This window comes from Panulirus ornatus, chromosome 39 (assembly GCF_036320965.1).
Source record: "Panulirus ornatus isolate Po-2019 chromosome 39, ASM3632096v1, whole genome shotgun sequence".
Classification (NCBI taxonomy): domain Eukaryota; kingdom Metazoa; phylum Arthropoda; class Malacostraca; order Decapoda; family Palinuridae; genus Panulirus; species Panulirus ornatus.
In genome coordinates, this window is record NC_092262.1 from 14,531,872 (window position 1) to 14,674,164 (window position 142,293).

A 142,293-nucleotide genomic window follows, 5' to 3' on the forward strand; every position below is an offset into this window, starting at 1 on the left:
TAATGTATGTATGACTCATGGTGAGGTGCCTGAGGATTGGTGGAATGCGTGCATAGTACCATTGTACAAAGGCAAAGGGGATAAGAGTGAGTGCTCAAATTTGTGAGGTATAAGTTTGTTGAGTATTCCTGGTAAATTATATGGGAGGGTATTGATTGAGAGGGTGAAGGCATATACAGAGCATCAGATTGGGGAAGAGCAGTGTGGTTTCAGAAGTGGTAGAGGATGTGTGGATCAGGTGTTTGCTTTGAAGAATGTATGTGAGAAATACTTAGAAAAGCAAATGGATTTGTATGTAGCATTTATGGATTTGGAGAAGGCATATGATAGAGTTGATAGAGATGCTCTGTGGAAGGTATTAAGAATATATGTTGTGGGAGGCAAGTTGTTAGAAGCAGTGAAAAGTTTTTATCGAGGATGTAAGGCATGTGTACGTGTAGGAAGAGAGGAAAGTGATTGGTTCTCAGTGAATGTAGGTTTGCGGCAGGGGTGTGTGATGTCTCCATGGTTGTTTAATTTGTTTATGGATGGGGTTGTTAGGGAGGTGAATGCAAGAGTTTTGGAAAGAGGGGCAAGTATGAAGTCTGTTGGGGATGAGAGAGCTTGGGAAGTGAGTCAGTTGTTGTTCGCCGATGATACAGCGCTGGTGGCTGATTCATGTGAGAAACTGCAGAAGCTGGTGACTGAGTTTGGTAAAGTGTGTGAAAGAAGAAAGTTAAGAGTAAATGTGAATAAGATCAAGGTTATTAGGTACAGTAGGGTTGAGGGTCAAGTCAATTGGGAGGTGAGTTTGAATGGAGAAAAACTGGAGGAAGTGAAGTGTTTTAGATATCTGGGAGTGGATCTGGCAGCGGATGGAACCATGGAAGCGGAAGTGGATCATAGGGTGGGGGAGGGGGCGAAAATTCTGGAGCCTTGAAGAATGTGTGGAAGTCGAGAACATTATCTCGGAAAGCAAAATTGGGTATGTTTGAAGGAATAGTGGTTCCAACAATGTTGTATGGTTGCGAGGCGTGGGCTATGGATAGAGTTGTGCGCAGGAGATGGATGTGCTGGAAATGAGATGTTTGAGGACAATGTGTGGTGTGAGGTGGTTTGATCGAGTAAGTAACGTAAGGGTAAGAGAGATGTGTGGAAATAAAAAGAGCGTGGTTGAGAGAGCAGAAGAGGTGTTTTGAAATGGTTTGGGCACATGGAGAGAATGAGTGAGGAAAGATTGACCAAGAGGATATATGTGTCGGAGGTGGAGAGAACGAGAAGAGGGAGACCAAATTGGAGGTGGAAAGATGGAGTGAAAAAGATTTTGTGTGATCGGGGCCTGAACATGCAGGAGGGTGAGAGGAGGGCAAGTAATAGAGTGAATTGGAGCGATGTGGTATACCGGGGTTGACGTGCTGTCAGTGGATTGAATCAGGGCATGTGAAGCGTCTGGGGTAAACCATGGAAAGCTGTGTAGGTATGTATATTTGCGTGTGTGGACGTATGTATATACATGTGTATGGGGGTGGGTTGGGCCATTTCTTTCGTCTGTTTCCTTGCGCTACCTCGCAAACGCGGGAGACCGGCAAAAAAAAAAAAAAAAAAAAAAAATTATTATTATTATTTCTTTCACACTATTCGCCATTTCCTGCATTAGCGAGGTAGCGTTAAGAACAGAGGACTGGGCCTTTGAGGGAATATCCTCAACTGGCCCCCTTCTCTGTTCCTTCTTGGAAAAAAAAAAAACGAGAGGGGAGGATTTCCAGCCCCCCGCTCCCTTCCCTTTTAGTCGCCTTCTACGACACGCAGGGAATACGTGGGAAGTATTCTTTCTCCCCTATCCCCAGGGATAATATATATATATATTATATATTATATTATATATATATATATATATAATAATATATAATATATATGTATATATTTTGATATATATATATATATGTATATATATTATATGTATATATATATATATTTATATATATATAATATATATATATATATATATATATATATATATATATATATATATATATATATATATATATATTCATATGTATATATATATGTATATATATATATATATGTATATATATGTATATGTGTATATATATATATATACATATATATATATATATATATATATATATATATATATATATATATATATATATATATATATATATATATATATATATATTTTTTTTTATACTTTGTCGCTGTCTCCCGCGTTTGCGAGGTAGCGCAAGGAAACAGACGAAAGAAATGGCCCAACCCCCCCCCATACACATGTACATACACACGTCCACACACGCAAATATACATACCTACACAGCTTTCCATGGTTTACCCCGGACGCTTCACATGCCTTGATTCAATCCACTGACAGCACGTCAACCCCTGTATACCACATCGCTCCAATTCACTCTATTCCTTGCCCTCCTTTCACCCTCCTGCATGTTCAGGCCCCGATCACACAAAATCCTTTTCACTCCATCTTTCCACCTCCAATTTGGTGTCCCTCTTCTCCTCGTTCCCTCCACCTCCGACACATATATCCTCTTGGTCAATCTTTCCTCACTCATTCTCTCCATGTGCCCAAACCATTTCAAAACACCCTCTTCTGCTCTCTCAACCACGCTCTTTTTATTTCCACACATCTCTCTTACCTTTACGTTACTTACTCGATCAAACCACCTCACACCACACATTGTCCTCAAACATCTCATTTCCAGCACATCCATCCTCCTGCGCACAACTCTATCCATAGCCCACGCCTCGCAACCATACAACATTGTTGGAACCACTATTCCTTCAAACATACCCATTTTTGCTTTCCGGGATAATGTTCTCGACTTCCACACATTTTTCAAGGCTCCCAAAATTTTCGCCCCCTCCCCCACCCTATGATCCACTTCCGCTTCCATGGTTCCATCCGCTGACAGATCCACTCCCAGATATCTAAAACACTTCACTTCATCCTGTTTTTCTCCATTCAAACTCACCTCCCAATTGACTTGACCCTCAACCCTACTGTACCTAATAACCTTGCTCTTATTCACATTTACTCTTAACTTTCTTCTTCCACACACTTTACCAAACTCCGTCACCAGCTTCTGCAGTTTCTCACATGAATCCGCCACCAGCGCTGTATCATCAGCGAACAACATCTGACTCACTTCCCAAGCTCTCTCATCCCCAACAGACTTCATACTTGCCCCTCTTTCCAAGACTCTTGCATTTACCTCCCTAACAACCCCATCCATAAACAAATTAAACAACCATGGAGACATCACACACCCCTGCCGCAAACCTACATTCACTGAGAACCAATCACTTTCCTCTCTTCCTACACGTACACATGCCTTACATCCTCGATAAAAACTTTTCACTGCTTCTAACAACTTGCCTCCCACACCATATATTCTTAATACCTTCCACAGAGCATCTCTATCAACTCTATCATATGCCTTCTCCAGATCCATAAATGCTACATACAAATCCATTTGCTTTTCTAAGTATTTCTCACATACATTCTTCAAAGCAAACACCTGATCCACACATCCTCTACCACTTCTGAAACCACACTGCTCTTCCCCAATCTGATGCTCTGTACATGCCTTCACCCTCTCAATCAATACCCTCCCATATAATTTACCAGGAATACTCAACAGACTTATACCTCTGTAATTTGAGCACTCACTCTTATCCCCTTTGCCTTTGTACAATGGCACTATGCATGCATTCCGCCAATCCTCAGGCACCTCACCATGAGTCATACATACATTAAATAACCTTACCAACCAGTCAACAATACAGTCACCCCCTTTTTTAATAAATTCCACTGCAATACCATCCAAACCTGCTGCCTTGCCGGCTTTCATCTTCCGCAAAGCTTTTACTACCTCTTCTCTGTTTACCAAATCATTTTCCCTAACCCTCTCACTTTGCACACCACCTCGACCCAAACACCCTATATCTGCCACTCTGTCATCAGACACATTCAACAAACCTTCAAAATACTCATTCCATCTCCTTCTCACATCACCACTACTTGTTATCACCTCCCCATTTACGCCCTTCACTGAAGTTCCCATTTGCTCCCTTGTCTTACGCACCCTATTTACCTCCTTCCAGAACATCTTTTTATTCTCCCTAAAATTTACTGATAGTCTCTCACCCCAACTCTCATTTGCCCTTTTTTTCACCTCTTGCACCTTTCTCTTGACCTCCTGTCTCTTTCTTTTATACTTCTCCCACTCAATTGCATTTTTTCCCTGCAAAAATCGTCCAAATGCCTCTCTCTTCTCTTTCACTAATACTAATATATATATATATATATATATATATATATATATATATGTATATATATATATATATATATATATATAAATATATATTATCCCTGGGGATAGGGGAGAAATAATACTTCCCACGTATTCCATGCGTTTCGTAGAAGGCGACTGAAAGGGAACTGAGTGGAGTGCTGGAAATCCTCCACTCTCTTTTTTTTTTTTTTAATTTTCTAATAGATAGAATAGAGAAGGGGACCAGGTGAGGATATTCCCTCAAAGGGCAGGCCTCTGTTCTTAACGGTACCTTGCCATTGCGGGAAATGTCAAAAAGTATGAAAGAAACAAAAAAGATATATATATATATATATATATATATATATATATATATATATATTTATCGAGGATGTGAGGCATGTCTACGGGTAGGAAGAGAGGAAAGTCATTGGTTCTCATTGAATGTAGGTTTGGGCAGGGGTGTGTGATGTCTCCATGGTTGTTTAATTTGTTTATGGATGTGGTTATTATGGAGGTGAATGCAAGAGTTTTGGAAAGAGGGGCAAGTATGCAGTCTGTTTTGGATGAGAGAGCTTGGGAAGTGAGTCAGTTGTTGTTCGCTGATGATACAGCGCTGGTGGCTGATTCATGTAAGAAACTGCAGAAGCCGGTGACTGGGTTTGGTAAAGTGTGTGAAAGAGGGGGGTTAAGAGTAAATGTGAATAAGAGCAAGGTTATTAGGTGCAGTAGCGTTGAGGGTGAAGTCAGTTGGGAGGTAAGTTTGAATGGAGAAAAGCTGGAGGAAGTAAAGTGTTTTAGATATCTGGGAGTGGATCTGGCAGCGGATGGAACCATGGAAGCGGAAGTGAATCATAGGGTGGGGAAGGGGGCGAAAATTCTGGGAGCCTTGAAGAATGTTTGGAAGTCGTGAACATTATCTCGGAAAGGAAAAATGGGTATGTTTGAAGGAATAGTGGTTCCAACAATGTTGTATGGTTGCGAGGCATGGGATATGGATAGAGTTGTGCGCAGGAGGGTGGATGTGCTGGAAATGAGATGTTTGAGGACAATATGTGGTGTGAGGTGGTTTGATCGAGTAAGTAATGTAAGGGTAAGAGAGATGTCTGGAAATAAAAAGAGTGTGGTTGAGAGAGCAGAAGAGGGTGTTTTGAAAGGGTTTGGTCACATAGAGAGAATGAGTGAGGAACAATTGACAAAGAGGATATATGTGTCAGAGGTGAAGGGAACGAGGAGAAGTGGGAGATCAAATTTTAGGTGGAAAGATGGAGTGAAAAAGATTTTTTGTGATCGGGGCCTGAACATGCAGGAGGGTGAAAGGCGTGCAAGGAATAGAGTGAATTGGAACGATGTGATATACCGGGGTCGACGTGCTGTCAATGGATTGAACCAGGGCATGTGAAGCGTCTGGGGTAAACCATGGAAAGTTGTGTGGGGCCTGGATTTGGAAAGGGAGCTGTGGTTTTGGTGCATTATTACATGACAACTAGAGACTGAGTGTGAACGAATGGTGCCTTTGGTGTCATTTCCTAGTGCTACTTCGCACACATGAGGGGGGAGGGGGTTGCTATTCCATGTGTGGCGGGTTGGCGATGGGAACAAATAAAGGCAGACAGTATGAATTATGTACATGTGTATATATGTATATGTCTGTGTGTGTATATATATTTGTACATTGAGATGTATGGGTATGTATATTTGTGTGTGTGGACGTGAATGTATATACATGTGTATGTGGGCGGGTTGGGCCATTCTTTCGTCTGTTTCATTGCGCTACCTCGCTAACGCGGGAGACAGCGACAAAGCAAAATAAAATAAATATATATATATATATATATATATATATATATATATATATATATATATAGGGTTAAGGAAAATGATTTGGTAAACAGAGAAGAGGTAGTAAAAGCTTTGCAGAAGATGAAAGCCAGCAAGGCAGCAGGTTTGCATGGTACTGCAGTGGAATTTATTAAAAAAGGGGGTGACTGTTTTATTGACTGGTTGGTAAGGTTATTTAATGTATGTATGACTCATGGTGAGGTGCCTGAGGATTGGTGGAATGCGTGCATAGTACCATTGTACAAAGGCAAAGGGGATAAGAGTGAGTGCTCAAATTTGTGAGGTATAAGTTTGTTGAGTATTCCTGGTAAATTATATGGGAGGGTATTGATTGAGAGGGTGAAGGCATATACAGAGCATCAGATTGGGGAAGAGCAGTGTGGTTTCAGAAGTGGTAGAGGATGTGTGGATCAGGTGTTTGCTTTGAAGAATGTATGTGAGAAATACTTAGAAAAGCAAATGGATTTGTATGTAGCATTTATGGATTTGGAGAAGGCATATGATAGAGTTGATAGAGATGCTCTGTGGAAGGTATTAAGAATATATGTTGTGGGAGGCAAGTTGTTAGAAGCAGTGAAAAGTTTTTATCGAGGATGTAAGGCATGTGTACGTGTAGGAAGAGAGGAAAGTGATTGGTTCTCAGTGAATGTAGGTTTGCGGCAGGGGTGTGTGATGTCTCCATGGTTGTTTAATTTGTTTATGGATGGGGTTGTTAGGGAGGTGAATGCAAGAGTTTTGGAAAGAGGGGCAAGTATGAAGTCTGTTGGGGATGAGAGAGCTTGGGAAGTGAGTCAGTTGTTGTTCGCCGATGATACAGCGCTGGTGGCTGATTCATGTGAGAAACTGCAGAAGCTGGTGACTGAGTTTGGTAAAGTGTGTGAAAGAAGAAAGTTAAGAGTAAATGTGAATAAGATCAAGGTTATTAGGTACAGTAGGGTTGAGGGTCAAGTCAATTGGGAGGTGAGTTTGAATGGAGAAAAACTGGAGGAAGTGAAGTGTTTTAGATATCTGGGAGTGGATCTGGCAGCGGATGGAACCATGGAAGCGGAAGTGGATCATAGGGTGGGGGAGGGGGCGAAAATTCTGGGAGCCTTGAAGAATGTGTGGAAGTCGAGAACATTATCTCGGAAAGCAAAATTGGGTATGTTTGAAGGAATAGTGGTTCCAACAATGTTGTATGGTTGCGAGGCGTGGGCTATGGATAGAGTTGTGCGCAGGAGGATGGATGTGCTGGAAATGAGATGTTTGAGGACAATGTGTGGTGTGAGGTGGTTTGATCGAGTAAGTAACGTAAGGGTAAGAGAGATGTGTGGAAATAAAAAGAGCGTGGTTGAGAGAGCAGAAGAGGGTGTTTTGAAATGGTTTGGGCACATGGAGAGAATGAGTGAGGAAAGATTGACCAAGAGGATATATGTGTCGGAGGTGGAGAGAACAAGGAGAAGAGGGAGACCAAATTGGAGGTGGAAAGATGGAGTGAAAAAGATTTTGTGTGATCGGGGCCTGAACATGCAGGAGGGTGAGAGGAGGGCAAGTAATAGAGTGAATTGGAGCGATGTGGTATACCGGGGTTGACGTGCTGTCAGTGGATTGAATCAGGGCATGTGAAGCGTCTGGGGTAAACCATGGAAAGCTGTGTAGGTATGTATATTTGCGTGTGTGGACGTATGTATATACATGTGTATGGGGGTGGGTTGGGCCATTTCTTTCGTCTGTTTCCTTGCGCTACCTCGCAAACGCGGGAGACCGGCAAAAAAAAAAAAAAAAAAAAAAATTATTATTATTATTTCTTTCACACTATTCGCCATTTCCTGCATTAGCGAGGTAGCGTTGAGAACAGAGGACTGGGCCTTTGAGGGAATATCCTTACCTGGCCCCCTATTATTATTATTATTATTATGATGATTATTATTATACTTAATCGCTGTTTCCCACATCAGCGAGTTAGTGCCAGGAAACAGATAAAAAATGGCCCATATGCATATAGGGAATAGGGAAAAAAAATACTTCTCACATATTCCCTGCATGTTTTAGAAGGCAACTAAACAGTACGGGAGGCTGGAAATCCTCCCCTTCTTGTATTTCAATTTCTAAAAGAGGAAACAGAAGGAGTCAGGCAGGGAAGGCTCATCTTCCTCAAAGGCTCAGATTAGGGTGTCTGAATGTGTGTGGATGTAACTAGAATGAGAACAAAGAAGAGATAGGTAGTATATTTTAGGAAAGAATCCTGGATGTTCTGGCTTTGAATGAAATGAAGCTCCATGGTAAAGGGCAGGAATGTCTTGGGAGTAAAGTCAGGGGTTGGTGAGAGGACAAAAGTTAAGGAAGGAGTAGCACTACTCCTGAAGCAGTTGTGGGATGGTGTGTGAGAGTGTAAAGAAGTAAATTCTAGATTGATGTGGGTAAAACTGAAAGTGGATGGTGAGAGTTGGGTGATTATTAGTGCTTTTGCTACTGAACATGAGAAGAAATATCATGAGAGGCAAGTGTTTTGGGAGCAGCTAAGTGTGTGTGTCAGCCTCTTTGGTTCATGAGATTAGGTATTACTGATGGGTGGTTTGAATGCGAAGGTGAGTGATGTGGCAGTTGAGGGTATGGTTGGTATGCATGGGGTATTCAGTGTTATGAATGGAAATGGTGAAGAGCTTGTGCATTTGTGTGCTGGAAAAAAGACTGACGATTGAGAATACCTGATTTAAAAAGAGATATACACAATTATACATATTCCTTTATGACCATGGGGAAATGAAACACATTAAGTTCCCAAGTGCACTTTCATGTAATAATCACATCTGGGGAGATATAAGAAATATAACAATCATTTGATATACAACAAAGAGACGTAGTTATGACACCATTTGGTAAACAAATAACTACCCGAATGGAGGTCAGGTGCGTTCAAGTCTGGCAACATGTGCATCATGAAATTTATTATGTGGACAAGAAAGGGAACTGTTTGCAAATTTTTTCAACAATTAAGCTATCCAATTTGTATAGACCTTCACTAATATAAGTGAGTAGGAAAAATGGTAAAAATGAGAGACTTTTGTATGTGAATGTCTGATTACTAGCTTGTGGATGCGAAGTAGAAGATTTGTAGAGGTTTTGAAAAAGGAGGAAGTATTTTGAAGGATTATTGAATGTGTTTGATGATAGAGTGGCCAATTTAGGGTGTTTTGGTCAGGGTGATGTGCAAAGTGAGAGAGTCAGGGAGAGTGATTGGGTGAAGAGAGAAGAGGTGGTGAAAACCTTGTGGAGGATGAAATCCGGCAAGGTGGTGGGATTGGATGATATTGCAGTTGAACTGATTCAGAAAGGGGGTGACTGTGTTGTTTGGTAAGGAGATTCAGTGTATGCATGGATCATGGTGAAGTGCCTAAGGATTGGCAGAATGCAGGTATAGTGCCATTGTACAAAGGGAAAAGGGTTAAGGTGAGTGTTCAAATTACAGAGGTATAAGTTTGTTGAGTATTCCTGGGAAATTGTATGGGAGGGTATTGATTGAGAGGGTAAAGGCATGTACAGAGCATCAGATTGGGGAAGAGCAGTGTGGTTTCAGAAGTGGTAGAGGATGTGTGGATCAGGTGTTTGCTTTGAAGAAAGTATGTGAGAAATACTTCGAAAAACAGATGGATCTGAATGTGGCATTCATGGATCTGGAGAAGGCATATGATAAGGTGGATAGAGATGCTTTGTGGAAGGTCTTAAGAATATATGGTATGGGAGATAAACTGCTGTAAGCAGTAAGAAGTTTTATCAAGGGTGTAAGGCACGTGTAAGAGTAGGAGGAGTGGAGAGTGATTGGTTTCCAGTGAAGGCCGGTCTGCGGCAGGGGTGTGTAATGTCACCATAATTGTTTGATTTGGCCTGGGAAGTGAGTCAGTTGTTGTCTGCCAATGATACAGCACTTGTGGCTGATTCAAGTGAGGAAACTGCAGAAGTTGGTGACTGAGTTTGGAAAAGTGCCTGAAAGGAGAAAGTTGAGAGTAAAAGTGAATAAGAGCAAGGTTATTAGGTTCAGCAGGGTTGAGTGACAAGTTAGATGTGATATAAGTTTAAATGGAGAAAAATTGGAGGAAATGAAGTGTCTTAGATATCTGGGAGCGGACTTGGCAGCGAATGGAACCATGGAAGCAGAAGTGAGTCATAGGTTGGGGAAGGGGGCGAAGGTTCTGGGAGAGATGAGGAAATGTGAGAGCGCTATCTTGGAAAGTAGAAATGGGTATGTTTGAAGGAATAGTATTTCCAACAATATTATATGATAGCGATGCATGGGCTGTAAAGGAGGGTGGATGTGTTGGAAATGAAATGTTTGAGGACATTATGTGGTGTGAAGTGGTTCAATTGAGTAAGTAATGAAAGGGTAAGAGTGTGGTTGGAAAAGCAGAAGAGGGTGTGTTGAAATGGTTTGGACACAGAGAGGAAGCATTGACAAAGAGGATATATGTGTCAGAGGTGAAGGGAATAAGGAGAAGCATGAGACCAAATTGGAGATGGAAGGATGAAGTGAAAAAGATTTTGAACGATCAGGGCCTGAACATAAACGCATGCAAGGATTAGAGTGGGTTGGAATGATTTGGTAAACCGGGGTTGACGTGCTGTCAATGGATTGAACCAGGGCATGTGAAGTGCCTAGGGAAAGTTCTGTGGGGCCTGGATGTGGAAAGGGAGCTGTGATTTCGGTGCATTATTACATTATTACATGACAGCTTGAGACTGAGTGTGAACAAATGTGGCCTTTGTTGTCTTTCCCTAGCGCTACCTCACACACATGCGGTGGGAGGGGGTTGTTATTTCATGTGTGGTGGGGTGGCGATGGGAATGAATAAAGGCAGACGGTATGAATTATGTACATGTGTATGTCTGTGTGTGTATATATATGTATACGTGGAGATGTATAGGTATGTATATTTGCATGTGTGGACGTGTATGTATATACATGTGTATGTGGGTGGGTTAGGCCATTCTTTCGTCTGTTTCCTTGCGCTACCTCGCTAACGCGGGAGACAGCGACAAAGCAAAATAAATAGATAAATAAAATATATATATTGTGTATTTTCCTAGTGCTACCTCACATACATGCGGGGGGAGGGGTTGTCATATGTGTGGTGGGATGGCGACGGGAATGAATAAGGGCAAACATTATGAATTATGTACATGTGTATATATGTATATGTCTGTGTGTGTATATATATGTATACGTTGAGATTTATAGGTAAGTATATGTGCGTGTTTGGATGTGTATGTATATACATGTGTATGTGGGTGGGGAGGGACATTCTTTCATCTGTTTCCTTGCACTGCCTCGCTAACGCGGGAGACAGTGAGAAAGTATAATAATAATAATAATAAATATATATATTTGCAGGGAAATAATGCAAATGAATGAGAGATGTATAAAAGAAAGAGGCAGGAGGTCAAGAGAAAGGTACAAGAGGTGAAAAAGAGGGCAAATGAGAGTTGGGGTTAGAGAGTATTATTAAATTTTAGGGAGAATAAAAAGATGTTTTGGAGGAGGTAAATAAAGTGCATAAGACAAGGGAACAAATGGGAACATCAGTGAAGAGGGCTAATGGGGAGGTGATAACAAGTAGCGTTGATGTGAGAAGATGGAGTGAGTAATTTGAAGGTTTGTTGAATGTGTTTGATGATAGAGAGATATAGGGTGTTTTGGTTGAGGTGATGTGCAAAGTGAGAAGGTTAGGGAGAATGATTTGGTAAACAGAGAAGAGGTAGTAAAAGCTTTGTGGAAGATGAAAGCCTGCAAGGCATCGGGCTTGGATGGTATTGCAGTGGAATTTATTAAAAAAGGGGGTGACTGTATTGTTGACTGGTTGGTGAGGTTATTTAATGTATGTATGACTCATGGTGAGGTGCCTGAGGACTGGCGGAATGCTTGCATAGTGCCATTGTACAGAGGCAAAGGGGATAAGAGTGAGTGCTCAAATTACAGAGGTATAAGTTTGTTGAGTATTCCTGGTAGATTATATGGGAGGGTATTGATTGAGAGTGTGAAGGCATGTACAGAGCATCAGATTGGGGAGGAGCAGTGTGGTTTCAGAAGTGGTAGAGGATGTGTGGATCAGGTGTTTGCTTTGAAAAATGTATGTGAGAAATACTTAGAAAAGCAAATGGATTTGTATGTAGCATTTATGGATCTGGAGAAAAGCAAATGGATTTGTATGTAGCATTTATGGATCTGGAGAAGGCATATGATAGAGATGCCCTGTGGAAGGTATTAAGGACATATGGTATGGGAGGTAAGTTGTTAGAAGCAGTGAAAAGTTTTTATCGAGGATGTAAGGCATGTGTACGTGTAGGAAGAGAGGAAAGTGATTGGTTCTCAGTGAATGTAGGTTTGTGGGAGGGGTGTGTGATGTCTCCATGGTTGTTTAATTTGTTTATGGATGGGGTTGTTAGAGAGGTGAATGCAAGAGATTTGGAAAGAGGGGCAAGTATGCAGTCTGTTGTGGATGAGAGAGCTTGGGAAGTGAGTCAGTTATTGTTCGCTGATGATACAGGGCTGGTGGCTGATTCGGGTGAGAAACTGCAAAAGCTGGTGACTGAGTTTGGTAAAGTGTGTGAAAGAAGAAAGCTGAGAGTAAATGTGAATAAGAGCAAGATTATTAGGTACAGTAGGGTTGAGGGACAAGTCAATTGGGAGGTAAGTTTGAATGGAGAAAAACTGGAGAAAGTGAAGTGTTTTAGATATCTAGGAGTGGATTTGGCAGCAGATGGAAATAGAAGTGAATCATAGGGTGGGGGAGGGGGCGAAAGTTCTGGGAGTGTTGAAAACGTGGTAGTCGAGAACGTTAACTTGAAAAGCAAAAATGGGTATGTTTGAAGGAATAGTGGTTCCAACAATGTTATATGGTTGCGAGGCGTGGGCTATAGATAGAGTTGTGCGAAGGAGGGTGGATGTGCTGGAAATGAGATGTTTGAGGATTACGTGGTGTGAGGTGGTTTGATCGAGTAAGTAATGAAAGGGTAAGAGAGATGTGTGGTAATAAAAAGAGTGTGGTTGAGAGAGCAGAAGAGGGTGTTTTGAAATGGTTTGGTCGCATGGAGAGAATGAGTGAGGAAAGATTGACCAAGAGGATATATGTGTCAGAGATGGAGGGAATGAGGAGAAGTGGGAGACCAAATTGGAGGTGGAAAGATGGAATGAAAAAGATTTTGAGTGATCAGGGCCTGAAGATGCAAGAGGGTGAAAGGCGTGCAAGGAATAGAGTGAATTGGAACGATATGGTATACTGGGGTCGACTTGCTGTCAATGGATTGAACCAGGGCATGTGAAGCGTCTGGGGTAAACCATGGAAAGTTCTGTGGGGCCTGGATGTGGAAAGGGAGCTGTGGTTTTGGTACATTATACATGACAGCTAGAGACTGAGTGTGAACGAATGTGCTGTTTGTTGTCTTTTCCTAGCGCTACCTCGTGTACATATGGGGGGAGTGGTTTTCATTTCATGTGTGGCGGGTGGCGACGGAAATGAATAAGGGCAGACAGTATGAATTATATACATGTGTACATATGTATATGTCTGTGTGTGTATATATATGTATACATTGAGATGTATAGGTATGTATATGTGCTGTGTGTGGACGTGTATGTGTATACATGTGTATGTTGGGCCATTCTTTTGTCTGTTTCCTTGCGCTAGCTCTCTAACGCCGCAGTCAGCGACAAAGTATGATATAAAAAAATATTTCCTTCAGCTCTCAGTGAGTCAGTGAGTGAGTGATGTAAAATGTATTTCTTTGTTAGTTAAAAAGGGATAAACTTTGAAACAATTACTTTTGTATAATTATCTAAAAAACTGCATTTCTTTTATGAACTCAAACCACCCAACCTAAGCCTTTAGGATGTTCTTGTATGGTGGGCCAGAAATGGTATTAATGCAAATATCTAGGTCCTGTATTTAAACTCTGTATTACATAATTTTCTTAAGGGTAATCACAATTGCATACAAAGCATTTACTCAGACATTTTTTTCTTCATCTATGATGTAGATCCCACATTCAACAATATTATGGGAAATCATCATTATTTAATGCTAATGTTATTTCTCTTAATCACTACTTTTGTATTTATACTTAGATTCAAAATTGCATTTGCATGAATTTGCATTTCACATGTGCATTTATCTGAAAATGTAAACAGCTAATGCAAATAATGTAATAAATTTTGTTGTGATTTTTGTTGATCCATTTGTTGTCTCTCATGATTGTTAGTTGCAGTATCATTACATTGTCAGGTAAAAACTTCATACAGAAAGAGATTATGGATTAAGAGCTCTCACACTTGTCCTTGTGAATGAAAAAAGATTTTCAAATATGTCCTCATTGATTAGTTGGATTATGCTAGTCCTTTACAAGTGTCTTTTTTACTTGGTTTTCCAGTGAATCCCATCTGTTACATTTATTGGTATTTGAGTATACTTTTGGTCATTATGAAGATCAATATACTCATTTTACTTTGTCAGTGATTGTCTACATTTGTAACTTTGTACATTCTGTAAAAAGTATTTATTATAGATATACTGTAAAATTGATAATAAACCATACCATTTTAGAAAAGAGTGTCTGTATCCATGTGTAACTTGAGGATTATTCCCTGGTGAATGGTGTATGCAGTTTTATACTAGATCACTAAGCGGAACATTATCCGGACTCCAAAATTGGTCTGATAATTGGATGATGAAATTCAGCCTAAGCAAATGTAAATTAATGTTTCTCAGTGAGAGTTCTTAATAAGATTTTCTAGCTGGAAATAAACTGCAGAAGTCTGTGTGTGTGTGTGTGTGGGTAACTTGGAAGTTGAGATCGTCCCTAACTTGTCACCAGACTCCTGTATTAGGAGAATAGTGAAGGAGACAAACTGTTTCCTGACAAATATCAGAGTAGCATTTAAGTATATGGATAAGAAAATAATTGTTCCATTTGGACTGTGTTAGTGCAAAAGTATTGGTTAAGGAATTATTTGGCTTTCATTATTAATTAAATATATAGAAAAAGTTACTACTGTGGTTGGTAGCATCCAACCATGGAGGTATATTAACAGTATTAATTGCCTTGGTGTCAGAAGGGTTCATGATGTCTGCATAGTAAGCCAGCACTTCATTGGTTAGCAAATTACACTCCTTTGACCCAGATAGCTGTCCTTTCATCCTTACCTACATGTGGACTGCTGGCAAACATACAATTTCTCCATGTCACACACAACACTTAACTCACTTATTCTTCATATCTAGATTTTTCTGCAATGAGCGTTATGTGCTAGCCCTGCCTTTTGGCAGAATGGTAAGAGCAATATACAGAAGTAGTAGGTAGGAACAGTAGACAGAATCATTAGGTAGTAGTAGTAGGCTGGAACATTAGCTAGGAGCATCAGGTAGAAGAAGCAGGAAGGAATATTGGGTAAATTTAGTTGGCAGGGGCATCAGGTAGGAGCCCCTGAAAACACTGTGCTCAAATTGCCCTTTGCCAGTGGCCTGTTAAGGATGAGGCACTTCTGGTTAAACGGCACTGGGGTTCATCAGTTATTGAGTCTCTCTTGTTAAGGCCACCCTCTTGAGGGAGTTCCTGAAGGAACAGGCATCAGAGATACAGACAGACATAAGATACTGAGAATCAGATGTGATATGTAAAGATTTGGGGAACCAGGTTTAATCATTTTTCATTACTTTTAATGTAGCCACCAGGAAGATATTTATAGAATTTTTGATGGGTTGGCTCATGTAAATGTGGGTCGTGTGAGAACAAGGAATGGATGAAGGCAAGCATGAATATGAATATGAATATGGGAGCGTTGAAAAATGTGTGGAAGTTGAGAATGTTATCTTGGAAAGCAAAAATGGGTATGTTTGAAGGAATAGTGGTTCCAACAATGTTATATGGTTGCGAGGAGTGGGCTATAGATAGGGTTGTGCAGAGGAGGGTGGATGTGTTGGAAATGAGATGTTTGAGGACAATGTGTGGTGTGAGGTGGTTTGATCGAGTAAGTAATGAAAGGGTAAGAGAGATGTGTGGTAATAAAAAGAGTGTGGTTGAGAGAGCAGAAATTGGTGTATTGAAATGGTTTGGTCACATGGAGAGAATGAGTGAGGAAAAATTAAAAAGGATGTATGTGTCAGAGGTGAAGGGAATGAGAAGTGGGAGACCAAATTGGAGGTGGAAGGATAGAGTGAAAAAGATTTTGAGCAATTGGGGCCTGAACATGCAGGAAGGTGAAAGGCATGCAAGGAATAAGAGTGAATTTGAATGATGTGGTTTTCTGGGGTCGATGTGCTGTCAATGGATTGAACCAGGGCTTGTGAAGTGTCTGGGGTAAACCATGGAAAGTGGGGCTTAGATGTGGAAAGGGAGCTGTGGTTTTGGTGCATTACACATGACAGCTAGAGACAGTGTGAACGAATGTGGACTTTGTTGTCTTTTCCTGGTGCTACCTTGCGTGCATGCGGGGAGAAGGGGGTGCCATTTCATGTCTGGCAGGGTGGCAATGGGAATGGCTGAGGGCAGCAAGTACGAATATGTATAAGTGTATATATGTATTTGTCTGTGTATGTATATATATGTATATGTTGAAATGTATAGATATGTATATGTATGTGTATGTATATATATGTGAATGTGGGTGGGTTGGGCATTCTTTCATCTGTTTCCTTGTGCTACCTTGTTAATATGGGAGACAGCAACAAGTATAATAATGCCTCCTTGGGAATAGGGGAGAAAGAATACCTCCCATGTATTCCCCGTATGTCGTAGAAGGCGACTAAAGGTGACGGGAGTGGGGGGCTAGAAACCCTCCCCTCCTTGTATTTTAATTTTCTAAAAGGGGAAACAGAAGGAGTCATGCTGAAAGTGCTCATCCTCCTCGAAGGCTCAGACTGGGGTGTCTAAATGTGTGTGGATGTAACCAAGATGAGAAAAAAGGAGAGATAGGTAGTTTGTTTGAGGAAAGGAAAGTGGATGTTTTGGCTCTGAGTAAACGAAGCTCAAGGGTAAAGGGAGAGAATGGTTTGGGAATGTCTTGGGGGTAAAGTTAGGTGTTGGTGAGAGGACAAGAGCAAAAGGCGTAGCACTACAGAAGCAGGAGTTGTGGGAGTATGTGATAGTGTAAGAAAGTAAACTCTAGTTTGATATGGGTAAAACTGAAAGTGGATGGGTAATTATTGGTGCCTATGCACCTGGTCATGAGAATAAAGATCATGAGAGGCAAGGGTTCTGGGAGCAGATGAGTGAGTGTGTTAGCAGCTTTGATGCACGAGACCGCGTTATAGTGATGGGTGATTTGAATACAAAGGTGAGTTATGTGGCAGTTGAGGGTATAATTGGTGTACATAGGGTATTCAGTCTTGTAAATGGAAATGGTGAAGAGCTTGTAGATTTGTGTGCTGAAAAAGGAATACCTGGTTTAAAAAGAGAGATATACGTAAGTATATGTATGTAAGTAGGAGAGATGGCCAGAGAATTTGAATTACATGTTGATTGATAGGTGCTTGAAAGAGAGACTTGTGGATGTTCATGTGCTGAGAGGGGCAACTGGAGGGATGTCTGATCATTATCTTGTGGAGGTGAAGGTGAAGATTTGTAGAGGTTTTCAGAAAAGAAGAAAGAATGTTGGGATGAAGAGAGTGGTAAGAGTAAGTGAATTTGGAAAGGAGACTTGTGTGAGGAGGTACAAGGAGAGATTGAGTGTAGAATGGAAAAAGGTTAGAACAAAGGACGCAAGGGGAATGGGGGAGGAATGGGATGTATTTAGGGAAGCAGTGATGGCTTGCTCAAAAGATGCCTGTGGTATGAGAAAGGTGGGAGATGGGCAGATTAGAAAGGGTAGTGAATGGTGGGATGAAGAAGTAAGATTGTTAGTGAAAGAGAAGAGAGAGGCATTTGGATGATTGTTGAGGGAAACAGTGCAAATGACCGGGAGATGTTTTAAAGAAAGGCAGAAGGTGAAAAAGATGGCAAATGAATGTTGGGGTGAGAGAGTATCATTGAATTTTAGGGAGAATAAGATGTTTTGGAAGGAGGTAAATAACGTGCGTAAGACGAGAACAAATGGGAACATCTGTGAAGGGGGCTAATGAGGAGGCAATAACAAGTAGTGGTGAAGTGAGAAGGAGATGGAGTGAGTATTTTGAAGGTTTGTTGAATGTGTTTGATGATAGAGTGGCAGATATAGGGTGTTTTGGTCGAGGTGGTGTGCAAAGTGAGAGGGGTCAGGGAGAATGGTTTGGTAAACAGAAAAGAGGTAGTAAAAGCTTTGCAGAAGATGAAAGTCGGCAAAGTGACGGGTCTGGATGGTATTGCAATGGAATTTTTCAAATAGGGGGTGACTGTATTGCTGACTAGTTGATGAGGTTATTCAGTGTATGTATGGTTCATGGTTAAGTGCCTGAGGATTGACGGAATGCATGCATAATGCTACTGTACAAAGGCAAAGGGGATAAAGATGAGTGTTCAAATTACAGAGGTATAAGTTTGTTGAGTATTCCTGGTAAATTATATGGGAGGGTATTGATTGAGAGGGTGAAAGCATGATCAGAGCATCAGACTGGGGAAGAGCAGTGTGGTTTCAGAAGTGGTAGAGGATGTGTGGATCAGGTGTTTGCTTTGAAGAATTTATGAGAGAAATACTTAGAAAAGCAAATGGATTTGTATGTAGCATTTATGGATCTAGAGAAGGCATATGATAGAGTTGATAGAGATGCTCTGTGGAAGGTATTAAGAATATATGGTGTGGGAGGCAAGTTGTTAGAAGCAGTGAAAAGTTTTTATCGAGGATGTAAGGCATGTGTACGTGTGGGAAGAGAGGAAAGTGATTGGTTCTCAGTGAATGTAGGTTTGCGGCAGGGGTGTGTGATGTCTCCATGGTTGTTTAATTTGTTTATGGATGGAGTTGTTAGGGAGGTGAATGCAAGAGTTTTGGAAAGTGGGGCAAGTATGCAGTATGCAGTCTGTTGTGGATGAGAGAGCTTGGGAAGTGAGTCAGTTGTTGTTCGCTGATGATACAGCGCTGGTGGCTGATTCATGTGAGAAACTGCAGAAGCTGGTGACTGAGTTTGGTAAAGTGTGTGAAAGAAGAAAGCTGAGAGTAAATGTGAATAAGAGCAAGGTTATTAGGTACAGTAGGGTTGAGGGTCAAGTAAACTGGGAGGTAAGTTTGAATGGAGAAAAACTGGAGGAAGTGAAGTGTTTTAGATATCTGGGAGTGGATTTGGCAGTGGATGGAACCATGGAAGCAGAAGTGAATCATAGGGCGGGGGAGGGGGCGAAAATTCTAGGAGCCTTGAAGAATGTGTGGAAGTCGAGAACATTATCTTGGAAAGCAAAAATGGGTATGTTTGAAGGAATAGTGGTTCCAACAATGTTGTATGGTTGCGAGGCGTGGGCTATGGATAGAGTTGTGCAGAGGAGGGTGGATGTGCTGGAAATGAGATGTTTGAGGACAATATGTGGTGTGAGGTGGTTTGATCGAGTAAGTAATAATAGAGTAAGAGAGATGTGTGGTAATAAAAAGAGTGTGGTTGAGAGAGCAGAAGAGGGTGTTTTGAAATGGTTTGGTCACATGGAGAGAATGAGTGAGGAAAGACTGACCAAGAGGATATATGTGTCAGAGGTGGAGGGAACGAGGAGAAGTGGGAGACCAAATTGGAGGTGGAAAGATGTAGTGAAAAAGATTTTGAGTAAGCAGGGCCTAAGCATGCAGGAGGGTGAAAGGCATGCAAGGAATAGAGTGAATTGGAATGATGTGGTATACCGGGGTCGACGTGCTGTCAATGGATTGAACCAGGGCATGTAAAGCGTCTGGGGTAAACCATGGAAAGTTGTGTGGGGCCTGGATGTGGAAAGGGAGCTGTGGTTTCGGTGCATTATTACATGACATCTAGAGACTGAGTGTGAACGAATGGGGCCTTTTGTTGTCTTCCTAGCGCTACCTCGCGCACATGAGGGGGTTGTTATTTCATGTGTGGAGGGGTGGCGAAGGGAATGGATAAAGGCTGACTATGAATTATGTACATGTGTATATATGTATATGTCTGTGTGTATATATATATGTTTACGTTGAGATGTATAGGTATGTATATTTGCGTGTGTGGACGTATATTTATATACATGTGTATGTGGGTGGGTTGGGCCATTCTTTCGTCTCTTTGCTTGCGCTACCTCGCTAACGCGGGAGACAGCGACAAAGCAAAATGATAATATATATATATATATATATATATATATATATATATATATATATATATATATATATATATATATATATATATTGTTGACAGGTTCGTATATACTATGACTGAGCCTGGGATGAAGCAAGCTTCAGACACGTCGACTGTGTCATTGACTCCATCAGTCAGCCATCTACAACAATTGGTGTAATTTGGCTGATTGTTTAATCCTCAACTGCATAATAGCAGTAATCTGTCGATGTTGAGCTTAACTACAGAGGAAAAATAAAAGTTGAATATATTCACGCGCCAAGTAACATTGTCACTCAATGCAAGTGAATAAAAAAATCTTAAAAGAATATATTCATCAAGAAAATATTTTTTTATTTTTATTTCAAAAATTCTTTTTGCTCTATGGGTGTAAGAAAAAAAGGTAAATGCCTTTGTTGTTTTATAGAATATTTTCGAATTAACAAATGCAAAGCGACGCCATGATTGTTTTGGATGGTAGTTTGGGTCATTTAGAAACCTGAGGTATCTTGTTGGGTGTACACCATGTGTCTTATATGAACCAGTACTCCATGATTTAACTGTAAGTATACCTAAAAACCTTGACATAGGTGAATACTCAGGTTAGGTGCCCTTTTAACATATAAATTAACGTCTCCGTGTGTTGATTGCGGCAAAGTGAGCACTAGTGTGTAGTGCCGGGGGTAATAATGGTATTTAGTTATCCCTTGACCAAAGTAGTTATTCGTTATGATATTGTGTGTAATGATACCGTCCTAATGTCAACATGTTTATCAATAGGATATTGACTGTCAAGGTGCACTGTGTGATGGTCATTGTGTTTATTTTGCCGACTAGTTTGCTAGCACTGATTAAGCTGTGTCTTTATAAGGGTAGGTTGATGCAGGAGTCTCGGGTTAGCCTCATTGTTGATACAAGTGTCATAACACGATGCATGACAGTCTTGTCAAAAATTTGACTTAGTTTATATGATTATATCACTTCATTGTTATTTCTTCCTCTGTTGCCATAAGTCATAAACTTGTTTGATATATATATATATAATATATATATATATATATATATATATATATATATATATATATATATATATATTGACCAAGAGGATATATGTGTCGGAGGTGGAGGGAGCAAGGAGAAGAGGGAGACCAAATTGGAGGTGGAAAGATGGAGTGAAAAAGATTTTGTGTGATCGGGGCCTGAACATGCAGGAGGGTGAAAGGAGGGCAAGGAATAGAGTGAATTGGAGCGATGTGGTATACCGGGGTTGACGTGCTGTCAGTGGATTGAATCAAGGCATGTGAAGCGTCTGGGGTAAACCATGGAAAGCTGTGTAGGTATGTATATTTGCGTGTGTGGACGTATGTATATACATGTGTATGGGGGGGGGTTGGGCCATTTCTTTCGTTTGTTTCCTTGCGCTACCTCGCAAACGCGGGAGACCGACAAAGTATTAAAAAAAAAATATATATATATATATATATATATATATATATATATATATATATATATGTCGTATTCTTGATTGATGACCATACCCCAGAGAAGGAATGTTTTAGATCAACCTCAGTACAACTTGTAAACTGCTGAATATCAGGGATTATATGTAATACTCTCGTGGAATTATTGGCACAAATACAGATGATGAGTTTAAGAGTTTGGTATATTCCTTTTTTACTTGTAAAACCAGTCGCTTAATATTTAATTTAGTTATGAGAGAGAGAGAGAGAGAGAGAGAGAGAGAGAGGAAAAATATTGTTTCATTGCCCTCATCTTCACCAGTTTTGGAGACTATTTTGCTGTAGCCATTCCCGGAAGGAAATTCTCAAAGGGCTGGGCATCTGAGATATAGATAAATAGATCAGGAAATGTGGGTTAGATAATGAAGTAATGCAAAGAAATGTATATACATAACAATGAAATGCCTCTATTAAGGCTTCAGGTGTCTTCTAGGTTTTTATTTTTAGTGAATTTTTTAAAAACATGTACTCTGCATAATTGTAGTAGGTATGGAAGGTAAACAGTGAGTTCAGATGTCTGTATATAGGAATCTGATCCCATGTTGGAAAAACCCCATAGGTATCAATATGATCCCTAAATCTACGTAGACATCTGAACTTGCCAAATGTATTTTACTGAACTCAGGTTCATATGTTATGATGCATGGTGGCATTCAGTGGAATATATATAGATGATAAAGTATTAAGAAAATATGTCATTTGTTGATGCTGTAAGCAAATTTTTCTTGTATTGCAGCTTCATTCTACACATGAACTGAATCAATCTCTTTAGAATCTAAACTGGTTGAATATTTTTTTGTCAGCAATCTGCAGAAAGGCTCTATTTTCTAATGCTTTTGCTTAAGGACAATAGAAAATGACATCAGGAGACTGTCGCCGTCCCTTCTGTTTTAACGTCTGCTAGACTTGGAGAAAAATTCTACGATCACATAACTTACGCTCTCAGCTGTTTACACTCCACAGTTCCCCCTTAATTCAAAGCCCTACCAACTTTGAGAATTTTAGATTGATGGAGTTGGTGCATCACCTAAAATCCCTTACTCAGTATGAACTCTACACATTTTAAGGAACGAGTTGGTACTCATTTCTTTATATTCTATCACCTGAAAAATTTGTGTTGGTTTTATAAGATTTTACTGTAATTTCATTCTCCCTAGTAGGTAGTACTGTAATTGGATGGCTGCCAACGACCAGGGAGGTATATTACTAGAACTACCCACCTGGGTATTATGGGGGTTATTGATGGCCACATTGTGAGCCAGAACCTTGGTGGCTGTCACGTTGCACTCCTCTCACTTAAGTAGCTGTCTTTTCTTTCTGCCTCATCCACACATGGACTACTGGCATTCTCTTCACAACCATAAAAGCTCTCCTTGTGGATTATTTTTTGATGTAGTACCTTAATGTCTCTTCATGAAAATACTTTTCAGTAGCCCTTAGTGCTCCGATGTGGAACTTTCTCAATTTTGATATGTTGTGGGTTGATAAATCCATACTCTGTTTGATAATAAGGAAAATGCAAACAAATAGATAAATAACAGAAAGGGACTGAATGTAGAAATTTCTTTGATTTATTCTTGGAAGTCCCCATAGTTCTTAAAGAAGGTATGAGGTATGCACAGTGCCCAGACATGGAACTTTCTCAGTTTTGATGTGGGTTGATGAATCCAAATTCTATTTGATATAGAAAAAATACAAACAAATAGATAGATAACATAAAAGGATTAAATGTAGAAATTACATTTATTTATTCTTGGAAGTCAACAGCTGAAGAATTTCTTCTCTTATGTTCAGTTATATCTTGGAGAGCATTGGTCAATATTGCCTGAGATTATTAAGGGGTACTTCTGTTTATCTTAAGGAAGCTTAAAACATCAGGACTAAGAGACTTGTTATGTTGTCTCATTCTGGCCGGTATGTCGGAGCTCATAATTTTGGAAAGGTATCCCCCAACTGTTACCTTCATGGAAAGAATATCAGCGGTACTATAGAGATCTTTGGCATTCCTCTAATTCGTCTGTTAAGACTACTTAATATCTTCAGCTGACCTTGTATGGCTCTGGGATTTTCAGGGCAGATGGGCCCATATGTGTAAAAAAAGGTAGATCTCAAGATATTGTTATTTCTTAACTTTGTCTTCTTAAGAATGTTGTTTTCCCAAACCCTTCTCCATATTGTTTTGCCCTCAAGGTTCATGGAATTAACCATCCCTAGCGAGAAATACAAGTTTGGAAGTAGGAAAAAATTCTCTCAATGGGATGGTGTTCCATGAACATTTTTCCTCAGGAAGTTTCTTGCACTTCCTTCTCCTTTTGTTAGAAAATCTTTTCTCTTAACTGAAGGTGTCCACAATTAGGTTGACAGTTGTGCTCTGAGAATTATGAGGCAAGTCGGCACCAATAGCTGGGAATGATGAAACCATTGCTGATTGGTCAGTGGGTGGAGCTGGGCCAATCTGCATTTACCTCGTCAAAAGGCATGGAGTCGAGGAGGATTTAAACCTGAAAGAGCATAAAGCTCCTTTTAGGACACTGCTTTGGAGAGAATCAGTTTTTCCTGTGTCATTGTAGGGATTTTCAAGAAAAGAAAACATTTTAATTTGAAAGAAATTATTTATTTACCTACCCCAGGATCAGTTTTTATGAAAGAGTCTTGGTGTTATCCAGTACCTATCTAAAGGCTCCTGCAATCCAAGGCTGTACTACTTCCTGTGGCAGGGAAATGTAGACTTCTTTGGAGTGAAAAATTCTTGGACGAGAGTGTACTCCCAATGATACAGTCTTGCTAAAGGCGACCTTTCTCTTGCTGTGTAATCTCAAGCTTATGAAGTCCAGTAGCACATGTTGAAAGGAATTAGAATGAGTATTTGTTAGGGATTCTGCCTCTGGAAAATGTGCATAGTAAGAAAAATTCTACATATGCTCTTTTTCCATTATTTAAGATCTCTTAACATCATTCGAATATCTTGCATACACATCATATTAAGTTGGAACTTCCCAGAAAGCTTTCCTTTTTCACATTGTATTCCTTTTTTAAGCTTCGAGTGCTTCATACTTCTTTTTTTATGAACTTTTTCTACTGTGTGTAAGTTTGAAAATGTGGCATACACAACCTCTTACGACTGCTCTTCCCATCTTAAATCCTTCTTGTCTTTCACCAGCAAGGGATTCACTAATCCTTTTAACATATATGCTTAGGAGATTTGTTTGTCTTTTCTTTGTCTTTTTTGCTATGATTTCCTTTGTACAGTGGAATAGACCTCGCTTTTGTTTATTGATCGGGAACATAAGCACTTTCCAGATCCCCAGACATCAGTTTTACCTTCATTCGTTACCATCTTCCTCAACACTTGATCTATACCCATGGTTCATGAAACATTGCCAAAATTGAAATTTTTTTTTTTTTACATCATATAATGTTCATATGAACCTTTGCAAGTTACATTAGAATGCTTTGACTTTTCCATTTCCATTCATCATAGATATCAAATTTTTTTTTTCTTAATTACAGATCCATCATGAGTATTACAAGTGATGAGGTGAATTTCCTGGTATACAGATATCTTCAGGAATCAGGTAGGCCAGTAACTTGCTGTTTTGATGATCAGATCTGTTGAGTTATGGAATAATTATTTTTTCTTGCTTTCTGGTATGTGACTTGCATGGATGAAAACTACGATCTTTCTTTGATTAAAAGGAATGATTAACTTAAATGCAGTCTGTTTGTTGACTTTCCTACCTTTGTATATCCAAAGCGAGTTCTGGGCATTATGACTGCACTTCTAGTGCATTCAACCCCATTTCTACCTCTGAACTCTGCTGATGTATATACATGCTTTCTGCCTCCTTCATGTTCTATCTTTTCTACCTTCCCCTTGAAACACCAACTTTGGCACTTTGGGAGACTTCAGCAGTCATCTTAGCCCAGCTTCTTTTTGGACATTCCTTGGGTCATGTACTGTTTTCTGGCCAGGATGCTTCTAAGTGTGCTGACCATGGTTTGAAAGTTATCTAAGCTCAGATGGAGTCCTGTATCCCATCTACCATCTTTCTCTCTCTCTCTCTCTTGTCATAGTTTGATCATTCATGCTTTCATACCTCTCGCATCAGGGACAGAGTTTATTGGGCCATGCAAGTCTTCACTTCCCCTGAATCCTGCTCTTCTTTGGTTTTTGCTTGGCATTGCTTCAAAGCTGTTTTTTTTACAAAGTTCAGTTAAGTATTATAAAAAGTATATTGATTTAACTTTACTGATTATTCTTTTTCATCCTTTGACTCTTACTACTTTCCTTCTGTCTTCTGACCTGATCAGTTTGTAGGTGACTCTGCAGCTGATGAAGCCACTTTTTTTTTTCTTTTAAGTGAGGCAGTGCTAGGAAGGAACATATGAAGAAAGGCTGCATTTGTCCACATCTTTAATCTCATATTTTATTTTGAATGATTTCTTGTCTCCATCTCCCTGTGAATACATTCCACCACAAACATTTCACCTGCTGGGTTTTCCTAGAAGATTGCCAGCTTCAAGTGGAGAATGCATGTGGTCCTAAGGGAATGTGCCCTTGATCAAGTGCGTATCCTTGCTTGCCAGTTTCGTCTTTCCATCTTTCTCAAAACCCAGACTTTTCTTCCTTGGAAGTAGGCAGTGCTGCAGCCCATTGCTCTCACTTCTACCATCTCCAGAGCTTATAAAACTTTCCTTAATTCTCACTTTCCCAAACGCTTAGAATCCCATTTCCTTCTCTGTGATCACCAAAACGGCTTTCATAGCACTAGTTCTGTCAGTGATCTTGTCTCCCATATGACTCATCTCTGTTCTCCTTCCTTAGGGATTTTTGTGAACTTTTTTTTTTTATGTCCCTTGACATCTCCAAAGTGTTTAACAGAATGTGACAAGTCTTAGCTTTCTAGAATTTTTGTTGTTCTGTCTTATACTCACTGTTCTTTAGTACATGACTTCTCTATTTGGCCCATTGCAGTAATTGCTGATGACGTGACATCACCTTCTTATTCTGTCAATAGTGGTGCTTTCTTACTATAAACAATCTCATTTCAAAATCTTACAGATTGGTCGTATGCTTATGATTCCACTATGTTTATGGTTCTTCATACCTCTTCCCTTCCCTTCCTCAATCTGATGTTCATTGTTTCTTGTACTAATGAGTCTTTTCCTTTAATTCAGAAGTGCGGCATCTCATGATTGGGAAGCATTAACCTAGTTGAATTTAATTGTGCCTAATGCATTGTCTGCATATATATTTTACTGTAACTTTGATTGTGCTTAACATGATGTCTACCTATATCTCTTTCTAGATATTGCTCTTTTATCTCAGCTCAGTTTCAAAAGACTGTACTTCATTCCTGCAATAACATAAACAAGTTGGACATGACCATATCCTCTGCTTTAACCTAGAAATCTTGTCTAATTGGTATGATAAAGAAGGTATATGTGTTGAAAGTGGAGGGGAGAAGAAGGGAAGACTAAAGTGGAGATGAATGGAGAGAAAAAAGTTTTGAGAGCTCAATCCCTGAATATGCTGGAGGATGCAAGGTGTGCAGGGCTCACAGACCTTTTTATGGTTTCCCCTGGCAGGTGAAAAGCGTGCAATTCTGAGCAGATACTATGTGGCGTTACAGAACCTGAGGAAGTGTGAGAACTTAGTTATTACACAAGCAGATAAAGGGGGTGGTGTGGTGATTATGAACAGAAGGGATTACCAAGACAAAATGATGGAGTAGCTTAGTGATGCATCAACATATGGAAAGAAGCATAAAATTATATTGAGATTGAGTTGATTAAACTTAAAATGAAGGTGCTTCAGATTCTGAACCCGACGGAATGAGGTAAGAGGCTTCTGAGCCTATTAGAGGAGGCTCCCAGACACCCTAGGATGAAAGAATTTCCCAAGGTGCACAAACCTGGGATCCCTTTGGAAATTATTACGTATAGCGTTGGGAGTGCCTATCACAGACTGGCAAAGTGTCCATAACCTTTGGATCAATATGTGGAGCACATCAAAAAATTGTAATGACAGAAAAACATTGATTTCAAGGAAAAGAGTATGCTTAGCTTCAGTATCAAACCCCAGTTTACTAATGTACCTGTCAAGGGTGCTGTGGAAGTGGTGAGGAAGACATTAGAGAGCACATTGAGGAGGAGGACATGTCCATCAGAAAAGTGGACTATTTGGAATTAGTGTCACTGTGTGTGAACTTGGGGGCATTCTCATTTGAGAATAAAGAATACAGACAGCATTCAGGACTGGCATTGGATAGCCCACTGTCAACAGGGCCAATTTGTTTATGGAGACTCTGGAAACCGACAATTTAGTGAATATTATGAGTAGAAGGGCTCATTGGTACCAATATGTGGACAATGTCTTATCCATAGTGCCAGAGGGAGTGAATATACGAAACAAACTACGAAGACTGAATAATGTCATTGAAAGGATTTAGTTCACAGTGGAGGAAGAAACAGATGGGAAATTACCATTATTAGACGCTGTCATTGGGAGGGAACATGATGTTGATTCTCATTTTACAGGAAGCCCACCAAGAGAGACGATTTTATTCATTATCTTTCAGCTCAGTGCAAAAACAAAAACAGGAGTGGTGATTGGCTTCTTCCTGAGAGGCATCAGGATTTGTGGTGAGGAATACCTGGAGGAAGAGCTCAAATACGTGGAGGAATCATTTGAGAAGTTGAGGTACTCGAGGGGACTGTTTAAGAAGTTGAGAAAGAAAGTGATTAACATCATATATGGAAAGAGCAATAACAACAGGGAGAGGAATGAGGGAGGATATCTATCAGTGCCTCACTCGTAAACAGCAGAATGTGTTGGAATGTACCTGAGAAAAGCAAAAGTGAGAGTGGTTAGTGCTTCCACAAACAAAATAGGTAGAATTAAAAGGAGTAGGAAGCTGAGAGATGAGAACGAACTGAGTATTGTGTATGAGATACCATGCAGCAGATGCGAGGCCTTGTACTATGGTGAGACGGGGAGAGTTGAAAAAGAGACAAGCTGAACACAAGAATATCAGGGTGCACAGAACCTAACTCACTGGTGATGCATGCAGAGGAAAAAGGGCACCTGATGATCTGGAGTGGGATGAAAATTTTAAAGAAGTGCAATTTGAGAAAAGTAAGAAAAGCGATTGAGGTGGCTTACTTTAGCGACAGAAGAAAACACAAATCACTGTGAGGGCTTTGTGTGCCCTGCAAGAGCAGCTACGGGATAGATCACTGTGACAGAGGCGACGAGATCAAGCTTGATGGAGATGACGAGGTCAGTTACGGCAGGGGTGGCCAGGTGGAGCATGGCTGAGGTGGCAAGGTCAGATGTTGGGCACAACCAGTCAAGAGGTCACACCACGTACCCAGGAGGACGAAGGCTAACAACAACATATGTATAAGCTGGAGTCCAGTTCTTCTGTACTTATTCTGTGATCAAGACTCTTTCGAAATGGTAGCATTGTATAGCGTTTCCCACTCAATCTGTTTTCCTCTCAACCCACCTTATCACCAGATTGATTGTCATGGGAACATCGGTGAAGGGGGCAAGGGGGGAAGTGATAACAGGTAGTGATGAAGTGAGAAGGAGATGGAGGAGTGAACATTTTGAAGGTTTGTTGAAGGTATTTCATGACAGAGTGGCAGATGTAGGGTGATTTGGTCAGGGTGGTGTGCAAAATTACAGGGTCAGGGAGAATGGTTTAGTTAAGAGAGAAGAGGTGGTGAAAGCCTTATGGAAGATGAAATCCAGCAAGGCAGCAGGTTTGGATGGTGTTGCAGTTGAATTCATTAAGGAAGGGGGTGACTGTGTTGTTGATTGGTTGGTAAGGATATTCAGTGCATGTATGGGTCATGGTGAAGTGCCTGAGGATTGACAGAATGCGTGTAGAGTGCCATTTTTCAAAGGCAAAGGGGATAAAGGTGAGTGTTCAAGCTACAGAGGCATAAGTTTGTTGAGTATTCCTAGAAAATTGTATGGGAGGGTATTGATTAAGAGTGGTGAAGGCATGTACAGAGCATCAGATTGGGTAGGAGCAGTTTAGTTTCAGAAGTGGTAGAGGATGTGTGGATCACGTATTTGCTTTGAAGAATGTGTGTTAGAAATACTTAGAAAAAACAGATGGATTTGTGTGTAGCATTTATGGATTTGGAGCAGGCATATGGTGGGGTTGATATAGATACTTTGTGGAAGGTCTTAAGAGTATATGGTGTGCGAGGTAAGTTGCTAGAAGCATTGAAAAGTTTTTCCCAAAGATGTAAGGCATGTGTAAGATTGGAAGAGAGGAGAGTGATTGGTTCCCAGTGAAGGTCAGTCTGCAGCAAGCTTGTTTGATGTCCCCATGGTTGTTTAATTTGTTTAAGGATGTGGTGGTTAGGGAGGTAAATGCAAGAGTTTTGGAGAGAGGCACAAGTATGCAGTGTGTTGTGGATGAGAGGGATGGGGAAGTGAGTTGTTCATCCATGATACAGCTCTAGTGGCTGATTTAAGTGAGAAACTTCAGAAGTTGGTGACTGAGTTTGGAAAAGTGTATGAAAGGAGAAAGTTGAGAGTAAATGTGAATAAGAGCAAGGTTATTAGGTTCAGTAGGTTTGAGAGGCAAGTTAATTGGGATGTAAGTTTGAATAGAGAAAAATTGAAGGGAAGTGAAGTGTTTTAGATATTTGGGAATGGACTTAGCAGTGAATGGAACCATGGAAGCGGAAGTGAGTCATGGGGTTGGGGAAGAGTGAAGGTTCTGGGAGTGATGAAGAATGTGTGGAAGGGAAGAACGTTATCTCAGAGAGCAGAAATGGGTCTGTTTGAAGGAATAGTAGTTCCTACAATGGTATATAGTTACAAGGCCTAGGCTATAGATAGGGTTGTGCAGAGGAGGGTAGATGTGTTGGAAATGAGAAGTTTGAGAACAATGTGTGGTGTGTGGTGGTTTGATTGAGTAACGAAAGGGTAAGAGAGATGTGTGGAAATAAAAAGGGTGTGGTTTAGAGAGCAGAAAAGGGTGTGTTGAAATGGTTTAGACACGTGGAGAGAATGAGTGAGGAAAGATTGACAAAGATGATATATGTGTCAGAGGTGGAGGGAACAAGGAGAGACAGGAGACCAGTTTGGAGATGGAAGGATGGAGTAGAATAGATTTTGAGTGATTGAGGCCTGAACATGCAGGAGGGTGAAAGGTGTGCAAGGAATGGAGTGAATTGGAACAGTTTGGTATACTGGGGCCAATGTGCTGTTAATGGACTGAACCAGGGCATGTGAAGTGTCTTGGGCAAGCCATGGAAACTTTTGTGTGGCCTGGATGTGGATAGGGAGCTGTGGTTTCGGTGCATTACGCATGACAGCTAGAGACTGAGTGTGAATGAACGTTGCCTTTTTTGTCTTTTCCCTGGCACTACCTCACTGAAGCAGGGGACAGCAAAGATATTTCCTGTGGGGTGAGGTATCTCCAGGAATGGATGAAGGGAAGTGGGAAATGACGAAGTGTGAAAAAAAAAATATATATATATATATATATATATTATTTATTTATTTATTATACTTTGTCGCTGTCTCCCGCGTTTGCGAGGTAGCGCAAGGAAACAGTCGAAAGAAATGGCCCAGCCCCCCCCCATACACATGTATATACATACGTCCACACACGCAAATATACATACCTACACAGCTTTCCATGGTTTACCCCAGACGCTTCACATGCCTTGATTCAATCCACTGACAGCACGTCAACCCCGGTATACCACATCGCTCCAATTCACTCTATTCCTTGCCCTCCTTTCACCCTCCTGTATGTTCAGGCCCCGATCACACAAAATCTTTTTCACTCCATCTTTCCACCTCCAATTTGGTCTCCCTCTTCTCCTCGTTCCCTCCACCTCCGACACATATATCCTCTTGGTCAATCTTTCCTCACTCATTCTCTCCATGTGCCCAAACCATTTCAAAACACCCTCTTCTGCTCTCTCAACCACGCTCTTTTTATTTCCACACATCTCTCTTACCCTTTACGTTACTTACTCGATCAAACCACCTCACACCACACACATATATATATATATATATATATATATATATATATATATAAAGTTGAGAGTAAATGTGAATAAGAGCAAGGTTATTAGGTACAGTAGGGGTGAGGGTCAAGTCAATTGGGAGGTGAGTTTGAATGGAGAAAAACTGGAGGAAGTGAAGTGTTTTAGATATCTGGGAGTGGATCTGTCAGCGGATGGAACCATGGAAGCGGAAGTGGATCATAGGGTGGGGGAGGGGGCGAAAATTTTGGGAGCCTTGAAAAATGTGTGGAAGTCGAGAACATTATCTCGGAAAGCAAAAATGGGTATGTTTGAGGGAATAGTGGTTCCAACAATGTTGTATGGTTGCGAGGCGTGGGCTATGGATAGAGATGTGCGCAGGAGGATGGATGTGCTAGAAATGAGATGTTTGAGGACAATGTGTGGTGTGAGGTGGTTTGATCGAGTAAGTAACGTAAGGGTAAGAGAGAGGTGTGGAAATAAAAAGAGCGTGGTTGAGAGAGCAGAAGAGGGTGTTTTGAAATGGTTTGGGCACATGGAGAGAATGAGTGAGGAGAGATTGACCAAGAGGATATATGTGTCGGAGGTGGAGGGAACGAGGAGAAGAGGGAGACCAAATTGGAGGTGGAAAGATGGAGTGAAAAAGATTTTGTGTGATCGGGGCCTGAACATGCAGGAGGGTGAAAGGAGGGCAAGAAATAGAGTGAATTGGAGTCATGTGGTATACAGGGGTTGACGTGCTGTCAGTGGATTGAAGCAAGGCATGTGAAGCGTCTGGGGTAAACCATGGAAAGCTGTGTAGGTATGTATATTTGCGTGTGTGGACGTGTGTATGTACATGTGTATGGGGGGGGGGTTGGGCCATTTCTTTCGTCTGTTTCCTTGCGCTACCTCGCAAACGCGGGAGACAGCGACAAAGTATAAAAAAAAAAAAAAAAAAAAAAATATATATATATATATATATATATATATATATATATATTTTTTTTTTTTTTTTTATACTTTGTCGCTGTCTCCTGCGTTTGCGAGGTAGCGCAAGGAAACAGACGAAAGAAATGGCCCAACCCCCCCATACACATGTATATACATACGTCCACACACGCAAATATACATACCTACACAGCTTTCCATGGTTTACCCCAGACGCTTCACATGCCTTGATTCAATCCACTGACAGCACGTCAAGCCCGGTATACCACATCGCTCCAATTCACTCTATTCCTTGCCCTCCTTTCACCCTCCTGCATGTTCAGGCCCCGATCACACAAAATCTTTTTCACTCCATCTTTCCACCTCCAATTTGGTCTCCCTCTTCTCCTCGTTCCCTCCACCTCCGACACATATATCCTCTTGGTCAATCTTTCCTCACTCATTCTCTCCATGTGCCCAAACCATTTCAAAACACCCTCTTCTGCTCTCTCAACCACGCTCTTTTTATTTCCACACATCTCTCTTACCCTTACGTTACTCACTCGATCAAACCACCTCACACCACACATTGTCCTCAAACATCTCATTTCCAGCACATCCATCCTCCTGCGCACAACTCTATCCATAGCCCACGCCTCGCAACCATACAACATTGTTGGAACCACTATTCCTTCAAACATACCCATTTTTGCTTTCCGAGATAATGTTCTCGACTTCCACACATTCTTCAAGGCCCCCAGAATTTTCGCCCCCTCCCCCACCCTATGATCCACTTCCGCTTCCATGGTTCCATCCGCTGCCAGATCCACTCCCAGATATCTAAAACACTTCACTTCCTCCAGTTTTTCTCCATTCAAACTCACCTCCCAATTGACTTGACCCTCAACCCTACTGTACCTAATAACCTTGCTCTTATTCACATTTACTCTTAACTTTCTTCTTCCACACACTTTACCAAACTCAGTCACCAGCTTCTGTAGTTTCTCACATGAATCAGCCACCAGCGCTGTATCATCAGCGAACAACACGTACACATGCCTTACATCCTCGATAAAAACTTTTCACTGCTTCTAACAACTTGCCTCCCACACCATATATTCTTAATACCTTCCACAGAGCATCTCTGTCAACTCTGTCATATGCCTTCTCCAGATCCATAAATGCTACATACAAATCCATTTGCTTTTCTAAGTATTTCTTACATACATTCCTCAAAGCAAACACCTTATCCACACATCCTCTACCACCTCTGAAACCACACTGCTCTTCCCCAATCTGATGCTCTGAACATGCCTTCACCCTCTCAATCAATACCCTCGCATATAATTTACCAGGAATACTCATCAAACTTATACCTCTGTAATTTGAGCACTCACTCTTATCCCCTTTGCCTTTGTACAATGGCACTATGCAAGCATTCTACCAATCCTCAGGCACCTCACCATGAATCATACATACATTAAATAACCTTACCAACCAGTCAACAACACAGTCATCCCCTTTTTTTTTTTTTTTTTATAAATTCCACTGCAATACCATCCAAACCCGCTGTCTTGCCGTCTTTCATCTTCCGCAAAGCTTTTACCACCTGTTCTCTGTTTACCAAATCATTTTCCCTAACCCTCTCACTTTGCACACCACCTTGACCAAAACACCCTATATCTGCCACTCTATCATCAAACACATTCAACAAAACTTCAAAATACCCATTCCACTTCCTTCTCACATCACCACTACTTGTTATCACCTCCCCATTATCCCTGTTCACTGAAGTTCCCATTTGTTCCCTTGTCTTACGCACTTTATTTACCTCCTTCCAAAACATCTTTTTATTCTCCCTAAAATTTAATGATACTCTCTCACCCCAACTCTCATTTGCCCTCTTTTTCACCTCTTGCACCTTTCTTTTGACCTCCTGCCTCTTTCTTTTATACATCTCCTAGTCATGTATCTATCTATCTATATCTCTGACACCTGTTCCCTTTGGGAACTCCCTTAAAGGGGTGGCCATAACAAAAGGGTCTCCACTTTTGTGTATTTCCTTTTTTGTATAGACCTCAAAATTTTGGGAGCTGCAACTAAATTGTTGAAAGCAGATTTGTTCTCTTTGCTTGTTGCTTGCCAGGTAAATAGACATGTGTACTGGTTTCTCTATATAATCAGGTTGTATTTCCCCTTATTGTAGTCAACTGTCCTTGATTAATTGTTGTATCAAAGGATAAAGGTATATGCATAATTTGTAGAAGGAAAGAGAGCAGTATTTATGAGTAGATGTAAATCTCAGATTTAATTACATTAAATGTTACTGTGGCTAGTCTGCCATAACGTCCATCTTGTGTTTGGATCATATTTTGTATTTTGTTATTATTTGCAATATATTGTTTTTTTTATTGCTTCAGGTGTATTAGTGATCCTGACCTATTTATTTATTGAAATGTGATATCTATAAGTTTGGTTTTGGTGTAGAGAGATGTCACTCTTGACTTTTACTTGGAGGTAGGCTGTTTGCATAGCCTAGTATATCAAGAGAAACAGTTATCTTAGGAGATAAGTCTGGGCATGAAGAACAGTTGAAGTTGTTTTCAGAAATTAGTACATGAAGTGTTGTGTGATGATGAGAATTGTTCAGGATATATTGATGATATTGTGTTGTACTCTTGGGAGTGGGGTTTAAAAAGGCAAATCTTACTGTAAACCTATGTAAAAGTGATTTTGTAAAGGCTCTTGTTGTGTATTTAGGTTATGTTGTGGGACAAGGAGAAGTACGATAGGTTAATGCAAAAGTTGAAAGTATAGCAGTATATCCTGTTCCTTCAAACAGAAAAGAGTTATTGAGATTCCATAAAATGAGTGGTTATAACAGGTTTTGTAAAAAAAATAATCCACTTTTGCATTACTATTAACGAGGCTGTTGTCATATGGCAGAATATGTGTGAGATGACAATTGTGATGATGCTTTTGCTAAAATAAAACAAATTTTAGTTAGTGCTCCAATTTTATGTACTCCTGAATATGAAAAACCATTGAAATTGTATGTGGATGCTGGTAACACTGCTGTTGACGGAGTATTCATGCAAGAGATGCGGCAAGGCATTGATCATCCTTTATGATATTTTTCTGAAAAGTTTCTTCATTATCAGAAATTATAGTATTGTTTAGAAAGAAACTTTAGCTTTGCTTGTGAGTTTACAGAATTTTGATGTTTGTTTGAGATGATTAGGAAAGCCAATTAAGTTTTTACGGATTGTAATCCTGTAGTGTTGTTGTACAGCATGAAGATTGCTAACCAGCAGTTAATATGTTGGAGACTTTTGTTTTAAAATTATGATTTAGTTATTCAGCATGTAAGAGGGATAGATAATATTGCAGCTGAAGCATTGTCCCGCATGCCCACTAGTCACGGGTCAACCTAAGGGATGACTCGTGCCTTTTTGAGGAGGGGGATGTTATGTATTTCCTTTTTTATAACCCTCAAAAGAAATGTGTTTTGTAAAGTGTCCCTTGATAAACAATTGAGTTTTCTTTATTATAAAGCTTCAAAGAATGTTATAAATCTTCTATTCTTTTATTAAGTTATTGACATTATTTGTTATACGAATAATCTTTGTGGAAGATGAAAGCCGGCAAGGCAGCAGGTTTGGATGGTATTGCAGTGGAACTTATTAAAAAAGGGGGTGACTGTATTGTTGACTGGTTGGTAAGGTTATTTAATGTATGTATGATTCATGGCGAGGTGCCTGAGGATTGGCGGAATGCGTGCATAGTGCCTTTGTACAAAGGCAAAGGGGATAAGAGTGAGTGCTCAAATTACAGAGGTGTAAGTTTGTTGAGTATTCCTGGTAAATTATATGGGAGGGTATTGATTGAGAGGGTGAAGGCATGTACAGAGCATCAGATTGGGGAAGAGCAGTGTGGTTTCAAAAGTGGTAGAGGATGTGTGGATAAGGTGTTTGCTTTGAAGAATGTATGTGAGAAATACTTAGAAAAGCAAATAGATTTGTATGTAGCATTTATGGATCTGGAGAAGACATATGATAGAGTTGATAGAGATGCTCTGTGGAAGGTACTAAGAATATATGGTGTTGGAGGCAAGTTGTTAGAAGCAGTGAAAAGTTTTTATCGAGGATGTAAGGCATGTGTACGTGTAGGAAGAGAGGAAAGTGATTGGTTCTCAGTGAATGTAGGTTTGTGGCAGGGGTGTGTGATGTCTCCATGGTTGTTTGATTTGTTTATGGATGGGGTTGTTAGGGAGGTGAATGCAAGAGTTTTTGGAAAGAGGGGCAAGTATGAAGTCTGTTGGGGATGAGAGAGCTTGGGAAGTGAGTGAGTTGTTGTTCGCTGATGATACAGCGCTGGTGGCTGATTCGGGTGAGAAACTGCAGAAGCTGGTGACTGAGTTTGGTAAAGTGTGTGAAAGAAGAAAGTTGAGAGTATATGTGAATAAGAGCAAGGTTATTAGGTATAGTAGGGTTGAGGGTCAAATCAATTGGGAGGTAAGTTTGAATGGATAAAAACTGGAGAAAGTAAAGTGTTTTAGATGTCTGGAAGTGGATCTGGCAGCGGATGGAACCATGGAAGCGGAAGTGAATCATAGGGTGGGGGTGGGGGCGAAAATCCTGGGAGCCTTGAAGAATGTGTGTAAGTCGAGAACATTATCTCGGAAAGCAAAAATGGGTATGTTTGAAGGAATGGTGGTTCCAACAATGTTGTATGGTTGCGAGGCGTGGGCTATGGTTAGAGTTGTGCGCAGGAGGGTGGATGTGCTGGAAATGAGATGTTTGAGGACAATATGTGGTGTGAGGTGGTTTGATCGAGTAAGTAATATAAGGGGAAGAGAGATGTGTGGTAATAAAGAGAGCGTGGTTGAGAGAGCAGAAGAGGGTGTTTTGAAATGGTTTGGGCACATGGAGAGAATGAGTGAAAGATTGACCAAGAGGATATATGTGTCAGAGGTGGAGGGAACGAGGAGAAGAGGGAGACCAAATTGGAGGTGGAAAGATGGAGTGAAAAAGATTTTGAGTGATTGGGGCCTGAACATGCAGGAGGGTGAAAGGCGTGCAAGGAATAGAGTGAATTGGATCGATGTGGTATACTGGGGTCAACGTGCTGTCAATGGATTGAATCAGGGCATGTGAAGCGTCTGGGGTAAACCATGGAAAGTTCTGTAGGGCCTGGATGTGGAAAGGGAGCTGTGGTTTCGGGCATTATTGCAAGACAGATAGAGATAGTGTGAACGAATGGGGCCTTTGTTGTCTTTTCCTAGCGCTACCTCGCACACATGAGGGGGGAGGGGGACGTTATTCCATGTGTGGCGAGGTGGCGATGGGAATGAATAAAAGGCAGACAGTGTGAATTGTGTGCATGTGTATATATGTATGTGTCTGTGTGTGTATATATATGTGTACATTGAGATGTATGGGTATGTATATTTGCGTGTGTGGACGTGTATGTATATACATGTGTATGGGGGTGGGTTGGGCCATTTCTTTCGTCTGTTTCCTTGCGCTACCTCGCAAACACGAGAGACAGCGACAAAGCAAAATAATAAAAAAAAAATGAATTATTATTAAATTAAGGTAAAAATTATAGTCATTATTTTTCTGTATAAAAAAGTGCTTGTTATGTTTATAGCAAAATAATTTTGGGAGCTGTAACTAAATTGCTGAAAGCAGATTCACTTTCTCTGCTCATTGCTTGCTAGGAAAATAGAAATGCAACTGAACTCTGGTTTTCTATATAATTGCATTTTATATACCCTTATTGTTGGTATCTGTTCCTGATTAATTGTTATATTGAAGGATAAGGACATAAGCATTATTTATAAAAGGAAAGATAGCAGTATTTATTAGTAGATGTAGGTTTCAGATTTAATTAGAATGTTTCATTGGCTAATCTGCCATAGGGTCCATTTTGTGTTGGGATCATAATTTGTATTTTGTTATTACCTGCAATATATTGTTTTGTTGATCGTTTCAAGTGTATTAGTAATCCTGAGCTATTTGTGTATTGAAATGTGATGTTTGAATTTGGGTTTGGTGTTTAGAGATATCACTCTCAACTTTTACCTAGAGACAGCAGCATCTGCATAGCCTAGTTTATCAGTGGAAACGGATATCTCAGGACATAAGCCTGGGCTGATGTGTTAAGAGGTTGAGACACACTGTAGTTGAAAGTGGTTGGAATTGTGACACCATAAACTGGTAAACTCCAGTGTTTCTTATCCTTTAGTGCCACACCCTTAGCAGGCCACTGACAGAGGGCAACTCCAGCGCAGTGCTTTAAGATGCTCCTACCTTATGTTCCTACTGACTACTACTCCCTAATGTATCTGCCCAATTTTCCAAGCAGCTACTATGTAATGAGTCTACTGATGTTCCTGCCTTAAGGAGTAGAAGCAAACGATGATCATCCCATCAATATTTAAAATAAGAAAAAAAAGCACTATCCACTTTTATCTTATGATGGCAACAGAGCAATAGCCCCTCCATGGGTACCTCAAAGGTTAAATTGACTTTTACATAGTTTATCTCATTTTATGATGATTTGAAATGTCTGCAAGAGTATGAAGACAGTAAAATTTTAGGGAAGGAAAAATTAATATGTGTTGATGTTTGATGGTTAGATAATGAGCATTAATGTGTGAAGGATGTACTAATGTTTAGATTTTTGCCTTGCAGGATTTTACCATGCAGCTTACGTATTTGGGATTGAGTCCCACATATCACAGTCCAACATCAACGGCGCTTTGGTCCCTCCTGCAGCCCTCCTTAGCATCATTCAGAAAGGCCTTCAGTATACTGAGGCAGAAATAAGTATAGGGGAGGTGGGTATATTGTTTATGGGATGTATAAGGAAAAATATATTCTTAAAAACCTTCCACAGAGCATCTCTTATCAACTCTATCATATGCCTTCTCCAGATCCATAAATGCTATGTACAAATCCATCTGTTTTTTTTAAGTGTTTCTCGTATACATTCCTCAAAGCAAACACCTTATCCACACATCCTCTACCACCTCTGAAACCACACTGCTCTTCCCCAATCTGATGCTCTGAACATGCCTTCACCCTCTCAATCAATACCCTCGCATATAATTTACCAGGAATACTCATCAAACTTATACCTCTGTAATTTGAGCACTCACTCTTATCCCCTTTGCCTTTGTACAATGGCACTATGCAAGCATTCTACCAATCCTCAGGCACCTCACCATGAATCATACATACATTAAATAACCTTACCAACCAGTCAACAACACAGTCATCCCCTTTTTTTTTTTTTTTTATAAATTCCACTGCAATACCATCCAAACCCGCTGTCTTGCCGTCTTTCATCTTCCGCAAAGCTTTTACCACCTGTTCTCTGTTTACCAAATCATTTTCCCTAACCCTCTCACTTTGCACACCACCTTGACCAAAACACCCTATATCTGCCACTCTATCATCAAACACATTCAACAAAACTTCAAAATACCCATTCCACTTCCTTCTCACATCACCACTACTTGTTATCACCTCCCCATTATCCCTGTTCACTGAAGTTCCCATTTGTTCCCTTGTCTTACGCACTTTATTTACCTCCTTCCAAAACATCTTTTTATTCTCCCTAAAATTTAATGATACTCTCTCACCCCAACTTTCATTTGCCCTCTTTTTCACCTCTTGCACCTTTCTTTTGACCTCCTGCCTCTTTCTTTTATACATCTCCTAGTCATGTATCTATCTATCTATATCTCTGACACCTGTTCCCTTTGGGAACTCCCTTAAAGGGGTGGCCATAACAAAAGGGTCTCCACTTTTGTGTATTTCCTTTTTTGTATAGACCTCAAAATTTTGGGAGCTGCAACTAAATTGTTGAAAGCAGATTTGTTCTCTTTGCTTGTTGCTTGCCAGGTAAATAGACATGTGTACTGGTTTCTCTATATAATCAGGTTGTATTTCCCCTTATTGTAGTCAACTGTCCTTGATTAATTGTTGTATCAAAGGATAAAGGTATATGCATAATTTGTAGAAGGAAAGAGAGCAGTATTTATGAGTAGATGTAAATCTCAGATTTAATTACATTAAATGTTACTGTGGCTAGTCTGCCATAACGTCCATCTTGTGTTTGGATCATATTTTGTATTTTGTTATTATTTGCAATATATTGTTTTTTTTATTGCTTCAGGTGTATTAGTGATCCTGACCTATTTATTTATTGAAATGTGATATCTATAAGTTTGGTTTTGGTGTAGAGAGATGTCACTCTTTACTTTTACTTGGAGGTAGGCTGTTTGCATAGCCTAGTATATCAAGAGAAACAGTTATCTTAGGAGATAAGTCTGGGCATGAAGAACAGTTGAAGTTGTTTTCAGAAATTAGTACATGAAGTGTTGTGTGATGATGAGAATTGTTCAGGATATATTGATGATATTGTGTTGTACTCTTGGGAGTGGGGTTTAAAAAGGCAAATCTTACTGTAAACCTATGTAAAAGTGATTTTGTAAAGGCTCTTGTTGTGTATTTAGGTTATGTTGTGGGACAAGGAGAAGTACGATAGGTTAATGCAAAAGTTGAAAGTATAGCAGTATATCCTGTTCCTTCAAACAGAAAAGAGTTATTGAGATTCCATAAAATGAGTGGTTATAACAGGTTTTGTAAAAAAAATAATCCACTTTTGCATTACTATTAACGAGGCTGTTGTCATATGGCAGAATATGTGTGAGATGACAATTGTGATGATGCTTTTGCTAAAATAAAACAAATTTTAGTTAGTGCTCCAATTTTATGTACTCCTGAATATGAAAAACCATTGAAATTGTATGTGGATGCTGGTAACACTGCTGTTGACGGAGTATTCATGCAAGAGATGCGGCAAGGCATTGATCATCCTTTATGATATTTTTCTGAAAAGTTTCTTCATTATCAGAAATTATAGTATTGTTTAGAAAGAAACTTTAGCTTTGCTTGTGAGTTTACAGAATTTTGATGTTTGTTTGAGATGATTAGGAAAGCCAATTAAGTTTTTACGGATTGTAATCCTGTAGTGTTGTTGTACAGCATGAAGATTGCTAACCAGCAGTTAATATGTTGGAGACTTTTGTTTTAAAATTATGATTTAGTTATTCAGCATGTAAGAGGGATAGATAATATTGCAGCTGAAGCATTGTCCCGCATGCCCACTAGTCACGGGTCAACCTAAGGGATGACTCGTGCCTTTTTGAGGAGGGGGATGTTATGTATTTCCTTTTTTATAACCCTCAAAAGAAATGTGTTTTGTAAAGTGTCCCTTGATAAACAATTGAGTTTTCTTTATTATAAAGCTTCAAAGAATGTTATAAATCTTCTATTCTTTTATTAAGTTATTGACATTATTTGTTATACGAATAATCTTTGTGGAAGATGAAAGCCGGCAAGGCAGCAGGTTTGGATGGTATTGCAGTGGAACTTATTAAAAAAGGGGGTGACTGTATTGTTGACTGGTTGGTAAGGTTATTTAATGTATGTATGATTCATGGCGAGGTGCCTGAGGATTGGCGGAATGCGTGCATAGTGCCTTTGTACAAAGGCAAAGGGGATAAGAGTGAGTGCTCAAATTACAGAGGTGTAAGTTTGTTGAGTATTCCTGGTAAATTATATGGGAGGGTATTGATTGAGAGGGTGAAGGCATGTACAGAGCATCAGATTGGGGAAGAGCAGTGTGGTTTCAAAAGTGGTAGAGGATGTGTGGATAAGGTGTTTGCTTTGAAGAATGTATGTGAGAAATACTTAGAAAAGCAAATAGATTTGTATGTAGCATTTATGGATCTGGAGAAGACATATGATAGAGTTGATAGAGATGCTCTGTGGAAGGTACTAAGAATATATGGTGTTGGAGGCAAGTTGTTAGAAGCAGTGAAAAGTTTTTATCGAGGATGTAAGGCATGTGTACGTGTAGGAAGAGAGGAAAGTGATTGGTTCTCAGTGAATGTAGGTTTGTGGTAGGGGTGTGTGATGTCTCCATGGTTGTTTGATTTGTTTATGGATGGGGTTGTTAGGGAGGTGAATGCAAGAGTTTTTGGAAAGAGGGGCAAGTATGAAGTCTGTTGGGGATGAGAGAGCTTGGGAAGTGAGTGAGTTGTTGTTCGCTGATGATACAGCGCTGGTGGCTGATTCGGGTGAGAAACTGCAGAAGCTGGTGACTGAGTTTGGTAAAGTGTGTGAAAGAAGAAAGTTGAGAGTATATGTGAATAAGAGCAAGGTTATTAGGTATAGTAGGGTTGAGGGTCAAATCAATTGGGAGGTAAGTTTGAATGGATAAAAACTGGAGAAAGTAAAGTGTTTTAGATGTCTGGAAGTGGATCTGGCAGCGGATGGAACCATGGAAGCGGAAGTGAATCATAGGGTGGGGGTGGGGGCGAAAATCCTGGGAGCCTTGAAGAATGTGTGTAAGTCGAGAACATTATCTCGGAAAGCAAAAATGGGTATGTTTGAAGGAATGGTGGTTCCAACAATGTTGTATGGTTGCGAGGCGTGGGCTATGGTTAGAGTTGTGCGCAGGAGGGTGGATGTGCTGGAAATGAGATGTTTGAGGACAATATGTGGTGTGAGGTGGTTTGATCGAGTAAGTAATATAAGGGGAAGAGAGATGTGTGGTAATAAAGAGAGCGTGGTTGAGAGAGCAGAAGAGGGTGTTTTGAAATGGTTTGGGCACATGGAGAGAATGAGTGAAAGATTGACCAAGAGGATATATGTGTCAGAGGTGGAGGGAACGAGGAGAAGAGGGAGACCAAATTGGAGGTGGAAAGATGGAGTGAAAAAGATTTTGAGTGATTGGGGCCTGAACATGCAGGAGGGTGAAAGGCGTGCAAGGAATAGAGTGAATTGGATCGATGTGGTATACTGGGGTCAACGTGCTGTCAATGGATTGAATCAGGGCATGTGAAGCGTCTGGGGTAAACCATGGAAAGTTCTGTAGGGCCTGGATGTGGAAAGGGAGCTGTGGTTTCGGGCATTATTGCAAGACAGATAGAGATAGTGTGAACGAATGGGGCCTTTGTTGTCTTTTCCTAGCGCTACCTCGCACACATGAGGGGGGAGGGGGACGTTATTCCATGTGTGGCGAGGTGGCGATGGGAATGAATAAAAGGCAGACAGTGTGAATTGTGTGCATGTGTATATATGTATGTGTCTGTGTGTGTATATATATGTGTACATTGAGATGTATGGGTATGTATATTTGCGTGTGTGGACGTGTATGTATATACATGTGTATGGGGGTGGGTTGGGCCATTTCTTTCGTCTGTTTCCTTGCGCTACCTCGCAAACACGAGAGACAGCGACAAAGCAAAATAATAAAAAAAAAATGAATTATTATTAAATTAAGGTAAAAATTATAGTCATTATTTTTCTGTATAAAAAAGTGCTTGTTATGTTTATAGCAAAATAATTTTGGGAGCTGTAACTAAATTGCTGAAAGCAGATTCACTTTCTCTGCTCATTGCTTGCTAGGAAAATAGAAATGCAACTGAACTCTGGTTTTCTATATAATTGCATTTTATATACCCTTATTGTTGGTATCTGTTCCTGATTAATTGTTATATTGAAGGATAAGGACATAAGCATTATTTATAAAAGGAAAGATAGCAGTATTTATTAGTAGATGTAGGTTTCAGATTTAATTAGAATGTTTCATTGGCTAATCTGCCATAGGGTCCATTTTGTGTTGGGATCATAATTTGTATTTTGTTATTACCTGCAATATATTGTTTTGTTGATCGTTTCAAGTGTATTAGTAATCCTGAGCTATTTGTGTATTGAAATGTGATGTTTGAATTTGGGTTTGGTGTTTAGAGATATCACTCTCAACTTTTACCTAGAGACAGCAGCATCTGCATAGCCTAGTTTATCAGTGGAAACGGATATCTCAGGACATAAGCCTGGGCTGATGTGTTAAGAGGTTGAGACACACTGTAGTTGAAAGTGGTTGGAATTGTGACACCATAAACTGGTAAACTCCAGTGTTTCTTATCCTTTAGTGCCACACCCTTAGCAGGCCACTGTCAGAGGGCAACTCCAGCGCAGTGCTTTAAGATGCTCCTACCTTATGTTCCTACTGACTACTACTCCCTAATGTATCTGCCCAATTTTCCAAGCAGCTACTATGTAATGAGTCTACTGATGTTCCTGCCTTAAGGAGTAGAAGCAAACGATGATCATCCCATCAATATTTAAAATAAGAAAAAAAAGCACTATCCACTTTTATCTTATGATGGCAACAGAGCAATAGCCCCTCCATGGGTACCTCAAAGGTTAAATTGACTTTTACATAGTTTATCTCATTTTATGATGATTGAAATGTCTGCAAGAGTATGAAGACAGTAAATATTTAGGGAAGGAAAAATTAATATGTGTTGATGTTTGATGGTTAGATAATGAGCATTAATGTGTGAAGGATGTACTAATGTTTAGATTTTTGCCTTGCAGGATTTTACCATGCAGCTTACGTATTTGGGATTGAGTCCCACATATCACAGTCCAACATCAACGGCGCTTTGGTCCCTCCTGCAGCCCTCCTTAGCATCATTCAGAAAGGCCTTCAGTATACTGAGGCAGAAATAAGTATAGGGGAGGTGGGTATATTGTTTATGGGATGTATAAGGAAGAAATATATTCTTAAAACCTTCCACAGAGCATCTCTATCAACTCTATCATATGCCTTCTCCAGATCCATAAATGCTATGTACAAATCCATCTGTTTTTTTTAAGTGTTTCTCGTATACATTCTTCAGAGCAAACACCTGATCCACACATCCTCTACCACTTCTGAAACCACACTGCTTTTCCACAGTCTGATGCTCTGTACATGCCTTCACCCTCTCAATCAACACCCTCCCATATGGTTTCCCAGGAATACTCAACAAACTTATACCTCTGTAATGTGAACACTCACCTTTATTCCCTTTGCCTTTATACAATGGCACTATGCTTGCATTCCACCAATCCTCTTTTACACCAGGTATTTCTAATCACCAGTCATTTCTCTGCACGCAAGTCCATAAGCTCTTCACCATTTCTGTTCAAAACACTGAGTACCCCATGTGCATCAATTATACCGTTAACTGCCTCATTACTTACTTTTGCATTTAAATCTCACCTATCACTAATATCCGGTCTCATGCACCAAAATTGCTGACACACTCGCTTAACTGCTCCCAAAACACTTGCTTCTCATGATCTTTCTTCTCATGGCCAAGTGCATAAGCACCAGTAATCACCCATCTCTTGCCATCCACTTCTAGTTTTTCCCACATCAGTCTAGAATATACTTTCTTATACTCTATTGCACACTCCAACAACTCCTGCTTCATGAGTAGTGCTACTCCTACCTTAGCTCTTGTCCTCTCACCAACTCCTAGGATAGGCCACATGCATGGTGTGAGTATGTGTGGTCTTAGAATTATCTTTAAAACCCAAAGAAGGTGGTAAAGATTTTTCGGTTGGTGGATGTAACTTACATTGACGGCCATAATGATCGTGGCAGTTGATAGGCCTAAAACCCAACCAACCCACCCACCCACCCACCCACCCCTGACTTTATTCCCAAGATTTTTCCAAACCATTTCTCCCCTTTACCCTTGAGCTTTTTTTCACCCAGAGCCAAAACATCCAGGTTTCTTTCCTCATACATACTACCTATCTGTCCTCTGTTCTCATCTTGGTTACATCCACATACATTCAGGCACCTCAGTTTGAGCCTCTAAGGAGGATGAGCACTCCCTGCTTGACTCATGTTTTCTCGTTAAAAATTTTGAAATACAGGAAGGGGAGGGTTTCCAACTCCCCGCTCCCTTCCACTTTAGTGGCCTTCTACACCATGCAGGAAATATGGAGGCAGATTTCTTTCTCCTTCACCTATATATGTATACATGCATACATACATACATATACTCTAGCCTAAGCTTGGTGCTTATTTTATTGACCAACCCCTGGGGTTGGATGAATAGCTGATTTGACTGTCGATTGACAGCTACGACCATGATTCGAATCAATGCCTTCCAACCAGGGCAGTCCTTGAATGTGTCACAGTTAGGAATGCTAACCACTACACCATAGAGGTCCATGTATCATTACAATAGAACATATGAGTAGACTGTGGATAAAAAAGATAAATGTTATGATAGAATTGGTAGGGGCTTAGATTTCAGATTAAGATATCCGAGGAATGACTGTGGATGAGATACAATGTAAGTATGAATTTAGACACTGGTCTCACATGATGGAGCAACGTTGTGCACAAAGGAAAAAGGTGAGAAGTGATTTTAAGAGTTTGGAAGTCCATGTTTCACTTTTACTCGTTGGACATGTGTTAAGGATGTGTATGACCGATGTGTTAGAGGCTCTGCATTCATGATGCACTCCTTTGATTTGGGAATGGAGTAATGTTAAGAGATATAGATAGATTAAGGTGGTAAAAATGGAAAGGATATAACCCTAGGGGCATAGATAGATGGAAGTGGTAGAAATGGAAAGGATATGAGCTTAGGGGCTAATCTAGAGGAATTTGAGAAGGTGTATTTGTGTGTTAATGGATTATATCCCCACAGTATAGCAAGGATTTTCAAATTTTTTTATGAAAACATTTTCACTACAAAAAAGATAGCATATGTAAAGTTTAATGAATATTATGTGGCCTTGCTCACTCTTGGAAGCACTGTTGTGGAAAAGTGTATGTTCTCTTAGGACATACTTCTTTAGGCATATTACTGAAGTGGTAGCCCTTTTGTCTGGCATCCTTTTATCAGATGAACAGTATCCCTTAAACAAAACTGTGATTTGATAGTCATTATCATATGTCACAGACTGTGTTGTAACAGTTATAAGTGAAGCCTTACTATGAATAAGTACTTTGAGAATTGGAAAAAAATTGTGTGAAAAGTGATAACATTGCAAGTGCTATGATGATTTTGAATATGTCACTCCTTATGAGAGTGGGAGAAAACAGCATAATGATACTGATTGAATATATAAGTCCTCTTGTAACCCAGGTGTGGTTTCATGAAATTTGTTTTAGTTATTTGTCTTTAATGAATTAGTTATTGTTACCCATTGTATATATCCTTTTGTGAATATTATAGTACTTGTGTCAGAGTTTATTTTCTTTCATTTTGATAAGCACTGTAGTTGCACAGTTGCTTTGAGACATTGTTTTCTCATTATTGCAGGATGGGTCAGAAAGACTAATTGATAGTCTCTCCCTTATTGATGCTGTAATGCCTGATGTTGTAGCTTCCAGACAACAGCAGAACCAGCAGCCAAAAGCTGTAGTAAAGACTGAGATTCCAAGCACGAATGGTGATGAAGGTGGGTTGATGTGTGAAGAACTCATTCTCTTCTGTAGTACTCTACTCTTCCTTAAAGTGATTCGATATAAAGTTTTCTTTTGTTGTATAAATACCTAATTTTTGTTACCTAGGTGTACAACACAAATTCGTTAGTTGTGGTGATGAAAATTACACACAACAAAAGACTTAGTCTCTCCCTAATCATTTGTTTATCTCATTGTAAATTGGGTGGAGTGGATTTAGCAGCAGATGGAACCATGGAAGCAGAAGTGAGTCACAGGGTAGGGGAGGGGGCGAAGGTTCTGGGAGCCTTGAAGAATGTGTGGAAGGCGAAAACGTTATCTTGGAGAGCAAAACTGGGTATGTTTGAAGGAATAGTGGTTCCAACAATGTTATCTGGTTGCAAGGCATGGGTTATAGATAGGGTTGTGCGTAGGAGGGTGGATGTATTGGAAATGAAATGTTTGAGGAGAATTTGTGGTGTGAGATGGTTTGATTGAATAAGTAATGAAAGGGTAAGAGAGATGTGTGGAAATAAAATGAAATGTGGTTGAGAGAGCAGAAGAGGGTGTATTGAAATGGTTTGGTCACATGGAGAGAATGAGCGTGGAAAGATTGACAAAGAGGATATATGTGTCAGAGGTGAAGGGAACGAGGAGAAGCGGAGACCAAATTAGAGGTGGAAGGATGGAGGGAAGAAGATTTTGAGCGCTCAGGACCTGAACATACAGGAGGGTGAAAGGCGTGCAAGGAATAGAGTGAATTGGAACGATGTGGTGTACTGGTGAAATGTATAGGTATGTATATGTGCGTGTGTAGGCGTTTATGTATTTACATGTGTATGTAGGTGGGTTGGGCCATTCTTTCGTTTGTTTCCTTGATCTACCTTGCTAGCGTGGGAGACGGTGGTTAAGTATAAAAAAAAATTGGGTAATGTTTGTGGTTGAATATGCAGATGGGTTGTATCTGCAGCTACATGGCTGGGATATTGAAAAGGATTACATTCTCTTTCTGTTGTTTTGGGTAAAATACTCTAGTTCTTCGCTGCAGCCGTAAACCTTTTCCATCCACACCACTACATAAACCACCAGCATCCAAGTTGAAAGAATAAGCTTTCCCTGCTTCCCTCTTTGCCAGCCTCTACACAAAGCTCCCCACTGCTAACAAACACAACACTGATAAAACATATACAGAATGACCCAGCAAGCACTAAACAACCTCCTTTCCAATTCAGTCTTAAACACCACTCTGCTTGACATCCACCCATCTAAAACTGCCCTTCATAGATATTTGCAAGTTATGCTTTCTCTTTCTACATTCTGGACATCATCTATCCCTACAACATTTTAAACACTGTTTTTAACATGTCTTGAGACCCTTCATGCCAGTGATGTATCTGCCACAGGAAAGACACTGCTCACTTACTACTCTGTTATCCTGCACTTGCCCCACATTGAAGCTCACTCAACTTGTGTCCTGCTTGATGGACTAGGCCAGCTAGGGCCTCATGAAAAATTGTGGTAGGAAGTTATTTAGAGAGGAAGTTAGAATCCTTATTGTAAACTAGAAATTTTTCTGTAGAGACATAATTATAGTCTAATCTATCTATCTGTATCTTTGATGTCCTTTCCCTTTGGTAACTCCCTCAAGAATTGGTCATAGCAAAAGTTTCTGTAACTGTTGAACTCAGGTTGCCACTTCTTAGCCTTTAGTGCCTCACCCTTAACAGGCCACTGGCAGAGCACAACTCTTGTGCAGTGTTTTTAGAGGCTCTTACCTAATGTTCGTACCAATTACTACCTAATGTTCCTACCAGCTACTTCTACCTCGTGTTCCTGTCTGATGTTTCAACCTACCACCACTACTACTACTACCTAATGCTCCCAACTAATTCTCCTACCTACTATTTGTATCTGATGTTTCTAGCTCATGCTCCTGTCTGACATTCATGCCTATTGCTCCTGCCATTTTGCTTAAAGGCAGGGCTAGTGAATTGCACTCATCAAAGGAAAATTTAGAGTAACGAAGAATGAGTTGTGTAAGGTGAGTGTTAAGTGTTATGTGTGACAGGGAGAGATTGTATATTTGAGGACAGAATACTTAATTATTGATAACTGAAATCAGAATGACATTATTAGTAACTGAGACCAGCACAGCATTTGTAGGCATACATTTTAGGTACTCGCCATATGTGTTTAAGATGAATGTTATAACTTATGCCATAAGTACAACTAAAGATCATGTTTTGTTCATTTTTGTTTTCTCAAGGAGATTTTCCATTCTGTATGAAGTTGGAAAAATTGATATTAATAAAATGTCGTATGGGGTAATTATTTTTATTTATTATACTCTGTCGCTGTCTCTTGCATTAGCGAGGTAGTGCAAGGAAACAGACGAAAGAATGGCCTAACCCACCAACATACATATGTATATACGTAAGTGCTCACACATGCACATATATATACCTATACATTTTAACGTATACATACAAGTATCTTTTTTTCTTGCTGTCTCCCACGTTAGCGAGGTAGCGCAAGGAAACAGATGAAAGAATGGCCCAACCCACCCACATACACATGTATATACATACACTTCCACACACGCAAATATACATACCTATACATCTCAACGTTTACATATATATACACACACAGAGACATATACATATATACATATGTACATAATTCATACTGTCTGCCTTTATTTATATATATATATATATATATATTAGGTACAGTAGGGGTGAGGGTCAAGTCAATTGGGAGGTGAGTTTGAATGGAGAAAAACTGGAGGAAGTGAAGTGTTTTAGATATCTGGGAGTGGATCTGTCAGCGGATGGAACCATGGAAGCGAAAGTGGATCATAGGGTGGGGGAGGGGGCGAAAATTTTGGGAGCCTTGAAAAATGTGTGGAAGTCGAGAACATTATCTCGGAAAGCAAAAATGGGTATGTTTGAGGGAATAGTGGTTCCAACAATGTTGTATGGTTGCGAGGCGTGGGCTATGGATAGAGATGTGCGCAGGAGGATGGATGTGCTGGAAATGAGATGTTTGAGGACAATGTGTGGTGTGAGGTGGTTTGATCGAGTAAGTAACGTAAGGGTAAGAGAGATGTGTGGAAATAAAAAGAGCGTGGTTGAGAGAGCAGAAGAGGGTGTTTTGAAATGGTTTGGGCACATGGAGAGAATGAGTGAGGAGAGATTGACCAAGAGGATGTATGTGTCGGAGGTGGAGGGAACGAGGAGAAGAGGGAGACCAAATTGGAGGTGGAAAGATGGAGTGAAAAAGATTTTGTGTGATCGGGGCCTGAACATGCAGGAGGGTGAAAGGAGGGCAAGGAATAGAGTGAATTGGAGTCATGTGGTATACAGGGGTTGACGTGCTGTCAGTGGATTGAATCAAGGCATGTGAAGCGTCTCGGGTAAACCATGGAAAGCTGTGTAGGTATGTATATTTGCGTGTGTGGACGTGTGTATGTACATGTGTATGGGGGGGGGGGTTGGGCCATTTCTTTCGTCTGTTTCCTTGCGCTACCTCGCAAACGCGGGAGACAGCGACAAAGTATAAAAAAAAAAAAAAAAAAAAATATATATATCATCCCTGGGGATAGGGGAGAAAGAATACTTCCCACGTATTCCCTGCGTGTCGTAGAAGGCGACTAGAAGGGAAGGGAGCGGGGGGCTGGAAATCCTCCCCTCTCGTTTTTTTTTTAATTTTCCAAAAGAAGGAACAGAGAAGGGGGCCAGGTGAGGATATTCCCTCAAAGGCCCAGTCCTCTGTTCTTAACGCTACCTCGCTATTGCGGGAAATGGCGAATAGTATGAAAAAAAAAATATATATATATATATATATATTTTTTTTTTTTTTTTTTTACTATTCGCCATTTCCCGCGATAGCGAGGTAGCATTAAGAACAGAGGACTGGGCCTTTGAGGGAATACCCTCACCTGGCCCCCTTCTCTGTTCCTTCTTTTGGAAAAAAAAAAAAAAAAAACGAGAGGGGAGGAAAAGTGTGTGGAAGAAGAAAGTTAAGAGTAAATGTGAATAAGAGCAAGGTTATTAGGTACAGTAGGGTTGAGGGTCAAGTCACTTGGGAGGTGAGTTTGAATGGAGAAAAACTGGAGGAAGTTAAGTGTTTTAGATATCTGGGAGTGGATCTGGCAGCGGATGGAACCATGGAAGCGGAAGTGGATCATAGGGTGGGGGAGGGGGCGAAAATCCTGGGGGCCTTGAAGAATGTGTGGAAGTCGAGAACATTATCTCGGAAAGCAAAAATGGGTATGTTTGAAGGAATAGTGGTTCCAACAATGTTGTATGGTTGCGAGGCGTGGGCTATGGATAGAGTTGTGCGCAGGAGGATGGATGTGCTGGAAATGAGATGTTTGAGGACAATGTGTGGTGTGAGGTGGTTTGATCGAGTGAGCAACGTAAGGGTAAGAGAGATGTGTGGAAATAAAAAGAGCGTGGTTGAGAGAGCAGAAGAGGGTGTTTTGAAGTGGTTTGGGCATATGGAGAGGATGAGTGAGGAAAGATTGACCAAGAGGATATATGTGTTGGAGGTGGAGGGAACAAGGAGAAGAGGGAGACCAAATTGGAGGTGGAAAGATGGAGTGAAAAAGATTTTGTGTGATCGGGGCCTGAACATGCAGGAGGGTGAAAGGAGGGCAAGGAATAGAGTGAATTGGAGCGATGTGGTATACCGGGGTTGACGTGCTGTCAGTGGATTGAAGAAAGGCATGTGAAGCGTTTGGGGTAAACCATGGAAAGCTGTGTAGGTATGTATATTTGCGTGTGTGGACGTATGTATATACATGTGTATGGGGGGGGGGTTGGGCCATTTCTTTCGTCTGTTTCCTTGCGCTACCTCGCAAGCGCGGGAGACAGCGACAAAGTATAATAATAAAAAAAAAAATATATATATATATATATTTACCAGGAATACTCAACAAACTTATACCTCTATAATTTGAGCACTCACTCTTATCCCCTTTGCCTTTGTACAATGGCACTATGCACGCATTCCGCCAATCCTCAGGCACCTCACCATGAGTCATACATACATTAAATAACCTTACCAACCAGTCAATAATACAGTCACCCCCTTTTGTAATAAATTCCACAATACCATCCAAACCTGCTGCCTTGCCGGCTTTCATCATCCGCAAAGCTTTTACTACCTCTTCTCTGTTTACCAAATCATTTTCCCTAACTCTCTCACTTTGCACACCACCTCGACCAAAACACCCTATATCTGCCACTCTATCATCAAACACATTCAACAAACCTTCAAAATACTCACTCCATCTCCTTCTCACATCACCACTACTTGTTATCACCTCCCCATTTGCGCCCTTCACTGAAGTTCCCATTTGCTCCCTTGTCTTACGCACTTTAATTACCTCCTTCCAAGACATCTTTTTATTCTCCCTAAAATTTAATGGTAAATTATATGGGAGGGTATTGATTGAGAGGGTGAAGGCATGTACAGAGCATCAGATTGGGGAAGAGCAGTGTGGTTTCAGAAGTGGTAGAGGATGTGTGGATCAGGTGTTTGCTTTGAAGAATGTATGTGAGAAATACTTAGAAAAGCAAATGGATTTGTATGTAGCATTTATGGATCTGGAGAAGGCATATGATAGAGTTGATAGAGATGCTCTGTGGAAGGTATTAAGAATATATGGTGTGGGAGGCAAGTTGTTAGAAGCAGTGAAAAGTTTTTATCGAGGATGTAAGGCATGTGTACGTGTAGGAAGAGAGGAAAGTGATTGGTTCTCAGTGAATGTAGGTTTGCGGCAGGGGTGTGTGATGTCTCCATGGTTGTTTAATTTGTTTATGGATGGGGTTGTTAGGGAGGTAAATGCAAGAGTTTTGGAAAGAGGGGCAAGTATGAAGTCTGTTGGGGATGAGAGAGCTTGGGAAGTGAGTCAGTTGTTGTTCGCTGATGATACAGCGCTGGTGGCTGATTCATGTGAGAAACTGCAGAAGCTGGTGACTGAGTTTGGAAAAGTGTGTGGAAGAAGAAAGTTAAGAGTAAATGTGAATAAGAGCAAGGTTATTAGGTACAGTAGGGTTGAGGGTCAAGTCAATTGGGAGGTGAGTTTGAATAGAGAAAAACTGGAGGAAGTGAAGTGTTTTAGATATCTGGGAGTGGATCTGGCAGCGGATGGAACCATGGAAGCGGAGGTGGATCATAGGGTGGGGGAGGGGGCGAAAATCCTGGGGGCCTTGAAGAATGTGTGGAAGTCGAGAACATTATCTCGGAAAGCAAAAATGGGTATGTTTGAAGGAATAGTGGTTCCAACAATGTTGTATGGTTGCGAGGCGTGGGCTATGGATAGAGTTGTGCGCAGGAGGATGGATGTGCTGGAAATGAGATGTTTGAGGACAATGTGTGGTGTGAGGTGGTTTGATCGAGTGAGCAACGTAAGGGTAAGAGAGATGTGTGGAAATAAAAAGAGCGTGGTTGAGAGAGCAGAAGAGGGTGTTTTGAAGTGGTTTGGGCATATGGAGAGGATGAGTGAGGAAAGATTGACCAAGAGGATATATGTGTCGGAGGTGGAGGGAACAAGGAGAAGAGGGAGACCAAATTGGAGGTGGAAAGATGGAGTGAAAAAGATTTTGTGTGATCGGGGCCTGAACATGCAGGAGGGTGAAAGGAGGGCAAGGAATAGAGTGAATTGGAGCGATGTGGAATACCGGGGTTGACGTGCTGTCAGTGGATTGAATCAAGGCATGTGAAGCGTCTGGGGTAAACCATGGAAAGCTGTGTAGGTATGTATATTTGCGTGTGTGGGCGTATGTATATACATGTGTATGGGGGGGGGGTTGGGCCATTTCTTTCGTCTGTTTCCTTGCGCTACCTCGCAAACGCGGGAGACAGCGACAAAGTATAATAAAAAATAATATATATATATTTATATATATATATATATATATATATATATATATATATATATATATATATATATCATCAGCGAACAACAACTGACTCACTTCCCAAGCTCTCTCATCCCCAACAGACTTCATACTTGCCCCTCTTTCCAAAACTCTTGCATTCACCTCCCTAACAACCCCATCCATAAACAAATTAAACAACCATGGAGACATCACACACCCCTGCCGCAAACCTACATTCACTGAGAACCAATCACTTTCCTCTCTATCTACACGTACACATGCCTTACATCCTCGATAAAAACTTTTCACTGCTTCTATCAACTTGCCTCCCACACCATATATTCTTAATACCTTCCACAGAGCATCTCTGTCAACTCTATCATATGCCTTCTCCAGATCCATAAATGCTACATACAAATCCATTTGCTTTTCTAAGTATTTCTCACATACATTCTTCAAAGCAAACACCTGATCCACACATCTGGTTTACCCCAGACGCTTCACATGCCCTGATTCAATCCATTGACACCACATCAACCCCGGTATACCACATCGATCCAATTCACTCTATTCCTTGCCCGCCTTTCACCCTCCTGCATGTTCAGGCCCCGATCACTCAAAATCTTTTTCACTCCATCTTTCCACATCCAATTTGGTCTCCCACTTCTCCTCGTTCCCTCCACCTCTGACACATATATTCTCTTTGTCAATCTTTCCTCACTCATTCTCTCCATGTGCCCAAACCATTTCAGAACACCCTCTTCTGCTCTCTCAACCACGCTCCTTTTATTTCCACACATCTCTCTTACCCTTACATTACTTACTCGATCAAACCACCTCACACCACATATTGTCCTCAAACATCTCATTTCCAGCACATCCACCCTCCTGCGCACAACTCAATCCATAGCCCACGCCTCGCAACCATACAACATTGTTGGAACCACTATTCCTTCAAACATACCCATTTTTGCTTTCCGAGATAATTTTCTCGACTTCCACGCATTCTTCAAGGCTCCCAGGATTTTCGCCCCCTCCCCCACCCTATGATTCACTTCCGCTTCCATGGTTCCATCCACTGCCAGATCCACTCCCAGATATCTAAAACACTTTACTTTCTCCAGTTTTTCTCCATTCAAACTTACCTCCCAGTTGACTTGACCCTCAACCCTACTGTACCTAATAACCTTGCTCATATTCACATTTACTCTCAGCTTTCTTCTTTCACACACTTTACCAAACTCAGTCACCAGCTTCTGCAGTTTCTCACATGAATCAGCCACCAGCGCTGTATCATCAGCGAACAACAACTGACTCACTTCCCAAGCTCTCTCATCCACAACAGACTGCATACTTGCCCCTCTTTCCAAAACTCTTGCATTCACCCCCCTAACAACCCCATCCATAAACAAATTAAACAACCCTGGAGACATCACACACCCCTGCCGCAAACCTACATTCACTGAGAACCAATCACTTTCCTCTCTTTCTACACGTACACATGCCTTACATCTTCGATAAAAACTTTTCGCTGCTTCTAACACTTGCCTCCCACACCATATATTCTTAAAACCTTCCACAGAACATCTCTATCAACTCTATCATATGCCTTCTCCAGATCCATGAATGCTACATACAAATCCATTTGCTTTTCTAAGTATTTCTCACATACATTCCTCAAAGCAAACACCTGATCCACACATCCTCTGCCACTTCTGAAACCACACTGCTCTTTCCCAATCTGATGCTCTGTACATGCCTTCACCCTCTCAATCAATACCCTCCCATATAACTTACCAGGAATACTCAACAATCTTATACCTGTGTAATTTGAGCACTCACTTTATACCTCTGTAATTTGAGCATTCACTTTTATCCCCTTTGCCTTTGTACAACGGCACTATGCAAGCATTCCACCAATCCTCAGGCACTTCATCATGTCATACATACATTAAATAACTTTACCAACCAGTCAACATTACAGTCACCCCCTTTTTTAATAAATCCACTGCAATACCAGCCAAACCCGCTGCATTGCCGGCTTTCATCTTCCGCAAAGCTTTTACTACCTCTTCTATGTCTATCAAATCATTTTCCCTAACCCTCTCACTTTGCACACCACCTCTACTAAAACACCCTATATCTGCCACTTTATCATATACATATATATCATATACAGATGTACATATTCATGCTTGCTGCCTACATCCATTCCCGTTGCCACCCCACCACACATGAGATGACTCCCTCTCCTCTCACTCGTGTGTGAGGTAGCGCTAGGAAAAGACAACAAAGGCCACATTCGTTCACACTCAGTCTCTAGCTGTCATGTGTAATGCACTGAAACCAGAGCTCCCTTTCCACATCCAGGCCACACAAAACTTTCCATGGTTTACCCCAGGTGCTTTCAATGCCCTGGTTCAATCCATTGACAGCACGTCGACCCCGGTATACGTATTGTTACAATTCACTCTATTCCTTGCACTCCTTTCACCCTTCTGTATGTTCAGGCTCTATTCATTCAAAATCTTTTTCACTCCATCTATCCTCCTCCAATTTGGTCTCCTGCTTCTCCTTGTTCCCTCCTCATATGACACATATATCCTCTTTGTCAATCTTTCCTCACTCATTCTCTCCATGTGACCAAACCATTTCAATACACCCTCTTCTGCTCTCTCAACCACACTCTTTTTATTACCACATATCTCTCTTACCCTTTCATTACTTACTCGATCAAACCACCTCACACCACATATTGTCCTCAAAAATCTCATTTCCAACACATCCACCCTCCTTCACACAGCCCTATCTACAGCCTATGCCTTGCAACCATATAACATTGTTGGAACCAATATTCCTTCAAACATACCCATTTTGCTCTCAGAGATAACGTTCTCGCCTTCCACACATTCGTCAGTGCTCCCAGAACCTTCACCCCCTACCCACCCTGTGACTCACTTCCACTTCCATGGTTCCTCCGCTGCCAAATCCACTCCCAGATATCTAAAACACTTCACTTCCTCCAGTTTTTCTCCATTTAAACTTACCACCCAATTGACTTGTCCCTCAACCCTACTGTGAACCTAATAACCTTGCTCTCATTCATATTTACTCTCAGCTTTCTTCTTTCACACACTTTACCAAACTCAGTCACCAGCTTCTACAGTTTCTCACTCGAATTAGCCACCAGTGCTGTATCTCAGCAAACAACAACTGACTCACTTCCCAAGCCCTCTCATCCAGAACAGATGCATACCTGCCCCTCTCTCCAAAACTCTTGCATTCACCTCCATAACAACCCCATCCATAAACAAATTAAACATCCATGGAGACATCACGCACTGTTGCTGCAAACCAACATTCACTGGGAACCAATCACTTTCCTCCCTTCCTACTCATGCACATGCCTTACATCCTCGATAAAGACTTTTCACTGCTTATAGCAACTTGCCTCCCACACCATTTACTCTTAATACCTTCCACAGGGCATCTTTATCAACTCTACCATATGCCCTCTCCAGATCCATAAATGCTACATACAAATCCATTTGCTTTTCTAAGTATTTCTCACATACATTCCTCAAAGCAAACACCTGATCCACATATCCTCTACCATTTCTGAAACCACACTGCTCTTCCCCAATCTGATGCTCTGTACATGCCTTCACTCTCTTAATCAATACCCTCCCATATGATTTGCCAGGAATACTCAACAAACTTATACCTCTGTAGTTTGAACACTCACCTTTATCCTCTTTGTCTTTGCACAGTTGGACTATGCATGCTTTCTGCCAGTCCTCTGGCATTCACCGTGAACCATACATGCATTGAATATTTTCGCCAACCAGCCAACAACAGTCACCCCCTTTTTTGATAAATTCCGCTGCAATACCATCCAGACTACCGCCTTGCCGGCCTTCATCTTCCCTAAAGCTTTCATTACCTCTTCTCTGTTTACCAAACCGTTCTTTCTGACCCTTTCACTTCGCACACCACCTCGACCAAAACATCCTATATCTGCCACTCTGTCATCGGACACATTTAACAAACCTTCAAAATTCTCACTCCATCTCCTCACTTCACCACTACTTGTTATTACTTCCCCATTAACTCCCTTCACCTATGTTCCCATTTGTTTTGTCTTATGTACTTTATTTACCTCTTTCCAAAACATCTTTTTATTCTCCCTAAAATTTAATGATACTCTAACTCTCATTTGCCCTCTTTTTCACCTCTTGCACCTTTCTCTTGACCTCCTGCCTCTTTCTTTTATACATCTTCCAGTTATTTGCACTATTTCTTTGCAAAAATTGTCCAAATGCCTCTCTCACCTCTTTCACTAACAGTCTTACTTCTTCATCCCACCACTCACTACCCTTTCTAATCTGCCAACCTCCCACCTTTCTCATGCCACAGGCATCTTTTGCGCAAGCCATCACTGCTTCCCTAAATACATCCCATTCCTCCCCTACTTCCCTTATGTCATTTGCTCTCACCTTTTTCCATTCTGCACCCAATCTCCTTGTACTTCCTCACACAAGTCTCCTTTCCAAGCTCACTTACTCTCACCACTCTCTTCACCCCAACATTCTCTCTTCTTTTCTGATAGCCTCTACAAATCTTCACCTTCGCCTCCACAAGATAATGATCAGACATCCTTCCAGTTGCCCCTCTCAGCACATTAACATCCAAGAGTCTCTTTCATGTGCCTATCAATTAATCCTTAATCCAGTAATGCTCTCTGGCCATCTCTTTTACTCACATATGTATACTTATGGATATATCTCTTTTTAAACCAGGTATTCCCAATCACCAGTCCTTTTTCAAGACACAAATCTAAAATCTCTTCACCATTTCCGTTTACAACACTGAACACCCCATGAACACTAATTATACCCTCAACTGCCACATTACTCACCTTTGCATTCAGATCATCCATCACTATAACCCAGTCTCGTGCATCAAAGCTGCTAATACACTCACTCAGCTGCTCCCAAAGCACTTGCCTCTCATGATCTTTCTTCTCATGCCCAGGTGCATAGGCACCATTAATCAGCCATCTCTCTCCATCCACTTTCAGTTTTACCCATATCAATGTAGAGTTTACCTTCTGACACTGTATCACATACTCCTGCAACTCCTGCTTCAGGAGTAGTGCTACTCCTTCCTTTGCTCTTGTCCTCTCACCAACCCCTTACTTTACTCCCAAAACATTCCCAAACCACTCTTCCCCCTTACCCTTGAGCTTCATTTTACTCAGAGCCAAAACATCCAGGTTCCTTTCCTCAAACATACTACCTATTTCTCCTTTTTTCTCATCTTGGTTACATCAGCGCACATTTAGACACCCCAATCTGAGCCTCTAAGGAGGGTGAGCACTCCCTACATGACTTCTCCTGTTTCCCCTTTTAGAAGGGGGTAAATTAATGTATATATAATTTTCCCTTGTTTGAATTATCCTTGTATTGCTTTTGAATGCTTAATGAAGTTGTTCATAAGAGTTTTTATATTTTCATAAAGTTATGTGAGAAAAGAATGTGGGGAAAACAAACTTTTTAAAAAAGATTTTGATTCTCTCTATTATTATATACGTATTTCATTCCAAGTACTCTGGGTTGAATCATGTGAATACAGCCTCTGAAAATCACACTCATATTTTCAACCCTTTCTGTGTGTGTTTAAGGGAAACAGGGACATCCACATATATAAAGTGCTTCCTGTGTTCCACTTTGCAAAATTGATATTTCAAGGAAGGCCAATGTATTCATTTACACTACCTTCATGAACAAAATGCTAACATTGTATCCCCAGTCATCCCTGTAGACTTTTTATTTGAAATTTCCCTAGCCTTGATCAAAAGTCTTGCTTTATCTATTCGTATCATTTGCAGTCTACCTCTGATCCATGGACCTTTTATTGTAGTACTGTATACCTGTATCTTCTTAACCAGCCTATCATTTACCACACAGTCTGTATTACCATGCCATCTTTTAAGACTTAGTTCCATATACCTTTGTAATGATTTTTTTTTCACAGTGAATGAGTTTGGAAGTGTGTGAAAGGAAGTTGAGAGTAAATATGAATAGAAGCAAGGTTAATAGGTTTAATGGGATAGAGGGACAGTTTAGTTGGGGTCGAAGTTTGAATGGAGAAAATCATGAAGTGAAATGTTTTAGATACCTGAGAGTGGACATGGCAGCAAATGGAAATATGGAAGCAGAAGTGGCTTAAAAGTATGATGTTGGGGTGAAGGTTCTGGGAGCATTGAAGAAAGTGTGGAAAGAGAGGTCATTTGCTAGGAGGGCAAAAATAGGTATGTGAAGGTATAGTAATCCTAACAATGTTGTATGGATGCAAGGCAGAGGAGGTTGGTTGTGTTGGAAATGAAATGTTTAAGGACAGTATGTGGTGTAAAGTGGTTTGATCAAGTAGGTAATGAAAGGGTTAGAGAAAAGTGTGGTGATAAAAAGTGCATGGTTTAGAGAGCTGAAGATGGTGTGCTCAAATGCTTTGGAATTAGGAGAGAATGAGTGAAGAAAGGTTGACAAAAAGGGTATGTGTCAGGACTTTGGAAAGAATGCGTGAAGAGAGGTTGACAGAAAGGGTATGTGTCAGAAGTGGAGAGGATAAGGAGAAGGGGTAGACTGAATTAGAGATGGAAGGATGATATTGAAAAAGATATAAGTGCTTGGGGCTGAACATGCTGGAAAGTGAAAGGCATGCATGGAATAGAGTGAATTGGAATGATGTGGTATGCAGGGATTGACATGCTGTCAATGGACTAAACCAGGGCTTGTGAAATGGAAAGGTCTGTGAGGGCCTGTGATTTATGGTTTACCCCAGACACTGCACATGCCATGGTTCAATCCATTGACAGCAAGTTGACCCCGGTATACCACTTTGTTCCAATTCACTCTTTTCCTTGCACACCTTTCACCCTCCTGCATGTTCAGGCCCCGATCGCTCAAAATCTTTTTTACTCCATGGAATTAAAGAATGGTGTTATATAAAGAAGATTTCTGTGCTTTTGTGCTAACTCTTTTCAGGTTTTTAATGTATTCATTTTTTCCAGGAACAACTGGCGAGAATATGGATGTGGACAATAGTGTGGAAATCCCACTGAACAAAGCAACAATCTTACGAGGTCACGAGTCTGAAGTGTTTATATGTGCCTGGAATCCCACTACGGACCTCTTGGCATCAGGGTATTGAACTGCTCAAGTTTTTAGATTTTTGATATATAAGCAAAACATAACATGCAGGATGTTCAAATACAGATCACCCTTTGAAAGCTCCTGGAAATGTTATAAAAGAATAGATATTATTTCTTTCTTACAGTTTTTAGGGTATAATTTGAGAACCATACAAAAGTGAAAGGTGTGATTTTGTCATAAATCAAGCCACTTATGCTAACTGAGAATAGTAATTACTTTCTTCTAAACACTGAACATTTTTAAGTCTTTCTTTTGCTTCATTTTTCAAGTTCAGGGAGTTCTTTATTTGCTCTACCATTGCCATACTCCTCACAACTTATATTTATATCTTTCTTTCTTTCATACTATTCGCCATTTCCCGCATTAGCGAGGTAGCGTTAAGAACAGAGGACTGGGCCTTTGAGGGAATACCCTCACCTGGCCCCCTTCTCTGTTCCTTCTTTTGGAAAATGAAAAAAAAAGAAAAAAAAAATTGAGAGGGGAGGATTTCCAGCCCCCCCTCTCCCTTCCCTTTTAGTCGCCTTCTACGACACGCAGGGCATACGTGGGAAGTATTCTTTCTCCCCTATCCCCAGGGATAGGGGAGAAATTATATTATACTTTGTTGCTGTCTCCCGCGTTAGTGAGGTAGCGCAAGGAAACAGACGAAAGAATGGCCCAACCCACCCACATACACGTGTATATACGCACATGTCCACACACGCACATATACATACCTATACATTTCAACATATACATTTATATACATACACAGACATATACACATGTACATAATTCATACTTGCTGCCCTTATTCATTCCCATTGCCACCCCGCCACTCATGAAATGACAACCCCTCCCCCGCATGTGCGCGAGGTAGCGCTAGGAAAAGACAACAAAGGCCACATTCCTTCACACTCATGTCTCTAGCTGTCATGTATAGTGTACTGAAACCCACAGCTCCCTTTCCACATCCAGGCCCCACAAAACTTTCCATGGTTTACCCCAGACGCTTCACATGCCCTGGTTCAATCCATTGACAGCACGTCGACCCCGGTATACCACATCGTTCCAATTCACTCTATTCCTTGCACGCCTTTCACCTTCCTGCATGTTCAGGCCCCAATCGCTCAAAATCTTTTTCACTCCATTCTTCTACCTCCAATTTGGTCTCCCAATTCTCCTTGTTCCCTCCACCTCTGAAACATATATCCTCTTTGTCAATCTTTCCTCACTCATTCTCTCCACATGACCAAACCATTTCAAAACACTCTCTTCTGCTCTCTCAACCACGCTCTTTTTATCACCACACATATCTCTTACCCATTCATTTCTTACTCGATCAAACCACCTCACACCACATAGTGTCCTCAAACATCTCATTTCCAACACATCCACCCTCCTTTGTACAACTCTATCTATAGCCCATGCCTCACAACCGTATAACATTGTTGGAACCACTATACCTTCAAACATAGCCATTTTTGCTTTCCGAGATAATGTTCTCTCCTTCCACACATTTTCAATGTTCCCAGAACTTTTGCCCCCCTCCCCCACCCTGTGACTCACTTCCGCTTCCATGGTTCCATTCGCTGCTAAATCCACTCCCAGATATCTAAAACACTTGACTTCCACCAGTTTTTCTCCATTCAAACTTACCTCCCAATTGCCTTGTCCCTCAACTCTACTGTACCTAATAACCTTGCTCTTATTCACATTTACTCTCAGCTTTCTTCTTTCACACACTTTACCAAACTCAGTCGCCAGCTTCTGCAGTTTCTCACCCGAATCAGCCACCAGCGCTGTATCATCAGCAACAACAACTGACTCACTTCCCAAGCCCTCTCATCCACAACAGACTGCATACTTGCCCCTCTCTCCAAGACTCTTGCATTCACCTCCCTAACAACCCCATCCATAAACAAATTAAACAACCATGGAGACATCACACACCCCTACCACAAACCGACATTCACTGAGAACCAATCACTTTCCTCTCTTCCTACTCATACACAAGCCTTACATCCTCGATAATAACTTTTCACTGCTTCTAGCAACTTATCTCCCACACCATATATTCTTAGTACCTTCCACCGAGCATCTCTGTCAACTTTGTCATATGCCTTCTCCAGATCCATAAGTGCTACGTACAAATCCATTTGCTTTTCTAAGTATTTCTCACATACATTCTTCAAAGCAAACACCTGATCCACACATTCTCTACCACTACTGAAACCACACCTGCTCTTCCCCAGTCTGTGCTCTTCACCCTCTCAATCAATACCCTCCCATATAATTTCCCAGGAATACTCAACAAACTTATACCTCTGTAATTTGAGCACTCACTCTTATCCCCTTTGCCTTTGTACAATGGCACTATGCATGCATTCTGCCAATCCTCAAGAACCTCACCATCAGTTATACAAACATTGAATATCCTTACCAACCAGTCAACAACACAGTCACCCCCTTTTTTAATAAATTCCACTGTAATACCATCCAAACCCGCTGCCTTGCTGGCTTTATTTTCCTCAAAGCTTTTACTACCTCTTCTCTGTTTACCAAATCATTCTCCCTAACCCTCTCACTTCGCACACCACCTCGACTAAAACCCTATATCTGCCACTCTGTCATTTAACACATTCAGCAAACCTTCAAAATACTCACTTCATCTTCTGACATCACCACTACTTGTTATTATATCCCCATTAGCCCCCTTCACCGATGTTCCCATTTCTTCTCTTGTCTTATGCACTTTATTTACCTCCTTCCAAAACATCTTTTTATCCTCCCTAAAATTTAATGATACTCTAACTTTCATTTGCCCTCTTTTTCACCTCCTGCACCTTTCTCTTGACCTCCTGCCTCATTCTTTTATACATCTCCCAGCCATTTGCACTATTTCCCTGCAAAAATCATCCAAATGCCTCTCTCATCTCTTTCACTATAATCTTACTTCATCCCACCACTCACTACCCTTTCTAATCTGCCCACCTCCCATGCTTCTCATGCCACAAGCATCTCATTCCTTCCTCACTCCCCTTACGTCATTTGATCTCACCTTTTTCCATTCTGCACTCAGTTTCTCCTGGTACTTTGTCAGACAAGTCTCCTTCCCAAGCTCACCTACTCTCACCACTCTCTTCCCCCCAACATTCTCTCTTCTTTTCTGAAAACCTCTACAAATCTTCACCTTCGCCTCCACAAGATAATGATCAGACATCCTTCCAGTTGCACCTCTCAACACATTAACATCCAAAAGTCTCTCTTTCACATGCCTATCAATTAACATGTAATCCACTAATGCTCTATGGCCGTCTCTCCTATTTGCATACGTATACTTATGTATATCTCTCTTTTTAAACCAGATATTCCCAATCACCAGTCCTTTTTCAAGACACAAATCTGCAAGCTCTTCACCATTTCCATTTACAACACTGAACACCCCATGTACACCAATTATTCCCTCAACTGCCTCATTACTCACCTTTGCATTCAAATCGCCCATCACTATAACCCGGTCTCATGCATCAAAACTACTAACACACTCACTCAGCTGCTCCCAAAACACTTACCTCTCATGATCTTTCTTCTTATGACCAGGTGCACCAATAATCACCCATCTCTCTCAATCTACTTTCAGTTTTACCCATATCCATCTAGAGTTTACTTTCTTACACTCTATCACATACTCCCACCACTCTTGATTGAGGAGTAGTGCTACTCCTTCCCTTTCTCTTGTCCTCTCACCAACCCCTGACTTTACTCCCAAGACATTCCCAAACCACTCTTCCCCTTTGCCCTTGAGCTTTGTTTCACTCAGAAGCAAATCATCCAGGCTCCTTTCCTCAAACATACTACCTATCTCTCCTTTTTTCTCATCTTGGTTACATCCACACACATTTAGACACCCCAATCTGAGCCTTCGAGGAGGATGAGCACTCCCCATGTGACTCCTTCTTCTGTTTCTCCTTTTAGAAAGTTAAAATACATATATGCGTCTGTGTGGGCGTTTATGTATATACATGTGTATGTGGGTGGGTTAGGCCATTCCTCTTATGTTTCCTTGTGTTACCTCACTGACGCAGGAGACGGCGGTTAAGTATAATAATAGATAAATGAATAGACTGAGCGTGAACGAATGTGGCCTTTGCTGTCTTTTTGTAGCACTACCTCGCGCACATGTGGGTGGAAGGGGTTGTCATTTCATGTGTGGCAGGGTGGCGACGGGAATGAATAAAGGCAGCAAGTATGAATTATGTACATGTGTATATATGTATATATATATGGATACATTGAAATGTATAGGTATGTATATGTGTGTGTGTGGATGTGTATGTATATACATGTGTATGTGGGTGGGTGAGTTGGGCCATTCTTTCATCTGTTTCCTTGCGCTACCTCGCTAACGTGGGAGACAGCGACAAGGTATGACAAGTAAATAAAATAGATAAGTAAGATGGAGGGAACGAGAAGTGGGAGACCAAATTGGAGGTGAAAAGATGGAGTGAAAAAGATTTTAAGTGATCGGGGCCTAAACATGCTGGAGGGTGAAAGGCGTGCAAGGAATAGAGTGAATTGGAACGATGTGGTATACCGGGGTCGACGTGCATGTGAAGCGTCTGGGGTAAACCATGGAAAGTTCTGTGGGGCCTGGATGTGGAAAGGGAGCTGTGGTTTCGGTGCATTATTACATGACAGTTAGAGACTGAGTGTAAACGAATGTAGCCTTTGTTGTCTTTTCCTAGCACTACCTCGCACACATAAAGGGGGAGGGGGTTGTTATGGCATATGTGGTGAGGTGGCAATGGGAATGAATAAAGGCAGACTATGAATTATTGTTTCCCTGGGGATAGGGGAGAAAGAATACTTCCCACGTATTCCCTGCGTGTCGTAGAAGGCGACTAAAAGGGGAGGGAGCGGGGGGCTGGAAATCCTCCCCTCTCAATTTTTTTTTTTTAATTTTCCAAAAGAAGGAACAGAGAAGGGGGCCAGGTGAGGATATTCCCTCAATGGCCCAGTCCTCAGTTCTTAACGCTACCTCGCTAACGCGGGAAATGGCGAATAGTTTGAAAAAAAAAAAATGAATTATTGTACATGTGTATATATGTGTATGTCTGTGTGTGTATATATATGTATACGTTGAGATGTATATGTATGTATATTTGCGTGTGTGGACGTGTATGTATATACATGTGTATGAGGGTGGGTTGGGCCATTCTTTCGTCTGTTTCCTTGCGCCACCTCGCTAACGCGGGAGACAGTGACAAAGCAAAGTAAATAGAATAAGTTTAAGTATATCAGGAAAAGTGTATATAAGAGTGGTGACTGATAGAATGATGAAAGTGACTGAATACAGAATATTTCTCATGACCCTGACCTATGCAGCTGAAGCATGGACTTGGAGTAAGTAACAAAGGTCATGAATACAGGCTGTGGAAATGAGCTATTTGAGAGGAGCATGTGGTATGACTAGATGGAATGAAGAAAGACTTGAGGGGGTGTATGAGAGATGTGGTATGACAGGGAATGCAAAGGGAATGGATTATGGAGTGGTAAAATGGGTGAAGTGTAATACTTTGAGGTAAAGGCTTGGGCATGTGGAAAGAATGCAAGATAAGGAGCTTATGAGGTGAGCTGATGTGAGAGGAATACCACCTGTGACTTGGGAAATTAGAGTGGAACAGTACTGGAGGGAGAGAAATAATGGAAGAATGTGTGGAATGATGTGAGGGAGGGAGGCATGCAAAGACAGGGTTAAGTAGAGACTCTGCTGTGGCCACTCCCTTGACGGGAGTACCTGGAAGGACTAGGCATTCGAGATATAGATAGAATAGGTAGTGTACCAAATGAACATAGAAAAAGAGTTGTGGCTGTGCCAGAGGTGATTATCAGTGGTTCATTATTTTTAGAGGAATATATACAGCCGTAAGATGAAAGTTTTATATTGAAGTGTTCATTTTCTGCATTGGAGGTGAAATTGAAAAATTTGATTTGACATATTTGTTCAATTTTACATTGGTAATATTTTTGCTGCAGGTCAGGAGACAGCACTGCACGTATATGGAACATGAATGATAGTACCACATCTCCAAACCAGCTAGTTCTTCGGCACTGTATCCAAAAGGGTGGCACAGAGGTCCCTAGCAACAAGGATGTAACTTCACTTGACTGGAATGTAAGGCATTGGATATGTAGATATGTTTGCAATATGGCTACCATTAGCACAGATTCCCTTAGACCAGAGGCAGAGTTTAACCTCACAGAACAACAGTACTTATACATGGTCCTGATTGATGCAGCATTACCTCAAGAGATTTCTTTAGTTTATGATATTCCAAAGGTAATATTTCGTATGTGTATGGTTTTATTTGGCCATATTTACTTTTTCTTCTTTACGTCCATGCAGTGAAGTCCTCAGTGAGAGGAATTTCCATGTACACCACAAGGATTGGTTAAGCTCCTCTGAGGATGAGATTGGTACAGCCAAGGCCTTTCTTAATATGTACAGGGTCTTCTGACAACAATCTTGTTTCTTTCACTTTTGATTGGTTGTGCTCATGCTTTAGCTTCCTCTCAGAATTACAGTTTTTTGGCTCTCTTGGAGAACTTGTTATATCTGCAAGGCTTCTCTATTGACTTTCCCAAGGAATGGTAATGTTACTTCGGTTGGGATGCCTCATGTTGTGCTGAATTCCTAAAGGAGGTTATTCTGGATTGGATTTGAGTCCTTTGTCCCATCTTCTACTAAATCTCTCTCCACACAGTCATATTATGATCATTATGGCTCTGATTCATTTATCAGGGACAGAGTGTAACAGGTCATGTAACTCTTCCCTTGTCCAGAATCCCATTTCACTTTCATTTCCACCAGGAATCACTGCGAAGCTGTTTTTTTAAAGTCAAGCACATCTTCGTGGAAAAAGAAGTGTTGACTACTATTGCTTATTGTCTTTCAATTCCTTAACCAAAGGTATCTCCAATAACCTCCATAATTCCTCTCCTTCAGCAAAAGCAATCTAAAGCTAATTATCTAACTCATAGAGCTGCAGTTTTTTATATCTCTTTTTCCTAATTCAACTATGGATGAATCTACTGCTAGTGCTCCTATCCCATCTTCTCTACCACTAAACTTATTCCATTCTATGTATTTTTCTCATGTAGGGTCGTCTGAGTACTCTTCCAGCTTCAGTTAAACAAGGCATGTGGCCTAGATGGCATACTCCTTAAGTCCAGAGGAGAGTGCCTCATAGCTAGCTTTGATCTTTACTCACCTATTTTCCCTTATCCAAAAATCCCAGACTTTACTCACCTATTTGAAACATGATTTGGTACAGTACATCCCTAAGAAGGAGACTGCTCTAACAACCCCATGTTTTATCTCATTGATTACAATACTGCTGTCTCCAAAGTCTTTGAAAATCTCCTTAACTATCATTTTCTCAAACACTTTGAATCCCTATTACTTACTTTACCATCAATTTAGATTTTGCAGCGCCAGGTCTACTGGTGATCTCTCCTGTGTGGCTTACCTCTGGTGTTCCTTTATTAGAGAACTTGCTGAAATACTTGTTACAGCCCTTGACATTTTCAAAGCATTTGACCCAATTTTTTTCCAATGGTTTTCCTTTTCTTTCTGTTTCCTAATGCACAGCTTCTCTTCTGGCTGTTCCATTACAGTTTTCATTGATAGTGAATTCCCCCTCTTAGCTTATCAATAGTGGTGTTCCTCAGGCTTCTGTCCCATTGCCTAAGCTCTCTCTTCTCTGTACATGATAATTTCTCTTCAGCTTATAAACTCTATCTCTCTACTTATATTTGTCTTTCTATCTCTGTATCTATCTATCTGTATTTTTGATGACCATTCCCTCTAGGAACTCCCTCAAGGGAGTGGACATGGCAAAAGTCTCTCCATAAACTGGTGAGCTCTTGTGCTGCTTCTTGTCTGTAGTGCCTTGCACTTAACAGGCAGCTGACAAAGGGCAACTCTTAGTTGATGATTCTGCTTTTAACACTTTAACTATCTATCTTTATCTCTGACACCCATTCCATCTAGGAACTCCCATCAAGGGGTGGCCACACAAAAGAGTGTCCACTTATCCCTGTCCTTACATTCCTCCCTGGCATACACCATTCCATGCATTCTTCCTGTTTCTCTCCCTCCAGTATGCCTCCACCCTATTTGCCCATGTCACTGGTGGTCTTCCAGTCACACCAACCCCTTTAATTGTACTATCATACACTCCTTGTAAGCTCCCAGTCTTGCTTTCTTTCCACATGCCCAAGCCACCTCAAAATTTTGTGTTTCACCCTTTCTGCCTCTCCACAATTCACTCCCTTAGCATTCTTTGCGATACCACATCTCTCATACACCATTTCATTTCTTCATTCCATCTAGTCACTCCACATGCTCATGCTCTTCTCAAATAGCTCATTTCCACAGCCTGGATTCTTGACCTCTGTTCCTCATTCCACGTCCATGTTTTGGCTGCATAGGTCAGGGTTGGAAGGACTGTGCTATCCCCTAATCCTCTTCTCACTCCCATACTTACACCTCTACCCTTCATTATTCTATTAAGGGACCCAATGACTCTTCTACCCTGTACTTCTCTTTCTATCTCTACTTCCATATCACCACACTTACCCAAGACAGCTCCCAGATACTTAAATTCCCTCACATCTTCCAGTCTTTCTGTCTATTTTTCTGTATCTGTGATGCCTATTCCATTTGAAACTCCCTTAAAGGGATGGCCACAGCAATAGAGTCTTCATAACTGAAGAACTCCAGTGCAGCTTCTAAACCTTCAGTGCCTTACCCTTAAGCCACTGGCAGAGGGCAACTCTAGCACAGTGTTTGCAGAGGCTCCTACCTAATTTTCCTAATTACTACTATCTAATGCTCCTACCTCCTACTTTTACGTAGTGTTTCTACCTAATGCTCCTGCCTAAATGTCCCTTGTCCTACTTGTATCTACTGCTCGTACCATTTTGCCAAAAGGCGGGGCTAGCGCATGGTCCTCACTGTAGGAAAATCGAGTTATGAGGAATAAGCTGTGTGAGTTAAGTGATGTCATTTGTTACAAACGACAAGGAGCAATTGTATGTTTGTTGACAGAATGCCAATAGTCCACATGTTAGTGAGGCAGAAAAAAAAGATGGCTACCTGGGTCAGAGGAGTGCAGCTTGACAACCACTAAAGGGCTAGCTGACTATGCAGATACCCTTCCAATGCCCGGCCAGTTAATGCAGGTTGTTGGCTGCCTGCCAACTACTATCTGTCATGTGTAATGCGCCAAAACCACAACTCCCTATCCACATCCAGAACCCACAGCCTTTCCATGGTTTACCCCAGATGTTTCACATGCCCTGTTTCAGTCGATCGAGAGCATGTCGACCCCAGTATACCACAGCGTTCCAGTTCACTCTATTCCTTGCACGCCTCTCACCCTCCTGCATGTTTAGGCCCCAAACACTCAAAATCTTTTTCACTCCATCCCTCCATCTCCAATTTGGTCTCCTGCTTCTTGTTCCCTCCACCTCAGACACAAAAATACTCTTTGTCAACCGTTTCTCACTAATTCTCTCCATATGTCCAAACCATTTCAGCACACCCTCTTCTGCTCTCACAACAAAATTCTTATTATTACACCTCTCTCTTACCCTTTCATAACTTAATTGATCAAACCACCTCACACCACTTATTGTCCTCAAACATTTTATTTCCAGCACATCCACCCTCCTCTGTACCACCCTTTGTATAGCCCATGCCTCGCAAGCATATGATATTGTTGGAACTACTATTCCTTTGGACATACCCATTTTTGCTCTCAGAACCATCGCCCCCTCCTCCACCCCATGATTGCCTCCACTTCCATGGTTCCATTTGCTGCTAAGTCCTTTTCCAGATATCTGAAACACTTCACTTCCTCCAATTTTTCTCTATTCAAACTCACATCTCAACTAACTTGTCCCTCAACCCAGCTGAACCTAATGACCTTGCTCATATTCACATTTACTCTGAGCTTTCTCCTTTCACACACTTTTCCAGACTCGCATGTACTCTCAACTTTCTCCTTTCACACACTTCTCTAAACTCAGTCACCAACTTCTGCAGTGCATCTGCAGTGCATCACTCAAATGATCCACCAATATTGTATCATCAGCGAACAACAATTGACTTATTTCCCAGGTCCTCTCATCCCCAACAGACTGCATACTTGCCCCTCTCTTCAAAACTCTTACATTTACCTCCCTAACAACCCCATCCATAAACAGATCAAATATCCATGGGGACATAACACACTCCTGCCACAGACCGGCCTTCACTGGGAACCAATCACTCTCCTCTCTTCCTGCTTGCACACATGACTTACACCCTTGATAAAAACTTTTCACTGCTTCTATCATCTTATCTCCCTTTCCATATACTCTTAAGACCTTTCACAAATCATCTCTATCTCCCCCCCTCCCATCACATACCTTCTCCTGATCCATAAATGCCACATACAAATCCATCTGTTTCTCTAAGTATTTCTCACACACATTCTTCAAAGTAAACACCTGATCCAAACATCCTCTTCCACTTCTGAAGCCCTTCCCCAATCTGATGCTATGTACATGCCTTCATCCTCTCAATCAATACCTTCCCATACAATTTTCCAGAAATACTCAACAAACTTATGCCTCCGTAGTGTGAACACTCACCTTTATCCCCTTCGCCTTTGTACAATGGCACTATGCATGTATTCCGCCAGTCTTCAAGCACTTCACCATGATCCATACATTCATTGGATATCCTTACCAACCAATCAACAACACAGTCACTCCCTTTCTTGATAAATTCAACTGCAATACCATCCAAACCTTGCCTTGCCAAATTTCATTTTCCTCTTCTCTCTTCACCAAACCACTCTTCTTGACTCTTTCACTTCCACCCCCTTTTTAAGTGAATTCAACTGCAATACCATCCAAACATGCCACCTTGCCAGATTTCATCTTCCTCAAGGCTTTCTCCACCTCTTCTCTCTTTACCAAACCACTCTCCCTGACTCTCACTTCACACACCACCCCGACCAAAACACCCGACATCTGCCACTCGTATCATCACACGCATTCATCGAACCTTCAAAATACTCACTCCACCTCCTCCTCACTTCATCACAACCCCTCCTTGCCCCCTTCACTGATGTTCCCATTTGTTCTCTTGTCTTATGCATGTATTTACCTCCTTCCAAAACATCTTTTTGTTCTTAAAGTTTAATGATTCTTTCTCACCTCAATTCTCATTTGCCCTCTTTTTTTGGCTCTTTTACCTTCCTCTTGACTTTCTGTTGCTTTTTCTTCTACATCTCCCCGTCATTTACACTCCTTTCTTGCAAGTATCATCCAAATGCCTCTTTTTTCACAAATAACTGCTTCTTCATCCCACCACTTACAACCCTTTCTAATCTGCTCACCTCTCACCTTTCTCATGCGACATGCCTCTCTTGCACATGCTATCACTGCTTCCCTAAATACTTCCCATCCCTCTCCGACTCCTGTCACGTCATTTGCTCTCACCTTTTGCCATTCTACACTCAATCTCTCCTGGTACTTCCTCATGCAAGTCTCCTTTTCAAGCTTTTTTGCTCTCACCACTCTCTTCTTCCTGATGTTTTCTCTTGAAAACCTCTACAAATCTTCACCTTTGCTTCCAGAAGGTAGTGATCAGACATCCCACCAGCTGCTCCCCTCAGCACATTAACATCCAAAAGTCTCTCTTTTACACCCCTATCAGTTAACACATAATCCAGTAATGCCCTTTGACCATCTCTCCTACTCACTTATATATACTTGTGTATATCTCCTTGTATTTTTTTAACTTTCTAAAATGGGAAACAGAAGAAGGAGTCACGCGGGGAGTGCTCATCCTCCTCGAAGGCTCAGATTGGGGTGCCTAAATGTGTGTGGATGTAACCAAGATGTGAAAAAAGGAGAGATAGGTAGTATGTTTGAGGAAAGGAACCTGGATGTTTTGGCTCTGAGTGAAACGAAGCTCAAGGGTAAAGGGGAAGAGTGGTTTGGGAATGTCTTGGGAGTAAAGTCAGGGGTTAGTGAGAGGACAAGAGCAAGGGAAGGAGTAGCAGTACTCCTGAAACAGGAGTTGTGGGAGTATGTGATAGAATATAAGAAAGTAAATTCTCGATTGATATGGGTAAAACTGAAAGTTGATGGAGAGAGATGGGTGATTATTGGTGCATATGCACCTGGGCATGAGAAGAAAGATCATGAGAGGCAAGTGTTTTGGGAGCAGCTGAATGAGTGTGTTAGTGGTTTTGATGCACGAGACCGGGTTATAGTGATGGGTGATTTGAATGCAAAGGTGAGTAATGTGGCAGTTGAGGGAATAATTGGTATACATGGGGTGTTCAGTGTTGTAAATGGAAATGGTGAAGAGCTTGTAGATTTATGTGCTGAAAAAGGACTGATGATTGGGAATACCTGGTTTAAAAAGCGAGATATACATAAGTATACTTATGTAAGTAGGAGAGATGGCCAGAGAGCGTTATTGGATTACGTGTTAATTGACAGGTGCGCAAAAGAGAGACTTTTGGATGTAAATGTGCTGAGAGGTGCAACTGGAGGGATGTCTGATCATTATCTTGTGGAGGCTAAGGTGAAGATTTGTATGGGTTTTCAGAAAAGAAGAGTGAATGTTGGGGTGAAGAGAGTGGTGAGAGTAAGTGAGCTTGGGAAGGAGACTTGTGTGAGGAAGTACCAGGAGAGACTGAGTACAGAATGGAAAAAGGTGAGAACAATGGAAGTAAGGGGAGTGGGGGAGGAATGGGATGTATTTAGGGAATCAGTGATGGATTGCGCAAAAGATGCTTGTGGCATGAGAAGAGTGGGAGGTGGGTTGATTAGAAAGGGTAGTGAGTGGTGGGATGAAGAAGTAAGAGTATTAGTGAAAGAGAAGAGAGAGGCATTTGGACGATTTTTGCAGGGAAAAAATGCAATTGAGTGGGAGATGTATAAAAGAAAGAGACAGGAGGTCAAGAGAAAGGTGCAAGAGGTGAAAAAAAGGGCAAATGAGAGTTGGGGTGAGAGATTATCATTAAATTTTAGGGAGAATAAAAAGATGTTCTGGAAGGAGGTAAATAAAGTGCGTAAGACAAGGGAGCAAATGGGAACTTCAGAGAAGGGTGCAAATGGGGAGATGATAACAAGTAGTGGTGATGTGAGAAGGAGATGGAGTGAGTATTTTGAAGGTTTGCTGAATGTGTTTGATGATAGAGTGGCAGATATAGGGTGTTTTGGTCGAGGTGGTGTGCAAAGTGAGAGGGTTAGGGAAAATGATTTGGTAAACAGAGAAGAGGTAGTAAAAGCTTTGCGGAAGATGAAAGCCGGCAAGGCAGCAGGTTTGGATGGTATTGCAGTGGAATTTATTAAAAAAGGGGGTGACTGTATTGTTGACTGGTTGGTAAGGTTATTTGATGTATGTATGACTCATGGTGAGGTGCCTGAGGATTGGCGGAATGCGTGCATAGTGCCATTGTACAAAGGCAAAGGGGATAAGAGTGAGTGCTCAAATTACAGAGGTATAAGTTTGTTGAGTATTCCTGGTAAATTATATGGGAGGGTATTGATTGAGAGGGTGAAGGCATGTACAGAGCATCAGATTGGGGAAGAGCAGTGTGGTTTCAGAAGTGGTAGAGGATGTGTGGATCAGGTGTTTGCTTTGAAGAATGTATGTGAGAAATACTTAGAAAAGCAAATGGATTTGTATGTAGCATTTATGGATCTGGAGAAGGCATATGATAGAGTTGATAGAGATGCTCTGTGGAAGGTATTAAGAATATATGGTGTGGGAGGCAAGTTGTTAGAGGCAGTGAAAAGTTTTTATCGAGGATGTAATGCATGTGTACATGTAGGAAGAGAGGAAAGTGATTGGTTCTCAGTGAATGTAGGTTTGCGGCAGGGGTGTGTGATGTCTCCATGGTTGTTTAATTTGTTTATGGATGGGGTTGTTAGGGAGGTGAATGCAAGAGTTTTGGAAAGAGGGGCAAGTATGAAGTCTGTTGGGGATGAGAGAGCTTGGGAAGTGAGTCGGTTGTTGTTCGCTGATGATACAGCGCTGGTGGCTGATTCATATGAGAAACTGCAGAAGCTGGTGACTGAGTTTGGTAAAGTGTGTGAAAGAAGAAAGTTAAGAGTAAATGTGAATAAGAGCAAGGTTATTAGGTACAGTAGGGTTGAGGGTCAAGTCAATTGGGAGGTGAGTTTGAATGGAGAAAAACTGGAGGAAGTGAAGTGTTTTAGATATCTGGGAGTGGATCTGGCAGCGGATGGAACCATGGAAGCGGAAGTGGATCATAGGGTGGGGGAGGGGGCGAAGATTCTGGGAGCCTTGAAGAATGTGTGGAAGTCGAGAACATTAACTCTGAAAGCAAAAATGGGTATGTTTGAAGGAATAGTGGTTCCAACAATGTTGTATGGTTGCGAGGCGTGGACTATGGATAGAGTTATGCGCAGGAGGATGGATGTGCTGGAAATGAGATGTTTGAGGACAATGTGTGGTGTGAGGTGGTTTGATCGAGTAAGTAATGTAAGGGTAAGAGAGATGTGTGGAAATAAAAAGAGCGTGGTTGAGAGAGCAGAAGAGGGTGTTTTGAAATGGTTTGGGCACATGGAAAGAATGAGTCAGGAAAGATTGACCAAGAGGATATATATGTTGGAGGTGGAGGGAACGAGGAGAAGAGGGAGACCAAATTGGAGGTGGAAAGATGGAGTGAAAAAGATTTTGTGCGATCAGGGCCTGAACATGCAGGAGGGTGAAAGGAGGGCAAGGAATAGAGTGAATTGGATCGATGTGGTATACCGGGGTTGACGTGCTGTCAGTGGATTGAATCAAGGCATGTGAAGCGTCTGGGGTAAACCATGGAAAGCTGTGTAGGTATGTATATTTGCGTGTGTGGACGTATGTATATACATGTGTATGGGGGTGGGTTGGGCCATTTCTTTTGTCTGTTTCCTTCGCTACCTCGCAAACGCGGGAGACAGCGACAAAGCAAAAAAAAGAAAAAAAAAATCTCTTTTTATTCTAGGTATTCCCAATCACCAGCCTTTTTTCATCACAAATCCACAAGCTCTTTACCATTTCCATTCATAGCACTGAATATCCCATGCATGCCAATTATACCCTCCACTGCCACATTACTCACCTTTGCATTTAAATCACCCATCTGTAATACCCAATCTCATGTGTCAAAACTGCTGACATACTCACTCAGCTGCTTCCAAAACACTTGCCTATCAACATGTTTCTTTTCATGACCAGATGCATAAGCACCAATAATCCTCCACTCCTCTCCATCCACTTTCAGTTTTACCCACATCAGTCTAGAATTTACCTTCTTACAATCTGTCACAGACTCTCACAGCTCCTGCTTTAGGACTAGTGCTTCTTCTTCCTTAACTCTTGTCCTCTTGCCAACCCCGAACTTTACTCCCAAGACTTATGCAAACCATTCTTCCCCTTTACCATTGAGTTTCATTTCACTCAGCGCCAGAACACCCAGGTTTCTTTTCTCAAACACACCACCTGTCTCTCCTTTCTTCTCATCTTGGTTACATCCACACACATTCAGACACCCCAGTCTGAGCCTTTGAACAGGGTGAGCACTCACTGCTTGACTCCTTCCTCTTTTTTATATTTTTATTTATTTATTTTTTATTTTGCTTTGTTGCTGTCTCCCGCGTTAACGAGGTAGGGCAAGGAAACAGACGAAAGAATGGCCCAACCCGCCCACATACACATGTATATACATACACGTCCACACACGCAAATATACATACCTATACATCTCAATGTACACATATATATACACACACAGACATATACATATATACACATGTACATAATTCTTACTGTCTGCCTTTATTTGTTCCCATCGCCACCTCGCCACACATGGAATAACAACCCCCTCCCCCCTCATGTGTGCGAGGTAGCGCTAGGAAAAGACACCAAAGGCCCCATTCATTCACACTCAGTCTCTAGCTGTCATGTAATAATGCACCGAAACCACAGCTCCCTTTCCACATCCAGGCCTCACAGAACTTTCCATGGTTTACCCCAGACGCTTCAGATGCCCTGGTTCAATCCATTGACAGCACGTCGACCCCGGTATACCACATCGTTCCAATTCACTCTATTCCTTGCACGCCTTTCACCCTCCTGCATGTTCAGGCCCCAGTCACTCAAAATCTTTTTCACTCCATCCATCCACCTCCAATTTGGTCTCCCACTTCTCCTCGTTCCTTCCACCTCTGACACATATATCCTCATGGTCAATCTTTCCTCACTCATTCTCTCCACATGACCAAACCATTTCAAAACACCCTCTTCTGCTCTACTCAACCACACTCTTTTTATTTCCACACATCTCTCTTACCCTTACATTACTTACTCGATCAAACCACCTCACACCACATATTGTCCTCAAACATCTCATTTCCAGCACATCCACCCTCCTGCGCACAACTCTATCCATAGCCCACGCCTCACAACCATACAACATTGTTGGAACCACTATTCCTTCAAGCATACCCATTTTTGCTTTCCGAGATAATGTTCTCGACTTCCAAACATTCTTCAAGGCTCCCAGCATTTTCGCCCCCTCCCCACCCTATGATTCACTTCCGCTTCCATGGTTCCATCCGCTGCCAGATCCACTCCCAGATATCTAAAACACTTTACTTCCTCTAGTTTTTCTCCGTTCAAACTTACCTCCCAATTGACTTGACCCTCAACCCCACTGTACCTAATAACCTTGCTCTTATTCACATTTACTCTTAACTTTCTTCTTTCACACACTTTACCAAACTCAGTCACCAGCTTCTGCAGTTTCTCACATGAATCAGCCACCAGTGCTGTATCATCCGCGAACAACAACTGACTCACTTCCCAAGCTCTCTCATCCACAACAGACTGCGTACTTGCCCCTCTTTCCAAAACTCTTGCATTCACCTCCCTAACAACCCCATCCATAAACAAATTAAACAACCATGGAGACATCACACACCCCTGCTGCAAACCCACATTCACTGAGAACCAATCACTTTCCTTTCTTCCTACACGTACACATGCCTTACATCCTCGATAAAAACTTTTCACTGCTTCTAACAACTTGCCTCCCACACCATATATTCTTAAAACCTTCCACAGAGCATCTCTATCAACTCTATCATATGTCTTCTCCAGATCCATAAATGCTACATACAAATCCATTTGTTTTTCTAAGTATTTCTCACATACATTCTTCAAAGCAAACGCCTGATCCACACATCCTCTACCACTTCTGAAACCACACTGCTCTTCCGCAATCTGATGCTCTGTACATGCCTTCACCCTCTCAATCAATACCCTCCCACATAATTTACCAGGAATACTCAACAAACTTTTTTTTTTTTTTTTTTTTTTTTTTTTGCTTTGTCGCTGTCTCCCGCATTTGCGAGGTAGCGCAAGAAACAGACAAAAGAAATGGCCCAACCCACCCCAATGCACATGTATATACATACGTCCACACACGCAAAATGTACATACCTACACAGCTTTCCATGGTTTACCCCATACGCTTCACATGCCCCGATTCAATCCACTGACAGCACGTCAACCCCGGTATACCACATCGCTCCAATTCACTCTATTCCTTGCCCTCCTTTCACCCTCCTGCATGTTCAGGCCCCGATCACACAAAATCTTTTTCACTCCATCTTTCCACCTCCAATTTGGTCTCCCTCTTCTCCTCGTTCCCTCCACCTCCGACACATATATCCTCTTGGTCAATCTTTCCTCACTCATTCTCTCCATGTGCCCAAACCATTTCAAAACACCCTCTTCTGCTCTCTCAACCACGCTCTTTTTATTTCCACACATCTCTCTTACCCTTACATTACTTACTCGATCAAACCACCTCACACCACACATTGTCCTCAAACATCTCATTTCCAGCACATCCATCCTTCTGCGCTCAACTCTATCCATAGCCCACGCCTCGCAACCATACAACATTGTTGGAACCACTATTCCTTCAGACATACCCATTTTTGCTTTCAGAGATAATGTTCTCGACTTCCACACATTCTTCAAGGCTCCCAGAATTTTCGCCCCCTCCCCCACCCTATGATCCACTTCCGCTTCCATGGTTCCATCCGCTGCCATATCCACTCCCAGATATCTAAAACACTTCACTTCCTCCAGTTTTTCTCCATTCAAACTCACCTCCCAATTGACTTGACCCTCAACCCTACTGTACCTAATAACCTTGCTCTTATTCACATTTACTCTTAACTTATACCTCTGTAATTTGAGCACTCACTCTTATCCCCTTTGCCTTTGTACAGTGGCACTATACAAGCATTCTACCAATTCTCAGGCACCTCTCCATGAATCATACATACATTAAATAACCTTACCAACCAGTCAACAATACAGTCACCCCCTTTTTTAATAAGTTCCACTGCAATACCATCCAAACCTGCTGCCTTGCTGGCTTTCATCTTCTGTAAAGCTTTTACCACCTGTTCTCTGTTTACCAAATCATTTTCCCCAACCCTCTCACTTTGCACACCACCTTGACCAAAACACCCTATATCTGCCACTCTTTCATCAAACACATTCAACAAACCTTCAAAATACTCACTCCATCTCCTTCTCACATCACCTCTACTTGTTATCACCTCCCCATTAGCCCCCTTCACTGAAGTTCCCATTTGCTCCCTTGTCTTACGCACTTTATTTACCTCCTTCAAGAACATCTTTTTATTCTCCCTAAAATTTAATGATACTCTCTCACCCCAACTCTCATTTGCCCTCTTTTTCACCTCTTGCACCTTTCTCTTGACCTCCTGCCTCTTTCTTTTATACCTCTTCCACTCATTTGCATTTCTTCCCTGCAAAAATCATCCAAATGCCTCTCTCTTCTCTTTCATTAATAATCTTACTTCTTCATCCCACCACTCACTACCTTTTCTAATCAACACACCTCCCACGCTTCTCATGCCACAAGCATCTTTTGCGCAAGCCATCACTGCTTCCCTAAATAAATCCCATTCCTCCCCCACTCCCCTTACCTCCTTTGTTCTCACCTTTTTCCATTCTGTACTCAGTCTCTCCTGGTACTTCCTCACACAAGTCTCCTTCCCAAGCTCACTTACTCTCACCACTCTCATCACCCCAATATTCTCTCTTCTTTTCTGAAAACCTCTACAAATCTTCACCTTTGCCTCCACAAGATAATGATCAGACATCCCTCCAGTTGCACCTCTCAGCACATTAACATCCAAAAGTCTCTCTTTCGTGCGTCTATCAATTAACACGTAATCCAATAGCGAGGCGTGGGCTATGGATAGAGTTGTGCGCAGGAGGATGGATGTGCTGGAAATGAGATGTTTAAGGACAATGTGTGGTGTGAGGTGGTTTGATCGAGTAAGTAACGTAAGGGTAAGAGAGATGTGTGGAAATAAAAAGAGCGTGGTTGATAGAGCAGAGGAGGGTGTTTTGAAATGGTTTGGGCACATGGAGAGAATGAGTGAGGAAAGATTGACCAAGAGGATATATATGTGTCGGAGGTGGAGGGAACGAGGAGAAGAGGGAGACCAAATTGGAGGTGGAAAGATGGAGTGAAAAAGATTTTGTGTGATCGGGGCCTGAACATGCAGGAGGGTGAAAGGAGGGCAAGGAATAGAGTGAATTGGATCGATGTGGTATAACGGGGTTGACATGCTGTCATTGGATTGAATCAAGGCATGTGAAGTGTCTGGGGTAAACCATGGAAAGCTGTGTAGGTATGTATATTTGCGTGTGTGGACATATGTATATACATGTGTATGGGGGTGGGTTGGGCCATTTCTTTTGTCTGTTTCCTTGCGCTACCTCGCAAACGCGGGAGACAGTGACAAAGCAAAAAAAAAAAAAAAAAAAATCTCTCTTACCCTATTATTACTTACTCGTTCAAACCACCTCACACCACATATTGTCCTCAAACATCACATTTCCAGCACAGCCACCCTCCTGTGCACAAGTCTATCCATAGCCCACACCTCGCAACCATACTGCATTGTTGGAACCCCTATTCCTTCAAACATAGCCATTTTTGCCTTCCGAGATAATGTTCTCGACTTCAACACATTCTTCAAGGCTCCCAGAATTTTCACCCCCTCCCCCACCCTATGATTCACTTCCACTTCCATGGTTCCATCTGATGCCAAATCCACTCTCAGATATCTAAAACACTTCACTTCCTCCAGTTTTTCTCCATTCAAACTTACCTCCCAATTGACTTCACCCTCGACCCTACTGTGTACCTAATAACCTTGCTCTTATTCACGTTTACTCTCAACTTTCTTCTTTCACACTTTTTACCAAACTCAGTCACCAGCTTCTGCAGCTTCTCACATGAATCAGCCACAAGCGCTGTATCATCAGTGAAAAACAACTGACTCACTTCCCAAGCTCTCTCATCCACAACAGACTGCATACTTGGCCCTCTTTCCAAAACTCTTGCATTCACCTCCCTAACAACCCCATCCATAAACAAATTAAACAACCATGGAGACATCACACACCCCTGCTGCAAACCTACGTTCACTGAGAACCAATCACTTTCCTCTCTTCCTACACGTACACATGCCTTACATCCTTGATAAAAACTTTTCACTGCTTCTAACAACTTGCCTCCCACACCATATATTCTTAATACCTTCCACAGAGCATCTCTATCAACTCTATCATATGCCTTCTCCAGATCCATAAATGCTTCATACAAATCCATTTGCTTTTTTAAGTATTTCTCACATACATTCCTCAAAGGAAACACCTGATCCACACATCCTCTACCACTTCTGAAACCACACTGCTCTTTCCCAATCTGATGCTCTGTACATGCCTTCACTCTCTCAATCAATACCCTCCCATATAATTTACCAGGAATACTCAACAAACTTATACCTCTGTAATTTGAGCACTCACCTTTGTCCCCTTTGCCTTTGTACAATGGCACTATGCAAGCATTCCACCAATCCTCAGGCACCTCACCATGAATCATACATACATTAAATAACCTTACCAACCAGTCAACAATACAGTCACCCCCTATTTAAATAAGTTCCACTGCAATACCATCCAAACCCGCTGCCTTTCGGCTTTCATCTTCTGCAAAGCTTTTACTACCTCTTGTCTGTTTACCAAATCATTTTTCCTAACCCTCTCACTTTGCACACCACCTCGACCAAAACACCCTATATCTGCCACTCCATCATCAAACACATTCAGCAAACCTTCAAAATACTCGCTCCACCTCCTTCTCACATCACCACTACTTGTTATCACCTCCCCATTAGCTCACTGAAGTTCCCATTAGTTCCCTTGTCTTACGCACTTTATTTACCTCCTTCCAAAACATCTTTTTATTCTCCCTAAGATTTAATGATACTCTCTCACCCCAACTCTCATTTGCCCTCTTTTTCACCTCTTGCACCTTTCTCTTGACCTCCTGCCTCATTCTTTTATACATCTCCCACTCATTTGCATTATTTCCCTGCAAAAATCGTCTAAATGCCTCTCTCTTGTCTTTCAGTAATAATCTTACTTCATCCCACCACTCACTACCCTTTCTAATCTGCTCACCTCCCACGCTTCTCATGCCACAAACATCTTTTGCGCAAGCCATCACTGCTTCCCTAAATACATCCCATTCCTCCCCCACTCCCCTTACCTCCTCTGTCTCACCTTTTTCCATTCTGTACTCAGTTTCTCCTGGTACTTCCTCACACAAGTCTCCTTCCCAAGCTCACTTACTCTCACCACTCTCTTCACCCCAATATTCTCTCTTCTTTTCTGAAAACCTCTACAAATCTTCACCTTCGCCTCCACAAGATAATGATCAGACATCCCTCCAGTTGCATCTCTCAGCACATTAACATCCAAAAGTGTCTCTTTTGTGCGCCTATCACTTAACACATAATCCAGTAATGCTCTCTGGCCATCTCTCCTACTTACATACGTATACTTATGTATATCTCTCTTTTTAAACCAGGTATTCCCAATCACCAGTCCTTTTTCAGCACATAAATCTACAAGCTCTTCACCATTTCTATTTCCAACACTAAACACCCCATGTACACCAATTATTCCCTCAACTGCCACATTACTCACCTTCGCATTCATATCATCCATCACAATAACCCGGTCTCGTGCATCAAAACCACTAACACACTCATTCAGCTGCTCCCAAAACACTTGCCTCTCATGATCTTTCTTCTCATGCCCAGGTGCATATGCACCAATAATCACCCATCTCTCTCCATCAACTTTCAGTTTTACCCATATCAATCTAGAGTTTACTTTCTTACACACTATCACATACTCCCATCACTCCTGTTTCAGGAGTATTGCTACTCCTTCCCTTGCTCTTGTCCTCTCACTAACCCATGACTTGATTCCTAAGACATTCCCAAACCACTCTTCCCCTTTACCCTTGAGCTTTGTTTCACTCAGAGCCAAAACATCCAGGCTCCTTTCCTCAAACATACTACCTATCTCTCCTTTTTTCTCATCTTGGTTACATCCACACACATTTAGACACCCCAATCTGAGCCATCGAGGAGGATGAGCACTCCCCGTGTGACTCCTTCTGTTTCCCCTTTTAGAAAGTTAAAATACAAGGAGGGGAGGGTTTCTGGCCCCCCACTCCCGTCCCCTTTAGTCGCCTTCTACGACACGTGAGGAATGCGTGGGAAGTATTCTTTCTCCTCTATCCCCAGGGATAGAAGCAGTAAAAGTCCTTGCATGTGGGTTCTTTGATTCCTTGTCTTCTAGCATAACCTAATTGTTGGTTGTGGGATTCTGTTCTTCATTATTGAACATGACCTCATGAACAAAACTTCTTCAGCTACATGAAAAAGAAATCCGTGGTAACAGAATGTTTATGTCAAGATAGGCATTCAGAAGGCCCATCGTTGATGTTGACTCTTTTGGTGTCTTGCGTCAGTATTATGCTGTTAATGTGTTTCTCTGAGTTCATATGTGGAATGATTTCACAGGATGTCCTGATCATGGAGTTTTAACTGTTAACCAGTTTTTTCTCTCTCCCACAGCTATATCCATGGGAGCCTGTTTCTCACTTGTTGGATTTGGGGATTCAGTGGCATAGAGCTTGAAGTAGATGATGCAACCTGAGTTCTGGAAGCCTTTTAAGCTTGTTATTCTCCACAGCTGATATCTCAAGCTTTATAGAACATATAAGTCTTCATTTAGGAGCCTGTGTCAAAGTTGTACGTCAGCATTTATAGAACCTATGTCTTGGTTTTGGAGCCTGTGTCAGAGCTCTAGATCAAGATTTATAGAACCTATCAGTCTTAGTTTAAGAGGCATTGTTGAAGTTCTGGATCTTCAAAATTCCATGTATAAGTTCTCAAATCCTGCTTAGCCTTAGATATGTCGAGTGCTTATTTCACAGGATTTCCATATTTTTTCAGTTTTATACTCTGTGTCCAATCACTTGAAGTGGAAACTCTTTTCAGTTCTTCCTTAAAGAGTTTGAATATTCTTTTTTTTTTTTTTGAAGTTCCTTTTTGTGCCATCATGAATTGTCAAGGCTAGGGATGGTACAAGTGTGCTCTTTGGCCCTATGATGCCACCCCAGTTCACTTTGAAATTCCTCTTTATATCGCCATTGATGCGATGAGCAGAGTTGTGAATTGTAACATAATGTCTAGCCCCTCATGGCCTGTAAGAATTGTATGAATCGTGTTGATCATCAGATGTTCTAGGGGAAGATATTTCAATATCCAGGGATCTTTACACATCCTTTGTTATGGAATAGTTCTGCATGGGTTTCGGAGACCCATTTTTTGAACACTTTTTCGTCTGTTGTTGGTGGCCATGAGCTTGGGAAGGCAGCCTTTTTGAAAAGTTTCTTGGTGAGATCTTTGGTTGTTACTGTAGCATAGTGATCAGTAATACCTTACTCAAGGCATAGTATTGTTTTGGTTTGGCCTTGGGGTTGCCATTGTTAAGACCAAAGGACCCATGTTCATATATTTCCAAGTCTCACAGGAGAAAGCAACCCTGGAGAGAAATACAGTGCAGGTTTTGAAGTACGAAAAACTCTCCACAGCAGTGTCCTATGAGCATTTACCCAGTTGTCTTCCTCACCCTTCCTTCCCCACCCATTCAGATCTTTCTCTTATCACCATTGACCACCATTGCATTGGTGTTTGTGTTCTGAGAGTATTAAGGTATATTTCAGATGATTACATAGGGATAATGATATTGCTGAGGTAGGGTTGTTGATTGATCAAGGCACAGACCCAAGTAGAGTTATGCATTTATACTATGTAACAGGTGATGAACAAAGGGCAAAAGTTGTATGCCTCACTGATAAGATGGGGTTATGAAGTCTCTAACCTCTAGGGGTTCAAAATTTGTATCATGCTTAATGGTACACCATCTCAGAAAGAATTTCATATCTCAAAACTTTTTTCTTTTTTTAAGTGTGATGGAACTCTCTTGGCGACTGGATCTTATGACGGTTATGCAAGAATCTGGATGACTGATGGGCGCTTAGCATCCACCCTGGGCCAGCATAAAGGACCAATTTTTGCTCTGAAATGGAATAAGAAGGGAAACTACATCCTCAGTGCCGGAGTTGACAAGGTACTGTAGTAGATTTGTTCCTTTGTTATGTTGATTTAACTCTGTGTGGTCATAAGTAGTGTATGATAATGATTTATGAATACCTTACATCCCTGTTCTACCTAAAAGCTTTTATTTTTCTGTAGTGTATTTGATACTTTTAATAGTATGTAACAAATGAGAGAGTTTTGATGTGCTTTTTGTTCCTAATACTAGAATTTTACCAACTGTCCATAAAACAAAAACTCTGTAGAGAGTTTGGAATATATGAATTTTAACCTATGTATGAAACATGTTTATGGCATTTAAATCCATTTACTTGCATTTTGCTTTATATGGGTCTCTAAAGTTTATCATGTGTTTGCAGGTTTGAGCATATTGATTGTGGAATCTTTTATTTAGACTGTTGGTAGAGATGACGGGCTTGATATTTAGGATGTCCAATATATTGAAAAGTTGTCTGAATGAAGATTCAGCCATCAGGTATCCAGCTTTTTTGATAGCTTTATGTACCTTGACATATTTTTTGCAATTACTATATTAGATTGCCACCAGTGCATAGGTTTAGTTGGGAAAGTACACCCTTGCATTTACCTCCCTAACCATCCCATTCATAAACAAATTAAACAACCATGGGGACATCAAACACCCCTGCCACGGAATGACCTTCACTGGGAACCAATCACTCTCCTCTCTTCCTACTTTTACACATGCCTTACATTCTTGATAAAAACTTTTCACTGCTTCAAGCAGCATACCTCCCTCACCATATACTCTTAAGACCTTCCACAAAGCGTATCTAACAACCCTAACATATGCCTTCTCCAGATCTATAAATGCCACATTCAAATCCATCTGTTTTTCTAAGTATTTTTCACACACATTCATCAAAGCAAACACCTGATCCACACATCCTCTACCTTTTCTGAAACCACACTTCTCTTCCCCAATCTGATGCTCTGTACATGCCTTCACCCTCTCAGTCAGTACCCTTCCATACTGTTTACAAGGAATACTCAGACTTATGCCTCTGTAGTTTGAACACTCACCTTTATCCCCTTTGCCTTTGTACAATGGCACTGTCCATGCATTTTGCCAATCCATGATCCATGCATATATACATATGAATATCCTTACCAACAAATCAACAACACAGTCACCCCCATTCTTAATAAATTCATGTGCAATACCATCCAAACCTGCCACCTTCCTGGATTTCATCTTACACCAGGCTTTCACCATCACTTCTCTCTTAACCAAACCATTTTCCCTGGACCTCTCACCTGGCACACTACCCCGACCAAAATGCCCTTCATCAAACACATCAACAAACCTTCAAAATACTCACTCCATCTCCTCCTCACTTCATTGCTACCTGTAATTGCTTCTGCACTTGCCCCCTTCACTGATGTTCGCATTTGTTCTCTTGTCTTTCACACGTTATTTACCTTCTTCCAAAAGATCTTTTGATTCTCCCTAAAGTTTAATGAGTGGCTGGTTTGCACATAGAATCTGTGGGAGCATCAGCTAAACACTTGCCACCTGTCCAAACCTTGGGGGTGAGGTTGCATGCAGAGAGCTTCACTATGGAGGTACAAAATGGAAATTGCCAGTTTCCCTGTGCTGATAATGTTCTGCTTTTAGCTAAATGAGGGAACATGCTAGTAAGAATGGTGGGCCATTTTGATGATTTGTGTTAAGGGGAGGATTTTGAAAGTGAATGCAAATAACTCCCAATAGTAATGACTTGGAACTTTGAAAAGACAGGTTTTCACTTCCTTCAAAATCGTAAATACATTTCCTTGTCTCTTCTTTTTCTCTTTTATTAACTTCTTCATATTTAAAGTAAGGCCCAGCCATGATTGATTTTATAGAAGAAATTGGTCTTGTCTGTGACTGGGGCCTCCAGTGTTAAAAAACAAATAAGTAAAAGTAAGACACTAATTTTTGAAAGGGATGAGAGATAATGGAAGATCATTTTGCCTGGGGAAGAACAAGGTCTAGATTTTGAACGTTTGGGAGTAAAGTGTAGGAGGATTCTATTGAGAAAGTTAAATGTGAAAGGATTTACAGAAAGGAAAAATTTGGAGATCCACCAAAAATTCTGGTGAATCGGGGATATTTTAAGCATGGCATGTGTAATAAGCTTTCATGAGGGATGCCTTGTTCCAACTTGATGTATAGATTTGAAGCTGTAATGTATACAGGCCAAGGTAGGTGAAAAAATAAGAGCACTAGATACGGTTAATGTTTGTATTATAGTCAAATAAGAATTAACGGAATGAAAATGAATATGAGGATATGTGGTGTGAAATAATCATTAGAAAGATATGTGGGTGAAAGCTCTCTGGGATGGTATGATTCCGTACAATGCATGAAAGGTGATAGGTTGGTCTAAAAAATAATGGTACAGTAGAAAGTACAAGGGAAGATACGCCGAGAAGAAATAGATAGGCAAGGCAAGGCAGCAGGTTTGGATGGTATTGCAGTGGAATTTATTAAAAAAGGGGGTGACTGTATTGTTGACTGGTTGGTAAGGTTATTTAATGTATGTATGACTCATGGTGAGGTGCCTGAGGATTGGCGGAATGCGTGCATAGTGCCATTGTACAAAGGCAAAGGGGATAAGAGTGAGTGCTCAAATTACAGAGGTATAAGTTTGTTGAGTATTCCTGGTAAAATATATGGGAGGGTATTGATTGAGAGGGTGAAGGCATGTACAGAGCATCAAATTGGGGAAGAGCAGTGTGGTTTCAGAAGTGGTAGAGGATGTGTGGATCAGGTGTTTGCTTTGAAGAATGTATGTGAGAAATACTTAGAAAAGCAAATGGATTTGTATGTAGCATTTATGGATCTGGAGAAGGCATATGATAGAGTTGATAGAGATGCTCTGTGGAAGGTATTAAGAATATATGGTGTGGGAGGCAAGTTGTTAGAAGCAGTGAAAAGTTTTTATCGAGGATGTAAGGCATGTGTACGTGTAGGAAGAGAGGAAAGTGATTGGTTCTCAGTGAATGTAGGTTTGCGGCAGGGGTGTGTGATGTCTCCATGGTTGTTTAATTTGTTTATGGATGGGGTTGTTAGGGAGGTGAATGCAAGAGTTTTGGAAAGAGGGGCAAGTATGAAGTCTGTTGGGGATGAGAGAGCTTGGGAAGTGAGTCAGTTGTTGTTCGCTGATGATACAGCACTGGTGGCTGATTCATGTGAGAAACTGCAGAAGCTGGTGACTGAGTTTGGTAAAGTGTGTGAAAGAAGAAAGTTAAGAGTAAATGTGAATAAGAGCAAGGTTATTAGGTACAGTAGGGTTGAGGGTCAAGTCAATTGGGAGGTGAGTTTGAATGGAGAAAAACTGGAGGAAGTGAAGTGTTTTAGATATCTGGGAGTGGATCTGGCAGCGGATGGAACCATGGAAGCGGAAGTGGATCATAGGATGGGGGAGGGGGCGAAAATTCTGGGAGCCTTGAAGAATGTGTGGAAGTCGAGAACATCATCTCGGAAAGCAAAAATGGGTATGTTTGAAGGAATAGTGGTTCCAACAATGTTGTATGGTTGCGAGGCGTGGGCTATGGATAGAGTGGTGCGCAGGAGGATGGATGTGCTGGAAATGAGATGTTTGAGGACAATGTGTGGTGTGAGGTGGTTTGATCAAGTAAGTAACGTAAGGGTAAGAGAGATGTGTGGAAATAAAAAGAGCGTGGTTGAGAGAGCAGAAGAGGGTGTTTTGAAATGGTTTGGGCACATGGAGAGAATGAGTGAGGAAAGATTGACCAAGAGGATATATGTGTCGGAGGTGGAGGGAACGAGGAGAAGAGGGAGACCAAATTGGAGGTGGAAAGATGGAGTGAAAAAGATTTTGTGTGATCGGGGCCTGAACATGCAGGAGGATGAAAGGAGGGCAAGGAATAGAGTGAATTGGAGTGATGTGGTATACCGGGGTTGACGTGCTGTCAGTGGATTGAATCAGGGCAGGTGAACGTCTGGGGTAAACCATGGAAAGCTGTGTAGGTATGTATATTTGCGTGTGTGGACGTATGTATATACATGGGTATGGGGGTGGGTTGGGCCATTTCTTTCGTCTGTTTCCTTGCGCTACCTCGCAAACGCGGGAGACAGCGACAAAGCAAAAAAAAAAAAAAAAAGGATGTCTCAGATAGAGATGCCAGAGGATTGATCAGGGATTAGATGTGGTGGAAGAATATAGCACAGGGACAGGATATGAATGGAGATGTTGGTCTTAATTGATTAATTGGGTAAGCACAAAATAAAAAAGGAAGGAGCACTTTATGATTTTGGTAGCCCACGTCTTTTCGACACACTGATCTTGGTCTGAGGATTCATATGAGTGATTTGTGGTTGTTATATGTACACCCAGCAAATGAATAATCTTTGCCAGTGGGTCCACTTGATTTCAGAATGAATGCTCTGATTCCTGTTCTCTTGGTAGGGTTAGTAAGTATGAATACAGGACACATTTCTTAGTGATTATGATACCTGCTCTGTATGGTTTTTATTCACAAAACTGAAAATAAATAACGCACACTATAACTTTGAAAACATAATACTCTGCTACTTATGCTGTGTTCTATGCAAACTGAGAAATAGATGTTAGGAAACACGGCAAGACATAAGAGCATTTGTGGAAATCTTACATCCATTTTGTAGTATTGTGTAACAAAAATAATGGTTAATATTTTGATGGGTGTACCTAATTCACCTTAAGGAATTGGGTATGGAGTAAAGGTGATGTATAGATAGGTAAAGATTATATAATTTTCGCAATACCAAAAGCTTGGAAATGTTTTAACTTTTTCAGTATCCATTCTTTAAGAAAATTAACTCCTGTTCGTCTTTCAGACAACAATTATATGGGATGCATCCTCTGGACACTGCACTCAACAGTTTGCCTTTCACTCAGCCCCAGCCTTAGATGTGGACTGGCAGACAAATACTTCATTTGCCAGTTGTTCGACAGACCAGTGTATACATGTTTGTCAACTTGGCCAGGATAAACCTATCAAGTCATTCCAAGGGCACACAAATGAGGTTAATGCCATCAAATGGGATCCTCAGGGTAACCTCCTTGCATCGTGTTCAGATGATATGACTCTTAAGGTGAGATGAAATTGAGTTTTCTTATTAATAGGAAAAGTGAAAAACAGCAAAGGTTACCTTATCCCACTCACCACTGTGCACAGATAGGTGTAGTTAATAAGTGGAAATTGGGAATATGTTGGGTTTCCTTTTCCTCACTGATGATTAACTTGTTTCCTGTTAAGATTATGGGACTGCACAATTACATTTCGTATACAAGGCATTTCATGCAGAAATGTGATTTTGATCAATGTGGCTCATACCTGATTTGTTTAAAATACTATCTAGACATCCCCCCTGTTTGGTGGCTAGTGGAGAAGTCCACTGTTTTTATGGTGCATAAAGTTGAAAGTCCAGAGAAAATGAAAACTCAAGTCACGAACAGTGCTCAGAAAAAGGCAATGATTTTATTTTGAGTGTAGAAAAATGACATTGACACCTCCTGACATGGTAGACTTATCTGCTAATCATAGCACGCTAGTCTGACCATTAAGTTTTTGTAGACACAACTCAGCCATCCCAAAGGTGCAACACGTGCTGTCCCAGCCAGTCAGAAATTGCCTAACCCTACACCCCACCACCCATGCTTGACTCACCACCCACATATCATCATCAGTGTCTGATGCCAAGCTGGTAAGTGTGAAATACTTTATTTTTTATTAACTGTTTTCTTTATTCATATTATATTTGATATTTTTATTATGACTTTGTGACAGATATTGATGACTCGGTATCCCTGGGGATAAGGGAGAAAGAATACTTCCCATGCATTCCCGCGTGTCGTAGAAGGCAACTAAAGGGGATGGAAGCAGGGGCTGGAAACCTCCCCTACTTGTATTTTAAATTTCTAAAAGGGGAAACAGAAGAAGGAGCCTTGCGGGGAGTGCTCATCCTCCTCGAAGGCTCAGATTGGGGTGTCTAAATGTGTTTGGATGTAACCAAGATGAGAAAAAAGGAGAGATAGGTAGTATGTTTAAGGAAAGGAACCTGGATGTTTTGGCTCTGAGTGAAACGAAGCTCAAGGGTAAAGTGGAAAAGTGGTTTAGAAATGTCTTGGGAATAAAGTCAGGGGTTGGTGAGAGGACAAGAGCAAAGGAAGGAGTAGCAATACTCCTGAAGGAGGAGTTGTGGGAGTATGTGATAGAGTGTAAGAAAGTAAACTCTAGATTGATATGGGTAAAACTGAAAGTAGATGGAGAGAGATGGGTGATTTCGGTGCCTATGCACCTGGTCATGACGAAAAAGATCATGAGAGGCAAGTGTTTTAGGAGCAACTGAGTGAGTGTGTTAGCAGCTTTGATGCACGAGACTGGGTTATAGTGATAGGTGATTTGAATGCATAGGTGAGTAACGTGGCAGTTGAGGGTATAATTGGTGTAATGAGGTGTTCAGTGTTGTAAATGGAAATGGTGAAGAGCATGCAGATTTGTGTGCTGAAAAAGGACTGATGATTGGGAATACCTGGTTTAAAAAGAGAGATATACATAAGTATGCATATGTAAGTAGGAGAGATGGCCAGAGAGCGTTACTGGATTAAGTGTTAATTGATAGGCGTGTGAAAGAGAGACTTTTGGATGTTAATGTGCTGAGAGGGGCAACTGGAGGGATGTTTGATCATTATCTTGTGGAGGCGAAGGTGAAGATTTGTAGAGGTTTTCAGAAAAGAAGAGAGAATGTTGGGGTGAAGAGTGATGAGAATAAGGGAGCTTGGAAAGGAGACTTTTGTGAGGGAGTGCCAGGAGAGATTGAGTGCAGAATGGAAAAAGGTGAGAGCAAATGACGTAAGGGGAGTGGGGGAGGAATGGGATGTATTTAGGGAAGCAGTGATGGCTTGCGCAAAAGATGCCTGTGGCATGAGAAAGGTGGGAGGTGGGAAGATTAGAAAGGGTAGTGAGTGGTGGGATGAAGAAGTAAGATTATTAGTGTAAGAGAAGAGAGAGGCATTTGGACAATTTTTGCAGGGAAGTAGTGCAAATGACTGGGAGATGTATAAAAAAAAGAGGCAAGAGGTCAAGAGAAAGGTGCAAATGAGAGTTGGGGTGAGAGAGTATCATTAAATTTTTGGGAGAATAAAAAGATGTTTTGGAAGGAGGTGAATAAAGTGTGTAAGACAAGAGAACAAATGGGAACATCGGTGAAGGGGGCAAATGGGGAGGTAATAACAAGTAGTGGTGAAGTAAGAGGGAGATGGAGTGAGTATTTTGAAGGTTTGTTGAACGTGTTTGATGATAGAGTGGCAGATATAGGGTGTTTTGGTTGAGGTGGTGTGCGAAGCGAGAGGGTCAGGGAAAAGGATTTGGTAGAGAGACAAGTAGTAGTGAAAGCTTTGCAGAAGATGAAAGCTGGCAAGTGGTGGGTTTGGATGGTATTGCTGTGGAATTTATTAAAAAAGGGGGTGACAGTAGTGTTGACTGGTTGGTGAGGATATTCAATGAATGTATGGTTCATAGTGAAGTGCCTGAGGATTGGCAGAATGCATGCATAGTGCCATTATACAAAGGCAAAGGGGATAAAGGTGAGAGCTCAAATTACAGAGGTATAAGTTTGTTGAGTATTCCTGGGAAATTATATGGGAGGGTATTGATTTAGAGGGTGAAGGCATGTATAGAGCATCAGATTTGGGAAGAGCTGTGTGGTTTCAGAAATGGTAGAGGATGTGTGGATCAGGTGTTTTCTTTGAAGAATGTATGTGAGAAATACTTAGAAAAACAGATGGATTTGTATGTAGCATTTATGGATCTGGAGAAGGCATATGATAAGAGTTGATGATATAGATGCTCTGTGGAAGGTATTAAAAATATATGGTGTGGGAGGTAAGTTGCTAGAAGCAGTGAAGAGTTTTTATCAAGGAGGTAAGGCATGTGTATGAGTTGGAAGAGAGGAAAGTGATTGGTTCCCAGTGAGTGTTGGTTTGTGCAAGGATGCATGATATCTTCGTGGTTGTTTAATTTGTTTATGGATGGGGTTGTTAGGGAGGTGAATGCAAGAGTTTTGGAGAGAGGTGCAATTATGCAGTCTGTTGTAGATGAGAGGGCTTGGGAAGTGAGTCAGTTGTTGTTCGCTGATGATACAGCACTGGTGGCTGATTAGTGTGAGAAACTGCAGAGGTTGGTTACTGAGTTTGGGAGTTTGGTAAAGTGTGTGCAAGAAGAAAGCTGAGAGTAAATGTGAATAAGAGCAAGGTTATTAGGTTCCATAGGGTTGAGGGACAAGTCATTTGGGAGGTAAGTGTGAATGGTGAAAAACTGGAGGAAGTGAAGTGTTTTAGACATCTGGGAGTGGATCTTGCAGCAGATGTAAACATGGAAGTGGAAGTGAGTCATAGGGTGGGGGAGGGGCGAAGGTTGTGGGAGCGTTGAAGAACGTGTAGAAGGTGAGAACGCTATCTCAGAGAGCAAAATTGGGTATGTTGGAATGAATAGTGGTTCCAACAATTTTATATGGTTGTGAGGCATGGGCTATAGATAGGGTTGTATGGAGGGGTGGATGTGTTGTAAATGAAATGTTTGAGGACAGTATGTGGTGTGAGGTAATTTGTTTTTTTTGAGTAAGTAATGAAAGGGTAAGAGAGATGTGTGGTAATAAAAAGAGTGTGGTTGTGAGAGCAGAAGACTGTGTATTGAAATGGTTTGGTCACATGGAGAGAATGAGTGAGGAAAGATTGACAGAGAGGATCTATGTGGCAGGGGTGGAGGGAATGAGAAGTGGGAGACCAAGTTGGAAGTGGAAGGATGGAGTGAAAAAGGTTTTCAGCGATTGGGGCCTGAACATACCGGGTGAAAAGCGTGCAAGGAATAGAGTGAATTGGAACGATGTGGTATACCGGGGCTGACGTGCTGTCAGTGGAGGAACAGAGAAGGGGGCCACTTTCACTCATACTTAATCTTTAGCTGTTATGTGTATTGCACTGAAACCACAGCTCCATTTTCACATCTAGGCCTGCAGACCTTTCCATGGTTTACCCCAGATGCTTCACATGCCCTGGTTCAGTCCATTGACAGCACGTCAACCATGGTATACATAATTCCAATTCACTCTATTCCTTGCATGCCTTTCACCCTCCTGTATGTTCAGGCCCCAATTGCTCACAATCTTCTTCACTCCATCCCTCCACCTCCAGTTTGGTCTCCCACTTCTCCTTGTTCCCTCCACCTCAAACACATATATCCTCTTTGTCAATCTATCCTCACTCATTCTCTCCATGTGTTCAAACCATTTCAACACCCCCTCTTCTGCTCTCTCAACCACACTCTTTTTATTACCACACATCTCTCTTACCCTTTCATTACTTACTCAATCAAATTACCTCACACCACATACTGTCCTCAAACATTTCATTTCCAACACATCCACCCTCCTCTGTACAATCCTATCCATAGCCCATGCCTCGCAACCATATACATTGTTGGAACCGCTATGCCTTCAAACATACCCATATTTGCTCTTCGAGATAACGTTCTCACCTTGCACACATTCTTTAATGCTCCCAGAACCTTCGCCTCCTACCCCACCCTGTGACTTACTTCTGCTTCCATGGTTCCATCCACTCCCAGATATCTAAAAAAAAAAACTTCACTTCCAATTTTTCTCTATTCAAACTTACCTCCCAGTTAACTTGTCCCTCAATCCTACTGAACCTCATAACCTTGCTCTTATTCACATTTACTCTCAACTTTCCTCTTTCACACACTTTACCAAACTCAGTCACCAACCTCTGCAGTTTCTCGCCCGAATCAGCTATCAGTGCTGTATCTTCAGCGAACAACAACTGACTCACTTCCCAAGCCCTCACTTCCCAAGCCCTCTCATCAACAATAGACTGCATACTTGTCCCTCTCTCCAAAACTCTTGCATTCACCTCCCTAACAACCCCATCCATTAACAAAGTAAACAAACATGGGGACATCACGCACTCCTGCTGCAAACCAACATTCATTGGGTACCAATCACTCTCCTCTTCCTACTTGTACACATGCCTTACATCTTTGGTGAAAACTTTTCACTGCTTCTAGCAACATACCTCCCACACCATATACTCTTAAAACCTTCCACACAGCATCTCTATCAACCCTATCATGTGTCTTTTCCAGGTCCGTAAATGCTACATACAAATCCACCTGTTTTTCCAAGTTTTTTCACACACTTTCTTCAAAGCAAACACCTGATCCACACATCCTCTACCATCTCTGAAACCACACTGCTCTTCCCCAATCTGATGCTCTGCACATGCCTGTACCTTCTCAATCAATACCCTCCCTTATAATTTTTCAAGAATTCCCAACAAACTTATGGCTCTGTAATTGGATCACTCACCTTTGTTCCCTTTGTCTTTGTACAATGGCACTATGTATGCATTCTGCCAGTCCTCAGGCACCTCACCATGATCCATACAGACACTGAATATCCTTACCAAGCAATCAACAACACAATCACCCCCTTTTTTAAAAAAGGGGGTGACTGTGTTGTTGATCGGTTGGTAATACCAACTGCAATACCACTGCAATACCATCCAAACCAGCCACCTTGCTGGCTTTTATCTTCCGCAAAGCTTTCACTACCTTTTCTCTGTTTACCAAACCTTTCTCCCTGACTCTCTCACTTTGTACACCACCCCGACCAAAACGCTCTATATCTGTCACTCTATATCATCAAGCATGTTCAACACACCTTCAAAATACTCACTCAATCTCCTCTTCACTTCATCACTACATGTCACCACCTCCCCATTTGCCCCCTTCACGGATGTTCCCATTTGTTCTCTTGTCTTATGCACATTATTTACCACCTTCCAAAACATCTTTTTATCCTCCCTGAAATTTGATGATACTCTCTCACCCCAACACTCCTTTGCCCTCTTTTTCACCTACTGCACTTTTCACTTCCTGCCACTTTCTTTTATACATCTCCCAGTCATTTGCACTACTTACCTGCAAGAATCATCCAAACGCCTCTCTCTTCTTTTTCACTAACAACCTTACTTCTTCATCCCACCACTCATTACCCTTTCTAATCTGCCCATCTCCCACCTTTCTCATGCCACATGCATCTTTTGCACAAGCCATGACTGCTTCCCTAAATACATCCCATTCCTCCCTCACTCCCCTCATGTCACTTGCTGTCACCTTTTGCCATTCTACACTCAATCTCTCCTGGTACTTCCTCACACAAGTCTCCTTCCAAGCTCACTTATTCTCACCACTCTCTTCTCCCCAACATTCTCTCTTCTTTTCTGGAAACTTCTACAAATCTTCAGCTTTGCCTCCACAAGATAGTGATCAGACATCCCTCCAGTTGCCCCTTTCAGCATATTAACATCCACAAGTCCCACATTTACACGCTCATCAATTAACATGTAATCCAATAACACTGACCATCTCTTACTCACATACATATACTTATGTGTATTTCTCTTTTTAAACCTGGTATTCCCAATCACCAGGACTCTCAGCATGCAGATCCACAAGCTCCTCACCCTTTTCATTCACCATTTCCATTTACAACACTGAACACCCCATGTACACCAATTATTCCCTCAACTGCCACATTACTCACCTTTGCATTCAAATCACCCATCACTATAAACCGGTCTTGTGCATCAACGCTACAAACACACTCACTCAGTTGCTCCCAAAACATTTGCCTCTCATGATCTTTCATTTCATGACCAGGTGCATAGGCATCAATATTCACCCATCTCTCTTTGTGCACTTTCAGTTTTACCCACATAAATTGAGAAATTACTTTCTTACGCTCTATCACATGCTCCAAGAACTCCTGCTTCAGGAGTAGTGCTACTCTTTCCTTTGATCTTGTCCTCTCACCAACCCCTGACTTTACTCCCAAACCACTCTTCCCCTTTAACCTTGAGCTTCCTTTCTCTCAGAGCCAAAACATCCAGGTTCCTTTCCTCAAACAAACTTTCTGTCTCTCCTTTCTTCTCATCTTGGTTACATCTACACACATTCAGACTGAGCCTTTGAGGAGGATAAGCTCTCCCTGCTTGGTTCCTTCTTCTGTTACCCCTTTTAGAAATTTGAATACAAGTAATTTTTTTTTTCCGGCCCCCTGCCATGCCCCCTTTAGTTGCCTTTTATGACATGCGAGGAGTTCGTGGGAAGTATCCTTTCTCTATCCCCAGGGATAGGGGAGAAATATACACACACACACTCATATACTCCTCCTTGCCAATCCCTGACTTTACTGTAGAGACATCTTCAAAACCTTCCTTCCCTTTATTCTTGAACTTTGTTTCACTCAGAGCCAGAGCATTCAGGTTTCTTTCTTCAAACATACTACCTGTCCCTCCTCTGTTCTCATCTTAGATACATCTACACACATTGAGACACCCCAATCTGAGCCTTAGAGGAGGCCGAGTACTTCCTGCCTGGCTCCTTTTTCTGTTTCTTCATTTAGAAATTGTAATACAATAAGGGGAGGATTTCCAGCATCCCACTTCTGCCCCCTTTAGTTGCCCTCTACGACACACAGGAAATACGGAGGTAGAATTTTTCCTCACCTACCTCAGGGTTAGATTTATAAATTAATACTTTGATATTCATTTATGGTATAATTCAGCTTTATTTTAGCTTTATAAAAGAAATTTACATTCTTTTTATTAGTTTGTTCATTTTGCACACTTCAAAACATAGTGATTGTCATTTAATTCCATTATGAAAATTTGTTAATATTCATTTTAAGTAGGGTTGATAGAGATGTTTTGTGGAAGATTTTAAGAGTATATGGTGTGGGAGGTAAGTTACTGGAAGCAGTGAAAAGTTTTTACCAAGGATGTAAGGCATGTGTACGAGCAGGAAGAGAGGAGAGTGACTTGGTCTGCGGCAGGGGTTTGTGATGGCCCCTGGTTGTTTGATTTGTTTATGGATGGGGTGTTAGGGAGGTAAATGCAAGAGTTTTGGAGAGAGGGGTGAGTATGCAGTCTGTTGGGGATGAGAGGGTCTGGGAAGTGAGTCGCTTGTTGTTCGCTGATGATGCAGCTCTAGTGGCTGATTTGTGTGAGAAACTGCAGAAGTTGGAGGCATGAGTTTTGAAAAGTGTGTGAATGGAGAAAGTTGAGAGTAAATGTGAAGAAAAGCAAGGTTATTAGGTTTAGTATGGTTGAGGGACAAGTTGATTGGGATGATCCATACATTTATTGAAAATCATAACCAACCAATCAACTTCACATTTACCTCCTTTCTTGAGAAATTCAACTTTAATACCATTCACTACAGATGTCTTGCACATTTCATCTTATGCAAGGCTTTCACCACTTCTCTTGCCACCACACCACCCATTCTGTCCTCAAGCATTCAAGAATCCTTCAAAGGACATGCTCTATCTCCCTGTTTACCTCATCTCTGCCAATTACCATTTGCCTCCTTCACTGATGTTCTCTTGTCCTCTGTTTTTCTGACACTATTAACCTCCTCCTGTAACAATTTTTTTTTTCTCCTGGAGTTTGTTGGTATTCACTTGCCCCAATTCTAATTTTCCCTCTTTTTCAGCTCCTTCACCTACCTCTTGACCTCATGGCACTTTCTGTTGTACATCTCCCACTCACCCGTATGTCTCTCTTTTCTCTTTAACCACAAACTTAAGTTTGTCATCCCAACACTTATTAACCTCTCTCATCTGTCCACCCTCTGTATACTGCAAAATTCTCATGCACATGCTAAGATGGGTACTTTAAACACCTTCCATTCCTCAGTCTTTCATGGTATCTCTTCACGCAAGCTTCTTTAAGGTCACTTACTTTCACAGCCTGTTTATCTCTTGTCATTTCTAAAAGCCTTTACAAATCTTCACTCTTACCTCCTCTGGGTAATGAACAGACATCCCACCAGCTATCTCTATCAACATATTTATATCCAAGTCTCTCTTTTGCATGTCTATCAACAAGTAATCCAGTAAACCTTGCATACTGTCTTTCCTGCTCCACTTGTTTGTATCCAAGATCTTCTTTTTAGATTGGGTATTCCTGGTCACCAGTCCTTTTTCAACACATAGCTTCACAAGCTGTTCTCTCTTTCCATTTACAACATTGAATAACCAGTTCTCACCCACACAGTCTTATCCTCAACTACCTTGTTACTAACTTTCACATTCATATCACCCATCACTAATACAGGATTTTCTGTATGAAAACTACTGATACACTCACTCAGCTTCTCCCAAAACAGATGTCTCTCTTCATCATTCTTCTCTTGGCCTGACGCAGAAGCACTAATAATTATTCACCTTTATAATCCACTTTCATTTATACCCACATTCCCACAACTCCTTCAGCAGAAATATTACCCCTTCCTTAGCTCTTGCCTGAACCTTCTCTTTCCCCTTAAGACATTCCCAAATCATTCTTCCCCTTTGCTCTTGAACTTTGCTTTAACCAGAGCCAGAACACCCAGGTTCCCTTCCTTAGACATACTACCTTTCCTTTCTCTTTTCATCTTAGTTACATCCAAACACATTTAGACACCCCAGCCTGAGCCTCTGAGGAGGATGAGCTCTCCTTTCTTGGCTTTGCCTAATGCTCCATCTTTAGAAATTAAAATACAAGAAGAGGAGGGTTTCCAGCCCCCTGCTCCTGCCCTTCATTCTCCCATCCACAGGGATAGGGGATTACTTATTTTACTGGTCACTGACTCTCAATTTCTCTGTGAATTTGAGTTTTGGTATTGTGTCTAAAGCTTGCTCACCATCCTCTGTTCAGTTTCTGTTGTGAAAAAGTCTAAAGGCTTTGGGGTGAAGCTAAAGCATGCTTCCAACCATTACTGATTAGGAGGAATTCAGGTGAGAAAATTTTGCGTTACTGCTCAAAATGTCTCATCTTAGCAGAAAATTTAATATTAAGTCTCATGTTGTGGATTGGTGTCAGTGTAGAAAATGTGCAGAAATATTTATCGTTCATGGTATTGGAGGTAAGCGTATGCAGGTCACTGTACATTACAGCTGGATAAATTACTATACAGGTGTTCTTCATACTGAATAGTAGATCCCTCATGTATGAATGATTACATAGTCTTATAACAGTTTATCCTTAATTTTTGTGAAACTGGGTATCTTATTCTGGCACCATGTTTTGTAACTCTTAATTCGTGCAGCAATTGATTTTGGAATCTATTACAGATTTGGTCAATGCGGCAGGACACCTGTGTTCACGACCTGCAAGCTCACAGTAAGGAGATTTACACCATCAAGTGGTCTCCCACTGGGCCTGGTACCAATAATCCAAGCATGAACCTCATTCTCGCAAGGTATTCCTTTTTATTTTGTCAGTTTTTCATGAGTGTTTTGGCCTGGTCTCATTATTTGCAGTGTGTGTGTTACCCATATGTGTCTTGGTGATGCAAGCATGCTTTGTTTGTTAACCATGTGAGTCTTGTTTTTTTACCATGTGTATCCTGTTCAGAGCCCATGCCTTCCTTGTTTTAAACTCTCATGTGGGACATTGTATACATGTAAGTGTAGGGCTTGAGAATATTTTGTTTTATATTTAAGGCTTGCAGCCACAGTCAGTTTTGAAGTCCTGTTTAGTAGGTATTATTAGCAGCTGTGTGTTGGATTACTTATCATAGATATGTTGTGGAGTTCACACACAGTCTTTAGCTGACTTGTGTAATGCACTGAAAAAACAGCTCCCTATCCACATCCAGACCCCACAGACCTTTCCATGGTTTACCCCATACGTTTCATATGCCCTGGTTCAGTCCATTGACAGTATGTCAGTCCGAGTATACCACATCGTTCCAATTCACTCTATTCCTTGCACGCCTCTCACCTTCCTGTATCTTCAGGCTCTGATTGCTCAAAATCTTTTTCACTCCATTTTTCCACCTCCAGTTGGTCTCTTGCTTCTCCTTGTTCCCTCCACCTCTGACACTTATATCTTCTTTGTCAATCTTTCCTCACTCATTCTCTTCATATGTCCAAACCATTTCAACATACCCTCTTCTGCTCTCTCAACCACTTTCTTTATTTCCACACATCTCTCTTACCCTTACATTACTTACTTCATCAAACCACCTCACACCACATATTGTCCTCAAACATTTCATTTTCAACACATCCACCCTCTTCCATACAACCCTATTTATAGCTCATGCCTGGCAACCATATAACATTCTTGGAACTACTATTCCTTCAAACATAAAACCCATTTTTGCCCTCTGAGATAATGTTCTCTCCTTCCACACATTCTTCAACACTTCCAAGACCTTTGCCCCCTCCCCACCCTGTGACTCACTTCTGCTTCCATGGTTTCATTTGCTGCTAAGTCCACTCCCAAATATCTAAAACACTTCATTTCATCCAATTTTTCTCTATTCAAACTTATATCCCAGTTAACTTGTCCCTCAACCCTGCTAAACTTAATGACCTTGCTCTTATTGACATTTTCTCTGAACTTTCTCTTCACACACTTTTCCAAACTCAGTCACCAACTTCTGCAGTTTCTCACTCGAATCAGCCACTAGAGATGTATCATCTGCTAACAGCAACTGACTCTCCTCCCAGGCCCTCTCATCCTCAGTGGACTGTATACTCTCCCCTCTCTCCAAAACTCTTGCATTTACCTCCCTAACCACCCCCTCCATAAACAAATTAAACAACCATGGGGACATCATACACCCCTGCCTCAGACCGGCCTTCACTGGGAACCAATCACTCTACTCTCTTCATACCCTTCATACCCGTACACATGCCTTACATCCTTGGTAAAAACTTTTCACTGCTTCTAGCAGCTTGCCTCCCATGCCATATACTCTTAAGACCTCCCACAAAGCATCCCTATCAACCCTATCATATGCATTCTGCATATGATAGGGTGTGGGATGTGAAATTGATCTTGTATTTTAACATGTAGATTTGATTGACAGTGCTTCGTTTGATTCTACTGTGAGACTGTGGGATGTAGAGCGTGGTGCCTGCATCCATACCCTTACCAAACACACTGAACCGGTATATTCTGTGGCCTTTTCTCCGGACGGCAAATTCCTAGCATCTGGGAGCTTTGATAAATGTGTCCATATATGGTCGACTCAGGTATGTGATCCTTGAAAGTTAAAGAGTACGAATTTCCTGAAGTTTTCAACCCATGAATGATTTAAGTGTTTCAGCCTCGTGACTTTAGTAAATCATAAAGTATTTCAGACTGAATTGATATAAAACAGGTTCACTGATGTAGAATCTCTAAGTAACTTCATCCACTGCCATGTCAATTCCCAGGTATATTTTTAGATATCTGGGAGTGGATTTGGCAGCGGATGGAACCATGGAAGCAGAAGTGAATCATAGGGTGGGGGAGGGGGTGAAAATTCTGGGAGCGTTGAAGAGTGTGTTTTAGTCAAGAACATTATCTCGGAAAGCAAAAATGGGCATGTTTGAAGGAATAGTGGTTCCAACAATGTTGTATGGTTATGAGGTGTGGGCTATGGATAGAGTTGTGTGCAGGAGGGTGGATGTGCTGGGAATGAGATGTTTGAGGACAGTATGTGGTGTGAGGTGGTTTGATCGAGTAAGTAATGTAAGGGTAAGAGAGATGTGTGGTAATAAAAAGAGTGTGGTTGAGAAAGCAGAAGAGGGTGTTTTCAAATGGTTTGGTCACATGGAGAGAATGAGTGAGGAAAGATTGACCAAGAGGATATATGTGTCAGAGGTGGAGGGAACGTGGAGAAGTGGGAGACCAAATTGGAGGTGGAAAGATGGAGTGAAAAGATTTTGAGTGATTGGGGCCTGAACATGCAGGAGGGTGAAAGGCATGCAAGGAATAGAGTGAATTGGACTGATGTGGTGTACCAGGGTCGACATGCTGTCAGTGGATTGAACCAGGGCATGTGAAGCATCTGGGGTAAACCATGGAAAGTTCTGTGGGGCCTGGATGTGGAAAGGGAGCTGTGGTTTCGGTGCATTATTACATGACAGCTAGAGACTGAGTGTGAACGAATGGAGCCTTTGTTGTCCGTTCCTAGCGCTACCTCGCACACATTAGGGGGGAGGGGGTTGTTATTCCATGTGTGGCGAGGTGGCGATGGGAATAAATAAAGGCAGACAGTGTGAATTATGTACATGTGTATATATGTATATGTCTGTGTGTGTATATATATGTGTACATTGAGATGTATAAGCATGTATATTTGCGTGTGTGGACGTGTATGTATATACATGTGTATGTGGGTGGGTTGGGCCATTCTTTCGTCTGTTTCCTTGCGCTACCTTGCTAACGCTGGAGACTGCGACAAAGCAAAATAAATATAAATATAAACAAAGAATTTTGATATTTTAATCTTTTTGTGGATATAGAGTTGTGGTTTTAGTGTATAACACATGGCAGATTGAGAATGGATGTGAGCAGATGCAGCCTGTCTTCATCTGTTCATGGCACTACTGCCCTAACATGTTAGCAGCCATCTTATCTGACTGTCTGGATGTATAAGTATGTGATTACTGTTAGTTGTTACTGTATATGTGGTATGGGGAGAGAGATTCAGGAATGTTGGCATATCTCTTAACCGTATATATTGTCCTTTGCTTTTACTTTATTGTGTGTATGCAAACACAAATACCCCAGCCTTAGCCAGGTACCCTTATATCGACCAGCCACCAGCAGGAGGATATATATATATATATTATTTTTTTTATTATACTTTGTCGCTGTCTCCCGCGTTTGCGAGGTAGCGCAAGGAAACAGACGAAAGAAATGGCCCAACCCCCCCCCCATACACATGTATATACATACGTCCACACACGCAAATATACATACCTACACAGCTTTCCATGGTTTACCCCAGACGCTTCACATGCCTTGATTCAATCCACTGACAGCACGTCAACCCCGGTATACCACATCGCTCCAATTCACTCTATTCCTTGCCCTCCTTTCACCCTCCTGCATGTTCAGGCCCCGATCACATAAAATCTTTTTCACTCCATCTTTCCACCTCCAATTTGGTCTCCCTCTTCTCCTCGTTCCCTCCACCTCCGACACATATATCCTCTTGGTCAATCTTTCCTCACTCATTCTCTCCATGTGCCCAAACCACTTCAAAACACCCTCTTCTGCTCTCTCAACCATGCTCTTTTTATTTCCACACAACTCTCTTACCCTTACGTTACTCACTCGATCAAACCACCTCACACCACACATTGTCCTCAAACATCTCATTTCCAGCACATCCATCCTCCTGCGCACAACTCTATCCATAGCCCACGCCTCGCAACCATACAACATTGTTGGAACCACTATTCCTTCAAACATACCCATTTTTGCTTTCCGAGATAATGTTCTCGACTTCCACACATTCTTCAAGGCCCCCAGAATTTTCGCCCCCTCCCCCACCCTATGATCCACTTCCGCTTCCATGTTTCCATCCGCTGCCAGATCCACTCCCAGATATCTAAAACACTTCACTTCCTCCAGTTTTTCTCCATTCAAACTCACCTCCCAATTGACTTGACCCTCAACCCTACTGTACCTAATAACCTTGCTCTTATTCACATTTACTCTTAACTTTCTTCTTCCACACACTTTACCAAACTCAGTCACCAGCTTCTGCAGTTTCTCACATGAATCAGCCACCAGCGCTGTATGATCAGCGAACAACAACTGACTCACTTCCCAAGCTCTCTCATCCCCAACAGACTTCATACTTGCCCCTCTTTCCAAAACTCTTGCATTTACCTCCCTAACAACCCCATCCATAAACAAATTAAACAACTATTTCATACTATTCGCCAATCCCCGCTTTAGCAAGGTAGCATTAAGAACACAGGACTGGACCTTTGAGGGAACATCCTCACCTAGCCCCCTTCTCTGTTCCTTCTTTTGGAAAATTAAAAAAAAAACAGAGAGGGGAGGATTTCCAGCCCCCCGCTCCTTTCCCTTTTAGTCGCATTCTACAACGTGCAGGGAATACGTGGGAAGTATTCTTTCTCCCCTATCCCCAGGGAAAACTGATAGGTGGTATACATATTATTATTATTACTATGTAGTAATTTTACAGCAATACTTTAAAAAAAAAAAATATTTTTTCCCTTTAGTTATTAGAATTCACTTCCCTGTTCATGAATTTCAAGGGAATGGTTTAATTTTTATGTAATGATCAAAGTATAGTGGAATTTATCACCACATAAGTCAAATGGATTATGTATACCTGTTGTCAAATAAAATCATGAGTTGTGTTACACAATTTGGAGCACTGAAGAACATCATTATTTTGAAAGATTTCGTCAAACTTTGCAACTACGCCAATAACATCTTTTCTGGGCATAAATAATCTACCAAAATACATATTGCTCCGGTTCTCTGCCTTACTCACTTCCTACCTAAGGAGTCCCTTCCAGTCTCATGAGGCTCCTGCAGTAAATGAATATTTTGGAATGAACATCCAATCTTTCTCAACCAGATTAAGATAGCATATTTCGCAATCTTAAGATTCTCTGAAAAACTTGTGACATACATATGCAGCCTGCTTTGTTTGCTATGGCATTTTCCTTAGCAGCCCAAGTTCTGTTCAGTTTACAGTTAAATTGTCACAATCACTAACAGTCACCAGTCTCTTACCATCCACTTTCATTTTTACCCACATCAGTTGAACCTACTTCCTTACACTCACTTATACTCTCCTACACCTCCTGCTTCAGCAGTTCTGCTACTTCCTTAGCTCATCCTCTCGCAAATTCCCTTTATTCCCAAGATAATTCCAAAGCATATATATATATATATATGTATATATAAGGTTATTAGGTACAGTAGGGTTGAGGGTCAAGTCAATTGGGAGGTGAGTTTGAATGGAGAAAAACTGGAGGAAGTGAAGTGTTTTAGATATCTGGGAGTGGATCTGTCAGCGGATGGAACCATGGAAGCGGAGGTGGATCATAGGGTGGGGGAGGGGGCGAAAATTTTGGGAGCCTTGAAAAATGTGTGGAAGTCGAGAACATTATCTCGGAAAGCAAAAATGGGTATGTTTGAAGGAATAGTGGTTCCAACAATGTTGTATGGTTGCGAGGCGTGGGCTATGGATAGAGTTGTGCGCAGGAGGATGGACGTGCTGGAAATGAGATGTTTGAGGAAAATGTGTGGTGTGAGGTGGTTTGATCGAGTAAGTAACGTAAGGGTAAGAGAGATGTGTGGAAATAAAAAGAGCGTGGTTGAGAGAGCAGAAGAGGGTGTTTTGAAATGGTTTGGGCACATGGAGAGAATGAGTGAGGAAAGATTGACCAAGAGGATATATGTGTCGGAGGTGGAGGGAACGAGGAGAAGAGGGAGACCAAATTGGAGGTGGAAAGATGGAGTGAAAAAGATTTTGTGTGATCGGGGCCTGAACATGCAGGAGGGTGAAAGGAGGGCAAGGAATAGAGTGAATTGGAGCGATGTGGTATACAGGGGTTGACGTGCTGTCAGTGGATTGAGTCGGGGCATGTGAAGCGTCTGGGGTAAACCATGGAAAGCTGTGTAGGTATGTATATTTGCGTGTGTGGACGTGTGTATGTACATGTGTATGGGGGGGGGGTTGGGCCATTTCTTTCGTCTGTTTCCTTGCGCTACCTCGCAGACGTGGGAGACAGCGACAAAGTATTAAAAAAAAAAAAAAAAAAAAAAAAAAAATATATATATATATATATATATATATATATATATATATATATATATATATATATATATATATATATATATATATATATATATATATATATGGAAGGAGGTAAATAAAGTGCGTAAGACAAGGGAGCAAATGGGAACTTCAGTGAAGGGCGCAAATGGGGAGGTGATAACAAGTAGTGGTGATGTGAGAAGGAGATGGAGTGAGTATTTTGAAGGTTTGTTGAATGTGTTTGATGATAGAGTGGCAGATATAGGGTGTTTTGGTCGAGGTGGTGTACAAAGTGAGAGGGTTAGGGAAAATGATTTGGTAAACAGAGAAGAGGTAGTAAAAGCTTTGCGGAAGATGAAAGCCGGCAAGGCAGCAGGTTTGGATGGTATTGCAGTGGAATTTATTAAAAAAGGGGGTGACTGTATTGTTGACTGGTTGGTAAGGTTATTTAATGTATGTATGACTCATGGTGAGGTGCCTGAGGATTGGCGGAATGCGTGCATAGTGCCTTTGTACAAAGGCAAAGGGGATAAGAGTGAGTGCTCAAATTACAGAGGTGTAAGTTTGTTGAGTATTCCTAGTAAATTATATGGGAGGATATTGATTGAGAGGGTGAAGGCATGTACAGAGCAGCAGATTGGGGAAGAGCAGTGTGGTTTCAGAAGTGGTAGAGGATGTGTGGATCAGGTGTTTGCTTTGAAGAATGTATGTGAGAAATACTTAGAAAAGCAAATGGATTTGTATGTAGCATTTATGGATGTGGAGAAGGCATATGATAGAGTTGATATAGATGCTCTGTGGAAGGTATTAAGAATATATGGTGTGGGAGGCAAGTTGTTAGAAGCAGTGAAAAGTTTTTATCGAGGATGTAAGGCATGTGTACGTGTAGGAAGAGAGGAAAGTGATTGGTTCTCAGTGAATGTAGGTTTGCGGCAGGGGTGTGTGATGTCTCCATGGTTGTTTAATTTGTTTATGGATGGGGTGGTTAGGGAGGTGAATGCAAGAGTTTTGGAAAGAGGGGCAAGTATGAAGTCTGTTGGGGATGAGAGAGCTTGGGAAGTGAGTGAGTTGTTGTTCGCTGATGATACAGCGCTGGTGGCTGATTCATGTGAGAAACTGCAGAAGCTGGTGACTGAGTTTGGTAAAGTGTGTGAAAGAAGAAAGTTAAGAGTAAATGTGAATAAGAGCAAGGTTATTAGGTACAGTAGGGTTGAGGGTCAAGTCAATTGGGAGGTGAGTTTGAATGGAGAAAAACTGGAGGAAGTGAAGTGTTTTAGATATCTGGGAGTGGATCTGGCAGCGGATGGAACCATGGAAGCGGAAGTGGATCATAGGGTGGGGGAGGGGGCGAAAATTCTGGGAGCCTTGAAGAATGTGTGGAAGTCGAGAACATTATCTCGGAAAGCAAAAATGGGTATGTTTGAAGGAATAGTGGTTCCAACAATGTTGTATGGTTGCGAGGCGTGGGCTATGGATAGAGTTGTGCGCAGGAGGATGGACGTGCTGGAAATGAGATGTTTGAGGAAAATGTGTGGTGTGAGGTGGTTTGATCGAGTAAGTAACGTAAGGGTAAGAGAGATGTGTGGAAATAAAAAGAGCGTGGTTGAGAGAGCAGAAGAGGGTGTTTTGAAATGGTTCGGGCACATGGAGAGAATGAGTGAGGAAAGATTGACCAAGAGGATATATGTGTCGGAGGTGGAGGGAACGAGGAGAAGAGGGAGACCAAATTGGAGGTGGAAAGATGGAGTGAAAAAGATTTTGTGTGATCGGGGCCTGAACATGCAGGAGGGTGAAAGGAGGGCAGGGAGTGGAGTGAGTTGTTAAGGGATTTTCTTGTGGGGAAACTAAATCAATGTATCTTTCTGTTTTTGGGATAGCTCCTTGTTTTAAGGGAATTTTAGAAAAAAAACTTCGAAGTGAGCCATATGTGCTGCTATTTGACGAGTCCTTAAATCAAGAATTACAGAAAAAACAATTAGATATATTAGTTAGGTTCTGGGAAGATAAGTTCAGAGTAGATATTTTACTTCAGAGTTTCTAGGCCATGCCTGTGCAGTAGACCTAGTACATGCCTTTGAAAATAGTGTTGAACATCAGCTTGGTCTTTCAAATATTATACAAGTATCAATGTATGGTCCAAATGTCAATTGGAAAGCATTTGACAAGTTACAAGATAAAGTAGAAAAAGAATATAATAACATGTTCATTAATATTGACTCTTTTGGGCTTCATATTGTTCATAATGGTTTTAGAGATGGTGTGAATGAAACTGAATGGTCAGATGTGCATGTTGCCAAGAATTTTTTTAATCCATAATGCCAATTCAGTCTATTCAGCAATATTGATTCAAAGTCCTTCTCTGGATTTTTAACACATTTGGTTTGAGCTGTACACAGTCCAAGTAATAATTTATAAAGGATATAGAATATACATGTACAATAGGAAGACACTAACCATTGAAAACTAGTTGAAGTTCTGAATCATAAGTTTGCGATTATCCAAGAAGTAGCATCATGTACTTATTAACATCAAGAATTGAGAGTATGGTTGATGAAAATGAATTTTTACCAAGCTTAGAATAATGGTGATCTTTATGGAAATCCTTTGAATGCTATAGATTTCCAATATTTTAGGTAATTGGCCTTAGTCACAGTGCTGAGTTAGAAAATTTCTGAATCATGCAAATTGGTCATCTTGTGGCTTATAAAGCATTGAAAGCCAGCCTCATACAGAAAGTTCTTGATAGTCCTGTCAATACAAGTCCAATCCAAAATCATTAGAACTAACATGGTAACTAAGTTATAAATGTGTTCAGTAGAACAAACACAAACCAATGATCAGTGTTATCCAGATGGTTTGTCCATTAAAGTCCATTTAAGATTAAGTGGGCTGAAAACCCTGTAGAAAATATCCTGGAAAACATTTACAGATCCTGGAAATATCCTGGAAAAAGCCTTGACTTTTATGTCAGTAAAAGAGTGGGAACCCTGGAGGGGAGGGGGTTGTTATTTCATGTGGCGGGGTGGCGATGGGAATGAATAAAGGCAGACAGTATGAATTATGTACATGTGTATGTACGTACATGTCTCTGTGTGTATATATAGGTATACATCGAGATGTATAGGTATGTATAATTGCATGTGTGGACGTGTATGTACGTATATACATGTGTATGTGGGTGGGTTGGGCCATTCTTTCGTCTGTTTCCTTATGCTACCTCGCTAACGCGGGAGACAGCGACAAAGCAAAATAGATAAAATAAAAATTATTTCAGTTAAGGCCAGACCTTGATGTGGACTTCTGTCTGTGACTGGAGTCTTAGAGAATAATATCCCAAACTCTGTCACCAACTTGAGCAGATTCTCTCTAGAATCTACCGTCAGGATCATGTCATGAGCAACCAACAACTGACTTGCTTCCCAGTCCACCCTGAACCCCAACAGATTATTTATTTGCCTGTCTTCATGACCCTTGCATTTACCTCCCTCACCACCTCATCTGTAAATAGATTAAACAGCCATGGTGACGTCTCACACACACCCATGCCGCAGACCTTCCTTCACATAGAATCACTTGACACACACAAGGCTTATTTTCTTGATAAAAGCTCCTTATTGGTTGTGATAAGTTTCTTACCACACCATATATTCTTAACACCTTCCACAAGGCATCTTTATCAGCTGTATCTTATTTTTTTCTTCAGATCCATAAATGCTGCAAACAAATCCTTGTTTCACTCTGTTTCACCTTGTTCCTCCCTAGTCAGATGCTATGTTTATGCCACTGTCATCTCAGTCACCACTCATACAAATTTTTAGGTACATTTTGCAAACTTATGCTTCTGTAACAGAACATTCACCTTTGTCTCCATTGCTTTTGTATAGTGGCATTATACATGCATACACCAATCCATAAGCACCTCACCATGGTTCATACACGTTGAAAATCCTAACTAACCAATCAACAATACAGTCGCCCCTTTCTTATGAAGTTCAACTTCAGTGCCCTCCACTCGAGCTGCCTTTCCATATTTCATCTCGTGCAAGGTTTTCTTAACCTCTTCTCTTTCCAGCAAACCACTTTCCATGGCTCACTTTGCACACCTCCACAGCCTAAACATCCCAAATATGCTCCACATCCTTCAACTGATTCACTCCATCTCCTTTTTACCTCATCACTGCCTGTGATCACTTCCCAATTTCCCCCCTTCACCAATGCGTGTTTTTCCCTCAACCCTTTTTTCCCCCTCCCAAGACTGCATGGACTACTGAATGGCCTATACATGCATAGGATAAGCTAGGTACCCATTTTATTGACCAGCCCTAGAGGACTGTGAACGGTTGGGTTAACTGGACCATCTGCTGTGACCAAAATTCGAACCTATACAGACTCCATTCCTGGATGTCAGCAATGCTAATTGCTATACCAAAGAGTTCCATGATTTTTTTTTTTCTTTCACTCTATTAAACTCCTTCCAAAATGCTCTTATTCTCCTTTAAGTTTCAGGTACTTGCTTACCCCAACTCTCACTTGCCCTGTATCTTCCTCTTGACCCTGTATCTTCCTCTTGACCTCTTACTGCTTTCTCTTGTACATCTCCCACTCACTTGCACTCCTTTCCTGTAAGAACTGCCTATATATAAACTTTTTTTCTCAAGCAACTTCACTTTGTCACCCCACCACTCATTACCCTGCCTCACCCAACTACCTTCTGCATGCCACACACTTCTCTCACACATACCAGCACTGCTTCCCTAGATATTTCCCATTCCTCACCCACTCCCTTAGCTTTGTGTACTCCCACATTTCACCATTGTACACTCGATCTAATGGTATTTCCAAATACATGTCTCTTTTAACAAACTCACTTACTTTTACTACATGAATGGGATAGAGTGATTTGGAGTGGTATGGTATATTGGCAGTGATATTCTGTCAGAGGACTGGTTGACTAGGGTACATGGTGGCTTCGGAAAATTACAGAAAGGTATGTGGTTCCTGGTTGTGGATAGGGAGCTGTGGTTTCAATGCATTACACATAACGGCTAGAGAATGGATATGGATGAATGAGACCCTTTCTTCATCCATTCCAGTGACTACTTTACTGTCACTGAAAATGACACAAGTATGAAAAAGAGAAAGAAATAAAGATTTGCCATGGGTCAGCACTCTTTCTGTTAGATCTTCATTTCTTCTGGTTTCATGGTTTACTACATTGGTACATTTATATAGATGCAGATGCATATGCTTTCTTTTTAAGGGGAGGGGTGTCTTGCCATTTCGATCAACACTTCTGTAAAAAAAAAAAAAATGGTTTGTATTCGTGTTTTCATTACAGCTTGCTCTCTGCTCCTGACCTTTTCCTTTAGTTTGTTTATGAAAGAAGACAGAAATACTTCTCAGAAAAAAATTGATGGTCTAGAGTATTTCACCCCCTTTTTATGAAAGTATAGTCTCATTAAAGAAAGTTTTATGACAACAGAGTCTACATTTTCTTGTGGCTGCAAGTAGTGCAGCTTTGCATAACACCAAGACTCTCATAGAAATTGGTCTTGCAGCTTTTAAAAATAAGATAATAGATATACATTTTTGCCATCTGTTTCATATGGTACTCTATCCTGTTTTGTCACCTTATTAAAGATCTTTTTTTTTTTTTTTTTTTTTTGCTTTGTCGCTGTCTCCCGCGTTTGCGAGGTAGCGCAAGGAAACAGATGAAAGAAATGGCCCAACCCACCCCCATACACATGTATATACATACACATCCACACATGCAAATATACATACCTACACAGCTTTCCATGGTTTACCCCAGACGCTTCATATGCCCTGATTCAATCCACTGACAGCACGTCAACCCCGGTATACCACATCGCTCCAACTCACTCTATTCCTTGCCCTCCTTTCACCCTCCTGCATGTTCAGGCCCCGATCACACAAAATCTTTTTCACTCCATCTTTCCACCTCCAATTTGGTCTCCCTCTTCTCCTCGTTCCCTCCACCTCCGACACATATATCCTCTTGGTCAACCTTTCCTCACTCATTCTCTCCATGTGCCCAAACCATTTCAAAACACCCTCTTCTGCTCTCTCAACCACGCTCTTTTTATTTCCACACATCTCTCTTACCCTTACGTTACTTACTCGATCAAACCACCTCACACCACACATTGTCCTCAAACTTCTCATTTCCAGCACATCCATCCTCCTGCGCACCACTCTATCCATAGCCCACGCCTCGCAACCAGACAACATTGTTGGAACCACTATTCCTTCAAACATACCCATTTTTTCTTTCCGAGATAATGTTCTCGACTTCCACACATTCTTCAAGGCTCCCAGAATTTTCGCCCCCTCCCCCACCCTATGATCCACTTCCGCTTCCATGGTTCCATCCGCTGCCAGATCCACTCCCAGATATCTAAAACACTTTACTTCCTCCAGTTTTTCTCCATTCAAACTCACCTCCCAATTGACTTGACCCTCAACCCTACTGTACCTAATAACCTTGCTCTTATTCACATTTACTCTTAACTTTCTTCTTTCACACACTTTACCAAACTCAGTCACCAGCTTCTGCAGTTTCTCACATGAATCAGCCACCAGCGCTGTATCATCAGCGAACAACAACTGACTCACTTCCCAAGCTCTCTCATCCCCAACAGACTTCATACTTGCCCCTTTCCAAAACTCTTGCATTCACCTCCCTAACAACCCCATCCATAAACAAATTAAACAACCATGGAGACATCACACACCCCTGCCGCAAACCTACATTCACTGAGAACCAATCACTTTCCTCTCTTCCTACACGTACACATGCCTTACATCCTCGATAAAAACTTTTCACTGCTTCTAACAACTTGCCTCCCACACCATATATTCTTAATACCTTCCACAGAGCATCTCTATCAACTCTATCATATGCCTTCTCCAGATCCATAAATGCTACATACAAATCCATATGCTTTTCTAAGTATTTCTCACATACATTCTTCAAAGCAAACACCTGATCCACACATCCTCTACCACTTCTGAAACCACACTGCTCTTCCCCAATCTGCTGCTCTGTACATGCCTTCACCCTCTCAATCAATACCCTCCCATATAATTTACCAGGAATACTCAACAAACTTATACCTCTGTAATTTGAGCACTCACTCTTATCCCCTTTGCCTTTGTACAATGGCACTATGCACGCATTCCACCAATCCTCAGGCACCTCACCATGAGTCATACATACATTAAATAACCTTACCAACCAGTCAACAATACAGTCACCCCCTTTTTTAATAAATTCCACTGCAATACCATCCAAACCTGCTGCCTTGCCGGCTTTCATCTTCCGCAAAGCTTTTACTACCTCTTCTCTGTTTACCAAATCATTTTCCCTAACCCTCTCACTTTGTACACCACCTCGACCAAAACACCCTATATCTGCCACTCTATCATCAAACACATTCAACAAACCTTCAAAATACTCACTCCATCTCCTTCTCACATCACCACTACTTGTTATCACCTCCCCATTTGCGCCCTTCACTGAAGTTCCCATTTGCTCCCTTGTCTTACGCACTTTATTTACCTCCTTCCAGAACATCTTTTTATTCTCCCTAAAATTTAATGATACTCTCTCACCCCAACTCTCATTTGCCCTTTTTTTCACCTCTTGCACCTTTCTCTTGACCTCCTGTCTCTTTCTTTTATACATCTCCCACTCAATTGCATTTTTTCCCTGCAAAAATCGTCCAAATGCCTCTCTCTTCTCTTTCACTAATACTCTTACTTCTTCATCCCACCACTCACTACCCTTTCTAATCAACCCATCTCCCACTCTTCTCATGCCACAAGCATCTTTTGCTGTTTATATATATATAAGCTGTTTATATATATATATAAGGCTTGCTGCGGCCAGAGTTAGGACTACAAGCAAATATATTTTATTAGGACTTCTGGAATAGTTTAGCTTTAACCTGTGTAATGCTTCGTTTGAAAAGATCTACTTTTCTTATTTTCAGTCAGGACAGCTGGTCCACAGCTACAAAGGAACAGGTGGTATATTTGAAGTATGTTGGAATTCTCGAGGAGATAAGGTAGGAGCATCAGCATCTGATGGAAGTGTTTTTGTTTTAGATTTGCGCAAGTAACCATGGTCTTGAAGCATAAGGTATTCTGATATTGACATTTGAAACGAAGTGTTTGTTTCTTACTAGCAAGAAAAAAAAAAGCAGATAATAGTGAATATGTTTATATGAAAACTTTCCTCCTAATATACTGTGCTGAAATTAGTGACCATGAGTTTAATAAAAATGCAAAAGAAACGAAGAAAGATTTCATTTTTTTTAAGTTGACAAAATGTTATGAGTTTAATAGAGAAGCTGTTTATATATATATAAGGCTTGCTGCGGCCAGAGTTAGGACTACAAAGTAAATATATTTTATTAGGACTTCTGGAATAGTTTAGCTTTAACCTGTGTAATGCTTCGTTTGAAAATTTTTCATATGGAAAAGGAATTTTTTTGTTAAATTTTAGGTGTGAAAATTTATTTATAAGCCCTGCTCGAATTTTACCTCACGTTCCGTAGCTGCAGTGATGATACAGAACTGCCAATACCAACTTGTAAGTTTATTGCGTGGATCTCTCATAGGTGCACAGGTTGTACCTGGTGATTAAATTTACTGATGAGGATGGTGTGTATAATAATTGCAGGTCCTTAATCCCGTGCACACCATTGATGATCTTATATTTTATGTTTTTACAGTGTGTAAGACATTTGATAAAACAGTATTGTTTATTACAAATTAAACAAGACCTTTCATTATGTCCACTGTTAGTAAGTTTGATTTTTTTAAGCACAGCAAAGTTTGAAATTTTCGTCAGTATAAAACTGATGGTTTACTACATAATAGTAGACCAGTTTCATCTGCTCTTCAGAGCATAGTTTTAAGATGTGGTCAGTCAGTACCTGTTTTTACAAGTTAGACCTTGTGAAGTGCTGTAATGTATCAGAATAATGTTCAATTTTTGTACTTTTGGTTTGATAAGAACAATCTTTTTTTTTTATAATAAGTGACTGTTGTATATGTTGTGTATGTATATTTTTAATTGATGGTAATTTGTCTAGGTTAATTTATGAGAATCTGAAATATTTGCTTATATTTACCTCTTAATTTGTGTTGTATATTCTAAACGATATATTTCTTGTGTATTTCAACAACATGATCTTGAAAGTGTGTAAATTTTCATAATTAGGTGTCATCCAGCATTCTGGCAAACATTCTTTCATTTAAAACAGTGTTTGACAACAGAGTCATGAATATCAGTTTTATTTTATCAATTATATGGGGTTAGTGAGAGGACAAGAGCAAGGGAAGGAGTAGCACTACTCCTGAAACAGAAGTGGTTGGAGTATGTGATAGAGTGTAAGAAAGTAAACTCTAGATTGATATGGGTAAAACTGAAAGTTGATGGAGAGAGATGGGTGATTATTGGTGCATATGCACCTGGGCATGAGAAGAAAGATCATGAGCGGCAAGTGTTTTGGGAGCAGCTGAATGAGTGTGTTCGTGGTTTTGATGCACAAGACCGGGTTATAGTGATGGGTGATTTGAATGCAAAGGTGAGTAATGTGGCAGTTGAGGGAATAATTGGTATACATGGGGAGTTCAGTGTTGTAAATGGAAATGGTGAAGAGCTTGTAGATTTGTGTGCTGAAAAAGGACTGGTGATTGGGAATACCTGGTTTAAAAAGAGAGATATACATAAGTATATGTATGTAAGTAGGAGAGATGGCCAGAGAGCATTATTGGATTACGTGTTAATTGATAGGCGCGCGAAAGAGAGACTTTTGGATGTTAATGTGCTGAGAGGTGCAACTGGAGGGATGTCTGATCATTATCTTGTGAAGGGGAAGGTGCAAATTTGTAGAGGTTTTCAGAAAAGAAGAGAGAATGTTGGGGTGAAGAGAGTGGTGAAAGTAAGTGAGCTTGGGAAGGAGACTTGTGTGAGGAAATACTAGGAGAGACTGAGTACAGAATGGAAAAAGGTGAGAACAAAGGAGGTAAGGGGAGTAGGGGAGGAATGGGATGTATTTAGGGAAGCAGTGATGGCTCGCGCAAAAGATGCTTGTGGCATGAGAAGTGTGGGAGGTGGGCAGACTAGAAAGGGTAGTGAGTGGTGGGATGAAGAAGTAAGATTATTAGTGAAAGAGAAGAGAGAGGCATTTGGAAGACTTTTGCAGGGAAATAATGCAAATGAGTGGGAGATGTATAAAAGAAAGGCAGGAGGTTAAGAGAAAGGTAAAAGAGGGCAAATGAGAGATGGGGTGAGAGAGTATCATTAAATTTTAGGGAGAATAAAAATTATATGGGAGGGTATTGATTGAGAGGGTGAAGGCATGTACAGAGCATCAGATTGGGGAAGAGCAGTGTGGTTTCAAAAGTGGTAGAGGATGTGTGGATCAGGTGTTTGCTTTGAAGAATGTATGTGAGAAATACTTAGAAAAGCAAATGGATTTGTATGTAGCATTTATGGATTTGGAGAAGGCATATGATAGAGTTGATAGAGATGCTCTATGGAAGGTATTAAGAATATATGGTGTGGGAGGCAAGTTTTTAGAAGCAGTGAAAAGTTTTTATTGAGGATGTAAGGTATGTGTACGTGTAGGAAGAGAGGAAAGTGATTGGTTCTCAGTGAATGTAGGTTTGCGGCAGGGGTGTGTGATGTCTCCATGGTTGTTTAATTTGTTTATGGATGGGGTTGTTAGGGAGGTGAATGCAAGAGTTTTGGAAAGAGGGGCAAGTATGCAGTCTGTTGGGGATGAGAGAGCCTGGGAAGTGAGTCAGTTGTTGTTCGCTGATGATACAGTGCTGGTGGCTGATTCATGTGAGAAACTGCAGAAGCTGGTGACTGAGTTTAGTAAAAAGTGTGAAAGAAGAAAGTTGAGAGTAAATGTGAATAAGAGCAAGGTTATTAGGTACAGTAGGGGTGAGGGTCAAGTCAATTGGGAGGTAAGTTTGAATGGAGAAAAACTGGAGGAAGTGAAGTGTTTTAGATATCTGGGAGTGGATTTGGCAGTGGAAGTGAATCATAGGGTGGGGGAGGGGGTGAAAATTCTGGGAGCCTTGAAGAATGTGTGGGAGTTGAGAACAATAATGTTGTATGGTTGCGAGGTGTGGGCTATGGATAGAGTTGTGTGGAGGAGGGTGGATGTGCTGGAAATGAGATATTTGAGGACAATATGTGGTGTGAGGTGGTTTGATCGAGTAAGTAATGTAAGAGTAAGAGAGATGTGTGGTAATAAAAAGAGTGTGGTTGAGAGAGCAGAAGAGGGTGTTTTGAAATGGTTTGGTCACATGGAGAGAATGAGTGTGGAAAGATTGACCAAGAGGATACATGTGTCAGAGGTGGAGGGAACGAGGAGAAGTGGGAGACCAAATTGGAGGTGGAAGGATGGAGTGAAAAAGATTTTGAGTGATCGGGGCCTGAACATGCAGGAGGGTGAAAAGCGTGCAAGGAATAGAGCGAATTGGAATGATGTGGTATACCGGGGTCGACATGCTGTCAGTGGATTGAACCAGGGCATGTGAAGCGTCTGGGGTAAACCGTGGAAAGTTCTGTGGGGCCTGGATGTGGAAAGGGAGCTGTGGTTTCGGTGCATTATTACATGACAGCTAGAGACTGAGTGTGAACGAATGGGGCCTTTGTTGTCTTTCCTAGTGCTGCCTCGCACACATGAGGGGGGGAGGGGGTTGTTATTCCATGTGTGGCGTGATGGCGATGGGAATGAATAAAGGCAGACAGTATGAATTATGTACATGTGTATATATGTATATGTCTGTGGACGTGTATGTACATACATGTGTATGTGGGTGGGTTGAGCCATTCTTTTGTCTGTTTCCTTGCGCTACCTCGCAAACGCGGGAGACAGCAACAAAGCAAAATAAAAAAATAAATAAAAAATAATGGATTTGCACTGGAAACAAGCTTGTTGGGGATTTTTTTTTTTTAGTGATTCGAATTGATAGAAATTGTCACAAATTTATAAATAATTTGCTACATTCTATTTTATAAAAACTTTGTATAAATAATGATTTTGGAATGAAAGGGAGGAAGACATACTATTTTTTCTTTAAGACCTTGAGGACAGAGTTTTTCCTGAGATTATATTCCTCCCCATGTTGAAGTATAGAAACTACATATATGGTAAAAAAGATGTATTATCAAAACACTACATGACACTTCAGTTGAAGTGAAAGGAAAACGTTACATGCTGTCTGTACTTTTGATACGCCATTAAACAAAAAAATAAATATATCAAGTCGTCACTCACCTGAAGTAGAATAATTGAAATACACATTTCCAGTGCTCGTTCAAGTATTTTCAAATGTATCTGCAATTTGTTATAGCTTATTTTCGGGCACTTGGAAAATTCATATAAACAAGCGCAGGTTTTGATTTCTTGGAAAATATAATGTAACATTTAATACAAGGAATAGGATGTAACTCATTTCCAAACTGTATAGATATATTAAGGGCCCTTGCCATAGACATTTCATAGTTATGACATTTGAGAATTACATTAGTTGAATAACAACATGTAAGAGCCTTTAGTTATGATGGAAACGAGCTTGGATGGTATGTGTGTGTGTGTGTGACTGGAGAGAAACTGGAGGTAGGGGCGTGCTCTAAGTACCTAGAAGTGGACATGAACCTGAGAGTTGAAGTGAATCATAGAGTGGGAGATAGGGCAAAGGTCCTTGGTACAATAGGAAGTGTGTGGAAGTAGAGGTCACTATAGGTAAAATGGGTATTTTGATGGTACAGTAGACCCAGTATTTTGATGGTACAGTAGACCCAGCAGGGTTGTATGAGTGTGTTGCATAAGTGCAAGTCTTGGGCCCAAAATGTACAAGAATGGAAGGGGATGGAGGGATGGACTTTTTAAAGAAGTGCTTGAACAAAATGTGGCATCAGGAGAGTTGATTGTTAAAGGAATGATGTAAGAGATTTATTTATTATTTTGCTTTGTCGCTGTCTCCCGTGTTAGTGAGGTAGTGCAAGGAAACAGACAACAGAATGGCCCAACCCACCACATATACGTGTATATACATACACATCCACACACGCAAATATACATACCTATACATCTCAACGTATACATACATATACACACACAGACATATACATATATACACATGTACATAATTCATACTGTCTGCCTTTATTCATTCCCATCGCCACCCTGCCACACATGATATAACAACCCCCTCCCCCCTCATGTGCGCAAGGTAGCGCTAGGAAGACAACAAAGGCCCCATTCATTCACACTCAGTTTCTAGCTGTCATGTAATAATGCACTGAAACCACTGCTCCCTTTCCACATCCAGGCCCCACAGAACTTTCCATGGTTTACCCCAGACGCTTCACATGCCCTGGTTCAATCCAATGACAGCACGTCGACCCCGATATACCACATCATTCCAATTCACTCTATTCCTTGCACACCCTTCACCCTCCTGCATGTTCAGGCCCCGATCACTCAAAATCTTTTTCACTCCATCTTTCCATCTCCAATTTGGTCTCTCACTTCTCGTTCCCTCCACCTCTGACACATATATCCTCTTGGTCAATCTTTCCTCACACATTCTCTCCATGTGAGCAAACCATTTCAAAACACCCTCTTCTGCTCTCTCAACCACACTCTTTTTAGTACCACACATCTCTCTTACCCTATTAATACTTACTCGATCAAACCACCTCACACCACATATTGTCCTCAAACATCTCGTTTCCAGCATATCCACCCTCCTCCGCACAACTCTATTTATAGCCCACGCCTGCAACCATACAACATTGTTGGAACCACTATTCCTTTAAACATACCCATTTTTGCTTTCCGAGATAATGTTCTCGACTTCCACACATTCTTCAAGGCTCCCAGAATTTTCGCCCCCTCCCCCACCCTATGATTCACTTCCGCTTCCATGGTTCCATCCACTGCCAAATCCACTCCCAGATATCTAAAACACTTCACTTCCTCCAGTTTTTCTCCATTCAAACTTACCTCCCAACTGACTTGACCCTCACCCCAACTGTACCTAATAACCTAGCTCTTATTCACAGTTACTCTCAACTTTCTTCTTTCACACACTTTACCAAACTCAGTCACCAGCTTCTGCAGTTTCTCACATGAATCAGCCACCAGTGCTGTATCATCAGCGAACAACAACTGACTCACTTCCCAAGCTCTCTCATCCCCAACAGACTGCATACTTGCCCCTCTTTCCAAAACTCTTGCTTTCACCTCCCTAACAACCCCATCCATAAACAAAGTAAACAACCATGGAGACATCACACACCCCTGCCACAAACCTACATTCACCGAGAACCAATCACTTTCCTCTCTTCCTACATGCACACATGCCTTACATCCTTGATAAAAACTTTTCACTGCTTCTAACAACTTGCCTCCCACACAATATATTCTTAATACCTTCCACAGAGCATCTCTATCAACTCTATCATATGCCTTCTCCAGATCCATAAATGCTATATACATTCCTCAAAGCAAACACCTGATCCACACATCCTCCACCACTTGTGAAACCACACTGCTCTTCCCCAATCTGATGCTCTGTACATGCCTTCACCCTCTCAATCAATACCCTCCCATATAATTTACCAGGAATACTCAACAAACTTATACCTCTGTAATTTGAGCACTCACTCTTATCGCCTTTGCCTTTGTACAATGGCACTATGCAAGCATTCCACCAATCCTTAGGCACCTCACCATGAGCCATACATACATTAAATAACCTTACCAACCAGTCAACAATACAGTCACCCACATTTTTAATAAATTCCACTGCAATGCCATCCAAACCCGCTGCCTTGCCGGCTTTCATCTTCCGCAAAGCTTTTACTTCCTCTTCTCTGTTTACCAAATCATCGTCCCTAACCCTCTCACTTTGCACACCACCTCAACCAAAACACACTATATCTGCCACTCTATCATTAAACACATTCAACAAACCTTCAAAATACTCGCTCTATCTCCTTCTCACATCACCACTACTTGTTATCACCTCCCCATTAGCCCCCTTCACTGAAGTTCCCATTTGTTCCCTTGTCTTACGCACTTTATTTACCTCCTTCCAAAACACACACACACACACACATAAATATATATATATTTTTTTTTTTTCATACTATTCGCCATTTCCCGCGATAGCGAGGTAGCGTTAAGAGCAGAGGACTGGGCCTTTGAGGGAATATCCTCACCTGGCCCTCTTCTCTGTTCCTTCTTTTGGAAAATTAAAAAAAAAAAAACGAGAGGGGAGGATTTCCAGCCCCCCGCTCCCTTCCCTTTTAGTCGCCTTCTACGACACGCAGGGAATACGTGGGAAGTATTCTTTCTCCTCTATCCCCAGGGAATAAATATATATATATATATATATATATTTTTTTGCTTTGTCGCTGTCTCCCGCGTTTGCGAGGTAGAGCAAGGAAACAGACGAAAGAAATGGCCCAACCCACTCCCATACACATGTATATACATACGTCCACACACGCAAAAAATATACATACCTACACAGCTTTCCATGGTTTACCCCATACGCTTCACATGCCCCGATTCAATCCACTGACAGCACGTCAACCCCGGTATACCACATCGCTCCAATTCACTCTATTCCTTGCCCTCCTTTCACCCTCCTGCATGTTCAGGCCCCGATCACACAAAATCTTTTTCACTCCATCTTTCCACCTCCAATTTGGTCTCCCTCTCTCCTCGTTCCCTCCACCTCCGACACATATATCCTCTTGGTCAATCTTTCCTCACTCATTTTCTCCATGTGCCCACACCATTTCAAAACACCCTCTTCTGCTCTCTCAACCACGCTCTTTTTATTTCCACACATCTCTCTTACCCTTACGTTACTTACTTGATCAAACCACCTCACACCACACATTGTCCTCAAACATCTCATTTCCAGCACATCCATCCTCCTGCGCACAACTCTATCCATAGCCCATGCCTCACAACCATACAACATTGTTGGAACCACTATTCCTTCAAACATACTCATTTTTGCTTTCCGAGATAATGTTCTCGACTTCCACACATTCTTCAAGGCTCCCAGAATTTTCGCCCCCTCCCCCACCCTATGATCCACTTCCGCTTCTATGGTTCCATCCGTTGCCAGATCCACTCCCAGATATCTAAAACACTTCACTTCCTCCAGTTTTTCTCCATTCAAACTCACCTCCCAATTGACTTGACCCTCAACCCTACTGTACCTAATAACCTTGCTCTTATTCACATTTACTCTTAACTTTCTTCTTTCACACACTTTACCAAACTCAGTCACCAGCTTCTGCAGTTTCTCACATGAATCAGCCACCAGCGTTGTATCATCAGCGAACAACAACTGACTCACTTCCCAAGCTCTCTCATCCCCAACAGACTTCATACTTGCCCCTCTTTCCAAAACTCTTGCATTCACCTCCCTAACCACCCCATCCATAAACAAATTAAACAACCATGGAGACATCACACACCCCTGCCGCAAACCTACATTCACTGAGAACCAATCACTTTCCTCTCTTCCTACACGTACACATGCCTTACATCCTCGATAAAAACTTTTCACTGCTTCTAACAACTTGCCTCCCACACCATATATTCTTAATACCTTCCACAGAGCATCTCTATCAACTCTATCATATGCCTTCTCCAGATCCATAAATGCTACATACAAATCCATTTGCTTTGCTAAGTATTTCTCACATACATTCTTCAAAGCAAACACCTGATCCACACATCCTCTACCACTTCTGAAACCACACTGCTCTTCCCCAATCTGATGCTCTGTACATGCTTTCACCCTCTCAATCAATACCCTCCCATATAATTTCCCAGGAATACTCAACAAACTTATACCTCTGTAATTTGAGCACTCACTCTTATCCCCTTTGCCTTTGTACAATGGCACTATGCACGCATTCCGCCAATCCTCAGGCACCTCACCGTGAGTCATACATACATTAAATAACCTTACCAACCAGTCAACAATACAGTCACCCCCTTTTTTAATAAATTCCACTGCAATACCACCCAAACCTGCTGCCTTGCCGGCTTTCATCTTCCGCAAAGCTTTTACTACCTCTTCTCTGTTTACCAAATCATTTTCCCTAACCCTCTCACTTTGTACACCACCTCGACCAAAACACCCTATATTTGCTTTGTTGCTGTCTCCCGCGTTTGCGAGGTAGCGCAAGGACACAGACGAAAGAAATGGCCCAACCCACCCCCATACACATGTATATACATACGTCCACACACGCAAATATACATACCTACACAGCTTTCCATGGTTTACCCCAGACACTCCACATGCCCTGATTCAATCCACTGACAGCACGTCAACCCCGGTATACCACATCGATCCAATTCACTCTATTCCTTGCCCTCCTTTCACCCTCCTGCATGTTCAGGCCCCGATCACACAAAATCTTTTTCACTCCATCTTTCCACCTCCAATTTGGTCTCCCACTTCTCGTTCCTTCCACCTCCGACACATATATCCTCTTGGTCAATCTTTCCTCACTCATTCTCTCCATGTGCCCAAACCATTTCAAAACACCCTCTTCTGCTCTCTCAACCACGCTCTTTTTATTTCCACACATCTCTCTTACCCTTATGTTACTTACTCGATCAAACCACCTCACACCACACATTGTCCTCAAACATCTCATTTCCAGCACATCCATCCTCCTGCGCACAACTCTTTCCATAGCCCACGCCTCACAACCATACAACATTGTTGGAACCACTATATATATATATATATATATATATATATATATATATATATATATATATATATATATATATATATATATATATATATATATACAATTTAGAAAACTGAAACTTCTAGCTTGAAATGAATGAAAAAATGAATGTCACATAATGGTTCAACCTCTGGCTATGGAAAAAAGGAAATGTATAATTTATTTACACAAACATCAATAAAAAGATGTTCCGGAAGGAGGTAAATAAAGTGCGTAAGACAAGGGAGCAAATGGGAACTTCAGTGAAGGGCGCAAATGGGGAGGTGATAACAAGTAGTGGTGATGTGAGAAGGAGATGGAGTGAGTATTTCGAAGGTTTGTTGAATGTGTTTGATGATAGAGTGGCAGATATAGGGTGTTTTGGTCGAGGTGGTGTGCAAAGTGAGAGGGTTAGGGAAAATGATTTGGTAAACAGAGAAGAGGTAGTGAAAGCTTTGCGGAAGATGAAAGCCGGCAAGGCAGCAGGTTTGGATGGTATTGCAGTGGAATTTATTAAAAAAGGGGGTGACTGTATTGTTGACTGGTTGGTAAGGTTATTTAATGTATGTATGACTCATGGTTAGGTGCCTGAGGATTGGCGGAATGCGTGCATAGTGCCATTGTACAAAGGCAAAGGGGATAAGAGTGAGTGCTCAAATTACAGAGGTATAAGTTTGTTGAGTATTCCTGGTAAATTATATGGGAGGGTATTGATTGAGAGGGTGAAGGCATGTACAGAGCATCAGACTGGGGAAGAGCAGTGTGGTTTCAGAAGTGGTAGAGGATGTGTGGATCAGGTGTTTGCTTTGAAGAATGTATGTGAGAAATACTTAGAAAAGCAAATGGATTTGTATGTAGCATTTATGGATCTGGAGAAGGCATATGATAGAGTTGATAGAGATGCTCTGTGGAAGGTATTAAGAATATATGGTGTGGGAGGAAAGTTGTTAGAAGCAGTGTAAAGTTTTTATCGAGGATGTAAGGCATGTGTACGTGTAGGAAGAGAGGAAAGTGATTGGTTCTCAGTGAATGTAGGTTTGCGGCAGGGGTGTGTGATGTCTCCATGGTTGTTTAATTTGTTTATGGATGGGGTTGTTAGGGAGGTAAATGCAAGAGTTTTGGAAAGAGGGGCAAGTATGAAGTCTGTTGGGGATGAGAGAGCTTGGGAAGTGAGTCAGTTGTTGTTCGCTGATGACACAGCGCTGGTGGCTGATTCATGTGAGAAACTGCAGAAGCTGGTGACTGAGTTTGGTAAAGTGTGTGGAAGAAGAAAGTTAAGAGTAAATGTGAAAAAGAGCAAGGTTATTAGGTACAGTAGGGTTGAGGGTCAAGTCAATTGGGAGGTGAGTTTGAATGGAGAAAAACTGGAGGAAGTGAAGTGTTTTAGATATCTGGGAGTGGATCTGGCAGCGGATGGAACCATGGAAGCAGAAGTGGATCATAGGGTGGGGGAGGGGGCGAAAATTCTGGGGGCCTTGAAGAATGTGTGGAAGTCGAGAACATTATCTCGGAAAGCAAAAATGGGTATGTTTGAAGGAATAGTGGTTCCAACAATGTTGTATGGTTGCGAGGCGTGGGCTATGGATAGAGTTGTGTGCAGGAGGATGGATGTGCTGGAAATGAGATGTTTGAGGACAATGTGTGGTGTGAGGTGGTTTGATCGAGTGAGTAACGTAAGGGTAAGAGAGATGTGTGGAAATAAAAAGAGCGTGGTTGAGAGAGCAGAAGAGGGTGTTTTGAAGTGGTTTGGGCACATGGAGAGGATGAGTGAGGAAAGATTGACCAAGAGGATATATGTGTCGGAGGTGGAGGGAACAAGGAGAAGAGGGAGACCAAATTGGAGGTGGAAAGATGGAGTGAAAAAGATTTTGTGTGATCGGGGCCTGAACATGCAGGAGGGTGAAAGGAGGGCACGGAATAGAGTGAATTGGAGCGATGTGGTATACCGGGGCTGACGTGCTGTCAGTGGATTGAATCAAGGCATGTGAAGCGTCTGGGGTAAACCATGGAAAGCTGTGTAGGTATGTATATTTGCGTGTGTGGACGTATGTATATACATGTGTATGGGGGGGGGGGGGTTGGGCCATTTCTTTCGGCTGTTTCCTTGCGCTACCTCGCAAACGCGGGAGACAGCGAAAAAAAAAAAAAAAAAATATATATATATATATATATATATATATATATATATATATATATATATAAATGCCCATATACATACATAAACATGTACATATTCATACTTGCTTACCTTCATCCTTTCCTGGAGCTACCTCACCCAACAGGAAACAGCATTGCTACCCCCTGCTTCAGCAGGGTAGCACCAGGAAAACAGACAGAAATGGCCACATTCGTTCACACTCAGCCTCTAGTTGTCATATGTAATGCACTGAAACCACAGATCTTTCCATAGATTACCCCAGACATTTCACATGCCTTAGTTCAGTCCATTGACAGCATGCTCTGACACAAATATCCTCTTTGTCAACCTTTCCTCACTAATTCTCTCCATATGTCCAAACCATTTCAACATATCTGCTTCTGCTCTCTCAACCACACTCTTTTTCTTTCCACACATCTCTCTTACCCATTTATTACTTACTCGCTCAAACCACCTCACACCACACCACAGTCCTCAAACATTCCATTTCCAGCACATCCACCCTCCTCCATACAACCCTGTCAATAGCCCATGCCTCGCAACCATATGACATTGTTAGAACTACTATTCCTTCTAACATACCCATTTTTGGTCTCCGAGATAACATTCTCTCCTTCCATCCGTGCTTCACTGCTCCAAGAACCTTTGCCACCTCCCCCACCCTGTGACTCACTTCCACTTTCATGGTTCTATTTGCTGACAGGCCACTCCCAGACATCTAAAACACTTCACTTCCTCCAATTTTCCTCCATTCAAACTTACATCCCAATTAATTTGTCCCTCAACCCTACTAAACCTAATAACCTTGCTCTTATTCACATTTACTTTCAACTTTCTCCTTTCATACACTTTTCCAAACTCAGTCACCATCTTCTGCAGTTTCTCACTTGAATCAGCCAGTAGAGCTGTATCATCAGCAAACAACAACTGACTCACTTCCTAGGCCCTCTCATCTCCAAAGGACTGCCCCATTCTGATGCTCCGTACATGCTTTCACCCTCTCAATCAATACCCTCCCATATAATTTACAAGGAATACTCAACAAACTTATACCTCTGTAATTTGAACACTCACCTTTATCCCCTCTTCCTTTGTACAATGGCACTATGCATGCATTCCGCCAATCCTCAGGCACCTCACCATGATTCATACTTCATTGAATATCCATACCAACCAATCAACAACACATTCACCCCCCATTCTTAATATATTCAACTGAAATACCATCCAAACCTGCAGCTTGCTGGATTTCATCTTCCACAAGGCTTTCACCCTCTCTTCTCTATTAACCAAACCATTCTCCCTGACCCCTCTCACTTTGCACACCACCCAACCCAAAACACCCTCCATCTGCCACTCTTTTGTCAAATACATTCAACAAACCTTCAAAATATTCACTCCATCTTCTCGCTTCATCACTACTTGTTATCATTTCCCCTTACCCACTTCACTGATGTTACCATTTGTTCTTGTGTTTGCATGTTATTTACCTCCTTCCTTAACATCTTTTTATTATCCCCAAAGTATAATGATACTCTCACCCCAACTCTCATTTGCCCTCTTTTTTAACCCTTGCACCTTCCTCTCAACCTCCTGGCACTTTCTTCTATACATTCCCAGTCATTGGCACTCCATCCTTTTAAGTATCGCCCAAACGCCTCTCTTTTCCCTTTCACAAACAACTTTACTTCTTCATCCTACCACTCACGACCCTTTCTAGTCTGCCTACTTTCCACCTTTCTCCTGTCATATGCATCTTTTGCACATGCCATCACTGCTTGCTTAAATACATCCCATTCTACACTCAATCTCTCCAGGTACTTCTTATGGAAGTCTCCTTTCCAAGCTCACTTACTCTCACCACTCTCTTCTCCCTAACATTCTCTCTTTTTTTTGAAAACCTCTAGAAATCTTCACCTTTGCCTCCACAAGATAGTGACCAGACATCCCTCCACCTGCCCTTCTCTTTTACATGCCTATCAATTAACATTTTTTTTTTTTTTTTTTTTTTTTTTATACTTTGTCGCTGTCTCCCGCGTTTGCGAGGTAGCGCAAGGAAACAGACGAAAGAAATGGCCCAACCCCCCCCCCCCATACACATGTACATACACACGTCCACACACGCAAATATACACACCTACACAGCTTTCCATGGTTTACCCCAGACGCTTCACATGCCTTGCTTCAATCCACTGACAGCACGTCAACCCCTGTATACCACATGACTCCAATTCACTCTATTTCTTGCCCTCCTTTCACCCTCCTGCATGTTCAGGCCCCGATCACACAAAATCTTTTTCACTCCATCTTTCCACCTCCAATTTGGTCTCCCTCTTCTCCTCGTTCCCTCCACCTCCGACACATATATCCTCTTGGTCAATCTCTCCTCACTCATTCTCTCCATGTGCCCAAACCATTTCAAAACACCCTCTTCTGCTCTCTCAACCACGCTCTTTTTATTTCCACACCTCTCTCTTACCCTTACGTTACTTACTCGATCAAACCACCTCACACCACACATTGTCCTCAAACATCTCATTTCCAGCACATCCATCCTCCTGCGCACATCTCTATCCATAGCCCACGCCTCGCAACCATACAACATTGTTGGAACCACTATTCCCTCAAACATACCCATTTTTGCTTTCCGAGATAATGTTCTCGACTTCCACACATTTTTCAAGGCTCCCAAAATTTTCGCCCCCTCCCCCACCCTATGATCCACTTCCGCTTCCATGGTTCCATCCGCTGACAGATCCACTCCCAGATATCTAAAACACTTCACTTCCTCCAGTTTTTCTCCATTCAAACTCACCTCCCAATTGACTTGACCCTCACCCCTACTGTACCTAATAACCTTGCTCTTATTCACATTTACTCTCAACTTTCTTCTTCCACACACTTTACCAAACTCAGTCACCAGCTTCTGCAGTTTCTCACATGAATCAGCCACCAGCGCTGTATCATCAGCGAACAACAACTGACTCACTTCCCAAGCTCTCTCATCCCCAACAGACTTCATACTTGCCCCTCTTTCCAGGACTCTTGCATTTACCTCCCTTACAACCCCATCCATAAACAAATTAAACAACCATGGAGACATCACACACCCCTGCCGCAAACCTACATTCACTGAGAACCAATCACTTTCCTCTCTTCCTACACGTACACATGCCTTACATCCTCGATAAAAACTTTTCACTGCTTCTAACAACTTTCCTCCCACACCATATATTCTTAATACCTTCCACAGAGCATCTCTATCAACTCTATCATATGCCTTCTCCAGATCCATAAATGCTACATACAAATCCATTTGTATTAGTGAAAGAGAAGAGAGAGGCATTTGGACGATTTTTGCAGGGAAAAAATGCATTTGAGTGGGAGAAGTATAAAAGAAAGAGACAGGAGGTCAAGAGAAAGGTGCAAGAGGTGAAAAAAAGGGCAAATGAGAGTTGGGGTGAGAGAGTATCATTAAATTTTAGGGAGAATAAAAAGATGTTCTGGAAGGAGGTAAATAGGGTGCGTAAGACAAGGGAGCAAATGGGAACTTCAGTGAAGGGCGTAAATGGGGAGGTGATAACAAGTAGCGGTGATGTGAGAAGGAGATGGAATGAGTATTTTGAAGGTTTGTTGAATGTGTCTGATGACAGAGTGGCAGATATAGGGTGTTTTGGTCGAGGTGGTGTGCAAAGTGAGAGGGTTAGGGAAAATGATTTGGTAAACAGAGAAGAGGTAGTAAAAGCTTTGCGGAAGATGAAAGCCGGCAAGGCAGCAGGTTTGGATGGCATTGCAGTGGAATTTATTAAGAAAGGGGGTGACTGTATTGTTGACTGGTTGGTAAGGTTATTTAATGTATGTATGACTCATGGTGAGGTGCCTGAGGATTGGCGGAATGCGTGCATAGTGCCATTGTACAAAGGCAAAGGGGATAAGAGTGAGTGCTCAAATTACAGAGGTATAAGTTTGTTGAGTATTCCTGGTAAATTATATGGGAGGGTATTGATTGAGAGGGTGAAGGCATGTACAGAGCATCAGATTGGGGAAGAGCAGTGTGGTTTCAGAAGTGGTAGAGGATGTGTGGATCAGGTGTTTGCTTTGAAGAATGTATGTGAGAAATACTTAGAAAAGCAAATGGATCAATTAACATGTAATCCAATAATGCCCTTTAGCCATCTCTCCTACTCACATACGTATACTTATGTATATCTCTCTTTGTAAACCAGGTATTCCCAATCACCAGTCTTTTTTCAGCTTAAACTGAAAAGTTCTTCACCATTTCCTTTCACAACACTGAATACCCAATGTACACCAATTATACCCTCAACTGCCTCATTACTCACATTTACATTTGAATCACCCATCACTAATACCTGGTCTTGTGCACCAAAGCTGCTGACACACTTACTCAGCTGCTCCCAAAACACTTGTCTCAAAATTTTTCTTCTCATGACCAGGTGTGTAAGCACGAATAATCACCCATCTCTTTCCATCCACTTTCAGTTTTATGCACATCAATTTGGGATTTACTTTGTTACACTCTAACACACACTCCCACAACTCCTGCTTCAGGAGTAGTGCTACTCCTTCCTTAGCTCTTGCCCTCTCACCAACCCCTGACTTTACTCCCAAGACTGTTCCAAACCATTCTTCCCCTTTCCACTTGTGCTTTATTTTCCTCGGAGTCAGAATCTCCAGGTTTCTTTCCTCAAACATACTACCTATCTCTCCTTTCTTCTCATCTTGGTTACATCCTCACACATTCAGACACCTCAAATATATTCAATTTTCCAAAACAAGGACCAGAGAAGGGAGCCAAGTGAGGATATTCCATCTAAGGCTCAGTCCTCTGTTCTTAATGCTACCTTGCTAATGTGGGAAACGAAAGAATGGCCAAACCCACAAACATATGTACATACATAAATGCCCACACATGCACATATACATTCCTATAAATTTCAATGTAGACATACATATACATATATACACATGTACATATTCATACTTGCTGCCTTCATCCATTCCCATTGCCACCCCGCCACACACCCCAAGACTTTTCCAATCCATTCTTCCCCTTTACACTGTGCTTCGTTTGACTTGGAGCCAGAACATCCAGGTTTTTTTCCTCAAACATACTACCTATCTCTCCTTTCTTCTCATCTTGGTTACATCCACACAGACACCTCAAATATATGTAATTTTCCAAAACAAGGAACAGAGAAGGGAGCCAAGTAAGGATATTCCCTCTAAGGCTCAGTCCTCTTTTCTTAATGCTACCCCTCTAATGCGGGAAATAGCGAATATCTGTGAAAAAATATAGATACTTTTATATTCATTATCCTTAATCGCCGTTTCCCGCGTTAGTGAGGTAGTGCAAGGAAACAGACGAAAGAATGGCCTAACCCACCTACATACACAAACGCCCACACAAGCACTTATACATACCTACATTTCAACATATACGTACACAGACATATACATATATACTTTTTTTCATACCATTCGCCATTTCCTGCATTAGCGAGGTAGTGTTAAGAACAGAGGACTGGACCTTTGAGGGAATATCCTCACCTGGCCCCCTTCTCTGTCTCTTCTTTGGGGGTGGGGGTTTCCAGCCTCCCTTTTAGTCGCCTTTTACGACATGCAGGGAATACGTGGGAAGTATTCTTTCTCCCCTATCCCCAGGGATACATATATACACATGTACATATTCATGTGTATATATGTGGGGGAGGAATGGCATGTATTTAGGGAAGTAGTGATGGCTTGTGCAAAAGATGCTTGTGGCATGAGAAGCGTGGGAGGTGGACAGATTAGAAAGGGTAGTGAGTGGTGGGATGAAGAAGTAAGATTATTAGTGAAAGAGAAGAGAGAGGCATTTGGACGATTTTTGCAGGGAAATAATGCAAATGAGTGGGAGATGTATAAAAGAAAGAGGCAGGAGGTCAAAAGGAAGGTCCAAAAGGTGAAAAAGAGGGCAAATGAGAGTTGGGGTGAGAGAGTATCATTAAATTTTAGGGAGGATAAAAAGATGTTTTGGAAGGACGTAAATAAAGTGCGTAAGACAAGGGAACAAATGGGAACTTCAGTGGAGGGGGCTAATGGGGAGGTGATAACAAGTAGTGGTGATGTGAGAAGGAGATGGAGTGAGTATTTTGAAGGTTTGTTGAATGTGTTTGACGATAGAGTAGCAGATATAGGGTGTTTTGGTCAAGTTGGTGTGCAAAGTGAGAGGGTTAGGGAAAATGATTTGGTAAACAGAGAAGAGGTAGTAAAACCTTTGCGGAAGATGAAAGCCAGCAAGGCAGCGGGTTTGGATGGTATTGCAGTGGAATTTATTAAAAAAGGGGGTGACTGTATTGTTGACTAGTTGGTAAGGTTATTTAAGGTATGTATGATTCATGGTGAGGTGCCTGAGGATTGGCGGAATGCTTGCATAGTGCCATTGTACAAAGGCAAAGGGGATAAGAGTGAGTGCTCAAATTACAGAGGTATAAGTTTGTTGAGTATTCCTGGTAAATTCTATGGGAGGGTATTAATTGAGAGGGTGAAGGCATGTACAGAGCATCAGATTGGGGAAGAGCAGTGTGGTTTCAGAAGTGGTAGAGGATATGTGGATCAGGTGTTTGCTTTCGAAGAATGTATGTGAGAAATACTTAGAAAAGCAAATGGATTTGTATGTAGCATTTATGGATCTGGAGAAGGCATATGATAGAGTTGATAGAGATGCTTTGTGGAAGGTATTAAGAATATATAGTGTGGGAGGCAAGTTGTTTGAAGCAGTGAAAAGTTTTTATCGAGGATGTAAGGCATGTGTACGTGTAGGAAGAGAAGAATGTGATTGGTTCTCAGTGAATGTAGGTTTGCGAAAGGGGTGTGTGATGTCTCCATGGTTGTTTACTTTGTTTATGGATGGGGTTGTTAGGGAGGTGAATGCAAGAGTTTTGGAAAGAGGGGCAAGTATGCAGTCTGTTGTGGATGAGAGAGCTTGGGAAGTGTCAGTTGTTTTTCGCTGATGATACAGCGCTCGTGGCTGATTTATGTGAGAAACTGCAGAAGCTGGTGAGTGAGTTTGGTAAAGTGTGTGAAAGAAGAAAGTTGAGAGTAAATGTGAATAAGAGCAAGGTTAGTAGGTACAGTAGGGTTGAGGGTCAAGTCAATTGGGAGGTAAGTTTGAATGGAGAAAAACTGGAGGAAGTGAAGAGTTTTAGATATCTGGGAGTGGATTTGGCATCGGATGGAACCATGGAAGCGGAAGTGAATCATAGGGTGGGGGAGGGGGCGAAAATTCTGGGAGCCTTGAAGAATGTGTGGAAGGCGAGAACATTATCTCCGAAAGCAAAAATGGGTATGTTTGAAGGAATAGTGGTTCCAACAATGTTGTATGGTTGCAAGGTGTGGGCTATGCATAGAGTTGTGCGGAGGAGGGTGGATGTGCTGGAAATGAGATGTTTAAAGACAATATGTGTGAGGTGGTTTGATCGAGTAGGTAATAATAGGGTAAGAGAGATGTGTGGAAATTAAGAGTGTGGTTGAGAGAGCAGAAGAGGGTGTTTTGAAATGGTTTGATCACATGGAGAGAATGAGTGAGGATAGATTGACCAAGAGGATATATGTGTCTGAGGTGAAGGGAACGAGGAGAAGTGGGAGACCTAATTGGAGGTGGAAAGATGGAGTGAAAGAGATTTTGAGAGATTGGGGCCTGAAAATGCAGGAGGGTGAAAGGCATGCAACGAATAGAGTGAATTGGAATGATGTGGTATACTGGAGTCGACGTGCTGTCAATGGATTGAACCAGGGCATGTGAAGGGTCTGGGGTAAACCATGGAAAGTTCAGTGGGGCCTGGATGTGGAAAGGGAGCTGTGGTTTCGGTGCATTATTACATGACAGCTAGAGGCTGAGTGTGAACGAAAGGGGCCTTTGTTGTCTTCCTAACACTACCTCGTGCACATGAGGACGGAGGGGGTTGTTTTTACATGTGTGGCGGGGTGGCAATGGGAATGAATAAAGGCAGACAGTATGAATTATGTACATGTGTATATATGTATATGTCTATGTGTGTATATATATGTATACGTTGAGATGTATAGGTATGTATATTTGCGTGTGTGGACGTTTATGTATATACATGTGTATGTGCGTGGGTTGGGCCATTCTTTCGTCTGTTTCCTTGCGCTACCTCGCTAACGCGGGAGACAGCAACAAAGCAAAATAAATAAATAAATAAAATAACATTCATACTTTACCCCTGGGGATAGGGGAGAAAGAATACTTCCCACGTATTCCCTGCGTGCCGTAGAAGGCGACTAAAAGGGGAGGGAGCGGGGGGCTGGAAATCCTCCCCTCTTGTTTTTTTTTTTTTTTTTTAATTTTCCAAAAGAAGGAACAGAGAAGGGGGCCAGGTGAGGATATTCCCTCAGAGGCCCAGTCCTCTGTTCTTAACGCTACCTTGCTAACGCAGGAAATGGCGAATAGTTTGAAAAAAAAATATTCATATTTGCTGCATCCATTCTCATCACAACCCCACAAGGCTTGCAAAGAAGAGTGAATCGGAACGATGTGGTATACTGGGGACGGTGTGCTGTCAATGGATTGAACCAGGGCATGTGAAACATCTAGGGTAAACCATGGAAAGGTCTGTAGAGCCTGGATGTGGAAAGGGAGCTGTGGTTTTGGTGCATTATACATATACATACACAGACATATACATATATACACATGTACACATTCATACGTGCTACCCCCATCCATTCCCATTGCCACCCTGACACAGACATATACATACATACACATGTACATATTTAAACTTGCTTGCCTTCATCCATTCCTGGCACCACCCTGCCCCAAAGGAAACAGCATCAGTACCTTCTGCTTAAGTGAGGTAGTGCTAGGAAAACAAGCCAAAAAAGGCCACATTTGTTCACACTGAGTGTATCCTGTTCAGCATCCTCAATCATACTCTGCACACCTTTCTCGTACACCTAACGCCACATATTGTCCTCATGTATTTCATTTCAAACACATCTGCTCTCTTTCATTCTTTTGCACTTACGGTCCAAGAATTGCAACCAATTAGCAACAGTGGGTCTACTATACCTCAAAAAGTACCCATCTTTGCCTTCACAGGCAGTGACCCCTGCTTCCAAACTCTCCTCCCCCAGGTACCTGAAGTGCTCCACTTCCTCCAGGTTCTCCCCATTTAGACACACTTTCAAACCAATCTGTCTCATCTCCCTGCACAAATTCATAAATTTGGAAGAGTATGTAAAAGGAGAAGGGTGAAAGTTTTTTTTTAAAGGCTCTAGTCACGGACAAAGGTCCACATCAAAACCTGGCCTTAATGGAATAATAGAGAATTATAAAATGGAAAAAGAAAAGACATAGGAAAGTATTTATGAATTTTGCAGAAACTTAAAGTGAAAAAAATCTGTCTTAAAAATGTGCCAGGTCATAGTCACTGGGAAAGACATGAGAAGGTAGAGAGTTCCAAAGCTTCAATGTGTAGGGAAAGAAGACAAAATGGGCCACCCTTGAGTTGCCGATGGCTACACAGTAATTGTGACGAAGCAGCTTGCTGAGTACTGCGTGGTCTAGCTAGTGGTGTGGGCACACAAGCAGCCACCTCTCAGGAGCAAAACCCAAAATAATACCTATAGAAGAAGGAAAGTGAACCAACACTGCAGCATACGCAAGAGGGTTAAGTTTGGAAGCTAGCCTGGGAGAGTTTATAAGTCAAATCACTTTTGACTCAACTCTTTCAAGTAAGGATGCAGAACTAGAACCAACCCAGATGCGAGAGCATTACTCCATACAAGGACAAATCAATTTCTTGTACAAATGGAACAAATGTTCAGAAGAAAAGAAGTTTCGACTTCTAAACAGGACACCCAATTTCTTATTGAGGTAGACTGTTCCTGTAGTGTGGGCTTTCCAAAAAGAGTGGATGTTAGTTTTACCAAATATGGTCAATAAGTCAAGAGGTGGAATCACATAATCATCAAAGGAGAGACAAGGGTTGTGAAGAGTTTATGAGAGAGAGATGAGTAGAAACTGGGTCTTGGAGGCATTGAACTTAACAAGATTCTGTCTCCCTTACTGAGATATCCTGTCCAAGTCCAAGTTTATTGAGGAAGCTGTGTCAAAACGAGATGCAGATCATGTGAGAGGAGGAAGCAAGAATTGAAAGGTGTGGATGAATGCAGTGTTGAGTCATCAGCATATGAGTACATTGAATTATTTGTGGAGGAGAGGAAATCATTGAAAAAAAGGAGAAAAAGTGTAGGAGACAGGAGAGAACCTTGAGGGACACTGCTGTTGATGGAGAAGGGGGGGGGGAGGCTGATCCATTAACAACTGCAGAGTTTGATTGGTGGGAGAGAAAGCTAAATACGAAGGAGCAAAGTGAGGGAGGTAAACTAAAAAAAAAAAAAAAATGGGAGCTTAGAGATGAGACCCCAATGCCACACCCTGTCAAAAGCTTTGGATATGCCAAGAGCAACTACACGACTCCCAAAATCTTTTAGGAATGATGACCAGACATTAATAACATAGGAAAGAATATCACTAGTGAATCTCACCTGATGGAAGCCATACTAGTGATCAGAGAGAAGACTGATTTTTGAGGTGTTGAAAGATATGTGAGTTGAAGAGGGATTCAAAGACTCTGGAAATGGTAATGTTTGAGGAATAGGTTGATAATTAGATGGGTCAGAAAGGTCACCCTTCTTAGGGATGGGATGTATCAATGCATGCTTCTAATGAAGAAAAAGTTTTTTTTTTAAACAAAAGGAACAGACATACATGCACAGGTGCAAGTTCAGAGGCACACTCTTTCAGTACATAGGTATGGGTACCATCAAGACCATAAGCCTTGCTTGTGTCTAGAGAAAGAAGTGTTTTTTGGACAGTCCAAAAAGAGATTATAGTAAGGGGCATAGGATTAGTAAGAGGAGCATCATAGGGAGAAGGAATGTTAGGAGCATCAGGGGGTGAAGGAATTTTAGAGACATCCAAGGTCGAGTTAGAGGAGAAATGGGAACCAAAGAGAGTTGCTTTGTCTATGGGAGAGACAGGTATGGTACCATCAAAACAGAAAAGTGAAGGAAAGATAGAGCAACAGAAGTTGTTAGAGAGATGCCCTTAGCTAAGGACCAGAAAGACCTATCAGTGGATGTCGAGCAGAGCTATCACACTTTCTTTGAATAAAGAAATGCTTTGCTCCTCAGGTAATGTTTGCAGTGATTACAGCTAAATAAGAGTTAGATAAAGGAAAGTTTTTTCAAGCCCAATATGCCTGAATGGCTTCAGAACTGGAATGGTTGAACCATGGATTGGATGAAGAAGTTGTCTTGGAAGAAGAGGGGATAAATGCTTCCATTCCCGCAAGAATGACCTCTGCTATAATAGTGTGAGAAAAATAAGAGAAAAATGGGAACATCAGTAGGTGAAAAATGGGAAGTACTAATAGGTAGTGATGAAGTGAGGAGGATATGGAGTGAGTATTTTGAAGAACTGTAAAACATGTTTGGCGATAGAGTGGCAGATGAAGGGTGTCTGGGTCGGAGAGTTACGTGAAGTGATAAGTCATGAAAGACTTGTGCAAGATAAATGTGGAAAGGCACTTTGAGTGGACGATACTGCAGTTGAATTTCCTATAAAAATGGGTGACTATGATACTGATTGGTTTGTCAGGATATTCAATGTATGTATGGATCATGGTGAGATGCCTGAGGACCAGCAGAATGCATTTATATTTTCACTGTATAACATAAAGTTTTTGGAAGAGGAAAAGATATAACTGAGAAGAGGATGGTTCAATTAACCGAGCTTGAACTACAGACCTTAGTGAAGAAATACCAAGAGAGATCAAGTGTTTAGCAGTATAAGGTGAAGTAAACAAAGCTAGGGGAGTGGGGTGAGGAATGGAAGGTATTCAGGAAGGCAGTGCTAGCATGTGCATGAAAACTGCATGGCATTTGGGAAGTGGGCAGGTGATAAAGGATAGTGAGTGGTGTGATGATGAAGTAAAGTTGCTAGTGAAAGAGAAAAGAAAGGTGTTTGGGTAGTACCTACAGCAAAGATGTGTGAACAATCAGGAGATGTACAAGAGAGCCAAAGGAGGTCAAGAGGGAGGTGCATGGGCTGCAAAAGAGGGCAAATGAGAGTTGGGGCAAGTGAGTATCAGTAAACTTCAGGAGGAAGGTTAACAATGTAAGAAAAACACAAGAAAATGGGAACATCAGTGAAGGGTGCAGACGGAGATGTGATAAAAGGGAATGATGAGGTGAAGCTGAAGTTAGTACTCTGAAGCACTGATTGTTGAATGTTAGGGTGTGAAGTAAGAGAGTCATGGCAAGTGGTTTTGTGAAGAAAGAAGTGGTGGTGGAAGCCTTGTGTTACATGGAGTGTAACAAGGCGTTGGGAGTGGATGGCACTGCAGTTGAATTTAAAAAGAAAGGTGACTGCTCTTATTGGTTAGTTTACATTTACAGTGTATGTATGAATCATGGTGAGGTGCATGAGGATTGGTGGAATGCATGTCACTGTACAAAGGCAAAGGGTCAAAGGTGAGTATTTAAATTACAAAGGTATAAGTTTGTTAAGCATACCTTGTAAAAGTGGTGATTCAGAGAGTGGTGGCATGCACACAACATTAGATTGGGGAAAAGCAGTGTGATTTCAGAAGTGGTAGAGGATGTGTGGATCAGGTGTTTGCTTTGAAGAATGTATGTGAGAAATACTTAGAAAACAAATGGATTTGTATGTAGCATTTATGGATTTGGAGAAGGCATATGACAGGGTAGATAGTGATGCTCTGTGGAATGGGTTTTGAATATATGGTGTGGGGTGGAAGAAGCTAAAAGAAGTAGAGAGGAGCTTTTATCAAGATAGTAATAGCTTATTTAACAGCAGGTGAAGAGGAGGAGGAGTGGTTCCAAATGAAGGCAGGTCTGTAGAAGGGGCGTTTCATGTCAGCAAGGTAGTTTAATTTGTTTATGCATGGCTTGGTGAAGGAAGTAAATGCATGGGTCTTGGAGAGAGGGGCACATATGCAGTCTGTAGTAGATGAAGTGGCCTAAGAAGAGAGTCAGTTGCTGTTTGCTGATAAGTGGCACAGTCAAGTAAGAAACTGTATTAGTTGTTGTCTAAGTTTTGAGTGCATGTGTGACACGAAAAAGTTGAGAGTAAATGTAAATAAAAGTATGGCCATGAGATTTTGCAGTGTAGAGACAGGTAAGTTGGGGTATGGGTTTGAATGGAGAAAACTTGGAGTAAGTGAACTGTTAGATAATTGGGAGTGGACATGGCAGCAGAGGAAAGTCATAAGGTTGGTGAGGATGCAAATACTCTGGGAGCATTGAGAAATGTGTGGAAAGAGAGGTCACTAGCTGGGAGGGCAAAAGTAAGCATGTTTGAAAGTACAGTTATCCTGATGGTGTTGTATGGATGTGAGGCATGGACCTTACACAAAAATATAAAGGATACAGTGAATGCGTTGGAAATAAATATCTAAGGAGAATAAGAGATGTAAGGAGGGTTGATCAAGTAAGTAACGACAGGGTAAGAGAGAAGTGTGGTATTAAGAAAAGTATGGTGAAGAGAGCTGAAGAGGGTGTTTGAAATGGTTTGGGAATATGCAGTCAATGAGTAAGAAGTTGACAAAAAAATATATTTGTCAGATGTGGAGGGGGTAAGAAGGAGTAAACCAAATTGGAGATGAAAGGATGGAGTGAAAAAGACTTTAAGGTGCT

At 41.3% G+C, this 142,293-nt stretch overlaps 1 protein-coding gene across 2 annotated transcripts; it reads left to right on the forward strand.

The window, feature by feature from the left end:
* Positions 1-20,433: 20,433 nt before the first annotated feature.
* On the forward strand, positions 20,434-120,858 carry ebi (transducin beta like ebi). 2 transcript variants are annotated; one of them, XM_071685247.1, is made up of 11 exons: positions 20,434-20,891; positions 25,360-25,424; positions 39,486-39,631; positions 47,990-48,128; positions 62,077-62,209; positions 68,237-68,375; positions 86,730-86,891; positions 91,725-91,982; positions 102,087-102,214; positions 103,835-104,000; positions 116,563-120,858. In XM_071685247.1, exons 2-11 carry the CDS (start codon positions 25,367-25,369, stop codon positions 116,689-116,691), a joined length of 1,458 nt encoding a protein of 485 aa, XP_071541348.1. In that variant the 5' UTR covers positions 20,434-20,891; positions 25,360-25,366; the 3' UTR covers positions 116,692-120,858. The 2 variants fall into 2 exon arrangements, with proteins under 2 accessions (XP_071541348.1, XP_071541347.1); XM_071685246.1 differs by lacking the exons at positions 20,434-20,891; positions 25,360-25,424; positions 39,486-39,631 and adding an exon at positions 45,240-45,397.
* The last annotated feature ends 21,435 nt before the right edge of the window (positions 120,859-142,293 follow it).

What these genes read in the sequence shown, in the direction of transcription:
- ebi (XM_071685247.1), top strand. Translation starts at nt 25,367, where the DNA reads ATGAGTATTACAAGTGATGAGGTGAATTTCCTGGTATACAGATATCTT. An exon ending in CAGAAATAAGTATAGGGGAG is followed by an intron (nt 39,632 to 47,989) that starts GTGGGTATATTG and finishes TCATTATTGCAG; the next exon opens with GATGGGTCAGAAAGACTAAT. An exon ending in AAGCACGAATGGTGATGAAG is followed by an intron (nt 48,129 to 62,076) that starts GTGGGTTGATGT and finishes CATTTTTTCCAG; the next exon opens with GAACAACTGGCGAGAATATG.